The sequence below is a fragment of the Brienomyrus brachyistius genome, chromosome 12 (assembly GCF_023856365.1).
Source record: "Brienomyrus brachyistius isolate T26 chromosome 12, BBRACH_0.4, whole genome shotgun sequence".
Lineage (NCBI taxonomy): Eukaryota > Metazoa > Chordata > Actinopteri > Osteoglossiformes > Mormyridae > Brienomyrus > Brienomyrus brachyistius.
In genome coordinates, this window is record NC_064544.1 from 8143462 (window position 1) to 8287640 (window position 144179).

General features: G+C 45.1%; 1 protein-coding gene and 1 long non-coding RNA gene across 2 annotated transcripts in view; one reads left to right on the plus strand and one right to left on the minus strand.

Annotated features, from left to right (window-relative positions):
- Nucleotides 1–6458, minus strand: part of LOC125704945 (uncharacterized) — a 16311-nt gene extending 9853 nt beyond the window's left edge. The window contains exons 1-2 of the long non-coding RNA XR_007381296.1: nt 6338–6458; nt 3792–3846 (exon numbers count right to left, since the gene is read on the minus strand). This is a non-coding gene — a long non-coding RNA (uncharacterized LOC125704945). The remainder of the gene's footprint in view (nt 1–3791; nt 3847–6337) is intronic.
- Nucleotides 6459–24755: 18297 nt separating this feature from the next.
- LOC125704757 (protocadherin Fat 4) lies at nt 24756–104762 on the plus strand. Its single transcript, XM_048970763.1, has 17 exons — nt 24756–30426; nt 68135–68266; nt 71788–72049; nt 72399–72749; nt 74359–75281; nt 76081–76255; nt 88200–88380; nt 89302–89552; nt 89912–94261; nt 95497–95601; nt 96125–96432; nt 98835–98920; nt 99156–99335; nt 99571–99695; nt 100095–100312; nt 101130–101391; nt 101814–104762. Exons 1-17 carry the CDS (start codon nt 25321–25323, stop codon nt 103679–103681), a joined length of 14883 nt encoding a protein of 4960 aa, XP_048826720.1. The 5' UTR covers nt 24756–25320; the 3' UTR covers nt 103682–104762.
- The last annotated feature ends 39417 nt before the right edge of the window (nt 104763–144179 follow it).

A 144179-nucleotide genomic window follows, 5' to 3' on the forward strand; every position in this document is an offset into this window, starting at 1 on the left:
TTGCGAATGTTCAGTCGCAATGCAAATTATTATACGAGATGACTCTCGGTATTCACATTTGAGCAACAAGAACCAATAAATAATACAGAGCAGAGCACGTTCATCTTATGCAGATACGCTCGTGCTGGGAGGGAGACAGAGTAGTCATTCACAGAAAGGCGTACAGTTGCATCACGAGCCCAACCAAAGCAGGCAAGGGGAGAAAGAATATAAGTTTTAAAAAAATTTCAATACATTTCTGTGGCCATTCTCCTGACTCAGGCTAAAATGATGCTGTAGGTGTTTATGAAAATAAAGTCCAGGTACAAAGGGTCTCCATAAATGTCACTGCTTTGGGTAGAGTAGAGAGACCCCCACCCAGCTACCCATTAAGTCCTGGTTCTGGGTCTTTCCATTGTCTATTCACATGCTGGAGGATTAGGACAATTTTAAGGGCCCCTGAGTGACAGGGGTTGGGGGCCAAATGCTTTTATGGGGCCCCAAATCTCTAGCAGTGACCAGCTAAATAATTCTAAAAAAATTATTTGTATATATATTTAGCAATACATATTCACGTGCATTTTTTATAATATATTAAGAATTAATATTCAGTTAGTAAATGAGTTAATTATTAATTAAGGTTAAATTGGTAAGACGCTATTTACATTTGTTCCATTACACACATCCCCGGTCATGCAGAGAGTAATGACGCAAGTATAGGACAAGGATTAATTATTTACTGTTAATTCCATTGCAGTAATTGGAATCTCATTGAGATTGAAGAAGAAGTAAGATTAGTAAGCAGACTACAGCACGGCAAGCTGGGAGACACGTGGATTTTCGAGGTGTAAGCCAGCGTTTCCCAAACCGGTTCGCAGGGACCCACAGTCAGTCCGTGTTTTTGCTCCCACTGAGCTCCATGCCAGACGGTCCCAAAAACACGTACTGTCTGTGGATCCCCGAGGACCGGACTGGGAAACAGTCATATAAGCAGGTACATGCAAAAAGGTTGCATAAACCCCTCCCCCACCAAAGAGGGTCCCGTCCCTCCTTCTCCGTCAGGTTAGCAGATGTCCAGGAGCACCAGCAGTCTGTCAGGGCTCAGACGAGCACTAGTGTGTCATTTCAGAGCAACAATCCTCGCTGCAAGCTGATCCTTCAGCAACGGAGCCGGACGGAAAATTGTGGAAATTGAGCTTTATGCGGAAAAGCCCGTCTCCCTAAGTGAGGTGGCTTGGCCGGTTGCCAGTGGTTACAATCGGGGGTGGGCGTCGCTGTCCCACACAGAAACGACTCTCACTGCCCACAGCCTTTCGGCTCCACTTCAGTGTCTGCTGCACTGGAATCTCCACATGGACCAGCCCTGCCTCGGATGATGATGCCGCCGGCTCTGGGAGAGGTCGTCATATTAGACATCACGTGCAAATGCCGGTGTGTGTGCGTGTTGGGTGGGGAGGGGGTGTCCCAATTGAAGGCTCCTTATTCATATGTTAAATCTATATTCCCTTCCATAATTAAGCAGCAGATGGTGTATGTACTGAGGATGGTATATTTAGGTACTCGGTTGTGCCTCATTATTCCTACTTACATTATCATATTTTCATCATTCCAGATGATACACATTAATACTACTTCAGGTGTCAGGAGATTTAAGTGAAAGACGTCATTCTACCTTCTTGAACCCTAGCTTGCCTGCTGCCAAAAGGTAAAAGCTGTCAGCTGAATTAAAATGTTTGGGCTTAGATTTATTTACAGTCCAGCTGAGGATGCAGTGGGTAGTTCAGGCCACAGACCATCATTAGGTGGATGTTTCTGACACCAAGCTGGACACCAGGCTGTTCTGACATCTCATCAGACCCGGCCCATAGCACGGGTGTGTAGCACAAAAGGATTTTTTTATTTGACACGGCCTGAAATACTGCTCTTCTCTCTCGCCGCCACAGCAGGAACGGAAATGTCTTCGGGAGAATAGCACAGATTTGCAGGGTCTTGGCTGGATCACGTGGACTGGTTCGGCTTGGGTCCCCATTTTCAGAAATAACTCCATTTTGAATTTTACAGTGCACAATTCCAGCAACATAAAATCGACTCGTATATGAAATTAAAGGATGCTTTATGTGCTGTTGGCACAAGTACATTGCATTCTTCAGTTTTCACCAATGCCATCTTGCTCTCCTTTGAGATACACACACACACACTTACAAAGAGGACACATAGAGACAGTAGTGTGTCTAAGTCTGGGGTAGGCCAAGCCTGATGCTAGAGTGCTGATATCCAGCAGGTTTTCCCATGAAAATGAGTTACTATCTGCATGCGATCAGGAGTGGTTCATCAGAAACCAGGTAGGATTGAAAACCTGGAGACCGGCCCTCCAGGATCAGGATTCTCTACCCCTGGTCTAGGGTCTCTTGCCTTCTCTAGAATGGCCAGGCAGCATGCTGTTATACCTGCCCCCATCCCCTGCATGTGAAAGCAAGTAGGCGTGTCTGTCCTGCAACCATGAAGTTGGCTGCTTGATTGACTGCACACCCCTGTGAATGAATAATCCTTATATGCCTTGAGAGATTAAATCATCTGTTGCTCGATAAGGTGTGGAACATTACTACATTAGCCTATGTTATGAGATTATGATATTAAGTCAGGATTACCGTCAGATTAATTCTAAGCTATTCAACTAAGTAACTGTAGAATTAAAATGCCCATTGAGAGGTTTTTGTCTTTGCCTTCCTGTGGGAAGTTGTACATAGAAAATTGCCAGAGTATTAACACAGACATGTGCTTATCTGGCCGGCATTCAGTTATTAATTAAGAAAACAGAGTCAAATCAAACATTTTAACCCTTTCAGTGACACCAGGTCAGAAGCTGTTCCTCATGACTGTAGGGATCTTTGTCAATGCATCCATGTGCAAGTACACAGTGCAGTGAAACTCAGTTTCCCTTGGCCCCCCTATTATGTTGTACATAAATACAAACACAATAAATAAACATCAGCGATACAGTAAATACAATACAAAAATAAACAGTGTATTCAGTGCAGTGCAAATGTGCAGTGTGGTGGAAAAAAGAATGTGTAATTATAGTAGAAAAGGCAAACAGACGACAAATGGCTAGCTAAAAAAATAAAACCGCTGCATTTGTCCTACTGAGATATCTACTTAGATATCTCTTTTGTGTTTTCCTAGCCTTCCACAGGAAACAAAGATGGCTGCATGATTATCAAACAGAAACTGCATTTTATAATATGTTGGTTTAGTGCAATGACAAGTGCTTATTTTCATGTATTACTTCTGGAGTATGTTGAAGGATGGTGCTCATTTCACATAGTAGGACCTACTGAAATTTCAATGAATAGATCATCGGTTCAAGGTTAGAAAAGGACTTAAAACACTGTGCTTTCCCTTCTCAGATGGTTGCTGCCACCGTTTCTTGGACAATGCAAAACAACCAAAACAATGAATACCGGGCGGGGTGACACTGATGATGCTTATAGCAGGGCTCTTTATTAAAGAATGTAAGCCATAAGAATTCAGATCTTCATTATTTCAAATGTTAAAGCATCATTAATCTTTGATGTTAAAGAGGATCCGTCTTTGTAGTGCGCTGATGCATGTTTGCAGATATCAGTACTAAAATTCTGCCATGCTAAAGATCATGGGAGATTCTGTAAGCCACATTCTGCGTGCAAAAGTTGACAGTGAAGCAGATAAGAGTAGTAGTGAAGGGGACAGGGTGATATCAGCTCATATCAGCTCTTCCTACCAAGGAGCAACAAAGAATACTACTCACAGAAGGGGTCTTTTTGTTAACCCACCTGGATAGCATCTCCTGCGATCTGATGAACTGCTGATGTTCAAAAGGAAACGTATCTGAGAAAGACACACATGATGCATAAAACCCATTACCATGTGGGAAAAATCGGCCCGTACGTGTGATCATAACAGATTTTGTCTCCAGACTGAAGCCGGAAAACTCACAATGCGCCTGGCATCAAAAAATTTGACCCCGAGAACGATAAGTGCATGGCAGGGAACTTGTTTTGACAAAGGAAATGCTGGAATATCCCAAGCCAGACAGCTAAAACCACAAGTGTGCCAGTCCCTTATCTTTTTTTTCTATCATGATTACTTATGTTTCTAACCTTTCTTCTTACCATGAATATGAAAAGTTTATATTAAATGGCAGAAATTACATTTTCTGTTGTGCTTGAGGCCACGTCACAAAAAGAGTATTTTCGAAGAATCTCCTTTGTTTAGAGTAAACAAAATTTGAAGAATGACTCATTCTGCTGCTAATACGCACATAGGGGCATTATGTGTGCTGCAGCGAACAACTGCAACACCTATCAATATGATAATGGCTCATATTATTCGTAAAATAAAGACATCATTGATGTTTTTGCTTTAATCAGCTCTATGCCACTCAACTTTAATTCAGTCACTTTGATGTGAAAGAAGACTGATCCACTCATAAATGATGGAAATAATGAGGGAAAATGGAAAACTTACTGGAATTTCTTCATGTAAATGGAAGTACTTTCAACATCAGAACTGGCTATTTGGTCAATAACTGCTGGCAGCAGTGAATAGAAAAAAAAAGATTTTTGGAAAACTAGATGTTCTGAAACTTTTTTTCCAAGTAAATATCCGTCCATCTATCTTCCGACCGCTCGCGGGGTAGAGTAAATGTGCTCTTAGGGAAAGAAATATAAAATCTAAGGGTCACTGCGATTTAATACCACAGTGGTGATCATTAATTTTGTCTAAGTAGAGGGACTGAATATTTCAAATGATTCCAACCCTTAACCAAATAGAGACACCACGTACCAAACTACAGAACATCAGTTTATTATGTAGGATTTTCATAATTTATGTACATTTATAGAAACACTCTACACTTATATAAACTCTGGAGGAAAACGGATAGCAATGTTAACTTTATATCAATCGAGCTGTGTAATCAACTGGAATCATTTTATCGCATATTATATGCATACATACTCACGGACATCAAAGCTCATTTCCCCAAGCCGTGCTACAAAACCCATGCGTACGGTGCACACCCTGCACTTACTTACACACGTGACCGTTCGTGATTTCTTTTATAGCATTTAGTCGCAGTGCGGCGGGATTCAGAGAGTTGAAGGCCCGGCTACCCAATCCCGGTAGAGTTTGCGGAGCCTATATCACATGTCGCGACGGCCCTGAACATCGCAAGGCCAGGGAGACGCCCACAGCGGCTGTGCCTGTCAGAACCGGAACGCTGGAGGAATCTCAACGGCCGTAAATAGCTCTGCGTAAAACCTCCGGCAGTTAACACCGTTTTAGAGTTTCCGGTCAGCCATAAAACATCTAGATGACCTGTTACTATAACCCTATTTTCTGTTGCCTCTCTGCTGCGATTGTCTTCTAAATTCTCCAGAGGGCCTTAGCTTGGTAGTAACACAGATTGCCTAATGAAAATACATTTTAATACAATTAAGGTTAATTATACTAAACTTGATGTTCATGGAATCAGTCTTCTGTTCTATGCCTGGTATTATAATGTATAAGTAATAAATGAGTCCCAGAGCTTAGAATCCTCTTATAATAGCCTTGCAATGTAAAAGCATTAGCCTTCTGGGAGCTGTTATTTCTTACTTTGGTGCTACATGAAAATCATAAATATGTTCCATTTTATGCATTGTAATTGTATCTATATACATTATATATATTTTCAGATTGACACCATGGTACATCACAAGCTCTTACTGTGTATCCTTGGCGACCTTCATAACAGAAACCTACAGAGAGCAGTGAAAATGTAAATAAAGCATTCAGCTAACCGCATATAAAATATGAAACAGCTCTTTGCATAATGTCGAGTTATAGATAAGTTATAGATGTGTAGAGCTCTACGTATTTATATAGGTAGCCCATAACGGTTATCCAAGGATAATCTGCCAGTGTGCCTGGAAACCCAGGTCCCATATATTTCTATAGTGAAGGAGTTTTTAGCAGAGCACTAATTTTGAAGCCCGGAAGGGAAATCTGTTTCTATGCCTTACAAATGTACACATTACAGACGTTAACTTATCTTTAGAGACAGATACATCAGCGGTATTCTAAGTCTTCCTGCTGATTAGTAGAAGAAAATGACAAATCTTGAAAGCAATCCTATGTTTCTAACCGTGCTTTTTACGAAAGGCTACACTCATCACCGGCTCATTACTTCATCCGCACGATATGCAGGCTGAACCGCAAACCCTCGAGAGAGAGAGAGAGAGAGAGAGAGAGAGAGAGAGAGAGAGAGAGAGAGAGAGAGAGGGAGAGAGAGAGAGAGAGAGAGAGAGAAGGCGGCGTCCCTTTGACTTAAACCCACCGGTTCGCTGCTGCTCCCTGTGGTCGTGCGGACGGCCGCGCGGCATCCTGCGGAAAGCACGCGCGCAGGCCACATCAGGGGCACCCATAATCGCAGCCACGTTCTGTTAACATGGCCACCCCCTCGTGGAGGCGCGCAGAGCCGCGCAGCTCCGATATCCTGCCACGGATCGCGCAGGAACACTTTGCCGATGACGTCCGGAAGATGTGATACCTGCAGCAAAAAAAAACCCCAAAAAACTGGATTCTGCCCAGGTCAGGACTGACGAGTCATTAAAGCGCAGCGCACCCCCCCCGCTCCTTGTAGATGATGTCATTTTTTGTCACTTAATATATTGCTTATGAATTTCAACACGTCTTCATAACAGCTCATAAAAGCAAAGAATGCGGGGGGGGGGGGGGGGGGGGGGGGGGGCACGTAGATTTGTTTACAGTTTATAAAGAAAGTTCAGCTTTGCTCTGATTCACAGACACGTCATTCAGTCTCAAGACTTCTGAGGCTGATTGCTCACTGCCTCTCCCGCGAAGTGCTGCTTCTGTGCTCTGAGCAGTCTGCTTTCATTAGGACACGGAGACAGTGACGGCTACAGTAGGTCTCACAGCCAAGAAATACCATTTCTTTATTACTAGTCATATGGCTGCTGATAGCAGTGACAGGACAACTACCAATCAGAAAACCGAATCAGACTGATTGGAATTGAAAAAAAGCCGTGATCACCTCAAGCCGGCAACCACAATTACCGTATTGACTGACAGGCAATTATTTAAAAGAAAAAAACATATTTAACAGCTCGGGGGGGCAAGAAAACTCTATAGTCAGTTCTTTTACACTTTGAGAAGGTACTTGTTTTGTTCCCATAGTGACCAAATGGTCAAATTACTATAAGCTTTAAACATCGATGGCTGGACTAACATAAAAAGACACCTGTCAACAGCGGCTAAGAGCCTTACAAAATAATGGCAGTAATCACACGGCAAACAGGGAGAGAACATGGGACCAGTAACAAAGACAGAATGCTGTAGTTCTACAGGAGACATCAAAGGTTTTTTTTTTTTTTTTTACATCTAAGCAAATCAGACACTCTAAGAGATTAACTTGTCAGAAGAGACACTTAATGCCCAGAGAGTTGCTCTTCCATGGACATACACTGTATTGATTCCTTACAAGAACTCTGGACGCCGCATGTTTGATTTCTTGGGATGCATCCTAACACTCTACAGCAGGGGTGATTCTAGGTTTAATTACGGTGAGGGGAGCATAAGAGGGGTCAACCATATCATAGGCCAATGACACACTATATGGGCAAGAGTGTTGGGACACACCTCTCAGTCATTGACTTCAAGTGTTTGATTCAGACCCTTCGCCACAGGTGTATGAAATGAAGCATCTCGCCATGCATTCAGGTTTACAATATTTGTGAAAGGATGGGTCATTCTGAAGAGCTCAGTGAATTCAGGCGTGATACTGTCATAGGATGCCACCTCTCCAATAAGTCAGTTCATGAAATTTCCTTCCTGCTAGATATTCCACAGTAAATTGTTAGTGGTATTATGACAAAGTGGAAGCATTTCGGAACAACAGAAACTCAGCCACGAAAGTGCAGACCACATAAAGTAACAGAGCAGGGTCGCTGAGTGTTCAGGCGCATAGTGTGTAAAACTCACCAAGGCTCTATTACAAGCTTCCTCTGACATTAACCCCAGCACAACTATGTGCTGGGTGCTTCATGGAATGGGCTTCCATGGCCGAACAGCTGCATGTAAGCCTCATATCACCAAGCGCAATGCCAAGCGTCAGGTAGAGTGGAGTAAAGCACACTGCCACTGGACTCTGGAACAGTGGAAACCTGCTCTGTGGAGTGACGAATCACGCTTCTCTGTCTTGCAGTCTGAAGGACAAGTCTGGATGCCAGGAGGACGTTACCTGCCACACTGCATTGTGCCAACTGTAAAGTTTGACGGAGGAGGGATAACGGTATGGGGCTGTTTTTCAGGGGTTGAGCTTGATCTCTTAGTTCCAGTGAAAGCAACTCTTAAGGCTTCAGCCAACACATTTTGCACAATTCTATGCTTCCAACTTTGGGAAACAGTTTGGGGATTGAAGGCCCTTTTCTCTTCCAGCATGACTGTGCCCCAGTGCACAAAGCAAGGTCCAAAAAACATGGTTGAGTGAGTTTGGAGTGGAAGAACTTGACCGGCCCATACAGAGCCCTGACCTCCATCAGCCACCTTTGCGATGAACTGGAACGGAGATGGTGATCCAGATCCTTCATGTCCACCATCAGTGCCTGACCACACAAATACTCTTCTGGACGGGCAAAAATTCCCACAGACACGCTCCATAAACTTGTCGAAGGCCTTCCCAGAAGAGTGGCAGCTGATATATCTGTGAAAGGGAGACCAACTCCATATTGATGCCTATGGATTTAGAATGGGATGTCATGAAAATTCCTGTAGATGTAATGGCCAAGAATTTTGTCCATATAGTGTATGTTTTTAATTGGTTAGTGAAAGGGGTGGGGTTAATTCAGGGGCCAATCATTTTTCAGCTGGAGATACTTGCTCTGTGGTCCCTATATACACCCCTGTGTTATACTGTGAGGCCAGGAAAGGAAAAACCTCACATGTGAGTCAGAAATAACAAAGTGGCCTGCGGGAACCCGGGCTGTTAGTAAGATCTTTCTTTTTAAAAATTTCTTCGCACATGAGCCATGGGATGGAGAGTCATACCCTGTGTGCCAATGGAGGAGGTGCGTCAGCACTGGCGTCAGAGATGGCATCAGCCACTTTGCCAGCGTCGCCTGCTTTTCGTGTCAATTGGTATCTGTCTAACCAGAGGACAGCACAGTAAAGTTATTAAGTGCATGGCATAAGATTCTCAAACGAAGCCTGGAAAACAGAGAGCGATCCTGCCACTCTCCCACAGACCCCTTGCGTAATGACGGATGCCCATCGTGGGAAATATTAGCTCGGAAATGCTTCAGCGAGAAACACAAACTCGCCCGGATTATGATCTCCCAGCTGTTCCTTCGTCTAGACGGGCAGGTGCACGAAATCAATCTCTGTCACATAAAGTTGAAAAAATATATAGAAAGATTTTTTTTTAACTAGTCCACGTGCCATGGATGTCTTTTGGGTGGGTGCTCGTGTCCCCCAGCTGTAAAGTTTGACCTGAAGATGGCAGACGAGGAATTCTGGTGATGGGGCACCAGAGGACCTTGTGTCTGGGGTATGGGGCTCTGGCTCCAGTTCTCATGCTTTTGATTTCTGTCTGGTCAATTTCAGAACTCATGCGTATAACCTCCATCTGGAAGATGGGGGCAGATGCTATTTACAGCCTAATAGGTTGCTTCACAGTTGCTCTGTCCAGTTATTCTGTATTTTGGAGATGTTTGTCTGTTGGTTTGCTTGTTGCCCGTGTATCTATAAGGGGTTTGAATCCCACACCCTTCTGTGTGCATGTGGAATTTGCTTGTTCTGAAAAATCCCACTGAAAGCTCCCTCGCAAAAAACAAAGTTACCATTATCAATGCTCACACACTCATGGGTGCCCTCTCTCCCCCCTTATGGGCAGCTCTATGTGCTGTTCCCGGTCATGGACTGGCATCCCATCCAGGGTGTTCTTCTGCCCTGAGCCCGGTCATGGACTGGCATCCCTTCCAAGGTGTCTCTCTGTCTTGTGCTCTGTAATAGACTGGAATCCAGTCCAGGTTGTCTCCTTCTGCCTTGTCCCCATAATGGACTGGAATTCCATCCAGGGTCTCCCCCTGTCTTGTCCCCTGTGATGGACTGGAATCCCATCCATGGTCTCCCCTGCTTTGTACCCTCTGCTGCCTGGCATTGGCTTCAGGTCTCCATGCATCCCAAGTCTGTATAAGCGGTTGGGAGATAGATGTATCTTTTTAAAATAAGACACAAACACTACAGATTAGTAAATAAATTCACCTTGTCTGCTATCTCTCTGCTTCCTGCCGAGGGAAATCGTTTTGCCTTTGTGCATGGGCAAACTTGATTGATTAAAATCATAATTTAAAATGGCTGACCATCAGTGGAAATATCACAGTTCACAGATTTAGTAATATATTTAGGCACCCAAGTGCAATTTCTCTCATGTCTTTGGTGGTGTGTAGCACAGCGGGAGTGATCTGCGCCTTTGTCTGAAAGGTCAATACTGTGGTCGGCAGATTAATCATATCACCATCGGGACCTTGAGATAGGTCCTTAATTCCGCCCTGAAGATGCTGGATAACCCGGGTCTCTGATTCCAAAATTTCCTCACTTGTTCGTTACTTTGGTCGAAAGCATCTGCCAAAAAAAATGTATATATCCACTCTTACTCTTCATGGATAACGGTAGAAATAAAACCCAATCCTCTAGTGATTATGGACCATTAAATAAAAGATACTTCACAATCTTCAGGCTATGACACGCTAAGCCTTGACCTGACAGTTTTGCTAACGCGCCGACGATTTAATGTTCATCACTTTTATGTTCTCCTTCATTAAAATAAAAACCCCGCGTTTCAAGGTTTTCGTTCCGACTGCTTTAGTCTGTCTCCGTTTTCACAACTGTGGCTTTGATTAAGCCTGGTAGACGATCTTGCTATAGCTGAGCTTGAGTAATTACCTTCACAGAACAGCAAATTGCTTTTATGCAAATATAAACAGCTTTGATGCCGAATACCTCAACTTGAAAGTAATGATCAATTTGTGTGGAGTTGCAAGGCATTTAATAGACTGAGGTTTGGTTGAGCTCATCTGACAGCGATATTACTTATTACTGATCTGTGGTATGAATCATCTCTCACTTAAAGTGCAAAATAGAAACTTGTTTTTATTAATTAATTTGTTTTCGTAAAAAGTCCGACACATTCTGTCCACCAAGCGATGGCGATGCAGAAGTTGGTAACACTGTTCTCACAGGAGCTAATATGTCTTTCTAAAGCAAATCTGTGCTTTCTCTAAAGCAAAAGTGAACAGCTATAAAATGCATATACATTAAATTATACTGTTATTTAAACTGCATCCTAGCATCCTGCTTCTGAGGACAAGAAAAGTGAGTAGGTTTAACTATTGTTCTATTGAAAGATGAAAGAATGAAGAATTAGCAGGAAATATCTGATTCATCATGATATGCATAAAGAAGAACACATCCTCATTCACCGGGTTAGCAGATGAAGAAGGCATATGCTAAAATAAGAATACCATTGTGAAAAACAATCAGAAAACAGTTACACTGAAATAATAATTCTATAACTCTAAAACAAAAGAAACAGCCTTGCAGGGTGAAAATTTTCAGTTTCAGCACATCGCTGCACCGGTTGCAAGAACTCTTTTGACTCTGGGGTAATAGTGACATTGGTACCTTGTTTACCACATTCCAGTTTCTACATTGGGGTTTTCTCCGACACCTGTAGCTGGTGAGTCATGGGTACAGCAGTACAGTAAGTGGAACAGGGTGGTGATTCAACAAGATCGAACCCCTAAGAGCTCGTGGTTCACCTGGACTGTCAGTTGACCCCCCGGGGCAAACTCAGTCAGGAGAGAATAAGATAACAAGCTCGCCGCCAAATGGCGGAGTCAGCAGAGTTCAGAAAGTTCTGGAACACCCGTGGCGAGGCCTGCGTCCGTTCTTGTTCTGGGGGTTCTAATGGAAGGCCGTATTATTTTCCAGTGACTCCTGGTCAAAGCCCCGTCACTCCCCCCCCTGCTGGACCCCTCCCTTTGAAGCCATTCATTCACAGTTTTGGAGCCTGTTTGTTTAAATTCCCTCATACCGTTGTATGTGCAGTATTGGCTACACTACTGTGTGCTTTACACAATCACAAAATAAAAATGTGTCTGTCTACAAATCCTTTCCAAATCCTGACTCACAGTTCACCCACATTTTGGTAGAGTTACAGAGAGGTCCTGAAGATATTCCCTACACCAGGATCATGACCAGCTGTGAGCCAGATCCGCTGTGCACCTGTACATGAATGATTTACTGATAGAAGTCAACAAGTTTACAATGGGGGGAAAGAAAGGTTGTTTTGATCCTAAGCTGCAGATGTCATCAGAATTGCACCCCTACCCAAAGAAAGGCCCTTTCAAAACCAAGGTAAAAAGCAATTAATCACCAGCCTTCACCTTTGCCTCCACTGTGTGTTTGGCAACCCGTACCTCAACAGAAGAACTATTAACTGCTATTATGATATCAGTGAGGGGAGGAAGCGGCAGAGCATAGCAGCTGAGGACTTGGCGCATTCCGCTCCGTTTCCTGACACAGACGCAAACTCTGGCCACGTGCCATTTGATCTGCTGACATTACAAACGGAGGTACACTGGAAAGTAAAAGACAGTGAGTCAGCTGCTTTTCCTGCCAACAAGGCAGTGCATCAGAGGCCACTGGTGTGCAAGACCTAGAGGTTTATCTCTTACCAATATTTACATTTTATTTATGTAGCAGATGCCTTTATCTTAAGTGATGTACATTTGATAAGGCATGGCCAACCAGTCCTAGGAGCAATTTTGTGGTTAAGGGCCTTGCTCAAGGGCCCAGTGGTGACATCATTCTGTCAAACTTAGGATTTGAACCAGCAATCTTCCCAACAGAGGCACAGCATCCTAGTCCACTGTGCCACACACTGCCACCTTTTGGAGAAATCAATTACTGCTAGCATAGGAAACTGAAATACCATATTAGGGCTGCTTTTTTTTTAAACAATAAAGAGTGAAAAAATAAACCTTTTCCAAACAGGACAGGCTGTGCAACAGAGCCGCATTTACTAAGCAGCAGTCAATATGTCTCCCTTTTTAGGGCCCCCTTAATTGGTAATTGAAAGACCACATCAGAGAATTACTGCTTAGAAGGTTAAACCACACAAGCATTATGGGTTTCCAAAGCTTGTTTTACCCGTCACTAGTTACTGGGAGCAATGACAGGACATTCATGGATGCAGTGGGTAGGGAGACAGGCATGACCAAAGAGCTGATGCATTGTGGGAAGGTAGAAACGTGCTCTTAGTGGCAAAGAGAAATGGACGCGTTCCAGGACATGAGTGATATCAAAGACCGGGCAGAGACTCAAACAGTTCAAACGCATCAAGTTTTTGTCAAATGTGATACAATACTGTTGCAAGAGGAGAGATGCTCAAACAAGTCTTTTTGGTCTTAGGTCACTTGCATGCTGAGTGGTTTTAGAGTCTATCACAGTATAGCTGTTGCATGAGTATTTCCACATCCAGAGATTAGAGACGCATCGAATCACGAAGCCTGGGCCAAGAGAATTTACCCGTCAAACATGAATCCTTAAGGATATATCATGATGAAATGGTGAGTAGTATCATTTGAGATGTTTGATCTGATAAGTGAACCGTTCATTCATCTGCATCAGTGCTAAGTGCTGTAGCCTTCTTAGGATTTTTGATATGGTCAAAAAAGTATTTGGAATGTAATGTGACAGGGCTGGATGTCAGAGTCTGTATCTAACAGCACATGCTGCCGTATTTAATGGTCGCAATGATAAAAAAAACCGGGGAAGAGCCAGATAAAGTCAAAGCAGCCATTGTAGGTCTTTCTGTACAGAGACTCTCCTGCAAAATGTGTGTTTAATTACAGACAGAATGAGCCTGGACACTGTGTCCCCTTTGACACAGTGACCCCTCCCCTCCCCCACTCTCCCCACCCTGCTGGTTACTCCACCCAGTCTGCTTTTTGGGCTTAGCGGAGCAATCAGCTGCCAGAAGTCCAATCCCACTGCTCTCTCATTTTCCATCTGTCATGGCAGGAAGGGATGTTTTTTTTTTCCTTTTTGGAAAGTTAGACATTTATTTTATTCCAAACAAGTGTGTAGGCGATGCATGCCAAACTCTGTTTATATAATATAAACGGACCTGATTAAAATCCATCAAATTGACACTTTGATAAATTTGCTTCAATGAGCTAATCCTTGTCTGGAGAAAAGAAGGGCCTTTTTTTTCCCTGTGTGTAACAATAGCATAGCTCCAGCAGACCCTGTGTGTTCGACACCTGAGAGCACGCTGTATAATGTGGTGAAGGCGTGTTGGATGGTGTGCCCCAGGGCTCCGTTCCGGGTTCTTTGCTTTCCGACGGTACTCTCAGCGGGGACATTCGTCAGGGGTTCCTGTCACTTTGTGTCCCTGCAGACCAACAGGATGGCTTACATGCAGCACATACAAGCAGATCCTCACGAACAGCCTTATTAGTTTTATTAGATATCAGCGATATCATGTTCTTTCTTAACAAAGGAGCTGCACACATCTGAAGAGAGGTTCAAGTGTGAAATGTCACTTGCAGGGCTTTGTGGAGAAAATGAAACCATTGCTGTGTCACGGGGTAATTATTGTATGGAGTCCCCCCCCCCCCAACATAAACCTCCCCCCCATCCCGACCTCCAAGTAATTATCTTCTGGGATCATGGTGACTGGGAGGACTGACTTCCTATTGGACAAGCGGCATCTCGCTACATATTCACTGTGCGCCTGTCGTTTGCAGGTTACAATGCTACAGAAATGCAGCGTGTGAATCTCCAGTCTATACCGTCTTAAGCTGAGATGGATCAGGAAGTCAACATATGCAGCAACAATATGAATTATTTGCCCGGGCACTGAGAGAAACTAACCCGATTCAGTTCCTTTGGCCGAATCTCTGTGTCCCTTTGCCTGGGCAGCCTGCAATGCCTGACCAAAGTAATAACTGGTCCCAGAGCATAGATTAGGAGTGTGGACTGGCAGCAAATTAACTTGGCTTGCGGGCGAAGGGCCCGTGAGCTGGAGCTTGGGGGTGCAGAGCAGACAGCATTTTAATGACACATGGCTACTGAAAGTTTCGAGAAGTCAGACAAAGGTCAGACAACACATGGGATGCGAGCCAAACAATTCATACAGCAAGTACAAAAGTTAATGAAAAAGGTTCAGTCCTGAATTTGACATGTTGTAGGCAGATCATTGATTGATAACTAATTTCAGTCATCGCAGAAGGAGAATGAGGACAGGAATATTTGCTATTTGCAATGTAGTGAAGAGATCATTGGCAAGCTTTCAGCAGGACGGAAATCCTCATCTCCTCAGTGAGCCAAAATGTGTGACTGTCTTAACGTGAGGGCACTTCAAAGGATGAGCAGCCTAGAGATAACAGAACGTGAACCTGCTGGTCACTGATTCGGACGCGATCCTCTTGTTACTTTGAGGTGTCCTTCAGGCCACGGAGTTTCTTTTCATCACTTCACTGATGCTGGGCACCAGTTTAGACAATTTCTCCTTCACGGCGTGGTTTTTAACGCATGTATGTAATGAATTCTATCATTTATAGCTCACGAGGACCTTTTGGACCAGACTCATTAAAAGCATGGGGCGATAAAATGTCCAACAGTCAGCAAACTAAAAATAAAGGATGGGGAACGTTACATGCATTTCGCTCAGACTTTTTTTGTCCATTGCACGGCCCGTCGAGGCTGATTGTCAAATATTGTTGCTGTCTGATGAAAAACACGCATCTCCCAAAAATCCATTATTTAAGGAGCATTTAAAAAAACTACATTTTTTTTCAGAAACTGCATTACAAAATAAGCTCAAAACAATGTAATGAGACACCCTCAGCATCACACATGGAAACTAATCTTTACACAGCCATCAGCGAACAACTTAATATTGTAAATGGACTTGGACATATGGATTGTTGTTATCTGAGGCAAATACGTAAGTGTCAACAAACGTATCTCACTTTATATTCACAATTATTGCTGTGAATTAGCTAGCTATCAATGTTAAGTTGTTCAAATTAACGATATAGTGTAATCCATGGGAAAGACCATCATGAATATAAATGCTACTTAGTACAAACACAAATACTAGGTAAATAGATGACTTTATAAAAGTCATTGATTACATCAAACGCTATCAGTATCTATAGCGGAATGTATGTATTCCATCTATAGTACAAAGTCTAGTATGAAAGTGTACATATGTAGTTTTCATTGGAAAGTGACAATATGCTAAAAGCCCAATCGGATTGTGTGGCTTCCTGCTTATAGCGACTGACGATTGGTGAATACACTGTGCCGTTTCTGAGGGCTAAGACCCGGAGCTGCCTGTAAAGTTGCCTGTTGGTTTTCTGGGCATGACAATGACATCGCACACGCCGGTACTGCCATGTAGCCGTGGGCCTTCCTCTCTCTCTAAAGATTCAACTCTTCCGTCCTTTGTGTCCATGTCAAATTTCCTCAACTTCTCTGGTTTCCAGTTAGCAGCCGTGACAAATAGGCTTGTCTGCCTTGTCTCTAATTCATCATTTTCTTGCCACAATGACATTAATCTCTCCCATTAAATATTTTCCTTATTATGTTCCTACGTACCTATTTTATGAACATCTGCCCGCATTGTAAATATGATTGGAATTAAATGTAAAACATGGAAAACACTGACTTAACCTGACATATTGGTGAAAAACAATAAATGCTCAAATAGTATAATTTGAAAAATTGTAACTTGTAGTGCTTAATTTTTCATAGATTATATGTCGGCGCAAGAAAATACATCTACAATGTCCTTATTAATCTTTAAACTATAAAATGATTACACAATGTTATCAAGACTACACTGCATAAATTCTACAGTTACAAGTGCCATGGGTAGACTAATGAAAATAATATTTAATATTTAACACGTAATACATTAAACATCATGCTTGGAAAACGAATTACCTGGTATCCAACAATTGCATTTGGATAATAATTTGTGGTGCCTGTCATTAGTTTACTGCTGTGATTTAGCTGCTGAGAAAACAGCTTTGGTCAATATTGGAGCTCTTGCGGATCCCACTGATAAGACGGCACACCATGCTCGTGGAATGACCAGATCTGGGGTTGGATGATACCATATATCTGGGGAGTAGCGCTAATATATAGCAGGCTGTGACTGAGAAAGCAGGCGATTCATCATTTTCATTGGGACACTCCAAGTTGGCGCAGAAACAAGCACAATACAGATTTCATATGACGTGGGCAAGGACAACCTAGGCTTCTGTTAACAATAATCTCTGTGATTTGCTTAAAAAACGTTCTTAAAGCGCCGATATAGTTTAGTGCCTGAGGATATTTTAACCTGAATGTCGTCTATCCTTGCTTCCAAATAATATCCATCTGTATAAGAAAACTGCACCTTTATAACTTGATGCAAATAAAAACATACTTAATGAAATCTTAAATGCAGCTGCTCACCCAATGATTATATACCTGTGGTGTAAAGAGGTCCTGATAGTCTTCGCTTGGTGGGAATATTTCACTTCGGAGTAGTTAAGCTTTATGACACTGAACACTTTGGATTTGCCTGAAGGTTAGCAGAGCGCCAGCTAACATGAGGGCCACTAAGCTGTCCCCAACGTCTCACTCCCTTCCCGGATACAGCCTTTAAGAAACACATCAGCTTAATGAATATCTTGCTTTCTAAATAGATTTTTTTTTTTGTAACCGTGTGGTTTAGTAAAACCCATTTTGAAAATTTGGTTAAACACACACACAGACACACACGCAGGTTTGTAAATATATCTTTGTGGGGACTCTCCATTCATTTCTATGGAGAAAACTCCATAGAACATGACGACCGTAACCCCTACCCAGCCCTGACCTTAACCATAAGTAACCAAACAAAATGTAAGACTTTTGGAATTTTAAATTTTTTTACTGCATCCTCAGATCTTTGTGGGGACCTGAAAAACATCAAAATAACAGGTTTTTATTACATTGTAGGGGCCATTTGATCTTCACAATGTAATATTAACATCATCCACACACACACACACACACGTTGTAGGTCCTTCGTGGCTACATCTGACCAGCCTATATTTGGGGCTTTTTGGCCATGGCGGGTGAACGGACTATGCTGCAGGATATCTAACACTGTCCCAGTCCCCTGTCTGAAGCTCCAGGAGATACTGAGACCTTCACTGGTGATGATCCCAGTCCATGGTCTCAGCGTGTGTGCAGCATGGCCGTGTAGCGTCAAGTCCATAGCTCTACTGACTGTGTGTTTGCAGGATTCCTAAGGGTCATGTGACACCCACCGAAAATGCACTACATCCTTCCCAAACCAGCACCCCCCCCCATCCCATTGGGGAACCACAGGACCCGTGCTATTATTTCACGGCGTGGTGTTCCTCCGTGCGCTGCGGTGTGCAGAGTTAAATTACTTTCAAGGGGAATGAAGGCCCCAGCCAAAAGTATTAATGTCCATCCCACCGGACGGGAGCACAAAAGCAGCAGCTCGATTTCGGGCTGAATCTGCAGCTGCTGTCAGGAGACAGAATGTGTCATGTTCCAGAACCTGCAGTATGACATCTCCATAGTGCGATGGCGCTCCGCCCTTTATCACCGCAAGTTTAACGTTGCTTTGTTTCCCAGAGGTCCTGATACATGCAGCTCGTAACTGATTTATTCATAGAAGATTGCAATATTTAATGCGCAGTAATGAGAATGATGTCATCGGAGGCACTGCGTTGAGATCGACACCCTGTTAGAATTCCTCTGTGGTCAGCGACCTGCTCGCTGTATGGGTAGAAACCAAGCAAGACATAAGCATTCAGCATTAATCTATCATATTTAACACTGATTTCCTGCACAGATTATTAAACATAATATAATGAACAGGAACAGGAAATTTCCGTCTGCAATTACTTTAATGCATTATGTTAAGATTAAGAGAAATTAATTTCTGGAGATTTTTGACATAAATGGTAGCAAACATAGTTTGTGTTAAGTGAAGCATAGCACCTAGATGGAAGGTTTCTATGGAAGTTATTCCTGCATCAAGATATAATGCAAGATATCTTTAGACATGTATGTTGATTTTTTTGCGCAATGCTCTACACTGACCATTGTATTGTAACGATAAGACTATCATTTATCAAACTGCAATAAGGGCAGCCCCACGACCTTTGGTAGCTTTTTTGTGTACTGAGGTCCATACCGACTTGAACAGATGACATTTGCCCAGAAAAGGTCATTAATTTATCAGAAAAGCAGAATATATTAATGTGTCAATCACTAATTGCAAGTAACGCGACAATGATGCCTGGGTCATGTAGCTACAGACAAGGTCCAAGATCGAGACATAAAATATTTTCTTTAGGACGCCTAATGCCCAGATTCCTGGCTGTTCTTAACCGCCACCGCCGACTCAAGTATGGATGCATTGTTTCAGCAAGCTATTTACATTTTAAATATCCAACACAAACAGCCTGAGCGAAATTTATTTGGGGAAAAAAAAAAAGAATTTTATTTTTATGTAAACCCGTTAAACTCGGTTCGAAGGAATAGCGAACTATTTAAGTGCACTTGAAGAGGGGGTTTTGGGAAATGTGTTTCCTTTCGATAAGAGGGCAATAATCTGTCAGTGGCATTTTTTTAAAGAAGGGAACGGAGGGCCAAATGCTTGCTTGCTGGATAAACATGGTATTACAATGGGGACACCTACTGGTTACAGCTACGCATTGCAGGATGCTGGTCGTTGGTTGGCAGAATGAAGGAATTTAGAAAGAACCATTCCCCCCCCCCCCCCCCCCCCCCCCCCCTTAACATTTTTGTATGTCCAAATAGATCCACAATTTCAGCATTATTCTAACAATGTGAAGGTTGCGGGTTCGATTAGCAGAGACGCCCCTCCCCAATTAAACAAACAATGCAACCCATCCCTCTACTTTAAGCTGCTTTGGATAAAAGCATCAGATAAATGTATAATTGGGGGGTTTCTTTAAATGCATCCATTTCCCGATGACAGAGTATATTTTAACACCATCGGGAGCATTGTCATCATGCTGCAGTACATCCAGTAGCACATTCAACCAATGAGTTAAACATCAATCTTTGAGGAATATATGCTCAAATGGACTGACCACAGAATCAAACATATGGAAAGTTTTTTTTCTTCCACAGTCAGTCTCCTGCCACATTCTGTTCCACAGGGGTTTTCCTTTTAAGTGTCCTTTGTGAGCTCAGCTCACAGTTGAGTCTGTCCAAGTACCACAGGGTTTGTTCAAAGAGACAGTGGGCTGCGTGATACAGGGGGGCCTTTGCTTCTGCCGATGAAAACGATGTGCTGGAGGAAAACCCCTGTGAAAATTAGAAGGACGGATTGAACCCGAAAGGCATATTAAACAAATAAAGCTGTGCAACAGACCACGCTCAGCGTCGGAATTCAGCCAGCCTCGCGGCCGTTCCCTGAAAAAGACTCGGTGTTAATTCAATGCCCTTGTCTCTGCCAACAATAAAGGTTTTGTGGTATATTCAAAAGGCCAATTAACAGGATGGGCCCTGGGTGAACTCATTTCGATCTGGTTATTCTGGTCTGCAATACCTGGCATCGGCCAGAGGTGTGGCGACAGGACAGGCAAGGCAGACAGTTGCCTGGGGCCCCTGAGTTGGAAGGGGGCCCCAGAGGGCGGCTGATTACATAGCACGTCGCAACGACAAAATCTGTGACATTTGTGTATTCTATTTTTCACAAAAGTGAAAATATACCACTCGTTCTTTTTGTTGAGAGGCTGTTGCTAATTTAGCTTTCATGCTAGAATAATTGCGATACCGGGGGAGGGTCAGTTGGAGAGGCTAATGGAGTATTTTGCCCCCAGGGGCCGCCAGAGTCCCTAGAATCACCTCTGGCATTAGCACACAGGAAGTGACTCTTTGAGGTCATTTTTGGATTACAGAACCATTTGTATTTGTAATACAATGCGTCTTTATCTTTTTAAAAAGAAAAATCTAGCATTATTCAAGTTTAATTTAGTGTGCATTTACCATATAAATGTCCACACTGTTCTTCCACCATCACAGTGGAAAACTCATTTTTTTTATGGGGTGGGAGGCCTCCTAAACTAGATGACTGATGACAGCAAGTGTGTTGAAAATGATAGGTTCTTCTGGTTCACATTAGCGTATTAATGCACTCTCGCAATTCCTGGTTGATAGACATGTTTTGATCTTTGGATTTTTATTACTCGACCGTGTTTTACAGTAGGTTCACAGCTTTTATGGGAACGTACTACGTGCTTTTGTGAACATAACTTCTTCAAAGAACATATTATAAGCCAGCGGTGGGCAATTTCAGAGCTTGGCGGTTTTGTTCAATATTCTGTTGCCTCTGACCTGGTGTGATGTTCATGATTCATTCATGGTTTTCATTATTTTGAAATTAATGAAAAAAAGTGAAATCTGTCAAAAGGACTTAATAGAGTACTAGAAATAAATGGGTAGCTGGACGTTGTTATCCGGATTCATATTTCTGTGAAAGAAAATGTAACTGAAATACTTTGCCAATGATTGGTAGAGTCTGGAACAGACAGCGAGGATTTAGTAATGACATTAATGGGTCTGGAGGGATGTGCTCAGAACCCACCTTGCTTACTCTAGCAGCAGCAGTGAGCAGAATGTTCTCTCTGTGTTCAGTATCTGACTTGCACATTGATGCCTATAGTGCCACAGACTGGGGCTGCATCTCGTATATCCTGTCTTGGGATGGCATCGGATCACAAAAACTTTGCAGGCTCTCGCATTACACTCTGTAATACTCTGGGGCTTGAGTCCCCCAGATAACACTGGGTTTGGGTCCCAGTGTGACAGGGGTTCATGCCCCCTTGCATGAGGTCCAGAGAGGGAGGTCCCCTACACAGACCAAAGAGGGCGGTCTAAAGTTGGAGGTCTATTGAGAACGATGGCGGTTGAAGTCCCGTGTTCTGGTGCCATTTCATTATCGTCCTTATTTATTTTTTAAAACGGCTTCTATTTTTATTTTTTCTGTGCTTATTGTTATGCTTATTTTAATTCCTCTCTTTTAGATGCCTGTAAAGCACTTTGTAAACACTGTGGTTAAAATAGTGCTATTTAAAGATTCATTGTTATGTTTTTATGTTCTTATTGATTAATTGATTCTCAGGCCACTGAAATACAAATTAGTTACAATAAGCTATATGCCATGTCACCCATATCACTGGTAAATAAGGATTTTATAGCAATTAATAATACTGCCAGTGGATGTCAAAACAACTGTATTGTATACATTTTTTTTACATCAGCTGTGCTACATATTAACACATATGGGTCTAACAGTTGCGTAACGTAGCATTTGTATTATCTAATGCCATTTACACTTTTTTGACCTGACACACCTTGACTTGGATTTACTGAGCTTGAGGTGCCTCAGCACACGTAATATAAATGTGTAATTTACAAATGTCATTTCTGCAACATTCTCTTTGTTAATGGCAACTGAATCTAACATTTAAAACTTAAACTTCACATTTGCGAGCGCATAGTGAAGCACAATATCATTCCCATTCAAATGTGAGTTTTTTAAAGGAATATGCATCCATTCAGCCATCCATACCTGCTCCAACTGCTTATCCTGGGAAGCAGCACCTGAGTGTGGAAGCGATCGCAGGAAGCACAGGACAGGGGAGCGCAGCCATTACCGGACATCCACGCGCTCATACTATGGGCGATTTAGAGATGCCAGGTGTCAATCATTAAAAATTAATCATACCAGGAGACAGCCATGCTTTTTAATACTCATGTCATTTTATATTAAACACTGTTTCGAAAATCCCCGAAATCTGCTATTTGTATGACACTTCCAACGATCAGTGTGATAATGTTTATGAGGAAGGAAACAAATATAGAGACAAAGATTTTTCTTAAATAGCAATGTGATACTGAATTAGATACTTCAGACATGTATATATTTATAACAGATCATTTACAATATAATGACTGACTGACTGACTCAATGAATGAATAAATGAACCTTTAAGCTGAATAAAATCTGCTTTTAATGTCAGCCCTGCGAATAATTGTTCTAACTATATGTTAGCACTGGGGAATGTCTTGAGGCGGTTGATACAAGAAAATTGAAGTACTGCCCACGTCCGTTTAATCTGCTTTCCGCTACCGTACGCCTGCATTCAAAGCCCAACAAAAAGACATTTTGTTCCTAAAAAAAGAATTATTTTGAACCTGGTCGGCCGATGGGAATTAAATATTCGTTGAATTAAATATTTTTATTCGATGTGTATAGTATCACGGATTACTGTCGCATCATATAACCATTTTGGACCATTTTTTATATTAAAATGTGGTTTTATTTAACAGTTTACATGCCATGGGCGGCAGGACACGGAGGCGAGGTCGGACAGTAATCTGCTTTGATAATGTCCACAGTGTGTGACCACTTTTTAGGCCAGTATTCCTGCTGTATAATTGAATTACTCAAGTCTAGTCATATCCGTGTTGACCTCGATTGCCGCTGAACTGCTGTTGCTTTTAAGGGCTTCTAAATCCTATTATCGACAACAGCTCATTACAAAGGACGTTGCATTTATTTGAGCAACGTACAATCTCACTGATAAGCACGTAATTCTTAAACAAGAATGAGATTATATATTTGCAGTTTTAAACCAATAAACGCTGTACATTTTATATCATTACAGCATAACTGCGATTGTATGTGGCTGTAATAGAGAATGTTTAAATCGGGCAATGAAATTTAAGGACACTAGATGGCAACACTTGACCATCAGAAAATGAAAAACGTCGAATACAAACAATATACAGTCCTAGTAGTAGCTTCACTCTCTTTGCAAATAATAATTCAAAATAACATATATATATATATATATATATATATATATATATATATATATATATATATATATATATATATATATATATACTCATAGTCTTAGTACCCGTGTCCATTAATTGTTAAATCACTATTTTAATTATTATTGTTTTGCATTTAGTTGAATGTAATATGAATTAGGAAAAGAATTAACGATGTTCATTTTCTGTCATAAAATCTAGCTATACTGTATATTGCCCATTTTAATAAATTCTAATCTTCTGATTTTGGTATATTTCTTTATTAAAATCATTTATTTAATGATGTGCATAAATTTGTTCATTGGGGGTTCGGAATCACAGTTACCTTTAAGTTTAAAGAACTGTAATTCAGTCCTTTCGTTTAGCAATTTTGCAATTTTACAAAATTGTTTTTTTAAGTAGTGCATTTATTTAAAACACTTGCATTACTTCATAAGTCAGAAACTGTTTAGAATCAAGCGGGAGTACTCCAGGCGCACGGTGGAAAGTACATTATTAAGTAAGACCTACTTTCCGCTTCTGAGAATAAGGGTTAACGGTCCCGTACTTAAGACATCTACCTGCTACCCACTTACCTTCTTATTAGTCGCATATTAGTTTGATTGACATTGTTATCAACAACAGCCGAACAGAGTTCGGGTTTACGGCGCAATAGAAATTCAGCAGGAGGCGGAACTTTGCCCTGATAGCCAATAGCGTACGAGATGGGCGGGAGTTGAGCAGGCTGGGGCTTTGTTGTAAGTTACAGTCTTAATGACTGAAGTTTCTTCAGCGTTATACTGCTAGAGGCTGCGTGGATGCACGATTGGCGCTAATAACCCGAAACCTCGCTTCGCCTGTACCTCTTCATTTTGTCTGCAATTTATTTTAGAGTTTCAACTAAACTTCGCGAAATATTAGTCCATCCAGAAATTAAGGTCTTCATTTATTTATCTAAACAACATTATTTTGTATTTGCATTTTTGTTTGGGATGGCAGTTTTGTTATAACAAGAAAGTTTCACGCAGAGATGCATTCTGCTGCTCCGGGAAAGTTTGAAGAATCACTTTGACAATCAGGGGGACTCTATTGCAGCGCTCGCAACTTGATGATGCACGGAATTATTCCTTTGCTGATTTTTGCAGCGTGAACAATTTAAATCAAGAAGAAGAAAGAAAATAGAAGAAATAATTTCACCTAAACTAAAAAGGATTACTTCTTTTAACCATCAGAATTATGTCGGGATTCATACTTAAAGTCGCGGGATCATGAATATTGCTGCAAACGTTTGTTAAAGGAATCAAAGTTTAATGCATAAGAGACAAGAAGATTGTCATAGAAAGCTGGACTGGGATTTTGACCATGGCGCTTTCAGGTAGGGCTTTGGATCGATTTTATTTAATTCTGCTGATGCTGTGGACTTTATGGGAGCGCTCTTCAACCAGCCAAGTTCGTCAGGAGTTTCAGGTGCTGGAGGAGCAACCCGTGGGCACCTACGTGGGCACGATTGAAACAAAGCCGAGCTTCACCTACCGATTCAGCGAAAATCACAAACTTTTTGCGATCAACGGCACTACTGGCATCATTTATACAACGTCAGTGATTGACAGAGAAGTTTTGCAGAGTAATATAATTAATGTTGTGGTGCTCTCCAGTCAACCGACATATCCAACAGAAGTCAGGATTGTAGTTATGGATATAAATGACAACTTGCCCGTCTTTCCAGACGCATCTATAGTGGTGTCATTTAAGGAGGATGCTAGCAGCGGCAGACAAGTGATTTTAGATACAGCAACCGATTCCGACATTGGGAGTAACGGAGTTGATCATACTACCTACAAAATTGTGAATGGTAATGATCAGGGGAAGTTTCGTTTGGATATTACAGTCAATCCGAGCGGAGAGGGAGCCTTCCTGCACTTGGTTTCAACGGGCGGTTTAGACAGGGAGCTGACTCCTTTTTATCAGCTCCTAATTGAGGTGGAAGACAAAGGGGACCCCAAAAGGTTTGGCTACCTTCAAGTAAATGTGACAATTCAAGATATAAATGACAACCCACCTATGTTTGAGGAGGACCACTACCAAGCCACTGTTTTTGAAGATGCAGAAGTTGGTTCTAGTGTATTACAAATAACAGCGAAAGACCAGGATGAGGGAACCAATGCGGATATCAGGTACTTTTTAGATGAGGGAACCCCTTTCCAAATTGACCCTGAAGCAGGTACAATTATTATCAAAGAAACTTTAGATTTTGAGACCAAGAAGGAGTATTCATTAACTATTCATGCTGTGGATGGTGGGGTTCCTTCTCTCTCTGGTAGGTCAGAGGCAACCATAAAGCTTCTGGATGTTAATGACAATGACCCTGTGGTGAAGTTCAGATATTTTCCAACCAGCTCCAAATTTGCCTCTGTTGATGAAAATGCTCCAATTGGGACAGTCGTAGCTTTATTGACAGTCTCAGATTCCGATTCCCCGTTAGCTAATGGCAACATATCTGTCTCAATTTTAGGGGGGAATGAGCAAAGACATTTTGAAGTTCATACGTCTCCAGTCCCAAATCTTAGCTTGATTAAAGTGGCCAGTGTTTTAGACAGGGAACGAATTTCTTCCTATAACCTGACTGTTTCTGTGTCTGACAATGGAAAGCCTATGGCAAGGTCTTCTTTTGCTAGTTTGGTCATTTTTGTGAATGATATCAATGACCACCCGCCCATATTCCAGGAGGCTCTGTACAGGGTTGACATCAGTGAGGACGTTCCAAAAGGCAGCTACATTAAAGGGGTTTCAGCAACAGATGGTGACTCTGGGCAGAATGCCAACCTGCGCTACTCTCTAGTGTCTGGAAACAGTCTGGGCTGGTTTGCCATCAGTGAGAACAGCGGTCTGGTCACTAGCGCCGCTCTGCTGGACAGGGAGGTTGCGTCAGAGATTGTGCTGAATATCAGTGCCAAAGACCAAGGAGTACAGCCCAGAATCTCCTACACAACCTTGATCGTGAACATAACGGATGTCAATGATCAAGTCCCCACATTCGCTCAGATCACCTATCACGTTTCTGTGGTGGAGCACTGCTCAGCTGGCACCGACCTCGTGGTACTGTCAGCTACCGACAACGACCTGGGAGCCAATGGGACTGTGAGGTTCTCCCTTGACCCTGAGACCCCGCCCAGTGTGCTGGATTTGTTCCGCCTTGATACCGTTTCTGGCAGGCTGAGTGCTGCCGCTGAACTGGACAGAGAAGTACAAGAAACGTATCTGCTCCACATCCACGCAACGGATTCTGGCTCGCCGCCACTTCATTCTGTCGGCAAGGTGAACATAACGCTGAAAGATATTAACGACAACCGGCCTGTTTTCTACCCCCTGCAGTACTTTGCCAACATTAAGGAAAACGAACCTCCTGGCTCTTATGTCACTACTGTGTCAGCCACGGATCCCGATTTGGGTAGGAATGGCACCGTAAAATACATGATCACAGCCGGGGACAATTTTAGGTTCCACGTTAGCAGTAGCACAGGTAAGATCACAACGCTGGTTTCTCTAGACAGGGAGGAGAGGACAGCTTACCAGTTGCAGGTGACTGCAGCTGACGGCGGCAACCTTCGCTCTCACACCCCTGCCATTGTCACCATAACAGTGATCGACATCCAGGACAACCCCCCATCCTTTAGCCAGAGTGTCTACAGTTTTGTGATATTCGAAAATGTAGCTGTGGACACCGTAATCGGCACCGTGTCTGCATCCACAGTTGATCTGAACACCAATATCACCTACTTAATTTCCTCTGGGGACCAGCGTGGCCTGTTTAGCATCAATAGTGTTACTGGTCAGATCACCGCCTCCAGTCTGATAGACAGGGAGGAGCAATCGTTTTACCAACTTAAAGTTATAGCGAAAGGGGGGGAGGTAACAGGCCAGGCTCTTGTTAACATAACTGTTAAGGATTTAAATGACAACGCCCCTCATTTTCCCCACGTTGTTGAACATGTCAGCACTGTGGAAAATTGGGGCACTGGGCATCACATATTCCAGGCGAAGGCTGTGGACTCTGATGAGGGCTCCAATGGTATGGTGACGTATAGCCTCAGGCAGAACCCCAAAGGCCTTTTCCACATACACGAGAAGCGTGGTCTCATCACCCTAACGGGGCCTTTGGAAGTATCCACAAGTTCATATCAGGTGGAGGTGCTGGCATCTGACATGGGGGTTCCTCAGCGTACCTCGACCCTGATTGTGACGGTCAGTGTGTACGACGTCAATGACAATGCCCCAGTGTTCGATCAGCTCTCCTATGAGGTCACTATTCTTGAATCAGAACCTGTGAATAGTAGATTCTTTAAAGTGGAAGCCATTGACAAAGACTCTGGTCTGAATGGGGAGATCATGTACGACATAATTGGTGGAAACAATGGGGATGTTTTCGGAATTTTTCCCGATGGGCAGTTGTATATCAAGGATAAGTTAGACAGAGAGGTACAAGACAGGTATGACCTGCTGGTCGTGGCCGCAGACAGGGCAGTGGAGCCTCTTAGTAACACTGTCAATGTCACGGTCATCTTGGATGATGTGAATGATAACCGGCCACTGTTTAACAGTACAAATTACGTGTTCTATTTTGAAGAGGAGCAGAAAAGGGGGTCCTTAGTGGGGCGGGTCTTTGCAGAGGACAAAGATTATGGGCCAAACAGTGAGGTCAGATATACCTTTGAGACACCGCAGCCAAACTTCGAACTGAACGCCATTACCGGGGAGCTGACCAGCACGCTGCAGCTGGACCGAGAATTGCTGATGAGGCGAAGAGGAGCTGCTGTGTTCAGTTTCACTGTCGTTTCCTCAGACCAAGGATTGCCCAAGGCATTGAAAGACCAGGCCAAAGTACAAGTTTATGTCGGAGACATCAATGACAACCCACCCAGATTCACTAAAGACATTTACCTTGCTTCTATCTCTGAGTCTGCCCAGAACATGACACAGCTTCTGAGGGTGTCTGCCTCAGATGTTGATGAGAATGACAATGGACTAGTCCGCTACTATATTAAGGAAGGGAATGAGGAGAAACAGTTCATGATCGACGGCAACAATGGCCAGATCACTCTAGTGGGAAAACTTGACTATGAAGCTACGTCATCCTATTCCCTCAAAATCATAGCAGTTGATTCGGGACTTGTGCCACTTTCCTCCTCATGCATGTTAAGTATCAGCATTTTGGATGAGAATGACAACTCCCCTTCTTTCCCTAAAGCTGCTCTGAGTGTCGATGTTTTGGAGAATATGAGGGTTGGGGAGCTGGTGGTATCTGTGAGTGCCACCGACTCGGATGCAGGGGACAATGCTGAGGTGACTTACAGCATCGCCGCAACAAACAACCACGGCACCTTCAGCATCAGCCCGTTCACTGGGAGTATCTTTCTTGTGAAGAAGCTGGATTTTGAAACTCAGTCCCTATATAAATTAAACGTTACTGCAAAGGACAATGGGAGACCCCCAAGGTTCTCATCAATTCCAGTGACTATTCATGTCAGAGACTTTAATGATAATCCTCCAAGTTTTGCCCCTGGAGATATTTTTAAGTCTATTTCTGAGAACCTTCCGGTCCCTACCTCGATAATGACCATAATTGCTCATGACACAGATGCAGACATCAATGGGCAACTGGAGTATTCTATCATTAAGCAGACACCTAGAGGAAACCACTTCATCATTGATTCTGTCACAGGGGTGATATACACAAATAAGGAGATTGATAGGGAATTCTCCAATCTCTTTGAACTTACAGTGAAAGCAACAGACCAGGCAGTTCCAGTGGAATTCAGGCGCTTTGCCCTAAAAAACGTTACAGTTTGGGTAACTGATCAAAATGACAATGTCCCAATTTTTATCTCCCAGAATGCACTGGTGGCCGAGTCCACAATTGTGATTGGCTCGATCCTTACCACTGTGGTGGCCTTTGACCCAGATGAAGGGCCAAATGGAGAGGTTGAGTATGAGTTGGTGACAGGGGACTCAGACACCTTCATAATGGACCGGTACAGCGGGGACATCCGGGTCGCCTCGCCTTTGGTACCATCGAGGCTTGTCTACAGCTTAACCGTGTCAGCTACAGACCTCGGGACAGAAAGGAAGTCTTCCAGGTCCGAGCTGACCATCATTCTGCAGGGCGCAGATGGCCCTGTCTTCTCGCAGCCCAAGTACATCACCATCCTGAAGGAGGGTCAGCCGCCCGGCACCAATGTCATCTCCCTCGACGCCTCCAGTCCCCGAGGCTCCAGCAGCAAGGTGGAATTTTACATTGTGTCCGTGCGCTGCGATGGTAGATCCGTGGGTCGTCTCTTCACCATCGGACGGCACACAGGAGTCATCCAGACTGCTGCTGAGCTGGACCGGGAGCAGGGCTCGGACCTCTACCTGGTGGATGTTTATGCCATTGAGGCCGATTCCAGTCTCCCCAGAACACAGAGAGCTGAGGTGAGCGATGCCTGTTTTTATTTACTGTGCTGCTTCGCTGTGCTTTGCTGGCTGGAGAGAGATTCTGTTTTCCAGGTCATTTTTTTCCCCTTTAACCGTTTCCTTTGCCTAAAAGTAATTAAGTAAAGGCAATGTAAAGCAAAGCTTTGTTTCAAAGTCCAAATAAGCAATGCATAGAAGGTTTCACCTAAAGCATACATATTCACATTAATTGAATTCCCTGTATGTTTTTATTGTGCTTATAGCTCATATCGTGGGTTTTATTAAATATAGATGACTTCTCATGTATGAGGCGGGATTTCGGCAGCGCAAGTTTATCGTTCCAGTTCCCAGAAACAAAAAAAGAGGAAATGGTGTAACATTATCTTAGGTACCAGTCTTAAACTGGGAAGGAGATGCAAGTGAAGTGAATCCTGGGATTAAGTGTGGTCCTGCTGTCGCTGGGGTAAAGAAAACCAGAAAGACTGACAAATAAGGAAAAGGACTTTATGTCCAGGATTTAACCAGGTATGAGCTTGTTTTGGGAGAGTGAAAGGACAAAAACATATTACATGGGATTTGAGTGAGAAACGGTGCTGAGACGAGGTGGGAGGGGGGGGGGGGGGGGGGCTCAGCCTCTGCAGGGAATAAATGACCATAAAATTGGGTGACTTCTTAAGACTTGCTGAATGGAGTTTTTTTTTTCTTTACCTTTGGTACTGAAACTTAAGCTACCCTTTGAGAAGGCATCATGTGAAGCGTCTCTTCTGATTCCTTTAAAATGTTCCCTGTGGGATGGAATAAATTCCTGGGAGTCGAAGACTGAAATCCTAAACCCAGATTTGGTGGCTAAGCGCTGGACACTCCTTAAATAAAAAACAAATGTGAGAGTATGTTAGTGTTTCGGAAATTTCAGTTGGAACCTAAAATTTAACCTCATTATTGGCCTGTTGGTATGCATTCATTTTTCTTCTTTTTCTGAATGTAAATTAATTCCTCCTTTTTGTTTTTCTTTTGTTATTGTTTTTGCTATTCACAGAGGTGGTGTTTTTCAGGCCTGTGAAAGCATAGCTTCCATCACATGCATTTACAGCCCCAGCTGACAAAATATAGCTGAAATCCAACTATAAAATCAAACACACGCACAAGTCCTAAATCATTCGGAATCCATGTTCTCCGTTTTACTTCCAGAGGAAATTTTAATCTGCTTAGCACTTAACGACAGTGCGTGACTTGTAATGGAAAAAATAATAGTTTGATATTATTTGATTACATACCACATTTTACGGGCTTGCAGCCCTGTGCAGTTTTAAAGTTGGACTTTCAGACTTCTGAGAGGTGACTTACCAGTAGACCTATTGCCAGTAGACCATAAGTCATTTTCTTTATAGTTCATCAAATATAACTGCTTGGAAGTTTCAAGATTGTACCGGACTCCATCTCATCCAGTTAGTACTCTCAATGGACTGTGTAGCAGTTTACTAACCAAGCAGGTAACCACCTGTAGTCAGGGTAAACACAGACTTTCTGGTTCAGACAAAGTACCCTTTTCTCTTTGCCTGCTATGGTCTTAAAGGTGGATAAGGGAGAGTTTGCAAATCATCTTTTACTTTTGAATAACTCTCCTGGGACTGGTCGATGGAAAAGTCCTGAAAATGAAACTGGCTTGTCCTTTGAAGGAATGCCTTTTTCCCCTCTCTGTTGGGGTGGGGGGAGGATGAAAAATGTAACTGCTTGCATTACGTCCAGATTTTTCTGGGTTTAAATGTTTTTGCTTTAGGTGGGTGTCTGTTTATGAGCTGGGAAGGGAGAAGCCTTTTTAAAAAAGGCGAGGGGCATTTGTCAAATTATAGTTTGATGGGGTAAAACTATACACTTACATGCCTTTGCTCCGACAGAGGGGTTAATCATCATGGGGGCCAGCTGCCCGCTGAAATCCTTTTGTTTTAAAAATCCTGCCTACTGTTCGATTTGATTCTTGGAACTACCACTTAGATAGAGCTGTTTTACCTTTTCTGGCTTTGTCCAGTGACAGATTTAAGACATTCCGAAATGGACTCCATTTATGACAGAGGCCAGAGGAAGCGGGAGCGAGGTTGTTTTTCGTGGGTCTGGATCTTGGATTCGGCCGAGGGGAGCTTCCACGCTCCTGCCAGTGGTCTTGGACGTTACAAAATGGAGTGCAGATGGTCGAGGGAGATAGAGGTATCCTATTATTGTTTGCTTTGCTCCGTGCTCTCTCCCTCTCCCGTGCTGGAGCGTGGATGCGGCCTGGCAGAGGCCTCGAGGAAAGCAGGCCATGCTAAGGCCTAATGATCGGGGGTTCGTAGGTACAGCCAACTATCCATCTTCATCGGGGGAGAGGCGGATGTTTGCCAGAAACCCTGCGAGTTAAAGAGGCAAAATGGAATGAGCAACATTGTTCTTGAACTCTCCTCTGGCTTAAGAAGAAGTGAAGGAAGGGAAAGAAAGGAGCCGGGCTCGCGTATTGTGTTATAAAAAACGTGATATGCCTGTTTGAGGAGGCTCGCTTAATGGAGGGGATGGAAGGGCAGCTGTTTCTCAGCCTCGCTCTTTTGAAATTCACACTGAACCGTTTCCCGCGATCCTGTGCGTGAGAGTCACTGTAACGAGGCGCATTAGCTGCGTAACTTAGCCTGAAGGGAAACACGAAGGAGCTAAAAGCAAAGCGAAAGGATAGCAGCGTGTGCCGTGGAAAGGCGGCGAAACAGGAAACCGTGGTAGGCAGAGAGAGTCGGCGGAGGGTAGAGGGACAAGCCGCGTACTGCGAGATGTAAGGCCAGGCCGAGGACCCCTCAGACAGTAAATCCAGCCAGTAATGTGGCAGGAACGGCCATGCTTATTTGAGGGGTCAGTCTAAAGGTGCAGGGTTTAGGTCAGGGGGCTGGAACATCTGTTTACCTCCGAAGTAGGTGGTCTCCCAGAGCAGCCGAAGTATTAACAGGGCACAGGGGTGTGCTCATAACAACCTCAGGGGGATTCCGATCTGTGCCTGGTTGAGGGCAACAAGACGGGAGGATAAACTATCACTGGTGGCCCCATTCCCGCTTCAACAAAGGTCACCATAAGGAGACCTTGTATTCTTGTACCTGCAGTGCTTAGCAGGGGGTTTCCCAGAAGCCTCGGTGCATGCGTCTCTACAATCGTCCTTCAGCACGCTCAGGCAGGCAGACGTCAAGCGGGTGGATTCCGGGGACTCTCTCAGGAAGCGTTTTCGGCGGAGATCTGAGCGCAGGGGAATTTGATGGACCCAAGAACGCAACAGCTGCCCGGGTCACACTGGCGTTTGTCCGTCTTAGAGTGACGTGTGGCGTGATGGTTGCCCAGTAATGCCGATACCCTCGGATGGCAGACTGAAACTGAACACTCCTCATTACCCGGGGACACGTGTCGCGAGACACCCTCTGGGGTCATGGTGTCGCGTTCTGCGGACAGGACGTCTACCCCGCCCTTATCCCTCCAGCCTACTGTGGCTGTGCGTTACCCAAGAGAACTTCTAATGAACCTTATCATTATATAACCATTTAGAATTTAAACAGGAAAACAACTGGAGAATCGCGTAGTATTTTAGGCATTTTACTGCCTTTAATGGAATAAATCCAAGCATCTTTCTTGATAGTTTAACCTGCAAGATCAGTTCATTATTAAATCCTTCAAGGATGCCAGAGATGCAGCAATCAAAGTACTTAATAGAAGGTAATAAAAATGAACAAAAGTCTTTGTTTATTTTTTTCTTTGGAGAGTGGATGTTTCCGCAACAAATATTATCTTCACAACTCATCTGCAGGGTGTTTTGAGTCGACAAAGCACTTTGCTAGAACGTGCAGTCACAGTTTGTTTGCTCTGAGCTCGTCTCCGGTCAGAACATCACCCTCCCCGGTTGTTTCCTCTTTCCACTTCTGCACTTCGGAAGCAATAAATGACCAAGAGTCGGACATCTTTTCAGGAAGACATGCGATTTAGCAGAGGGACTTGTAGAAGGAAAAATTCATCAGTGAAAGATGAGCTTTTGCTAAAACAGGAAGAAGGTATTTAGGAGCAGATTAAAAATGAAATGCAGCTAAATACCATTTCTTTAGTATAACTTCCCTGCAGTTCCATATCCATCTAAATTTCTTTGTAACATTCAGGGCATGGCCAAGCAGCAGATATGGGAAATGGGGATAGATTGATTTGTTCAATGTAACTTTTTGTAATGAACAATAACCAGATTAAAGTTTGTCTTTGTAAGTTCAGTAAGTATAGTTTGAGAAATGAGGCTTTTCGCACCTGTTCCTGCTTCGAGGGCTGAATGTGCATACACAATGACGGTATTGTCTCATGCAAAACCAAGATGTTACTTCATTAAACTAGTGCTCTTTGCGACCCACACTTTAATGAATATTCAGTCTTGAAATTTGGGCGTTCCTGAGGTTTTATCCATGGCTGTTCTGAATTTCTCTCAAAATGAGTCAAAAACCCTCAGCTGCTTTTGCGAGCTAATTTTTGATACAGATTCTACCCATGGATAAATTTGCCAGTGTGATCCTGTCGGTTGCAGTGTTTAATCGGCCACTGCCAGTGCTGGGAAGCAGATGCCTTTAAGCCAGTGGTGTTTGTGGCCCAAGCGACTCACAGACACGTAGATGCATTAAGGTGAGGTCCGGGTGTAATAATCTGCAGCTCTGTGACCTACATAAGGCTGGCAAGCTGGTTCTTTGCTTCTGCATTTTTATATCTAGTGTTTTTTGATCGCATTCCACCTGGCCGAGGACAGTGCTGTAAAACGTGGAACAGAACAATAAAATCCTGTCCAAGTCTATACAGATTTTTCCTCTTGATATTTCACATCTTTAGGTGTTTCTAGGATATCACCAACCCCCAGCATTCCCCTGACTTAGTTAGCAGCTGTGAGGCTCCCCCAGCATCCCCCTGACTTAGTTAGCAGCTATGAGGCTCCCCTACCATCCCCCTGACTTAGTTAGCAGCTATGAGGCTCCCCCAGCATCCCCCTGACTTAGTTAGCAGCTATGAGGCTCCCCCAGCATCCCCCTGACTTAGTTAGCAGCTATGAGGCTCCCCCACCATCCCCCTGACTTAGTTAGCAGCTATGAGGCTCCCCCAGCATCCCTCTGACTTAGTTAGCAGCTATGAGGCTCCCCCAGCATCCCCCTGACTTAGTTAGCAGCTATGAGGCTCCCCCAGCATCCCCCTGACTTAGTTAGCAGCTATCAGGCTCCCCCAGCATCCCCCTGACTTAGTTAGCAGCTATCAGGCTCCCCCAGCATCCCTCTGACTTAGTTAGCAGCTATCAGGCTCCCCCAGCATCCCCCTGACTTAGTTAGCAGCTATGAGGCTCCCCCAGCATCCCCCTGACTTAGTTAGCAGCTATGAGGCTCCCCTACCATCCCCCTGACTTAGTTAGCAGCTACGAGGCTCCCCCAGCATCCCTCTGACTTAGTTAGCAGCTATGAGGCTCCCCCACCATCCCTCTGACTTAGTTAGCAGCTACGAGGCTCCCCCAGCATCCCCCTGACTTAGTTAGCAGCTACGAGGCTCCCCCAGCATCCCTCTGACTTAGTTAGCAGCTACGAGGCTCCCCCAGCATCCCTCTGACTTAGTTAGCAGCTATGAGGCTCCCCCAGCATCCCTCTGACTTAGTTAGCAGCTATGAGGCTCCCCCAGCATCCCCCTGACTTAGTTAGCAGCTACGAGGCTCCCCCAGCATCCCTCTGACTTAGTTAGCAGCTACGAGGCTCCCCCAGCATCCCTCTGACTTAGTTAGCAGCTACGAGGCTCCCCCAGCATCCCCCTGACTTAGTTAGCAGCTAAGCCACTTCCGTCGGCGGCCCTGTGACTTATTTAGCTCTGTGACTCCCTCTTATTCAAGCATCTATTTCAAGCCCAGTGAACCTTCCTCAGCAGCTTGGAAGAAAAGCATAAGGAGCTCCTGTTTCTTTTTTTTTTTTGAGTGGGGGGGTGGGGGGTAGTGGAGGTTTTGAAGGGTGTGCTCCACTGGGTCAAGCCGGCTGTGCTCACACGTGCTAGGAAGCCCCATCCTGGAGAGCGAGTCACCCCCTCCTTTCCCCCTCCACCCTAGCAGACGGATAATTTAGGAGCAGTGGGAGAAGGGGGATTGGAGCAGGGCCAGGGGGGAGTGCAGGAGCGAACTTTACCGTCGGTTCTGCAGACGGGGAGAGATAGACTGGCACCAGTCGAAAAGTTCATGTTATTGTTATCTTCCTGTATTTTATGACTTTTCCATTAGGGGAGCAATGGAGCGCGAGCACAGACACCTCTTAGGTGGCTGCGTTCCCTCGAATGCTGCTGCCCCCTTTAGGCGGGGATCTGTAATCGCTCAGTGTACTTGGCCAGCATTCAGTTTGGAGGGGGCACGAGAGGGCCCTGAATAAGCTGGCATCGCGTGGTATGCTTTGAAGTAAACAACAAGTGTAGTAAAAATCGTTTCCTTCATGTCTAGCGCCAATTAAAGTTGCGGAGATAGCCAAACAGGTGGCGCAGAGACTGGGAGGACCCAAAGGCTCGGAACCGGAGCGGGGGAGCATGGCCCATGCGCCGTATGATTCTGTTGCCGTGGCGCTGCAGTGACCCTCGTGACCGAGCATATGACAGTTTGAAGGATGCTCTGCCACTGCAATAGCCGCAAAGGGAAAACTTGACCGGGGCGACCAGACTTTAGCAGTTCAGCAGCGGAATGGAGTCGAAAGAAGGTCTGAACCAAATGTCCGTGTGCAAAAGTTTTACCTTTAAGATCCTCATTTAATCCAATCAAATGTAAGTGAAATAACATGATTCCTGAGAAATGCACAAAATAAACTGACGGATGCACAAGTCTGGTACTGTGCACGAGATTGTACAGAAAGACCACACAAGTTTCAGAGTTACATTAATCTTCATTAGACTGATACAGAGGACAAAGAAACCAGAATGTGTGGCGGTTTTGGTGCTAAATGATTAAATGTCAAAGCTATAGTGACTCAGTTTATAAAAGAATGTATCAGTTTGCACATCGAATCATGTTGCTTTGATGAAACTGTTAAAGCTGAAACACTCTGTTTTATCACCTTTTGTAAAGAACGTGATTTCTTTTTTACTAAAGGAAAAAGGAGTTTGCTTTCAAGCAAGCGGCCATTTTGGTGAGCATAGCATGTTCCCCCCTCCGTTTTACTGTCTAATTGAGAACATCTGGAGTGCAGATTATGTGGCGATGTGCACCCCAACGTGACTGCAGCCCTGCCTTCTGATTGGGTTACCTGAGGCCTTCGCCTGGCCTTTGTTGTCAGGGCAAAGTTGTGTTTTATTGAAGAGGACCGTGCCATATCTCACTTACAGACTTCTACCGTTCTGTTAATAATGGCACAGTGAAATGACGCAGCCCTGGCTTTGATTATCTGCGTGAATGTGGCCCGTTACAAAAAATAAAAAACTCCTAAGCAAATTGGCCTGGTTTGCTAATTTAATCAGTCGTGCAGTTAAAATAAGACTTCTTTCTTTAGTTAACAGTCATGCTTTCGAGCGAGCATTTTCTTTTCTCTCCTTTAAAAAAACGATCCAGACCTCAAAAGTTTAAATAAAAGGATAATGAATGAATTGCACAGAGAATTCAGCTGGTGTTACGGTGACTTGTGACATTGATTAATTAGGACTTAAAGAATGTCTTTTTTTCTGTATTATGACCTATATAACTGATTTCTCTCTGCATGTGAATAGGCTGGGAACTAAACCAGTATGCCGTACGGCTGGTTACACAGTTTAAACGGCTACTTTGGAGAAAAAACAAACACACGACCAAAATTGCTACTACAGCAAATCGTTATATGAAAATATATTAGATTTCAAGTGTGATAACCCTTGCCTTCCTTCTTTCATGCCCAAAGATATTAAATTAAAACAACTTCCTGTTTGACAGGCTGTTTCAAGAATGACCCCTGGGGTTAAATCGCTAATTTGAAGTCTTGTTTAGATTTCGAACTTGTTTTAGGTCATCCAAAAGCCTGTTCGCTTTTCCCTGAAATTGAATCTTTTCTCCTTCCTTTCTTTCTAACTCACTCGCACACATTTGAGTTGAGCGTCTCGGACGAATCGGCCGGCAGCCCGCTCTGCTGAGAGAGAACAGATGACAATGGGGTTTTCGCTCTGCTATGCGAGCTGAATCCAGAAGGGCCTCCCGTATGAATTAAGTTAAGCCCGGGATGGTGTCCACTGCAAGTCTGCCGTCTGAGCGGGCTCCGGTTTCCGTCTCGGTTAACGTACTACTGCTAATGAAGCTCGGGGCTTCTTGAGAGCTGTTACCATGGCCAATATGTCATAACATGGCCGCTTCCTTCTGAAACAGAGCCGGGATCCACCTTCCTCTTCGAGATTACGCTTTGACAGCAATGAGGTGGATGAACTATTCGAGTGAGACTTCAAGGAGGAATTCTGTCATCCGGAGCCAAGCTCATGCCATGATTATAGTGCACTTTTCCCTTTTTTTGTATTTGGCTCTTCGGTATTCTTAAGGTGAGGCCATAAAATTGACAGATATGTTATTGATAAACGGAGGGAGTAAAAATGAATGGGTGCAGGGAGAGACATAGAGGAGTGCTGTGAGGAGCGAGGCCCGGGGTGCCTCGTTATTTGTCCGATCCCATATGTGAGCCCTGTTTTTCGTGACTGCTGGCTGGCCCCGTCAGGGCGAACAAGGCGCACGGCTTTGGCGCCGAGGAGCCCCACGGCATGGCCTGAATACCGCACCAGCAGCGACCCGCAGCACCAGCTCAATGGCAGCCAAGCCACCAGGCCAGCTGTGTGTGCGTGTGTGTGTGCGCGCGCGCGTGTGTGTGTGTGTGTGTGAGGCTGGCTCCGGCAGTGTGTGGAAGCAGCCAAGCGTGATCTCCGCATGCCTCCTTTGTGGGTCTGACGTCCAACAACTGTGACAGTAATCTGGGTAGTACATCCCCCTGGTGCCCCTGCTGCAGGCCTGGGACGTGGCGCAGCAGTTCACCCCTCCATTCCTGGGGGGGGGGGGGGGGGCTGGCCCTGTCCGCATGGCGCATCTCTTCACCCCTCCTGACTTCGACCTCTGTTGCCTCCTACTGGCTGGAGGCCGGCGTTCCCTATCATTCAGATGAGGTCATATAAAAATGCCTTCCCCTTTGTTAAATCACTTTTCCATTTTCCATTAAGGCTGTTGGATGGGAGGTGACAGTATTTCCATTTGTTTTATATTTTTTGTTGCAGACCAGTTGCATGAAGGCAAGGGAATTACAGAGAGTTTGATATATATGACAGGACTTAATAATCGAAATGCAGAGGTCTATGTTTTTGGGATGGATGAAGGCAAATGAAATATTGGGGGATACAGGCCCCCCTGGCTCTTATAACCATGCTTGTGGGTACACCACCGTCTGCCAGTCAAACCCCCCCCCCCTGGATTGATCCCGGGTCCGTACGCCCCCATGCCGCCGCCACGTTCCCCCCTGCCGCTTGTATGGACTCAATCACGCAGCTGCAGTTTGATCTCTCCGCCTGACGAGTGACCCAGCCGACCTCAGCGTTACATTTCAGTGCGGTATGGGAGGAAGCCTGCTGTTTATACTTAGGCGTGTTGTAACTCACAGCTGCCCCGAATCCCCACGCATAGAGATATACTCACGAAAAAATTGTCAGACCTAATTAAGGCTAATGACTGAAAGTAGCCGAAACAGGGGTTAGAGCCTAGGTATTTCATAAATATTAATGACTCTGTGTTAAAATTTGCAATAAATTTGCCATATATAATTAAGTAAGGTCATGTTTTTGGGGCTAAAATGAAGATAGCATCTTTATGCGCATTCAAACCCCACCCCCCCTATCCCATCCCAAGCATGAGGTTCCCATGTGGAACCGGGGGCCTTAGCACCAGGCCTCTCCCAGCTCTGAAGCACCAACTCACTCGTGGGGTCGCAGCTCTCTGGGCTTGGCTGCAAGGCCTCCTCAGAGTAGGACTTATCTGGGCCAATTATGTCCTGACTCCATCTTTAATCAGCTGATGTCTGCCAGACCTTGGCTCGCTGACCTCGCCAAAATGTCCACAATCCATACTTTACGATCTGAAGCGGGAAACGCTACATGCAAACACAATTAGGCCGCAGCACAAATGCCGCTCGAACAAAAACAAACCTTTGCGAACATCTGTGTTCTATGACGGCCCAAAAAGCTGGAAATCAAGTGCTGGCGTGGGGCCTGCTTGATTTCAAAACTCTTCGTTTTCAAACAGAATTCGCTTCCTTCATTAGATGTGTTAATGATTGCAGGGGCCGCTGCTCATATCATTACGACTCTCGCTCGCACAAATGCCACATCTCAGATCATTATCTGTTGCTGTTTGTGTTGTTGTTTTGCCAAGCCACATATATTAACTCCTTCCCAATTAATGTTAATCAGATCAGTGAGAAATCCCAGGACAACGTAGTAAGCTTACGATAGGGACATGTTCCTAGATCGGCGTGTTTTTAATTCTCGGTCATGGCATAAACTCCTTTCCTCACACAGAAATGTACACACGCACATACACTGCAGGATAATGTCACTCTATTCTAAATCATGGTTGTGGTTACCTGGGAAATGACCTGTTGGTTGCTATCGTGTTAAACATCATCACTGTGGTCACTTTCAGGCTTTAGTAGAGGACTTTAAGACCGTAATACATTCTTCCCTCCACGATAACGATTTTTCTCATGACGGAATTATTGGCGTGTGATCTTCATGCAGTTCGTTTGATCTGCTTCCCCTGCTCAAGGTAAACGCAATCAAGGATCCAGGAAGTACATTTTACATAAGAAAAAAAAAAAAAACAACGTTATATGGAAAAAGTTGCACTATATGTAGTTCCACTCTTGCCAGTAGAAGACGTCATATTTGTTTGGCTGTGGCCTACATCTGAGGTCACCACATTAAGAATGGCAAAATCGCTGTCGCTGATGATGGCGAAGTCCTGGATGTTAACAGGGATGTGTAAAACTCCAGCGAATTCCCTTCCCATACCACAGCGTTGGCTCTCAGTCAAATTCTTGCAATTTTCAGGGTATTAATCTTTTTGAGGTGTGCAAGGAAGTTTTTTCCTTTTTCTTTAACTTGCCATCAACAAGGCTTTTCAAAGTAATGCTCTTAGCCGGTCATTAAGCTTTCGGAGAGTTTTTCAGCAAGTTAGCCCAAACACTAAGACCTTGTGTCTTTCGCTTCTGATTAGTGACACTTTAATAAAGTCATTTGAAGTTCAGTGGACTGAATTTTCCACCTTTTCTAATGTTTCTATGGTCACAGGGAAACGACCTGTATTCAAGCCTGTATACAATCTTTTAAATGCAAATCCTTTAAAAGTAACTGTGTAATTCTGTGTCTCGCTCTCTCAAGCTGGCCGGGGAAAAGATCTCCTTATATACATCTACAGCAGTGTTTTTCTTTCTGCCGTCTTGATCTGACAGCAATTGACTAAACCGACCCTTAAAGCATGACAAAAGGTTGGCAAAATCTTAACGCTTTTTTTTTTTTCGCTGCCGAGACACATTTTGATGGGCCAAGGCAGACAAAGGCCGCGTCGCTTCCACTTGATTGGGCCGCAAGGCGAGAGTAAACGTTCGATTGAAAAATTTCTCAACATTCCCTGCATTTTTTTCCCCCCGTCAACCTCTCCTGGGCCGGCCAGAAATACTATGTCGAATTGGCCACAATCGAATCGCTCACGGCGGGCTCCCACGGAAGGAATTAATGCATTTTGTATTGGCCGCCGGAGGGGAAAGGGGACCGCCTCCCCCTCCCTCGCAGAAACACGTGAGAAACCCCTGTCGAAAATTACGGCTGTCACCCACTTCACAGGGGAGCCGGGAAGAGGCTCATTGACTTGATTTTCATGGGAAGGCCGCTTCCCGATGAGGTCGCCTTTCAGCGCCTGATAGGTCGGGTATTGACAGCGCCGGGAAGGGGAGGGCAGTGTGCAGAACCTTTGTACCACGGTTTGTTGGGGAAAAACAAGAGAAGCAGGAGACAAAGCCTTGAATGGGAACAGTAGCCCCTGTGTCCCGCTTCTGACTGCCCCCCGGTCCTTGTGGCTCTGTTTGGTGAAGTGCTCCCCCCCACCCACCCCCTGAATCCCGAACCATTGCCACCCCGAGTCGAGTCGCCGTTAAGTGGATGAACTGTAGCCCGTTCTCCTAACGAAGTGTGTGTCTCATCGCTTGCTGTTTTACGTAGGGGCTGTCGATGCTAACTGCATGACCTCAGATTGCGCAGGAGAACCGGCCCAGCTGATGTCCAGGCTGGCCCTTATCTATGGTCAGGTGAGCAGTCGGGTCAGATGTGCATCCCACTGGGGCAGCCAGGATGCTAGTTTACCGGACCATCCCCTCGAACTGTGCTCTGGCCCTGTCCTGTCAGATAACTGGGCTGTGCTCTCTAACTGTCTGCTAATTCTTACTTGGCTCCACCAAGTAAGTCCTGGTTGGCGTCATCTGCCTCTTGAGAAGCCCGGTGCCGCCTCTTGACCCGACATTTGACCACTTTGTCCTCCGTCGGGGGTCACGGAGGTGGAGTCACGCCCCCCCACGCCCACCACGCTGCAAACCTGCCTGTCACATCTATAGGCCATCTAAGGTCAACTTAAAGCATAAATAGTCATTTTACAAGATCGCACAGACAGAATTTCTCTGGTCTTCTCCACTGAACGTTTAACCTCTTTACATTCCATGAGTTATTTTGTTGGGGGGGGGGGGGGGGGGGCTTTTATCCTCCTTTCCTTCTCTTTGAGCCCTTTGAAGTGTTCTCTTCCCAGAGTATTTTCCCTCCCTTACCTTCCATCATCGTCTGGGGACTTTGTTCTGAGTTATACCCAGAACTGCGAGGTCTTTATCGTCACAGGCGGTGCTGGGAACCGTTTCCCCCAGTGATGTCAGGACTCAGAAGAACGGTCATGTGCACGACTGATTTAGGTGCTCATGTTAACCAAGGGTTAAATCCCTGGGTGTTTTTTTTTTTTTTTTTTTTTTTTGAGGGATAAAAAAATACAGAGAGTGAACCCGAGATCAGCGTAAGAGATAAACAGTGTTGAGGAATGTGCAATGAAGTCATTAAACCCCACAGTATGGGTATGTCACAGAACAAAAATGAAAACAGAAGTGAGGATGTGCCCCGCAGATTAAAGGTTAGGGTTAGGATTAGGTTTAGGCTTAGGCTAACTTGGTTGAGAATGTTTTGTTGATGAGCCGATGCATGCAAATTAAGTGGACTCTATGATGACTTGTACTCCAAGAATGAAGTGTTCATGTATGATTCATAGCTATGCGTGTTTTTCGACCTGGCAACCCTCTCGGCAACTTTTCACATCACCTTCACGTTCTTGTATGTCAAATAGAGTCAGGTCAGATCAAGTTGGGCTTTACTCTCACACCATTCATATGCAGTAACCAGGGCTGTACTGACCATCTGGCATACCAGATACATTCCCAGTTAGCCAATGGATATGTTGGCTTGCATTATGAAAACCCCAGTTATCATGGGGAACCCCAAAGCCAATTGCCAATTTTTAATTCCAGTCTAGCCCTGATAGTAACATAGCATACAGTGGCTCATAATAATGTTCCCCTGGACCACAGTGCAATATACGTACATAAAGTGCAGAGATGGACCAGACAAGTGCAAAAACAAAAAAACAAATCACATAACAGCATGGAGACAAAATGTAAAAATATAAATAATGTTTAGAATTTAGCAGGAAAGTACCAATCAAAAACACACACACACATACATACACACATTTCTCAGGCAGATCCTCCAGCTATCGAGCTCCGCGTTTATCCTTTGATCGGCGTTGGAGTGGCTGGGCAGCCTTGAAACAGCCCCAAGATTGAGGCCGGGGTCCTCAGTGGCCTCGGGTAGCGGCACAGATTGGGACGGGGGAGATTATGTATTTCCAGCCCGAGATAGAGCACACGGTGGTCTTTGTCGGCATCAAAAGGGTCTTACCATTCTTTTCCACCAGTCATTATCTTGTTCTGGCCAGAAGCAGGGATAAGGAAAACAAAGACATATCGCCATGCGTGAAGGACTCCCGTTTATTTTCACAGATTAAATTGGATTCTTCACTCTTTTGTGGCTCTCTCCCACCCTGCCCCGCCCCATTGACAAAGGTTTTTTGAATCTTCTAGCTCCTTATTTCAGTGGTTCTGGTGAATTTTGATGCGGCTTGATGAGGCTTTGGCAGTTCTGGCAAAGCAGCGACATTAAACAGTGCCGACCCCATTAAGCTAAGCCCAAGACTGCGTTAGGCGGCGTCTGATGGCGCGAGCCATTCAATATGGAAACATCATTGAGTCGTCCGTGCATTAAAAATTATATTTTTTTTACAATTGCTCATTTCACCATTGAGTAAACAAGGTTGGTCTGTGAGCCTTGAGAAATGAGAAGAGCTCATTGGTTATACTCATTGATCCCTTGATGCTCCATGGTACCATCCCATCATTCAGTACGATCCAGGACTTAGACACTCAATCTCGGAGCACAGGTAGTGGTGTCGTCCTCTTGGTATCACAGCACGGGTGAGGTCAGGTGACCGGCGGGGCTGTTAGCTGTGGTTTCCCATTGGCTTGACAGGTAACTTGGCGGCGGTCCCCCTTGTTTGGCTCGGCGACAGTCCTGGCGCGGCCGGCTCACCGCATGTTTTACCCATCAGCGGCCCCCGCGGTCACCGCCCGACAGCCCAGGCCAAATTGTCATTACTTCATTCAGAAAGGATGTTTCCATTCTGGGAAATGTTTAAAACAAAGTACAAACTGATGTTTCAACTTTTACTCACACCGCCGGAGACGCAAGGTGAAGAGCGATCGCTAAATTTTAAAAAATCACGTAGGCGGCAGCAAAATATTATATGTTGATGACCAACATTTTGGCTGTGTACGTGAAAAGTTTACTCCTTAAATAAAGTTTATTTTCCGCCCTTGAGAGAGCAGTGAAGTGCATTAGCTTGATAAAAAAAAAAAAGCATTGCTTTTATGTGAGCGGACTTGACATCCTCGTTTAAGTGGACTTTGACTGAAATTATCAGTGCTGGCCTTTTAAAAGCGCTCTGGTTTATTTTTACCCATCAGCAGTTGGGGCTTTTAGGGAAAGCGTCGGGACGGCTAACACCCCATGTCAGCGTCATGGAAAACCGATTGCCCGTGGTCCACGGCGCTCTCCCTCCCTGTCTCCTGGCGCCGTCTGCGAATTGGCCCTTTGGACGGGCAGAGCATGAGGCCCCACCGTGGGTCTGGTGGGTGTCCCATGGGACGATAAAGGGGCCAATGACATGGGGTGGGGGGGGGGAAGCGGAGGGGGCCTGACAGAGAGGATTTCCAAGGCCTGAAAGGCAGCCGTGATAATGCAGACCCCCCAGGCTTGTCATGGTGGTCATGCACATTTAACACACCTTAATAAGCATGTTATTAAGTGATTAAAGATGGGGGATGCAGGACCCCCTCCCCCCCAAGGCAGGACTGGTTAATGCATAAGGAGTGACATAACAAGTATTTTCCATCTGTTTGAAATCTGTCATTTTTTCTAGGAAATATATTTTACCCTTCTCTCTGCATTTACAGTATCTTCATGCAGTCTATACTCTATTACAAGTAGTCAGTAGCCACGGTGAAAGTGCTGTCATGCTAAGTTGAATACTTTATTCAAAGATAAGGACACTGCTCTGGATGGTGTACATGATGGCGTAGTCTGGGTCTAGTTAAGTTTGCATTCATAGAATATTAGTGGAATGTGTGGGGGGATGTTCTGTTAAACAGAACATCTTCTGTTCATGCTAGTTATTGAACACTGTTTTAAAGAACTAATATAAGACTTTTCTGGACAAATATAGCACTTTCCTGAACTAGTATGAATGTTTTTATGAATAATTAGGAACTAGTATAAACGCTTTTCTGGACAAGTATAGGATATTATGCTTTTATGAACGAGCGTAAAAACTTTTCTGCTTTTGACAAAATTGTCTTCAGAGTCAAAATAATTTGGTGGCTGTATTTCCGAGTTACTCTCCTGTGAAGTTGCTGCATGTCCAGGTCACGCTCCTGTGAGGTTGCTGCATGTCCAGGTCACGCTCTTGTGAGGTTGCTGCATGTCCAGGTCACACTCCTGTGACGTTGCTGCATGTCAAAGTTACGCTCCTGTGAGGTTGCTGCATGTCCAGGTCACGCTCCTGTGAGGTTGCTGCATGTCAAAGTTACGCTCCTGTGAGGTTGCTGCATGTCCAGGTCACGCTCATGTGAAGTTGCTGCATGTCAAAATTACGCTCCTGTGAGGTTGCTGCATGTCCAGGTCACGCTCCTGTGAGGTTGCTGCATGTCAAAGTTACGCTCCTGTGAGGTTGCTGCATGTCCAGGTCACGCTCCTGTGAGGTTGCTGCATGTACAGGTCACGCTCCTGTGAAGTTGCTGCATGTCAAAATTACGCTCCTGTGAGGTTGCTGCATGTCCAGGTCACGCTCCTGTGAGGTTGCTGCATGTCCAGGTCACGCTCCTGTGAGGTTGCTGCATGTCAAAGTTACGCTTCTGTGAAGTTGCTGCATGTCCAGGTTACGCTCCTGTGAAGTTGCTGCATGTCCAGGTCATGCTCCTGTGAGGTTGCTGCATGTCCTGGTCACGCTCCTGTGAGGTTGCTACATGCCCAAGTTACTCTCCTGTGAAGTTGCTGCATGTCCAGGTTACGCTCCTGTGAAGTTGCTGCATGTCCAGGTCATGCTCCTGTGAGGTTGCTGCATGTCCAGGTCACGCTCCTGTGAGGTTGCTGCATGTCCAAGTTACGCTCCTGTGAAGTTGCTGCATGTCCAGGTTACGCTTCTGTTACGTTTCTGCATGTCCAGGTTATGCTCCTGTGAGGGTACTGCATGTCCAGGTTATGCTCCTGTGAGGTTACTGCATGTCCAGGTTGCACTCCTGTGAGGTTTCTGTGTGAAGGTGTGGGACACTCTTTCCATCTTTCCGGGATGGTGGAGCACAGGCACAGCTGGCCAACTGAGCCATCCGCTCGCATGCTGGGGGGTCACTTTGGGTGAATTCATGAAAGAGGCTCGACGGATTCACCATCAGCCCACTGTTATTCCCTGTCCTTCTCCGTCGCCCCCGGTGGTCGACCCGAGGCCTCACACAGACTCTTCACTAGACCCTCATGTTAAAAGTTATGGATGAACATTCTGATCATCCTGACACAGCCCATAAGGGAAAAAGAGGCCATCCTGCGACAGGCTGAGCAGCGATGGTGAATAAAGGATGGACCCGTGAATGCCGGGGTTCTGTGCTCGCAGCCTGCAGCCTGGAGGGCATTGGTCCACGGCCCGGGGGGTTGTCAGTTACTGATGGCGCTGTTGTTCCATCGGTGTGATGGGGGTCGAGGAAGCCCCAGAGCTCTGTTAGTTAAAACACATGAATTAATGAAGTGGCAGAGCTGGGAACTTCCTCCCCCTAACCCCCCCCCCCCCCAAAAGCAACAAAAAAGGCCACTTCCCTAGCATTTCTATGGGTCCCTCTTCTTTTCATCCTGTCGGCATTTTCAAACTTATTCTCCCGCAGTGGTTTAATCCCCGGGATTTTTTTCTGGGTGGAGAGCAGCGGTCAGTAAACAGTTTTAATAAGTGAAAATAAATTGCGGTTTGTGGGGGGACAGGGAGGGTTGGGGTCAGTGCAGATGGGAACAGCTCGGGATAGGAAGCCGAAAGATAGCCCATGAGGTGATGATGGTTTTCAGAAGGAATCCAGTACTCAGAACTCATGTTTTCATAAGTTTTCATAACTTTAAAGGTTCAAGGATTTTATTTGTCACATGCAAGGTAAACAGCAGGGAAAAAAGAGCAGGGATGTGCAACAAAGTTCAAACAAAGTGCACAGTGCAGGAGTAAGGAGCAAGTGTTAGATTATTCCTGTCGATTAAGTGTCAAGTATTCTGATGGCTTGAGGGAAGATGCTTTAAAATCTCACATTAATGAAATCTTAGGTGGCTCGGTTATCAACCTTACAGAAACTGAGCTGACGTTTTTAGAGCAGAGATATTCCTCTAAAATGTGCACAGTGCATATTCCATTTCAGTCACTCCCACACACACGCACGTTTAAACCTTAAACCTTAAAGGGTTTGGGTCACTTCTGTAGTCACACCTTCGGTTTTAGCATCGCTCCTCTTATCGATGGGATCCTGCCCGCTTCTTATTTGTGACTTTTTTTTCCTGGCCTCGACTCGGCCGACTCGCAGTGGCATCATGTCTCGACAACCTGCAACCTGGAGGTGTGGAAGAAGGACACCTCCGTTTCGGTCCGACATACCTGATTGCGGGGATGTCTGTGAATTTTGTGAGTGCGAATTGCCATTATTGATGGGGTAAAACACAAAAACACAGGGTCTCTTATTTCAAAAAGAGATCATAGAATAAATGGACGAACAGCCGTAATAAAGGCTGGCACACCTTCCTAAGTAGTAGCAGCCGCTGATGTAGACAGATCACAGAGGTTTGCTGATAATAAGTAATCGTTTTGGGGAAAGGCTGGTCTGGAGCCACCTTTTAATGTGAAAGCTGTTGATCTGTCGGGATTATCAGCAGTTTTACATGAGTGCCTGTAGGGGGCGGCGGGGGGCGGGGGGAGCAGAGGAATAAAAAAAAAAACAGAAACGTCAGCACTGCATAACAAGAAAGCAAATTGCCATGTTAACGCTACAATGCATGGATGGCGTCTGATCTGGCGGCAGGCGAGCTCCACGGCAGTGTCACGCTGGTCTCCAGACCCGGGCCCGCTCGCACACGAGGGGCCTCGGCAGGGGAAGCCTGCGTGTGCCCCCCTCTGACAGGAGAGCGCAGCGTCTCAGACGCCGATGTGGCTGTGTGATACGGAGGCGACGCCGTCAGCCCCCCCAAGCATGCGCTTCACGGTGCCGCCTCGCGTCTGCATGACCGCGTAACTGATGCAGACACATGCCGGTCTGGCTGCACCGATTTTTATGGCATGCGCTTAAGTGCGACCATTAAGCAATTATTTTACAATGGAGAAAGACTTAGAGCTTGCACTGCATGCCCTCTATAACTCCTGTTTTTGCACAATAAAACATTTGTTTGTCGAAATTATATATCTGTACTCTCATGCTTAAGTAGCCTGAGGTGCCATTAATCCGTACATTTTCTGCTTATCCAGAACACGGTTGAGGTGAGCTTCAAGTTTTTCACAGGGGGGCCTTAGGGTACAAGGTTCACCTAAACCGCAAACCACTGCTGGAGTGGACTGATCTGGACGTATGCAGGAGTGGACCTTCGCAGACACAGGTGAAGAAATGCTTCAATTTTGATGCAAGTTTCAGACAGATGTCCACTGGGCTCTTGAGCAAGACCCTTAACCCCCCTTGATATTCTCCAGGGGTGTCTGGTAAATGTCTGACCCTGTGCACAGACCCCCAGCTCCACCCCCCACCTGTATATGCTGCATGTGTGTGTGTCTCAAAGCAGAGCATGATGGGATATGCGTAAAGAAGCAATCCAAGGTACCTGTACTCCTATTTGTGCAAATATCAAGTAAAACATCATTTTAATTCATTTTTTAAATTAATACAAGTATTCAGTAGACAGTGTTTCCCCTTGGTTTACAGCATTGGGGGGGGGGGGGGCAAACAGACACTGACAGGATTCATGGTGTTTATGTGTTTCTTTTAATGACAGCAGACAACATAACAACTATAATATAATAACTATCCACAAAGTGTGCAGCTTTTGTCATTGCAGTGTATCTTTCTGGAAGAACATTCCTAGAGCCTCTTGATATGGGAAGTCAGAGACGTCTGGTCCATTTATTGAGATCCACATGCAGGCTGCAAGATGGTCTCCTTGCAGCTTATTGTGCATGTTTGTCTTGACCTGCAAATACATGAACTGTTAGGCTTTAAAAGTGATAGCTGATAGCTTAAAATAGTGAAAGTTTAAAGCAGAAAATCCCATTGTTTAACATTATTTAACAATATTTATCACCCTGGGAGCGTTTAAAAAACGTTAATATTCTTTTGTCTGCTTTTCACGTGGTCGACACGACACATTTTCCGACGCGCGCTCTCTGTCCGCTGGTGTGAGTGTGCTCACCTGTGTGTGCGCGCAGGTGTCTGTGAACGGGCATCGGAATGCGTGATACGGAGAGCAGAGGAGAATTGTAAATGCGCGACCGTGTAGAGACAAAAATGACAAGCTGTAGTGTAAATAAAATAAATAACAGAAGGCTGTTTAGTTTGTTTAATAAAAGGACAATGTATAGAGTTGTTCTATAGGATAGGTAACCTTAAATGACTTCTGTTGTGATCTGGCGCTATATAGAAAATAAAATGAAATAAAATTAACTTGATCTTCAAGGGGGGGCGGGAGGTCCCGTAGGGGGGGAGAGGCACCCCCTAATATATTGGTAGGGGAAACACTGAGTAGTACATTTACTCCTGTGTCTCATGCGATTATGAACAGACAGAGGAACGGCGGTCTTGTTTCTCGGCCTTCGTAAGCAGTCTGTCAATGAGGCTCTCTCTGAGCGAGCATTGTGAGGGGAAAATGGAGGGGGGGGGTCTCCTGTGCTGCTTGGCAGATGTTTTCTATCTGACCCCCCCCCCCCCTCGAATCTAACCCGCTAACACTTTACCAGTGAGTACAACCGTTCATTGTTCCTGGCCAGCTTAAGGTTAAGCTCCTTTTCCCTGTGAGTATACCGGCAAGAACTCTGCTGGGACTGGAACCAGCAACCAACCGGAGAGGAAATCAGGTCTTTAACCGCAAAGCCGACCCCCCAGTGCGGGGAGTATGTGACCACTCCTGTATCACGCAGCATGTGGGGAGGGCCATTACACCACCGGTAGCAGAAACCTACCCCTCCAGAGTGCCCCAGTCATAAGCCGCATAAAGAGTTTCATTAAGCACTCTTAAGAGGTTATAAAATTAGCCAATTAAAAGCAAAGGGAGAAAGTGAGAGAACGGGTGCTTGTGTGTGTGTGTGTGTGTGTGTGTGTGAGAGAGAGAGGGAGAGGGGGAGAGCCACACTCAAAAAGCCCAATGACAATTAATCATTCTGTCCAGAAAACGAATGGTGCATTCTCAGGGTTGTAATTTACAATGAAGCAGTTAAACAATAAAACTCACATCGGTGAGTCAGCTGAAGTCCTGCCTGTTTTGTTTGGCTTTTAAATTTTTTTTTCTCGTGTGTTTGTGAGCTTTTCCTCTCCCTCCACACCCCTACTGTTGAGACGTAACAGAACTGTGGAACCAGATAATGGCGAGGAATGCGGCGGCAGCCCGTTAAGGTTTAATGAAGTGGGTCAGACATGTATACCTGCTACGTGTTACCTTCACCCGCGGCCCTCAGTGATAGCGTCGCGGTCCTGTGTCACATGACCGCAGCCTTGACCTCAGAGCGAAACAGGAAGGTATTTGGTCATGGCTGGAGAAGGCTTCACCAGAAGGGCGTTGTGTTTGCCGCAAAACAAACAACAGGAAAACTAGACGGGTTAACCGATTATCTCAGCTGTTCCAATATTTTCTTTGTCCAAGTGTGAAATTTTTCAGTATTAGTAATGGCAAAGAAGCACAAGCCAGGAACACATAAAAACTTCCCAAGCAATGACCTTCCTGTGCGTTGAATACTCTCTCAAGAGTCTGATTCGCTTCATTCTGTGGATGCTACTATTGACTAGCGAGAGCACAGAAGGGCTACTTATTTGCAGACCTTGGACACTTACGAAGCTTTAATTAGCAACAATAGCTGTTTAATGATCTCATTTGTTTTAATGGCAGAGGCTGTGTTTGGAATACCGTGTCACATAAACAGGAATCCCAGCTGAATGTGCAGAAATGCATATGAGCCTTGAGTCTTTTGCACGGCCCATTGGGTAGCCCTGGTGAGTAACCCTGGTGGGTAGCCCTGGTGGGTTGCCCTGGTGGTTAGCCCTGGTGAGTAACCCTGGTAGGTTGCCCTGGTGGATAGCACTGGTGGATATCCCGGGTGGGTATCCCTGGTGGATAGCACGGGTGGGTTGCCCTGGTGGGTTGCCCTGGTGGGTTGCCCTGGTGGTTAGCCCTGGTGGTTAGCCCTGGTGAGTAACCCTGGTAGGTTGCCCTGGTGGATAGCACTGGTGGATATCACTGGTGGATAGCACGGGTGGGTTGCCCTGGTGGGTTGCCCTGGTGGTTAGCCCTGGTGGATAGCCCTGGTGAGTAACCCTGGTAGGTTGCCCTGGTGGATAGCACTGGTGGATATCCCGGGTGGGTATCCCTGGTGGATAGCACGGGTGGGTTGCCCTGGTGGGTTGCCCTGGTGGTTAGCCCTGGTGAGTAACCCTGGTAGGTTGCCCTGGTGGATAGCCCTGGTGGATATCCCGGGTGGGTAGCCCTGGTGGATAGCGGCCGCCATTTCATATTCATGCGCTCGTCTGGGTACACTGGCAGAACCCGGCCAGTTTAAAGAGTCCTACGTTCCATTGGAAAATGTCTGTTGGCTTTGAATAAACATTTCAAAATTTGGGTGAGTGTGTGTGTGTGGGGGGGGGGGGGGGCGTCTGGCAATTTGATTATATGACCCAAAATTAAGCTTGAAGCACATATGACCAGGGAGTCAACATATAACATTTTAAGGGAAAAAAATACCAAGAACAAAAATCATCCAACAGAAAACAGCATAATATTTTTTCATTGCCAGTCCAAATGTTTGGCCAACAATAACAACCAGAGGAGTCTGTAGTTAAAGAAAGTTTACTCCGTTTTGGAACCGAAATGTTATGGCCTTTGTTGAACTCGGACGAAAAATTACTGTTGTCACGCTCAGAAATGCTCCACTGTGCAAATGTTCACGGGATACTTTGCCGTATCTTATCCCTTGAAGTACGCCTGGCTGCCTATGCACTCACCCACTGAAAGATTTAGAGTAAACTATCAAATTTTTGTATACACCAACCCCTTAAGTTTGCCTTCCAAGAGATGAATAACTTTTGCATTCAATGGAAGGAGATTTGCATCAAAAAGAGGCCCCTCCTTTAAGGTCGAACGTGTCTTCGAGCAGGGGGACACTTTCTCTTTCCAGGATGCTATTTTAGTGCACATTAATTATGAAATGGGCGGCGATGAGATGCTTAGATGCTGCACCTTCTTACACCCAGGTGGTCTTCAGTAACGCGTGAAAACATGAAGCTGGAAAGGTAATGCATGCACAAGATAAGGAGGACTGTGAATTGTGATTCTGAGATGCCGAGATCTGACATAAGCAGCCCCCAACGATCATAAAACGAGAGCGAAAGCATAGTAAGAGACTTAATTTATGCCCGATTTGAGTGTTTTTTTTTTCCAGCCCTAAACTGCAGATTTCCCTGGCTGTTATTACATTATGGACATTTTTCTCTGAAGTGACTCACAGGTCAGCGGAGAGAGTACGAGCATTAAGCTGCAGACAAAGAGCGATGATGCAAACGCTGTAATCCGTAAGAGAAAAAGGCACTGTGCACGGTCACTGTCTGTGTGAGATTACACCTTATGAAGCACTGGAGCAACACTGCGCCAATTGACAAACAAGTTTCCAAAGCTCACTCAGTCCGTTGGAAACATTTGAGGACATTTCAGTGGAATCTTAACTAAAGATCTTCACTGGATAATATGAGTACTGAGTGAGCTTTGGTTCCCAGTCCTCTAACATATGACGAGGAAGCCTAACCTTAGTTCATTGGCAGTCTCATCTCAACAACAAAAATGGACTGAGTTGTGGAAATTTGCTCTTCAATTTGGGTGTAACTCAATATCTGCCAAACTGGCCTCAGCTCATATTTCACACCTGTTTGTACAATTAATAAAATAAGTCGGCAACAGACGGTAGTTTACAGCACAGATAGAAGTGTTGTTGCGTCAGGGTGATGAAATCGAGTGGTTTAAAGTGGAGTAGCGCTGAACTTGGTCTTCAGCGAGACACTGGAGTGACTAAATCGGACCCAATGGCTTGCTAGAGGGAGCCCCACGAAAGCTCTTAGCTAAGTCTCAGCAGGCGTGTGAGTGACATACAGAGCACGTGGCGAGGAAGGGCCCGGGGACCTGGACTCGCTGTCAGCACGCACCAGCTGCACCAAGCCCCAGGCGCGGACCTGCGTGGGCCGAACGCAAGCCCACATTCTGCGGGCCGGGGCAGGCGAGACGTCTGGATGCCAGAGTGGCGTATGCCGCGTCAGAAGAAATCGAGTCATGACGATCACAAAGACTGCTACTATAAATCAACACTAAGGCACGCACACACGCCCTACACACTCGCCCGCGCACTTCTGTCCGTACGGTTAGGAATACTAGTGCATTGCGCCCCCCTCCAGAAGATGAACCTCTGCAAGCAAAAATTGCTGAGGGATAAGATAATCTGCCCTAATTGTGCAGAAATCCGTGAAGCCAACAAAGTACGTTGACATGGTTAGTCCACGTAAGAGTGGAATTAGATAAGGGTGGTTCTGAAGACTGATGTGATGCAGGGGGCCTCAGTGGGATATTTATGTCCGTGTTATTGTAACACTCCGCTTAGAGGGCTGTGTCTGTCCTCCTGGCCCCGCGGTTAACAACACGAGCCCTTAAGCGAGGCAGCTTGCACTGATTAAAATCAACGACTCTTCTCGCTTGCGCGGAAAAAAAAATCTTTTTCTGGCAGGGGTTGTGCTCTCAATCATATTGCATCACCTAATCTGGTGTCTCACCACCTGGGGCTTATTTGGGAGCCGCACGGTTCCACACCAGAGTGTCCGTCGCTGCTGAGATGGTACGGCCCGCGTCGACGGGCAACAGTGTTTGACAAATCAACATCGAAAAGTCCTACATGTCAGCGGACGCCACATAAATAACAGCAAGATGACAGACTATTGTTTGCTCATCCAGAGCAGAGTATGTCAAATATCTATGTCTGTTATTTTTGCTGTCATAAAAGTCAGTGACACTCATGGCCCGAAGTCCTATTTTAAAAAGCTTTCAATGGTTGGTCTGCGAATGGTCTGCATCGTTCTGGAGGGAAATGTCCTGCACTTTTGGTTTGCTGACTTCTTATTGCTAAGGACTATCTGGGAAACTCCTCATGTGACACATAGCAGGCCATTCGTCAGGACAGAACAAGTATTATTTTATGGTGATGGTGTATATTAATGTCCCGGCAGCTAATAATAAACGATAACCCAGACGTTTGAGTTTCAACACAGCGTAGTCATTATTAACGGTGAGAAAAGGAATGAATCCAGGCTGGGGCTTTATGAGATTAGCAGCCGCTAACACATTAATTGCTGGAACCACTGTGCTCACTATTTTCCATGGCCAGGGCAGTCAATGCTGCCTCTGAGCGCTGATGAAACTCTCCTCTCTAGACGCGATGTATGGGAGAGAATCATATGTTACTCTGTGTTAAAAAAAAAAAACATCCTTCTCCAAACACACCTGTCTCGCCAAATTCAGACTCGTCATTCGAAACTCTCACCTAAAATTGTGCATCGGAGCTGAAACACGCGGGAAGGAAATGGGAGAAACATTCCTGCCCTTCACCTGCACTGCTCGGCATGACCCTCTTAATCGGAATTACAGAGCGCTAGTTTACTGCCAGACGCGAAGGGCTCTGATTTAACCTGTCGGCTGGGCGAGACATCCGCCTGACGCGCTTCACGCCGCTTGGTTACGAGTGTATTTCTGTCCCGCATTTTAATCCCTCGGCCCTCGTGAGTGAGACGCTCTGAAACACCGCTTTCCGTGACACGTGGGGTGGAAAGGCCAGTGACAGAAGCCTCTGGTTGGATTTGAGACGTCAGCCAGGGCCGGGAACTCCGTCAGCAGGGGGCACCGGGGCAGACAGATGGGCCTACTCTCCCAGCTGGGAGGGGTCAGGGTGGGGCGGGGGGGGGGGGGGGGCTGTCGTCTGCTCGCCAGCCGTGTCCCTTCCGCTCCCCACCCCCACCCCCGCTCGCGCTCGCTCAGCGGGGGGGAACGTGCCAATTCAACCATCAAGTCCGATATTTCCATCCCAGGGCCGGTTTTATGGCCCCAAACGATATGCAAATTCCTGCTGAATCAGATTCACTGTTAGGGATCCGGGCAGATTTGCTGCGAGTGCGAGGCGTGATGCAGGCAGTTAGGAAGGCGAACGACCCACAGGCGGCTTCACGGGACAACAGGGGTTTATTTAACAGAACTGAATGCAGAGAAACACTAAGAAACAAAATGAGACCACGAGGGGGTCGAAACCAAAACGGATAAAGAAAACTGAATGTTCTACAAAGGGAAACTAAGTACAAGGGGAAACAGGCAGGGAATCAAAAATTGCAGCCATGACCATGAGCAACAACATCAACAATCACAAGACACAGGAACTAGAAAACTCATACAAATGAAACAAAACGCAAGAAAGGAGGAGGTGGGATTCACACACATGACAGAGGGGATAACAGGTAGCCGCATGCTCAGCTCATTGAGCCATGCGACCAACGGGGTGGAGGGGAAACACTATAGACTATAGACACGGACTGGAACAACAGGAGGTGACCCTGACATTCACTTGCTTATGGGGTGTATTAAATGTACCCAGAGAATCAGCCCCTAATATAGGTTTAGGAGCAGGTCTGCTACTTAACAGCATAAAATTAAATTTAACACCTTTCTTTATCTATCAGCATCAGGTCATAGACAGTAGGAATAAAGATTGGCATTGTCAAATTGTCCTACTCTGTTGTGAGTGATATGTATAAATGTAATGCACTTGTGTATGTTAATATATTATTTCCCTCATTATTTATAACTTTATTCTGAACGGTTAGTGGGTAATTTCTGTTATGATGTATCTACTTTTGTCTATAAAGTCTGCCTGTCTGGTTGGGCAGCCAGTTGGTCTCGCACCCGTAAGGTTTTTATTTCCTATAACTACTGTAGGATCTTATGTTTCCTCTGACTTCACCGTCTTCTGGCTTCTATCTGATTTTCGGCGTTCAGTACGTGACATCAGCTGCTCCTATGTGTACCTATTACAGGGGTCTTGTTTTTGTGTCTCTGGTCAGTCAGGCGGGGTAGGGGCTCACGGTAAAAATAAAGCAAACCCTGGAGAAAGGAAAATGAGAAGAAGCGCCGGTGATATTTTCAGAGGCTGCTTTTCCACCTGAACTGCAGCCAGCAGAGTTCGACGCGGCTGTTTCTCTGGTCGGCGCTGAAGAATTTCCTCCGTGAAGACTGAGTCTGGTGCAGCAGGCTGGCCCGCGCGTGTTTCCTGTGGAGAGGCGTGGCTTGGGCGCTCCCCGTGCCAACTGTGAGCTTCAGCTGCGCGGCCCGGCGTGCGGGGCGGGAGGTGCTGACTGCCGCTGTCACCGAGAGATCGTATGTGACACTCGGAAGCCCTTCACCCTGTCTGTGGCCTCTTCTGAAATCCTTCCCCGTCCGCTGACTGACAGCGGCCATACTTTGCATTACCCCTGCGCCCAGTCCCACCTGATGGTGGTATGTTATCATCTCCGTGTGGTGTCCGCAAACAAGCCTTTGAATTGTTACCTCAATGCGACTGTCAGTTGCAATATCCGGCAACAGACCATGCCACAAATTAAACAATATTTCCTGTTTACTCCTCACATTTTGCTCTTTGTCTGTTAAGTTTAATTTTCTCCTCAGACTAAACAAATTTGGTTTTATAATAAGTCTGTGTAAACAGCAACTGACAATTTCATGTCTGTTGTCCATTTATTGCTATCTATGAAAATATTCAATTGACGAATGATTATTTTTTTTAATTAAATGCCAAACTGCTCTGATTGTGTTTATATTTTGGGATCTAGCAGATTGTGAGTCAGCCTGGATATTACAAACCAGAATTTTTTTCTTAAGCACACATTGACTTGTTTACAGTGATTGCGTTTGGACTGGGAAATCAAGCTCCGATTCTTTCATCTACAGAATTTGTTTTCGTCGCGCTCACTAAGCCGTGTGTACGGCTGGGTCGAAGGGCAGGCTGCCACACAAACATAATCGTGACCCTGGGACGGATCTCAGAATTCACAGAGGCTACGCGGCTTCGCTTTTCCCTAGTGCCTGAGGGATCTTGCGCGATCCAGCAGTATGTGTCATTTTTGACCCTCACTGACGAGACTTGGGAGAAGAAGTGGTTTCAAAGGAAATTGCCAACAGCAAGACGGCCAGTGTCTCAAACACGCCCCCCAGTGAGCTTGAGCACGGCCCCCCACCCCCCCACGGCCTCTCAGCACTGACAGAAAGGGGAGGAGCAGTGGCTTCAGGGAGACACAAAGTCGACATCGGGACCAAATAAGAGGAAGATAACAAATGACGTGGCTCGGCCAGATAAGGGGTCTGACCCAGAAGCAGCCGGCTAGCTGACGTCGGGCAGCGGGATTAGCGATGACCTACTAGTCCATTAGCCTGCAGACCGACTATCTGCTTCAGTTCGCTAAAAATTTCATTAGAGCTGCTGTTTTTGTCACTTTGGCCTTATTAATGGGTTTATGAGCGGGGAAAAGAATCGGTTCCTGCGTGAGAATTGAGATGGATTGTGTTATAAACTATTCAGTTGCACTCAAGCGTGCCCCGAACAAAACACATTAGCCGTGAAATGGAATTACCATAAGGCTTTCTAAATGTTTCTTTTTGTTCTACTGAAAGGCCCGTAGAAAATGAAAAAAGTCCTGCAGCTGTAGTTACCGGTTAATGCCAAGGATGTGCAAGACTCATTTAGCTAGTTGCTGAAAAAAAAAGAAAGAAATCCTGATTGCTTTCAACGCGTCTTTCTATTAATGATCTGTGTGAAACTGTCGGCCACGATTCGCAGCGACATCCATCAAGATGATGCTTCTGAATAGCAGGACTGCCGAAGTATCACATCGCCCCCAAGTTCTGGATGCATGCGGGTCCTAATAAGATAAGACAGAGAAGTAATTGCAGCTATTTTTCTTATGCGACCACTAGAAGGCAGGGATCTCTGTCGAGCTTCGCGTGCAGTAAATCACGTAGGGGGGGGTGCCTAAAACCGGCGGGGATGGCGCGGCTGGAGCGAATCGCGCCGCGATCCACCGACTGCGTGCGTCAATATCTGCAACACGACCACAGAACGGTAAATCCCTCTAATCTTAGTTCAGATGCAGGCAATAAATTATGCCACCTAAGCTTTATAGACCATCTGATTCTACTGGGCACGTGGTTTTCGGTATTTTTCATCTGTTCCTACGTTATTTCTATGACATGATGCATCGTTCCATTCAGAGGGTTGCTTATAAATGGGCGTTAATTAAGATGGACAGCCTTACGAAGGGGTTTATCCCTGTACTAAATAGCAAGAATAAATGTGTGACCCCCCTCCCTCTTGTGAGCCTTTCCTTTAGAGGCCCTGTCTGCCCGGAGAGACCCCGGGCCTGAGCTCTGTTTCCGTGAATGGTTCGGCCCCGGGGCCGCTGAGAACGGACGCTTTTCCGTTGACTCCTTTGGCAGGAGTCTCACAGGCCCGCTGCATGCTAAATGCATCAGCGTTTCCCTCTCTCTCTCTCTAACTCCCCCCCCCCCCCCCCCCCCCCCGCATCCTCTCCCCCCAAAACCCTCAAAATGTCTTCGAATCAAATTGCCTTGCCAAACGTTTCCTGTCAGGTCCTAAATGAATGACACAGGCATATGGTACGTGAAATGAGTAACAGCAAAAGCTGCTTTTGAAAGAAGAGAGAGAGAGAGAGAGAGAGAGGGACAGAGAGAGAGAGAGAGAGAGAGGGACAGAGAGAGAGAGAGAGAGAGAGAGGGACAGAGAGAGAGAGAGCCTTTTTTTAATATTAAGCGACTGGAATTTTATGATTGAAGTTTCACTTGCGCCAGACGAAATCGGTTCCATCCCCTCCTCGCTCCATCCCAGACTTCCAAACGACTATGTTTTGCTCCCCATCCCCCCTCCCTCCATTTTTCACTGCCCGCCTGCGCGATCCCAGAATCATAAAACCTTTCACGTTTCAATATTCTGCAATTATCCCAAATTCTCACAGCTCGGCTTATCCCGCGCTTTCATCTTCCGCCCAGCGCGCCCCCCCCGGTCTCCCGAGGACCCATCACGGGGCTCGATGGGGGCGTCACGTCGGAGCGGAGGACATTCATGTCGTTCAGTCTACCGTGTGATGTTATCTTAATGTCGGGGGGGTAGGGTGCGCAAACATTGCATTACTGCGTGATACGAGGACACCGGACATGACTCCGGGGGGGGGTAGGTAGAGGACGTCGTACGACTGTATGAGCGTGATCTCGGGCCCGGCCCTGGGGGCCAGGCCACAAAAGGTGCGATTGTGGCCCGGCATCAGCCTGCCTGCCCAGTGGAACCAGCACGGGAAGGCGCTCTGGGCCCTGCCTGGCCGGACCTCCCTCCCGGGCTGTTAAACACGGCGCCCCGTGCCTGTCCTGCTGATTGGTGGCCTGCTGCTGCGATTCCGTTCCACCCATTGTTACTGTTTGCTGCAGTTTCACATAAACAGAATCAGCGGGGAGCCCTGTGCTCACAGAGACGCTCCTATTAAAAGTTTTAATCGTATTCCGCCCCACCCCCCCCCATCACCCCCTACCCTGAAATCTCTCACCCACAAACCCCCCCCCAACCCACACCCTCTGAATAATCCGCCAACCATTCAGGTCTCGCCTTTTCCTAGGGAACGGCGAGAGAGGGAGGTAGGAGCCTGGGGGATGAGATGCTGGTTCGCATCACCCTCCTGTGCCCCCCCCCCCCCCCCCCCGCAGATGAAGGGGCCGCACACGGGGAGACGCTGCGCGGCGTACATCTGATCAGGGGATCAGACCCAAAAAGCCTCAGACAATGGAAGGGATTAGGAAGTGGAGTTGGGAGAGGGTGCAGGGGGGGGTCCTTTTCTTACCTTCGCAGCTATGGTGATCTAACCCATTGCCATGGCGACTGCGGGTCCCATCGTCTCATGTTGCGTGCGCACGGTGCGTGCTCAGCGTCTGAAAAGCGGTCCTCTCTAGAAGTTATGGTGTACTGTAACAGCGATTCGTCGACGGCCCCAAGGGATGCTGGGTATTCTGTGCGACACGGGGCTCTCTCTGCTGCACAGCTGCTCATTTCCTCCCAGTCCTTGCACTACAGAGTTTTGATACTTCACCATTTACTTGACTAAAAATTCCTTCAGGACGGAAGCCTGCCCTAATGACTAAGGTGACTCGAAAATATGTTTATGTGGTCAGTGAAATTTTTACAGGATTATAATGTCCTGAGAGACTATAACTGAATACGAGCACATGACTGAGCTTATAACCTGGTATATACAGTACAGTTGAATATTTCAGGCATTATGCCAGCATTTTAGCCTATGTCAGGTACAATTCCGTGTTAACCAATCAAAACCGAGTTGCAAACGTGGTTTTCCAGTGTCGTCCAATCAAACCTCTAGACAAACCTCAAACCTCAGACACTCAAAGAAATACCTGGCTTGTAATGTCACACTTTGAAAAAAAATGCAATTTCCCAAAGCTGTCCTTATAGTCTACATAATACACAGCTTTAATTTTAAAAAGCCTGAATTGGAAATATCTCAGTATATATCCCGAGAGAGCTTTTTTTTTTTTTTTTGTGTCAAGGAATCCGTCGTTGCAGTATGCTGAGAGTATTTGAGTTTCCACCACTCAAGTCAGCATTTCCTTCCTTTTTTTTTTACTTTCGAACTTTAATCTACTTATAGAGAGCAATTAGAATTCCTGCACCGTGCTGTGGAGCACTGCGCCGTTTGACCCAAGTCAGAGGATCTCTGTGTGAGAATCCAGGCAATCTCCTGGCCAGACCATCACTGGCCAGACCCATTTTTTTCACTCCCTGAATCTTGCCCATCAATCACAGGTTGACAGCGGCCGTTAAACAGATGTCGAAATGCTCTTTAAAGCCAGTGCTTTCTCTCTTTGGGTCTTGGACGCCGGCAAGCTTGGCCTCGTATCGCTGTGATTTACAAGTTTTTCTGCTTAATTTTCCAAGCGCAGAGGCATACTGTAGTATCCTCCACTGTTAAAAGTTTGTTATTAAATATAGACTCACCCCTCCTTATGAATGTTGGCTGTAAAACACAGAACCACGAGGTTAATAAAACACCACTGTGATCCTAAGTATTATCATTATTGCTATTCAGTACCAGAAGCTGTGCGGGACATTATATCATTTTCTTTTGCATGCTTCGCGCCCCTTAAAAGCACTAATCATTGGTAATGGTGGATGAAAGGGGGGGGGGGGGGGGGCAGGGAATGGGGGCCGATAAGAAGGTGCAGCTCACGCAAACGTCCCGACTGCGTGGCGCAGACTGACTGCTGTCTCGCTCCGTTTGCATATCAACGCGAGCATTTTTAGAATCGGTAACTGTGCGCTCTCTCTCTCTCTCTCTCTTTTCTGCATTCTTCTGGTTATCTTCAAAGCTCTGTTTTAATGTTATCTTCCTCATCTCAGGGGAGAAAGAGGTGAGTTTTGTTTGATCCGCGTGTGTTTTCGGGCCCCTCGTTCCCAACGCCTCGTTTATATGCATTTAAATAAAATAGGTAACGTGAAACAGTAAACCTCCAGTTAACCGCCACAGCATTGCGTCCTAAGGCACGCTTTAAAGAAGAAATCGCTTTCGCTTCGGGGGTAAAAACTCGCCAAGTGGAAAAAGACGGTAATAACGACAATGATAATAAAAGCAATAATGGCAGTAATAACGACAATGACTCCTGCGGTTTTTGCGCACGGTTGAGAAACTGAAAGCACCTATTTGTGAATCGTCGAGAGGAAACGCCACAGGAAGGTCACTTAGAAAACATCGCTGCCATCTGAACAGACTGCTTGTCGCTAGTCGTCCCAGATTTTATGTTCCCCCCCCGAACATGTTGAGAAAGCAGGGGCTTGGCAGGGACGCACAGCGGCAGCACGGGGCAAGCTGTCTCTAAACAGCAGTGGAGTGTTCCTTTGAGAGGATGGCGATCCCTTTTATTAAACCCACTTGTCCAGTGTTGACTCCTTTCTGCCTTGTTGGTTACATAAGAAGAGGTGCTTTGTGATCGTCTACAGGCTCTTAGAGAAAGTTTGTGTTTTTTTTTTTCTGGAGAAGATTCTGGGCCCACGATTGGAGACTTATCCCCTGGCTTCCCAGTGCCAGGCTCTGTGGTTGGCTCTCTTCCAGCTGTATCTGTCTCGGGAAGGCAGCCCTCTCATCCACTTTTCACGGGCTGCCGTCTCAGAAGGATACGGAGCCCAGCACCCGGAGGCGACCTGTCGGCTGGGGAGATAAGCTCTCACTGCGCCCTTTGTTTGACAAGTCAGGCCGGTGGCAACAGGGCAGGAGCTAAAGTGCTCCGAGAGGGTCGCGTTCAGTTAAGGCATTGTTCGCTTGTCTACGAAAAAAAGCAAAAAAAAATGTACTCAGAATTGTAGGTCCTAACCTGCTAAATCTCAAGGAGGTCAAACGTCGCCGTGAATCTTTTGACCAAACGTCCAAACATTTGAATGAGGCAGGCGGCAGGAGATAGAGAAGGTACCACATAAAGAAGGCCTTTATGTCTGGCTCGGGAAATGAGCGATGTCACAGTCGCACTTCTGCCATTGCATGCATCCCCAGGGGTGCTGCTTTTACTCTGCCCGGGATGTTTCAAGACGTTCGTCAAGCACGCCATGCCCAGTGAATCATCGAGTGCTTCTGAATAATGCAGACAGCAGGAGACGGTTGTATGGCTGTTATTTTCGGGTAAAAAGTCTCCCATTCATTGGAAGAGGAGAACTTCTTTTAGACGACACAGTGATGTCAAAAGCAAACCTTTTCAGTATTATATTGTCACAAGTACTGTGTGATTTTGCATTCAGGTTCTGTCAACTTAGGTAGGTTCAATCTATTAAGCAACAGAAATGCTGAGGCAAACGAGTTTAGATTAATTAAAAAACAAGGAATGTTAGCCTTTATGAGCTAATCCAGCTCTGTCTGCTGCTTTTGGAAGGTACACAGTTCACAGTAACACAGTAACTTAGCAGTGGCCTGAATACCAAAATCACACCGAGCTTGTTGGAGGCCATACTCACAGACACCCTAAGCCTGAACTAGAACATCAGCTCCTGGGTCATCGGGTTTGGTTTCGTAGCGATTTTCAATTTATGCAACCATGAACCAAAAATCCTCACCATAGCCCATCGCATCGATAGCCCGATGTGGCCCCTTATATCGATGGGCTACCTTTTTTGCATACGGACCAACACTCTGAGCAAACTTTGGCTACAGATGCCTATTTATAGTAGATTATAACATTGTAACAGCTACTTTCTGCTCAGTCGTTTTTAAACAAAACGTTAACTCTTGTTGACATTGTTCTTTGGCAAATTTCTTTTGCTAGATGCTCATCCAATGTCTGACTCATTCTCCAGCATTAAGAGACGCTGGCTTTGTTTTAGAAGTTTGCTTCTATGTGTCAAATTAGCAGCACAGTCCAAGTGCTTGTGCAACTCAAAATCAACACGGAAACTTTTCCTGTACAACTGCAGAAAATCTATCCTACGAATCCCTTGCCATAACCAAGTTGCCATAACCAACAGGCCAGATCAATGAGATCGTAGATATTTATTCTCTCTTGTAGGAGGATCAGTCCAGTAATTGATAAATGCTTTTATACCTAAAAACAACCACAATTCTGATTTTAGATGGTGAATGATCATGAATCAAATACGCATTTCTGTCTCCCTGGATTTACTTGAGCTGCGAAGACAGACCTCTCTTTGGACAAAGGAAAGACTGACTGTCAGATACTGTTTGGAAGTTCAGAGGTTTTCTATAGTTCATCCACTACTCTGTCCTCCTTTATATTTTTCTTAAAGAATCCTCTGAATAAATGCTACCTCGATTTTACATTTTCTCAGTTGGCTATACAGAGGACAAGATATTCGATCCTTCGTAAGGCCCTGTGCTGCATTTTTCTGCCATTAAAATGGTTTCTATTTACAATATCCTTCCTTTCACATTCGTTTTAAAAATAAAATCTGCACCCGCTGTATGTGTAGCCTACAACAGGACGGAAATGCTCAGAAACGCCGGGTTTGTAGCACTCGCCGTCCCTTTATGGACGTAATGAAAAAAGACGCTTCCGTGACAGTGGGGCTAATGACAGAACCTCACATCCTCTTATATTAACTAGCTGTATATTACAGCCACCTCTGGGCCTCTGGCTCCTCCCCCGAGGTCCTTTTATTTCCTTGCCTTCATTTTTATCCAGATTTTTCACGTGTGCGTGAAACTAGCCCGCCATGCCGACACGATCGGACGGTGAATGCCGCAACGTCCTCGTTGGCTGGTAAAACTGTCGGTAAGTTGACGTTGATCAGTTTCGGGCAGCCATGTTGAGCGCGGTCGTCCTCACACAGTCACAGTGCGAGCTGCATCGGACTTAATGCACTTCACTCGCTGGTATTAAAAGGAAATCGCGTCATTTGGGCTTTGTAGCTACCCGGAGTGTCAGAAGCACTGATCGTCAACATCTGAGTTTTAACTCATGAGCTTGGGAATCTGAGCACTAAAGCACACCATCACACCTTGTACTCAAGCAGGTGACACAGATCCCACATGGTCTGGGGACTTGAATAGCCTGCACAGTGCAGACCACGGCTTCGAGAGAATGCTAAAAATAAGTAATAGTAGGGTTTCTGATTACAGCATCAAAAGTAACTGCATAAATAGGCTCCGCCCCCCACATACACGCAGAAAACACGTTATTCAAGCATCGGTAACTCCAAATGAAATATACAGGTAGAGTCGAAGGTCAAAGGCATGTTGCATTAGCAGAACAACTAACGGGCAGCGGAAGACGAGTGCTGGCAGAATTCCGCTTCTGATGGAAACGAAACCAGCTGCGATTCTCCTACATGAGTGTCATTCACCTTAGTTTGGTTGACAAAAATAAAGTCGCACCTCTAAATAAAGAAACGTCTTGCACAGACCTGCTCTCCTTATTTAGCTACCATAAAAGAGGCAGCATTTGAGAGTGGGTAGCTTGTTAATCATTCATACGGTGTATCAATAATGGAGTCAGGTAGCCAGTAAACAGCTGTGGGCTGAAACCTAAGCTGCTAAAAGGGAATCTTTCCCATGTAAACCAAGGTGTTTCACCTGTGCCAAGCCCTTCATCACCAGGTGACAGGGACAGTGCAGAACGAGCCTCATTCATCTCCCCTAACTCCCTACCTCTTCTCATGATGAATTTTTCACCAAGCACTCTAAAGTTAACCTCACACTGGCAGATGACTTTCGCCAAAACACGGGGGGGGGGATACTTGCTCCTTATAACCGTCTTAGTTCCGGGCTGGTTTTCGCACCTCATTTACATATCAATAGGATGCAAATGTTGAATAAATATTCACTGTTTGTGGACGGTACTGTTCCCAGTGCACTTTGCGACCCCGCCATCTCAGCTTCTTAGATCATACACGGGCTGCAAGGAGCGGCCAGTGCAAAGCCGATCCACTGTCAGGTGCAGTTCTGCGCGCAAGAGATCGCGCAGTTTTTCCAGTTAGACTCTTTGAATTAGATTCATTTGTAGGCATATGGAAACACTTCTGATTGCCTTTTATATTTTTATACTTCACGTTTGAGAATGCACAATGGTTATTCATCAAGGAAAACGGGCAGTTTTTTTTTTCAACGTGCATAAAGGAAATCGTTTAAATATGCATCAGCGCTTGCTTCATTTATGTTGGACTGTCTGAGAAATCCATTAAGCAAGCCTCGTGTTTGAGTTGTATTTAGAAACTTTATCATCTACAGAGAGGGCCAATGCCTCTATTAGAGCCTTGCTGAGAAGACTCACAGAATATCTGAAGTCCGATTCTTTTTTGTCACTAGTAAAATAAATACCTCTCCTTTCTCTGTCTCCTTCTCTTTCCCTGGTGGTTTTGTGGTCTTGGATCCTGTCGACAATGCTGTATGAACTCGGCAGGAAAACTCGATTTGAACAATGTCTTTGTGGACAACTTACACTTTATTGTGAGAAAGAGTAGACATTCAGTCCCAGCCTTCGCAGGGCAGGACTGCCTGTAATAGTGTCAACATTAATAGGCATTGTTGTCCCGCAACAAACATTACGATTTCATATTTATAGGATCCCCAAACAACGAGTGCCAAACGAATGTTTGTTTATGATTCAAGCGCAGTGTTGTTTACTAGCCTCCAAGTCCATATTTACATCAGCAGTCGTTACGGGACTGAATTTGAATCACAGGATTAAATTGCAAATATTGCGATCCGGGGGCCGGTCACAGACATGTAAACACACGACAAACACGTTTTGCACCATCTCATATTTCTGCCCGACACTGTTTATGGTGAGAGCGGGTCTTTGGGAAACTTTGGCGGCCTTCAGAGAAGCGGGAAGCTATACTCTGAGAAATGGGAGATCTCCTAGGATCCTTTAACATCCACCACCTGCTTCTGCAATGAAATATAGTTTATATCCTGGCGTCTCGTTACAAATGTGGGTGAATAATTGAAGTTTTCATTTAAAAAACAGATCTAATATAAAATATATTTCCTGCTGTCAGATCGCCTGTCACCTATTTAACATTAACCGAAATGTGTGAAATTTTATACCAGTTTATTGTGTTTTTTTTTCTATATAGCCTGAAATCTGCGGAGTGCATTGTGGTATCCTCCGGGGCTGCAGTGGACTTGATTGATAACGCCTTCAAAGCTCATCTTGCTTTGCCCACCAGGTGGAGGTAACGCTGCAGGACATCAACGACAACCCGCCGGTTTTCCCCAGCGACATGCTCGACGTGACCATCGAGGAGAACATCGACGACGGGTCCAAGATAGTGCAGCTAACTGCCACGGATGCTGATGAGGTAAATCTCCCCCGCTTTGACAAAAGATGGTGCGATGTCCTATGGTTGAGTGCTGCAAGCTGTTTACTCGGGCAATTCTAAGATAAACCAAACGGAAACATGACCGATTCATGTATCAGATGGGGTGAATGCTGGAACTATCAAGTCAAGAGAAGTCAACAGGCCTTCATTGTCATGTCATCCATATTGGTATACAGCGGCACAAAACAACATCCCCCAGTACCAGGGCGTGACACCCAACCAGCAAGTGACAATCATACAAGATTAAGTTGGTGCTGACTAATGAAAACGTGTTACCAAAATATTGAGTTCTACTCAGGGAAACCCTCTTGATGGCATGAAGTACAATAACGGGTCTTCCAGCATACAGTAAGAAGGACACTGATAGAGTCTTGAATAACTCCTTAGTGTGACGGGATTGGACATCTCAGAGTCTGGTATAATGTGATGGGAAAATAGACAAAATGTGAAATGAAGTATGGAAGTTGGTTTCCGTTACCCTTCTGAGAGTTTTTTTTTTTTTTTTCCTGTCCAAGTCAGGCAGTTCTAAATTCACCCACAAATTACCCAGCCGCAAATATGAATGTTCTTGGCCCAAAAGGCAGAGTTTCCGTTTCAGGCACAGAATGTCCCCCAGACATCACACACGGTTGTTACCTGAGAAGGCCTGAGAGCGTAGCTTGGAGGAATCTCAGAGTAACGTGCAACGATTGATTCTTCACGTTTTGCAGATAGTCCCTGTACGGCTTCTGTAGTTCACATTACATCATTGACTTCACTCTTGATTATGGAAGGACTTCATCTTCCACGCCTCAAATAGGATGTGGACTTGAAACCCACCACTGACTGCAATCTGCTGGTGCCGAGCATCTCTGAGGACCACAGCTCTGAGCGCGGCCAATGAAATTCTAAAGCTTTCAGCAGAGGTGAAGTGTTAAGGCCGTCGTAGAAAGGGCTTTTTGAAGGACTTGTGAGAACGTGGAAATTAATACTTTACAGCCCTTACAAAGCAGACAGATTTGTTAACCGGGCCGTAACCTCACCACTGTGTGACACTAACATCTGAGAAATTCACAACTTAAAATTGAGGCCTGGAGCTCATGTTAACAGAATGTCTCTTTTCCTCAGACTGGAGACTGACACGTGTTGTACCTCTCAATATTTGACCAAAACGGCGCTTAAGTAGGTGAAATCAAACATTTATTTGAGAATATACATAGTGAGGTTCCTACTCTATGCAGTGGTTAGCACTGTTGCTTCACACCTCTGGGACCCAGGTTCGAGTCTCCGCCTGGGTCACATGTGTGTGGAGTTTGCATGTTCTCCCCATGTCGTCGTGGGGTTTCCTCCAGGTACTCCGGTTTCCCTCCACAGTCCAAAAACATGCTGAGGCTAATTGGAGTTGCTGAATTGCCCGTAGGAATGCATGTGTGAGTGAATGGTGTGTGAGTGTGCCCTGCGATGGGTTGGCCCCCCATCCTGGGTTGTTCCCTGCCTCGTGCCCATTGCTTCCGGGATAGGCTCCGGACCCCCCGCGACCCAGTAGGATAAGCGGTTTGGAAAATGGATGGATGGATGGGTCCCTACTCCATAGCTAAGGGGGATCAATCATCAGATGCCTTAGTCCCTTGTTGCAGATGGTTTTCAAGTGGTAAAAAGCCCCTGATTTGCCACAATAAATAGATTAGAGAGTGCTAAATGAATTTCACTAGTGCTTTTCCATCCCTTTTAATAAAGGGAAAGACATATGGCCATAGCATGCAGGCTAATTTGGGAAGGCATGCTGTAAAATCCTTATTTTATACAAGAGTGTCAGTAGGAAGATTCAAACGTTGCCCACAGCCCAATAAAGGAATCCCACAGTCTGCGGATGTGGAGTGCCCTATATGTTCGAGCACGTCCGGACGGCCACACACGACACGACCACACGTGACGAAAGCTGACGAGCGGCAGGCGAAACCCATCCGAGCAAACGAAAACGTGGAGGAGCTCTCAAGATTTATTAGCTGTAGTAATCCTGAATGAATAACTCACATCGGGCTAAAATCTGATGATTTAAGGTGCCGTGAAGCGTGGTATGTCAGTACAGTGGACGATAAGCGCTATGCAGCCTGGGAGATCGCCACGCCAAAGCGTTTTGCTTTTCGGGAAAACTTCGGGATGTGACTTCCTCAGGAGGGAGCGTGTGCTTTGGCCTGGTGTCTGTTGTGTTAATATTTCGTTACATGCACATGGAATAACGGCCTGAGGAAATGACGGCCGAGTACCTGCAGATCAAAAGGTCCTTTGTAGCCCTAACCTCGCCTCACCAGATTTGCAGATCGTTTTAGGTCAGAGTTCAACTGGGGGGAAATAAAGAAAACAAAAAACAAAAGCGAGGATCTGGCAGCGGCCGAGGTCGTGACAGCTCGCAGTCATTTAGCTGATGTAGCATCCCCGCGCTGGTGTAGCAACTGCTAATGTCCCAGCCGGGATGGATCTCTCCACCTCTGGGAATAAGGCCCTTCAGAAGCAGACGTGTTCAAATTGGCCCCAGATCTGCTGGATGACTTTTGTGTGAGCGTGTTTTTTTGGGTCCCGGTTGCTATATTTCTATCTTTAAATCTGATTCCGCCTCTTCTACCGGGCCAGAGGAGGGTCATAAAAAAGCACAAGGTCTAAGCGAAGGTCAGGGATTGTGTCCCAGGACTGAAGCTCCACTTCCTCTTCCTCCTGCCGAGCCCCACCAAATAATTCACTGGCTGGCCGAGGGTGTCGGGGATCCGGAGCCAGAGGCCGCGGTGGTGGCAGGCCAGGTGGCTGATGGATTTCCCAGAGCCTGGCCCTGATTGATGACAGTCCGGCCGGCCCAGCGAAAACGCCTCGCTTTTCCAGCAAAGACAAACACCAGCCTGAGTTTCTTTCGCTTTGGGGGGGAAAACAGAACTCAGGCCAAGAAATTACGAACAGACAGTGGGATTTAACTGCTTATGGCTTAATACCATAGCAAGAGACCATCTGAGTCTCCCAACTCACACGTTCCGAATAGTTTGTGTTGATTTCACCTGGTTGCTGGATTATAGCATTAGACATGTGGGAATACACTAATCATTTTACTCACTTATGTAATTCTACTCCAATACGAAATCTGCATCTTTATATTTTTTTACCATTAAAAATATGTACAAAGAGTACCATAAAAATCATTGTTTTGTACTTAAAGCAATTAGCTTATTATAAATACCAGTGTTATTTTCTACCATTACTTCTATTATTATTATTATTATTATTATTATTATTTTTGTTTGTTTGTTTGTTCGTTTGTTATATCCAGAGGTATAGCTAGAAATTCTGGGCCCCCTGACAAAATGTCAACTTGCCCCCCCCCCACCCATTTTTATGGATAATTTTATGTATTCAAGCCGCCCCCTGAATCTGCTAGGGTATCCATGCTCCTCTGAAAAATCCTGCATTGTGGCTTCAATACTGTGTTACAGCTGTCATGTAAAGACATAAAGGCTTTGCTTGTATTTTCCTCCTAGGGACCAAACGCTTTGGTCACATACACGATAATCAGCGGCGCCGACGACAGTTTTCGCATCGACCCCGAGTCCGGGGACCTGATCGCCACCAAGAGGCTGGACCGGGAGCGGCGGTCGAAGTACTCGCTGCTGGTGCGGGCGGACGACGGCAAGCAGTCGTCGGACATGCGAGTCAACATCACCGTCAGCGACATCAATGACCACACACCCAAATTCTCGCGAGCCGTGTACTCGTTCGACCTCCCGGAAGACATGGCACCAGGTAGGCCGTTGACAGGCCCGGAGAGAGTCCTCCTCCACTTTCTGTTTCATTTTCCCCAAGCGTTTGTGGCCTTTTCTGACCAGCGCGTTTGCCACTGATGGTTGCCAGACCTTCGAAGCCAACGCATATTACTTCTTGCTTGTTAGTGCTTAGCCTGTGTCTAGGCCAGAACCCACAAGAACACCATAATAACTGCTGTTGTTTTTAACATTTGAAACTGTGCTTTAAGCAGTTTTAGAAAGAAGAAAACACTTGGTATCAATGTGTTTGGCTAGCGGGCTTTACTACGCGCACTGGAAAAAGATATGTAGCTCGACGCTCATTAACGGTCCACTCCCATACATTGCAGGCTCTATTGTGGCTGCCATCTTAGCCAGTGACGCAGATTCGGGGACCAACGGAGAGATCACGTACTCCCTGGAGGAGGAGGATGAGGACAGGGTGTTCCTCCTGAACCCGGTGACGGGCGTCTTCAACGTGACTCAGCAGCTGGACCACGAAGCCGAGCAGTACTACATCCTCACAGTGCGTGCGGAAGACGGCGGCGGCCAAGCCAGCTCCGTCCGGGTCTACTTCAACATCCTGGACATCAACGACAACGCGCCAACCTTCAACAGCAGCACCTTCGGCGCCTCAGTCATGGAAAACATCTCTCCAGGCTCTAGCATCCTCACAGTGAGAGCCAGCGACGCGGATGACGGTAGGCCTCGATAGCTAGCATGGCTACGTTGCTTCGCGCTTCTGAAAGCCGAACGAATTATGCTTCCGACAGGGTGTACGAATAACTCCAGTGAAGGAGAAGAACATAATAGGATAATGCTCTCATTGAGCTGTTTTTTAATGTTATATTTACTCATGAGAATGTGATGGATGACTCTTTAAGCGGTGCATGCTAACCGTTAGCCAAAAGCTATTTGTCTGGTTTTATGTCTACCTTTTCAGCTCACGGGGAAATTGCTCTCTAAGCTGCACTGCAACTATCAACTAAAGGCTTCAGTATGTGTAATTTACACACTTAGATTTCAGGGACAGGTGCGGGTACTTAAGGAAGCATGCAAAGTCGAACACGGGATGAAGCATAGTTGGGACAACTGCATTGCCTCCGTTACACAATCCAGATGATTGAGCATCATTAACACGTTTGACTCATGAGAATTAGATAATACCGCATGCATAATTATGGCAAGGAATTCACATTATATGTAATTCAACATGTGTGTAGCGTATAAATGAATGTACTTTCCCACAGATGTTTGCACGACGTTTAATAAAAACGCAAACGTGAAAGATGAGATGGTAAATATCTGGCTCAAATGTTCTGAGCCTAACAGTGTGTTTCCTTCAAGCCGACCAACTCATAGTGAACATTTTAACAGCATAAAGACTTGCTCAGTAAGGGAAGCTCGCTAGCTAGCCCTTGTTCCAGAGTTCCATATCCTGCTTGCTCATACACCCCCCCGCGACCCTATTCACTGCCTCTAAGTGGCTCTTCACTGGGAAAACGTTGTTTTTCTTTTCCGGAGTTTGCATCACCCTGACCTTTGACAGACAGGCCGGCAGTTGTTGCCCTAGACGAAGAGGAGGGACAAATGTGCATGTCCTTTGATGGGGTGACATATGTGCACAGGATATTAAGCAGCATAAGGAAAGGAGGTGTTCATTCCCATTGAGCGCCCCGCGACTGGAACCAAGCCCTCACCCCCTCCGGTACCCCCCCTCCCCCCCCCCCCCCTCCATTGGAGCGTCAAGGATCCAGCAACATTCAAAAACAGGCCTTCTTGCTCTAAGGGGGACACAAATCGACTTTCTCTCTGGGGTTTTGCTCTGTGTGACTGATGCTAGACGTGTGGGACAAACAGACGTGAAAGTCACTCTCTTTTCCTGAGTCTTTTTTTTTGTATTTTATAATAAAATTTATGTTTAAATTAAGAAATATTCAGCAATAGATAAATCTTTTCAGCAATATAAATCTATTTATAGGCTAGATGCCTTGGCAGCTAAGTGGGTAAACCTGGCATTGCATACAAGCCCCTTGCCTCGTACCCTCTGATTTTGTGTCGCACCCAGTAGTGGGCAAAAGGGTTTGCAAAATGGAAGCATAGATATTGATAGTCTAATTTTGGGGTCACCCTGTACTAGATAAGCAGTTTGGAAAATGGAAACATAGATATTGTACAGACTCTAACATCTTTAAGAATTTTTACAGTAGCTGTCAGGGAAGGAGTGTTTTAAATCCAGGGGAAGCACCTACTGTAGTCGATTAAATAGGAGATCTGATATGTGTGTCATTCCTGCTGTTTCCCTATTAGGCCCCAACGCTGAGATGACCTACAGCATTGAATCTGGAGACTCCCTGGGCCAGTTCATGATCAGCAGTGACGGAGTTCTGAAGACTAAGCAGGTCTTGGACAGGGAAATTCAGTCCTTCTACAACCTGGTGGTCAAAGTGCACGACCTGGCAGCCCCCCCTGCGACGCGGTTCACCAGCACGGCCCAAGTGTCCATCATTCTGCTGGATGTTAATGACTGCCCACCCACCTTCGTCTCGCAGAAGATGACCTACATCCAGGAGAACACTCCCGTGGACACGGTCGTCTTCACAGCCCAAGCCACCGACTCGGACAGTGGGCCCAACAGCTACGTGGAATATTCGCTGCTTAGCCCCTTTGGGAACAAGTTCGGCATTGGGACAGTGGACGGGAATGTTCGACTTGTCGGGGAGCTTGACAGGGAGGAGCTGTCGAACTACACGCTGACCATTGTGGGGACAGACAAAGGGGAACCTCCTCTGTCGGCCATGATGGACGTCACTGTCATCGTCCTGGACGTTAACGATAACACCCCAAGCTTCTCCCAGAACATCTATGACATTGAGATCGAGGAGAACACCCTGACTGGCACTGACGTGCTCCAGGTGTCCGCCGCAGATGCGGACGAGGGCACGAACGGTCAGATCCGCTTCTCCATCAGCGGCGGGAACGCGAACGGCGACTTCCGCGTCGACTCGGTCACGGGGATGATCTCGGTGGTCAAACAGCTGGACCGGGAGAAGAAGGCCTCCTATTCACTGGTGGTGCAGGCATCTGACCGGGGCAGCAGCCAGCGGACGGACCGTGCCATGGTCAACATCATGCTCTTGGACGTCAACGACTGCACTCCCGTCTTCGAGCTCTCGCCCTACGCTGTGACGGTGAAGGAGAACCTCCGCAGACTCCCCGACACTGTGCTGCAGGTCAGTACATCTTGCTTTCAAAAAAAAAAAGCAGACATGACAAGAAAAGTCACTCTCTTCCATAGAAAAGCTCTGAATTAAACCAGCAGTATGTCTGGAACAGAATCCATACAGACCATAAGAAAAATGAGATAATAGAGAATCGCAAGCCTTAAAAAAAACAAATGTAATAAGAATATATATTCATCTAAATCTAGATGCATTATTCTACTATAAATCTTAAGAGACCTTATTATGTTTCATCTTATGGGACGTTAAACATTAGATGTTAATGCTTCATCCTTTATTAATGTATGAAAAGGCAGGTGGTCATAAGAACACATTTTGTCTCAGTCCCACACACTCCATTTATAAAGAAAATAGCTAAATTAATATTGTCACAATTTTTCGGACCACGTACACGCGACAGATGGATACCAGCTGTCAGGGGCGACAGCCCGTCACCGGAAACGGAGAATCCGGACTTGCAAAACCGTCTTAATAAGCTATTAAAGCACCGGTCTCCTGTGACAAAAGGTAAAATGAGTGTACTTCCTGTACCCATATGTGGAGAGAACAAGCCCCAGCTGTCGATCTGGGAAGCAGGCCAGCTGTCATCCGTGCGCCACTAGAGATCACGTCCACGTGCCAGAGCGATGGACGGGCCGTGGGGGCCCGGGGGTCCGGAAAGGCCGGGCCCGCGGCACACGGAGGATCTTTAAAGAGCTCAGCGTTGCCGTTTATGTCCCGAAGTGCCGCGGAAAAAGAGGACCGGCCGTGCATTTTAGTCTTCTTTGACGAGGAAGCCTTTCTGCCGCAGGTGATCGCGCGAGACGACGACCACGGCGCCAACGGGCAGCTGAGCTACGCTTTGAGCAGCGGCAGCGAGGACGGGGCCTTCGTTCTGTCCGCCGGCGGGCAGCTCAGTGTCGTCAAGAGTCTGGACCGCGAGGCCCAGGAGAAATACGCCCTGATCATCACAGCCACCGATTCAGGTAGAACCAGAGACACACGGTCACGCCGTCCTGAACCACAACGTAATATAAACGAAACCATGACATATGAGCATGCATATGCGGTACGATTACAAAAGTACTACACTGTAATACTATATTTAGTTGCATATTATGTTTGACTTATGTCTGTCATTTCCCTTAATTATTTAAAACATCTTGAAATCATTACAGCCAGCAAATGAACTCCATTACTTATAGGATGTGTCTGGAGTATGTCAGAATCACAGTCGACCTTAAGTATCTACAGGGACGAGTCATGTCTATAAAATTGAATTATATCGCTGGAACAGAGACCGAACAAGAGTGGTGCCAAATGAGTCCTGCCCGTTTGCGCCTTTTGGCAACCCCCCCTAAAACAGTGCGTCGATCCCACTGCCAGCGGTTCCAAGTTCACTATGTCAAACCGGCTTCTGCCAATCAAGGCGAAGGTCAGGTGATGTGAGAAATATACTGTCAGTGATTGGCTGCCGCGGGACAAACAAGGCAGTGCTCCAGCGTAGCAGTGCAGAGTGCTTTCACATTTCTCACCGTGAAGTCACCACGGTATTTTTCTTTTTTGGGAAACAGTAAAGGGGTGATTTATGAATAGTGTACCGCCTTTAATGTCTAACTTAATTCTGAGCTACTAACGTGTTAGCACTACACTTCATTTTCACGACCATCAAGAGCCCTTAATGTGCATCTCAGAACACAAACGAAAGAGACTCCTCCGTAAATTTATGAAGGAAAGTCATTTTGCTCTTTAGGAAGCACACAGAGTTCAGTTCTTCCTGACCAGCAGACTTAGGATCCCTTAACAAACCTTCATGCAGACAGAGGTTACAGATGCCTGATACTAACCTGGACCTCAGTATGACTCTGCTGGACTTACCGATAAAATTGTTGAATATAAACGCAAGTCCATAGTCAAGACGAATAACACTCCCTTCAATTTAAAAAGAAGTTCTCTCTTGGCAAGTCTGACTAAGGCTGACCCGACAAAAGCCAGTCATCTGTTTGGGCCAAACAGATGCTTCACTAATGCCAGTTTACTTCCAAAGGAAATGAAATTAAATGTGTATCACGGTGTACTCTTTGCACGGCATCCTTTGATTAAAAACCAAACGAAATAAGGAAGTGCTGGTGAAATAATTTCCAATTTTTTTCTGGTGAGAACGGTATGGAAGAAGTACACCGCTTGTCACAAAACCTTAGTTTTGGAGAACGGATCTGAATATTGTGATACGTTCCAAATATGCGAGATCATCCATAATAGCACAGTACAGACTGTCTTCTAATACTCTGCTGGCAGTTTTAAAGACACAGACTGGAGGTAAATTAAGCGATATCTGCGAAAACATCTACTAGGTGGACAGTAGAATTTGGTGTTTGGTTTACTTTATTTACAAAATCATGGAAATTTGATACTGATCTACTCCCAGACCAGAAGAAAGCAAGTAAAACAGATTGGTGTAGGATTTGTTTCACACTGAACAAGCCCAGTTAAGTTTGACCTTCGATAAATAGCAGCCAAAACAGACCTTCCTGTTGACAGAATAACATCTTCCATTTAAAAATGAAGAACAAAATGTAGGGGCGGCATGGAGGTGCAGTGGTTAGCACTGTTGCCTTACACCTCTGGGACCCGGGTTCGAGTCTCCGCCTGGGTCACATGTGTGTGGAGTTTGCATGTTCTCCCCATATTGTCGTGGGGTTTCCTCCGGGTACTCCGGTTTCCCCCCACAGTCCAAAAACATGCTGAGACTAATTGGACTTGCTAAATTGCCCGTAGGTGTACATGTGTGAGTGAACGGTGTGTGAGTGTGCCCTGCGATGGGCTCGCCCCCCATCCTGGGTTGTTCCCTGCCTCATGCCCATTGCTTCCGGGATAGGCTCCGGACCCCGCGCGACCCAGTAGGATAAGCGGTTTGGAAAATGGATGGATGGAACAAAATGGATGTCTTTAATGCAAATAGTTGGATACGGAGCAGGATAATAACTCAGGCAGAGTAAACAAATATTTATAATTTTTTTCCGGCTGGATTGTGCTGTAGATTCCTCTGGGCTTAACGAGGCTCTGAGCAGGACAGTTTCTTTGCAGTGTTTTACTGGTCCGGTAACGCAAGTCTCATTTCTTCTGCCGTTAGCAGGATTTCAAGTGCAGACCACTGAGTGAAATCTCCTGAAACGGATAGAAACAAAAGAGTTCTCCGGAGCTGGTTCTCATAACGGTTTCTGGCCGGAGACGAGGAATTTGGCAAGCCTCTGCTGTTATTTAGAAATCTGCGCTCTGGACTGAACATGGGCACAAACACAGCAGACGCAAAGGTGTTGTTCAGGCAGCCGTTTTGTTTGGGGGGGAGGGAGATGGACTCTTGCTGTGGAAAGTTGCTGGAAGCCTTTGGAAGCGAAAAAACAAGGGAGATAACAGCAACACGGATCTCGGCCGTAACCCATAACATCTAGATCCAGCTGTAGACAAATGAGCTTTTTAATCACAGCTCACGATCATTTAGAGTAGGCTTTCCTGCAATGCTAGCATAAAGAAGAGGAGGGATCATCAGTTCATGCATCGCATTATCCGTTGGCAAGATCTTCATGCACAATGGAGAGCCTGTTTAGTTGTTTAATGAGACGGGTGGTTTCTAGCAGTTACCTCCATTCTGGTAAATGTTTATGTACTAATATTTACTAACATTTCCCCGCAAGAGAGATTCCATGTCTACTTGTATGTCCGTACACGTGATTTGGCGAGCAGTAAGTACAATAAGTAGCTTAAAGTGATTAAGGATGTGAGGCTGTAACCAGAAAGTTAACCGTTTCCAAGTCGCAGGAAGGGGGGGGGGGGGGGCGCATGTAGTTCTGCTCTTAAGGCATGCATGTAGCCCGAGTAGCCGCAGTAAATGCCCAGCTGAATAAATGCGCCGCAAATGAAACTGATAGCGAATATACTTTCGATCATTTTAACTGTTAAGAAAGGTTCTTCTGGTACTAACTTTTCCCTACGTCGCGCACTTATGCATCTCAGTTTTGGGTTTCGGATGGTTCCGGTCACGACGTTTTGTCTCCTCCACAGTGTTGTTTGCATGCCAGATCTTCCCATAGGATTGCATGCTTCCACTAAAGTGCTCATTAGTCTTTTCAAACTCTTTTTCACATCACCTGACAAGGGAGACCTTAAAGGCTATAATGTCCTGTCTGCTAGAGCCAGCACGGTTTGTTTCAATCGGATTTGATCTTTTTTCTTGGATAACATTCCTCCTTTTTCCCATAAACCATTGTGCGTCTCTTGACATCGTTAAAGTAAGGGCCATCCCAAAATTTTATTTTTATTTTTGGGCAGCGTGTTTGGGAAACTTGGCCATCTGGAATACTATGTCACTGGGGGTATTGAGTCCAAGAAGCCAGTCAAAAGCTGTATATTTTATTAAAAACGTCTCCCTTACAGCTTCTGGAGAAACTATTGGGGTCCCCACCGTCATCATTGCTGGTGTTTTATTTATTGGTTGCATGGACACACAGCTGTGCCTCGTGTGCACCGACGATGCCGGCGTCGCAGAATGGAAGTCATCTGTGCTGGCCGTGTAACGAGATGACAGGATGTGTTTGAAATACGTGAGGCAGGACCCCGTCTCCTTAACGCGCTCCGTCGTAGCCGGCCGGCCCCCTTTCGAAAGAGGAGCCTAGACATGTTTGCAATTTACGTGATGCGTGTTTGGTGGATCCACTCCCTTATTTAAAACAGTTGTTTTGAGCTGATTTTTTGGAAAAAGGTGGGGAAGTGTTTTGGACTGTCTGTCTGCCAGCACCGCGTAAATCAGCGGCCGTCGACCTGGCTCGCCATCGAGCAGCTGCGTGAAAAACTGCTTTGTTTACGCCGTTCGGTAAATTTCCTACCAGGCTGAGCTGTGATGCGAGAGCGATTAAAAATGTGGCTGCGATGACTAACACACCTTCGAAATGTTGAAGCGATTAGCTAATTGCTCTTGTGGCCATGTAGCGGACCTCCGATACTGGATGTTTTCCCTCGCTGCTGATGTCACAGCCTTTGTCGATCTCGGCCAGATTGTTTCTGCATACTCTGCGTATTCCCGTTACTTTAGCTAGCTTTCAGTTGCGCCCTGTCAGCATATAAGGAGAATTAATGATATTGATGAGCATCTTGATGATAGTGATTCTTGATTGACATGGCAACCCTTTGCATTGCCTTTTTTGCTGTGGATAAACGACAGTAGAAGAGGACTTTCCCTAAATTTGTGAGGTCCAACTGGTCATCGTGTTTAATTGCAGGTGCAAAAGATCTAGATTGTTGAGCAATTGTGATTTACGTTAGTCTGGTTTAGTCAGCTCTGTTAATGCACATAGTCACCACACTGTACATGTCACCTTGGTTTTATTGTAAAAAACTTTGATGATGATGATAGCAATAATAGTACTTATTATAATAATAGCCTGTCTTGCGAGCTGTGCCTCCTGGGATAGGCTCCAGGCCTGCCGTGACCCTCTACTGGATAAGCAGTTGGAAGGTGCATGGGTGAACGGTTAATAATAACCTCAACAGGAATAGCTGTTAAAGTAATGAGTCGACTTTGATGTATATGCCAGGAATTCACAGCATACTTTACTGATCTATTGCTAAGGAGTCGGGGGGGGGGGGGGGGGGATCCTGCTACTGACCATGGAGAAGAACACCCCTTTCAAGTTCCTGCTTTAGCCACAGTATCTGCACTTCTACTCAACGGCAGCTTAGCCCACAGAGAACTTAGGTGGCTTTAAATGTGAAGTGGATCTTCAAAGTGATGCAGTGAGGCTTGTAGAGATGCTCCATAACACTTACCTCTGACTTCCAGACTTTCAGCTTTGACTCAGTGACACTTAGCTCTGACTCCTTGACTCTCACCTCTGACTCAGTGACACTTAGTTCTGACTCCTTGACTCTCAGCTCTGATTCAGTGACACTTAGCTGACTCCATGACCCTTATCTCTCACTCGTTCACTCTCACCTCTGACTCCTTGACCATTAGCTCTGACTCCCTGGCTCACAGCTGTAGCCAGTGCTGTTTATTAATAAAGCATCTCGCAGAGGTTTTTTCCACCGTTTTTAACCTCCCGCCCCCTCCCGCATGAAATGCATTCAAATTAATGCCAAACCGATGAAATTTTGATAAAGTTTTAAAAATAAATAAATAAATAACAGGGAAAAATGCAATAAACACAGGCAGGTATTGCCAAATTACTGCTCAAATTTGCCACGATAAACTTTTAATAGATTCAGTTTCTGAAACTTCCAGCCAGCGTGTCTAACAACAAGGGTCTGGCCAAACAAAATATCACGTTCCTCAAATGAACTTTTACAGACCTGTAGCATTTTGCATTGACTTACAAGGAGCACAGCAGAGATGTGGTTTTTTTCGGCCTTTCTCCTATGCCTTTTTCTTTTTGGAAAGCTTAACAATCACTGGAACACTGAAGTGTAAATAGTTTTAAAGTGTCTAATAAGAGTTTTAAGAGGGAATGTGGCTCTGGGTCTTGTGTTGTCTTCGATCCAGAATAAGTGTTTTAAATCCTGACATGCTCACTCGCTTACTGTGTGACCCCTGAGAAGTTCAGAACACTACATCACCTGGAAATGCCTTTGTGGATTCTGGTACCGAAAGACTTGTCTTAGTTGTCCCTTGTTATTAAGGTCAGATTTTGTGATTCCCGTACAGAGATTTTATTTTATGCTTTTTGGAGAAAAGTTGTGGGTTCTACTTTAAGTATAGAAACTGTTGTTTTGTTTTTTTTTTTTACAAATGCCTGTTCAGTTTTAGTGAATGATCTCACGGAAAACGTGCCATTTAACGCCTGACGTTTTGGAAGTCAGATATCACTAGAAGGTGGATCGCTTAGGTAAAATGCTGTGAAATGTTCTTGCATGGGTCCAACGAGTGCAGATGCACCAAGTTCACTTTCAGTGAAAGGGATTTTCCATCCGGTTTAAAAAAAAAAAAAAGGGAAAAAAAGAATGAACATCAAGAATGACCCTTGATATATGAGCTGGACATGCAGAAACATTTAAGCTCGGTTGTCCGCGAAGAGGAGAAAGGCGTTTTACGCATACGGACCTCCGAGGGCCACCGTTTTTGGTTGGAATCGAGTTGAGTCTGCATTTCTCAGGGAAGGTCGCTAGGAATTTAATTGCGAGTCGGCGTGTTCCTCCATGTTCTGCACCGGCTCATTTTCTCTGAGAAAATCTTTGTTTGTTTCATTAGGTTTGGCAAGCCGAGGTGGCCCCGGGCCTTTCCTCGCCGGCCATTCAGCCGTGTTTGACGGGGACTTTAAAAGGGGCTTTGTCGCAAAGCAACGGCCAACGTGTGGAGGAAAAATGTCCATTTCCGCCCGATCCCGCCTTGTTTTCCCGCGAGTAATGATGTGCGTAATTGGCAGCGCCCTCAAGCAGTGGTGTGTACCGAGAGTTCATAAACCGCTATTAAGGGTCCGGTCTTAAGCTGTGGGTACAGATGGTGGTCCTGAGTACATCTGTCTCGGTAAGACGACCTGTTAAAGTTCTAATGAAGTCCTAGAGTTCTAATGAACCTCACACGGTTCCTTAGGGACAAGGGCGCAAAGAGTTGGACTTTAAAGGCGGGGCGGGGGTGAGGTAATATTGAGATGTTACTTGATAAATATAAAGTAGATGTTACTTTTATATATAAAAAGATATTGTGATCAGTGGCAAAAAACTCACACTGTTATATAAAGTTGCTTCATTATTTGGGTGGTATGCTTTGCAGCTAACATGGCCTGCAATTTGGTTATTTTTGATTAGTATAATTTAAAAATGCCGGTGCAGTAATTACAAGTGTAATTGCATATCTTTACCCTTCCACCTCTCACAGGCAGGCACTCAGAATATTGGGGATGCTCAGATGTGATGTGATTTTCTCTTCAGCGATGTGCAGTAATTAGGCACTTAGACATCGCCATATGTTTATGCTTTGCAGTGTGGGCTTCGGTCCGGCTTAGAAACAATGGTCTGTGTGTGTTTCAGGTGATGCTGGGAATCACGTAAGGGGGTGGGCGGGCGGGGGTAGGCACAAGCTTCTAATTTTAATAGCTTCCACTGTTTGGTGCTCGCTTGCTGCACACGGTGGAATTGCTGATAGACACGTTAGCTAAGAATGCTAATGCAGGCGGATTGGATCTAAACGACTGCTGGTACGCGGAGGCGAATTACGAAAGGGCAGAATTAGCGTTTGGGGTCCGTCACCTCAGAGGAGAACGTTTTTTTTTTGTTCGCTTTTAGGCCGAGGTGGCTGCCCTGGGTATTTCTACTGTTATCTAAATAACATCAGTCTGTGGTTCTGCTTTGGAGAGGAAGGTAACAAGGGAGGTGCAGGGTTCTCAGGGGGGTGGGCCTTTGGCCCGGAGTGTATCGACACGAGTTTGGGCCGGCTGGTTCTAGCGTGGGCCTCTTGGGTAATCCCAGCCTTAGGAGTAGGAATGCCGCATCATAAAATGCTCTCTATGTTGAATGGAAGCGCACATTTCCTGGCCTGAAATTCATTTCCCTGCTCCTGGCAGAGAAATTGTTGTGTACATGTCTGCTATTATGGCTGATGTGTGCTGGCAAAACAGTGCATAATCAAAACAAAACCTCTGTTGTAACATATACAGTTTATCTGGAAAGGGATGAGTAACTGCACTGATGTATGTGCCTTTGAAGTAAATGAAAGCAAACTGGAATATCAGCAGAAGGAGCTCAGGCCCGCTGACCCCTGAAGTACCTTTATCTGACCTTTGGCTGGATTATGTAAATGCGAGCGTGCCTGAGTGTGCACGTGTGTGTTTTTGTTTGCTGTTGCTGTTTGTTTGCCGATTGTTCGTTTGCCGCTTTGGCGATCGTCACGATTGGCAAGAGTCAATGGGGTTAATTCCAGCAAAGGCAGAAATGCAAACGTGTGTTTGTGTGTAAGCAGTTTTCTGCCTGCACACATTTTAAAGGGGTTCTGAATGGAAAGGGGGGGGGGGGGTTGAATGCAGCTTAGGCACTTAAGAGAGCTATTTCCTTTTGGCAAAAACTGGAAAAGAAAACAAAAGGAGAATCAAAACATTTGACCACTCGCTGGTTGTGTGAGTCTATGAGACTGATCAGTTCATTGTAGTTTACCAGGCAGACAAACGGTTTGTTTACCATCCTTATGCAGGCTGAGGGTCTTGCCCCGGGGTATCGCTCACACATACATGCACACACACACACACACACACACACACGCTGTGAAAACTGCTGCGCTCCCCAGTTCCAGATGTGCTCGCTGTAACTGGGCCTCGTCATACCCCATGGAATTCAGAGCAGAGCCGCACAGCGCTGGGGCTACGATGAAATGTCACTACAGATCGCGGATTTTTTATTTTTTGGGGGGGGGGGGGGCTAGTGAACAAGGGAGAGACTCAGAAGAAAAGCCCCCTTGGTTTACTTCTCACTGATACGCGGATGTGCTGGGGCAGTAGGAGCATGGCATTCTGGGAGTGCGGCCTACCTATGGAGACAGCATTTCCACCGCAGCAGCGCATGGCGGCAGCCAGGACAAGCTGTACAGATTCGCACCCGCGGTCTTTCCATAGCAAAAGCAACGTTGTCTTCGTTTTGTCTGAATATTCTGCTAAGGTAATTCATTTTAATAGTGGGGGTTTCAGAAGCATCAGACGCAGCATCCGGTTTCACTGTTCATTTGCTCAGATCGGGACCGATGTCTTGAATGTCTCATATATCACTGTTGCATAGAGTGTTGTGTAAACTTATAAAGAACAAATTTCAGAAACTTGCTCTGTCCATGGGATTATGTTTTAAAGAAATATTCCGGAGTTCTGGAAATTCAGTGAAGGTTCTGCGTTGGATTGTGTGAGGAGTGAATGAGTTTTGGGTCCTAGTCCTTTAACACGATGAAGAAGCCTGACGTTACGTCATTGGGGATCCATCCATCCATCCATCCATTTTCCAAACCGCTTATCCTACTGGGTCGTGGGGGGGTCCGGAGCCTATCCCGGAAGCAACGGGCACGAGGCAGGGAAGAACCCAGGATGGGGGGCCAGCCCATCGCAGGGCACATTCACACACCATTCACTCACACATGCACACCTACGGGCAATTTAGCAAGTCCAATTAGCCTCAGCATGTTTTTGGACTGTGGGGGGAAACCGGAGTACCTGGAGGAAACCCCACGACGACATGGGGAGAACATGCAAACTCCACACACATGTGACCCAGGTGGAGACTCGAACCCGGGTGTCATTGGGGATCTCATCTCAAAAACAGCAAAAAAAAAATTGGACTGATTGAGCTTTGGAAATTTGTTCTCCAAATGACTGCCTTATCATGATGGAGGGTATGGCAAGATTTTGAAGCACTTGTATAAGCAGGACTGGGACAGGAGAGAGGGGAGAGAATTCCTACAAACCCGAGGTCACAGCACTGGGCTGGAAAGTCGGTGAGGAAAAGCAGGTGGACAGAGCTGGGGGCGGGGTCACCTGGGAGCTCTCGATTTCATTGGCTGGAGCTGCCATGGCGTACCCATCACCTGTTCTGTGTTAGTAAACAGGCCATGACATCACAGCCATCTGAAATGTATTGCCTGGATATTGAGGCCAGAAATTTCTGTGCATTACTTTGCTTACATACTACGGGATGTTTCTCTGAAAGAGGACAAATATCCAACAATCTGATAACAGGAATGGACGTAATTGAAAAAGTTGAAAAAGCCGTGATGTTATAAGCTGTGAACTAAATATACACGCTGGCCTCTTCTACATGCTCAGAGCATTTACTGTAACTGCATCAGATATGAGGACCTGAAGGAGACCAATTTGAAGTTAAGAGGATTGCCGGTCCTTCTGCAGTCTGTGGACTGCCGAACCGTGGCAACTCCTCGCACGAAACATGACCGCACGCGTTTACACTGTCGAATTCTACCGGCTTGCAATGCATCTCTTTTCTATCTTTTCTGGGGATATGGATATTAAGAGTGGTCACATGACTAAGTGGTCTCCATGTGCTTTCCACACAGACGTTAGCCCCAGTCTTCCACAGTCCATTTTGCTCATATTACTTTCATGCATTTTTTTCTGTCTGGAAATGAGAAAATCTTGAATGAAAAGCAGTGAAAGGGCATTGCTGTCAGGGAGCGGCCCTTTTCAATTCTGTCAGTAGGACCAAATATTTGCCTAATTACTTTGCCAGCTATCAGGGTAAGTCAGCTGACTGTCTTTGAACCATAATCACCTCAACGCGCCCCCACCCCCCCAGTTTTGTCATAAGAGCAGAGCATCACAGAAAACGACGAGCCTTGCAAGGAATATGACTGTGAGGGCAGATCGTGATTCATCCCGACTCCGCAAAAGGGAATTCTGAGGCCGCGGTTTTAGGGATCGGTATTTTTGGACGCGACTTGGATCTTTCTTTTTTCTTTTTTTTAAATGTTTGTGTGTTTCAGTGTTTATATTCTGTTGTGCAGGAATGCATTTCGGAAGATTCGTTTATGCACTTAGAATGAATTTCATTAACTTTACATGCTTTCAATCCAGCCTTGGACGTATGTGTAAATGTAGTTTCCGTACCCCCCCTCCCCCCCCCCCGACCAGGGAAGTTGAGCTTGGGGTTGTATCTAATTCCCCTTATCGTACTGCCTAAACAGGGAAGATCACAAAAGCGAGGTGGGTAGCCCCATCGCTAATGATTTTTCAATCGATATTAATAAATTAACGCCGCAAAGGTGAGTGTGGCACAGGAAAGCCCACGTTGTGGAACTGCTCAGAAATTTTCCTTGGTCCGGACCTGAAACAGAAACGTTCCCTTTGGAATCTCTTTTTTCCTTACGGATCTTGCAGGGCTGAAGTCCGGGGGGGGCAGGGAATCGACCAGCCAACTTTTAGTCGTTATTCTTTTCTCGTGTTATGTTAACGCTCCACCGTTTGCGGGCCGAAGCGTTTGATGCTATCGCCATGCGACAACATGAAGTGCAAATGAATTTTAACCATGTTCTGAAGTAACACACGCAGCAGATGTTTAGGTTTTTTTGTTATTATGCTAAGCTGTTATTTCTCATCTGCTCCTGATTTAAAACCAGCCCCACTGAGCGTGTGAGAGTTTTCTTTCGTTCTTTCTCCCTTTTTTCCGTGTCACATAGTGTGGAGGAACAGTTTGATTTTTACTCAAAATGGCTCTCTCTACACACTCAAATCGCAGCGTGTAACTCAAACAGCGCCACTCTCCTTCCCTGCTCCGCGGGTAGATATCCACAAAACACTGAATAAAGAACATCAGAACTTATTTAAAGGGAGCAAACAGCTTAGATGTGCCAAGGCAATATATGCTAATACGTGATAATGGATGATTTCGATGAACAACCCAGAATGAGGTGCCAACCCATTGAATGGCACACTCACACACCATTCACTCACACACCATTCACTCACACGTACAGGCAATTTGGCAACTCCGGTTCACCTCAGCATGTCTTAAGACTACAGGCGGAAGCCAAAGTACCTATAGGAAACCCCAAGGTAACACGGGGAGGGCATGTCAACTCCACCCATCTAGCCATTCATTTTCTGTAACCGATTATCCTGTTCAGGGTCTCGGGGAGTCCGGAACCTATCCCGGAGGCTACGGGCGCAAGGCAGGGAACAACCCAGGATGGGGCGCCAACCTATGGCAAGGCGCACACACACACACACACACACACACACACCTCAGCCTATGTTAAGACTACAGCTGGAAACCAAAGTACCTAGAGGAACCCCCAAGACAACACGGGGAGGACATGCGCAAACAGGAAACCCTAACAGAGATTTGAACCCAGGTCCCGGAGGTGTGAAGCAACAATGCTAACCACGGAACAGTAATTGTAATCGAGGTAAACAATAGTTCATTGTTTCTCATTTCCTTCACCTTTGAAATCCACAGGTTCTCCGGCGCTAAGCGGCACCGGCACGGTCATCGTCCAGGTGGATGACGATAACGACAATATGCCCCTGTTCGCGGCCACCTCCTTCCACACCTCAGTGCCCGAGGACGCGCCCACTGGCACTGACGTCCTGCTGGTCAACGGCTCCGATGCAGATTCCGGCCTCAATGGCGTGATCAGGTTAGTGTGCACCATGCACACAAGGTGGGGGTCCCTGGTCAGAAATGGCTCACCCCCCCCCCCAACCACACCAAGCCACAGCAAACAAAGTAGCAGCACGGTAACTGTAGTAATGAGGATGCTAATCAGTAGTGACAGAATTAGACATGGGCTGACTAGGCCTTGAACAAGTAAAAGGGATATCAGTTAAGTACTAATGTCAGTGGGTTTAAAAAAATGCTTTTTTGAGTGATTTAGTAGTAAAACCTGCTTGTATGTAGGGTCTTTTTGCATTTAATTTAATACCTATAATTACTGATGCAGTGTGGGGGAAATACCTTTGTGAAAAGGGCGTGCGCACTATTAGTAGACGGACCCTTGTCAGTCAGAAGAAGTTTACTTCTGCGTTTTGGTAGAAAATTCTGCAAAAACAGCTTGAAACCTGATACTCTTTTGTAACCCGAAAGTATGACTTTTCGGTCACAAAGAATTCTGGGATTTGTCCAGCACTTAACTGCAGTAGAGGAACATTCGTGTTTAAATGCCTCTGTGCGCTGGAATAAAAACAAACCGCTGAGATGCAAACTCAGTGATACGCTAAAATAAACTTTAAAGACTTTTTTTTATGGATTGCTTAAAAAAGCTAAATCTATGTAAAGATGCAATAAGAGCAACGTGTCTTGTTTTGCTGCACATAAGCCTCCAAACTAATGGCTTCCAACAGTGCCCTCCGCAGGATGCAATTGGCATTACTGGGTGATCAAAAGCCTAAATCTTCATCTTTCCAGCTTTCAACCTTTTTTCCTGCTCAGGGTCATGGAGAGAAGCCTAAATGTATTTCTAATCGAACGCTTTAAAGAAACTTTTAAAATAAGCATTAATTTGTTTACAAAATACAATTCAGTAAATTAACTAATGGGTACGATTTTGTGTGTCCATTAGTTACAGTCTCACAGGTGGAGATGGGCAGTTTTCCATCAATCCCGCTACAGGGCAGATTATCACCAGCTCTCTCCTGGACCGGGAGACCAGGTCTAGCTACGAGCTGCTGGTGGTGGCGTGTGACGGGGGGCAGCCACTGGGCTTGTCCAGCTCGGCTACGGTGTCGGTGCTGGTGCTGGACGTCAATGACAACCCTCCCCGCTTCCACCACCATCCCTATGTTACCCACGTCTCAACCTCCATCTCAGCAGGTAGCCTTTTACTCTGGTGTCTTTCTACTGATGGTCATGAGGGCACCGAGGTCACTCTTGGCTGATATCCTGCGTTCCGAAAGTTATCCTGAATGTTGAATTGCATCTGGACATTGTGCAGTCCAATTCCGATAAAATGGAAATGACCGAAAAGGATCACAGTCAACATTATATATGCCTAGACATTTGTCTATAGGTGTACTTAGATATGTATGCATTGGCAGACAGAATGAGTTACTTTAAAGAAGAATTCTGTGCATGCTACGTTTCATTCTGTTAATCTGAAGATGGCTCAGATGCAAGGAGAAGTTAGGTGCTCCATACTGATAATCCACCATGTTTTTTTTTATCATGCACAGGATCCCTGGTCTTTGCAGTGACGGTGACGGATGAGGATGCCGGACACAACGCTCAGCTTCACTACTCTTTAACGGGCAGGAATTCAGAAAAGTTCAAGATCGACCCCGTGAGGGGGGCCATCACAGCCAACGAGAAGCTAACAGGCAGCTCAGAAGTGACCCTCACCGTCCGAGTGAAGGACGGCGGTGCCACCCCCAAGGTCGACACCACGACAGTGACCGTCAGATTTGTGACAGGGGTGGACTTCCCCATCATCATGATGGAGCAGACTAGCTTCACCTTCCCTGAAAGTCAAGCAACGGACACTCTGGTTACCACTGTTTCCGGCTCCTCTCCCAGAGGGGGAGCGTTATCGTTCTACATCGCCAGTGGAAATCTAGATGGCGCATTTCACATGGACCAGCAAACAGGAGAGCTTTCCATCAGGAAGGGTCTCGATTATGAAAATATACAGAAGTATGTGCTTTGGATCGAAGCCAGAGACCAAGGCTTTCCTCCCTATTCGTCCTACAAAAATGTGGAAATAAATGTACTAGATGTCAACGACAACCATCCTGCTTTCGGACGGGAACCATTCCAGGCCGAGATCTTAGAAAACCTCTCCCCGCAGAGGGTGCTCATGGTGTCGGCCATCGATCGGGACAGTGGTCCCAATGGACAGCTCGAGTACACCATCGTCGATGGGAACAAGGACAATAGCTTCAGCATTAACCGGGCAACCGGTGAGATTCGAACCACGAGGCCCCTTGACAGAGAGAAAGTCGCACAGTATGAACTTAGAATCAAAGCGACAGACCGCGGCATTCCACCAAAAAGCACGTCTGTGAGAGTTCAGATTGGTGTCCTGGATGTGAATGACAATGCCCCCAGGTTCTCCCAGATCTTCAGCACGATGGTCTCTGAGAATGCCCCCATTGGCTTTACCGTGACCCGGGTCACGACTTCTGATGAGGATGCTGGCGTTAATGCCATAAGTCACTATTCCATCACAGACACAAGTCTTCCCTTCGTAATAAATCCCGACATGGGTGATATAACGATCAGTAGACCCCTGAACAGAGAAGACACAGACCGCTACATTGTCAGGGTCTCTGCCCATGATTCAGGCTGGACTGTTAGCACAGACGTGACGATATTTGTAACAGACGTTAATGACAATGCTCCCCGTTTCAGTCGCCCATCTTACTATCTTGACTACCCTGAGCTCACTGAAGTCGGGTCTGTTGTCACTCGTGTCTCAGCGACAGACCCAGATGAGGGCTACAACGGCCAGATATTTTACTTCATTAGGTCACAGTCAGAATTCTTCCGAATCAACTCTACCTCAGGTGAGATCTTTATCAAGCAGCAGTTAAGGTATCAGAACTCCAGTGGACACAGTAATGTCAACATCAACCGGCACAGTTTCATCGTCACTGCATCAGACAGAGGGACTAAACCCCTCATGAGCGAAACCACCGTCATCGTAAACGTAGTGGACAGCAACGATAATCCACCACAATTCGAATCGTCGAGCTACTTCACCCCTGTCACAAAAAGTGTCAAAGTGGGCACAAAGCTTATTAGGCTTGTGGCTGTCGACAAGAAAGATTTTGGTCTAAACTCCGAAGTTGAGTATTTAATATCGGGCGGGAACAGCTCAAGTAGGTTTCGTCTGGATAAACATACAGGCTGGTTGACTGTGGCCACCTCACTCACCCTGGAAACGAATAAAGTTTTCCTCATTGAAGTTACGGCTAAAGACAAAGGGAATCCTCCGCTGTCGTCAAAAACCACATTGCGGGTTGCGGTGACAGAGGAGAACCACCACACACCGGAATTCTCGCAGAACCACATCACTGCCACGGTACCAGAGAGCCTAAGTATAGGCACAGCCATTAGAACGCTTTCAGCAAGGGATAAGGACAGGGAGATGAATGGGTTCATTACCTATAACATTACCTCAGGCAATGAGGCAGGCCTCTTTGCTCTCAACAGTAAGACAGGCGCCTTGACCCTGGCACAGTCATTAGACTACGAAGAAAAACAAACTCATGAACTCAGAGTAACAGGCACGGATGGAGGCTGGATTGCCAAGACCGGTTACATCACCGTCACAATCCACGTAACCGACATAAATGATAACCCTCCCATTTTCAAGCCGGATGAGTACTTTCCAACTGTACAGGAGAACGTCCCCAGTGGCACCGTTGTGGTGCGAATGAATGCAACAGACAGAGACTCAGGGCCAAATGCCGTCATAGCGTACGTGATCCAGTCCTCGGACAGTGACCTATTTGGCATCAACCCCAACACGGGCATCATCACCACACAGGGCTTTCTGGATTATGAGGCCAAGCAGACTTACCACCTAACAGTCAAGGCCTTTAATGTCCCAGATGAGGATCGCTGCAGTTTTGCCAATGTCAACATTCAGCTGGTCGGGGCCAACGAATACGTGCCTCGGTTTGTCTCCAAGCAATACTACTTTGAGGTCTCTGAGGCTGCCCCCAAGGGCACAGTTGTGGGTGAGGTATTTGCAAGTGACCGTGACCTTGGAGTGGATGGGGAGGTCCACTATCTCATTTTTGGGAGAAGCAGAAGAAAGGGCTTTGGCATTAATAAGAAGACAGGACAGGTATACGTCACTGGCCCACTGGACCGTGAGAAAGAGGAGAAGATCTCCCTAAGGGTTTTAGCAAAGAACGCTGGGAGCATCAGAGGGGCAGATATTGATGAGGTCTTTGTGAACATTACTATTCTGGATGCCAACGACCCTCCTGTCTTTTCATTGGAACTGTATGACGTTCAGGTGAGCGAGGGCCTTTCGCCTGGAAGCCTGGTTACTTTCGTCAGTGCCGAAGATTCGGACTCGGTCCCCAGCTGGAGCAGGTTTTCTTACTCCATAGCCACCGATAATGAAAACAATGCCTTTACAATTAATCCTCAGACGGGTGAAGTTTCAGTGGCTGCTGAGCTAGACAGGGAGTCCACACCTGTTTACAATCTGACCCTGCTGGCAACTGATACGGGGTCACCACCTGCCACTGGAAGTGCCACCCTGATCGTGACCTTAGAAGACATCAATGACAACGGTCCCACCTTGGTGACAACCAGGGGGCAGGTGATGGAAAACCAGCGTGCAGGAACACCCATCATGACCTTGAGCTCCATTGACCCTGATCTGCCCCCTAACCAGGGCCCCTTCACATACAGCTTGCTCAGCAGCAGCTCAGCCACCAGCTACTTTAGTCTCAGTTCTTCTGGAGTTCTGACAACCAGTAGGGAAATCGACAGGGAGCAGATTAGTGACTTCTACCTTAATGTGGTAATACGAGACTCGGGTGTTCCCCAGATGTCCTCAATAGGAACAGTCCACATTCAGATCAACGACCAAAATGATAATCCCTCTGAGCCCCGAATGGTGGAGATCTACATCCATTACTTTGGTAACCTGTTCCCTGGTGGGCCCCTAGGTAGCGTGAGACCCCAGGACCCAGATGTACAGGACACATTCCGCTGTTCCCTCACCTCCACCGTGCCGAGCCTCTTCAGCATCACTCCAGGAACCTGTGATCTCAACTCCCATGCCCGTTCCACCGACGGTACGTTCGACTTTTCTGTGCGCAGCAATGATGGGGTCCACGGTGCTGTTGACAGCAAAATCCGAGTTTCCTTCATGGGCTTCACCAATGCCACAATCGACAACAGCATCCTGATCCGCCTCCACGTCCAGGGAGTGAGGGACTTCCTAACCAATCACTACCTGAGCTTCCTTCGAATCGCTAACTCACAGCTGGCTGGGCTTGGCACCGGCGTTCAGCTCTATGGGGCCTTTGAGCTGAACAACCAAACCTTTCTAATGGCTGCCGTGAGACGGGGCTACGGGCAGTACGTGAATCCCAGTGGGGTCGCCACTTTCTTTGAGAGCATCAAGGACATTCTCCAACGGCAAAGCGGTGCCCAGATTGACGTAGTGGACCACGAACCCTGTACCCAGAATCCTTGCCAGAACGGAGGCAACTGCCGAAGACGTCTCGGCGTGGGACCTGAGGTGAAGACCGAGGAAAGCATGCCTGTCATCCTGGTGTCAAACCGGCCTCTGCAGCCGTATGCCTGTAGTTGCATGCCGGGTTACACGGGAGCTCTGTGTGAAGCAGACATCGATGAGTGTCTCCCAGCTCCCTGCCACAACGGCGGCACCTGCCACAACCTGGTGGGCGGCTTCTCCTGCACCTGTCCAGAAGGCTTCACCGGGATGGCCTGCGAACGGGATGTCAACGAGTGCCTGTCCAACCCCTGCAGGAATGGGGCGCTCTGCCAGAACTTCCCCGGGGGCTTTAACTGTCTCTGCAAGTCTGGATTCACAGGTATGGCTCCCCAGCGTGGAGCTACAATGGGCTTTGCCAGAAATACAGGCACAGCTGTTAGGAACCCCAGTATTTCGCACACGACTCCTGCTTTAGTCCAACGAAAATATTTGCTTCCAGATGATTACAGTCTCAACCACAGAAAACCAGTTAGAATGCCAGAAAAGGGTTTATGCTCAGGTTGACGCATTGGGAGGTATCAGCTTGTCGTATTTCTTTTAATTTATTGTAGAGTATGCAAATAAACATCCCAAATAAGGGCTTATTAAAATTTCAGCAGTCTCGTATTTCATAAATGAAATACTCCCTCCCATGTCCTAACTTGGTGTAATACATTCTTGTTTATTAAACAAAGTTATTAATTCACAAAGAGTTCATAAGTATAGAAATAGTTCACTAATTCATCCTGTATTCATTTTTGAATTGCGTATGTTTATATATTGTGCCGAGTTGATTAACGCCAATGTTATTTTATAGTGAGATGGTAAAGATGGATTTGAAATAATTATTATATTTGAGTAATCCGCTGGTTGTATTTTATTGAGATTCACCCCCTGCACATATTGAGACATCACCCCCTAACTCCAGCGTGAGACCTGCCTAGAGACCTGAGAGAGGTTATTATAGCCCTTCAGTATCACGAGCATTATAGATGACCACAAGACATTGCTCTCTCCTTAAAGACGAATGGCCCTGCTTTCAAAATATACCGTTTCACTTACGGTAGTCCGTGCACTTTTTTACTGAAGCCCTCATTTCCCATTTTGCCAATCTGCCTCCAAGAGGAATGTCCCGCCATTAGGTTATTTGTTTTATGCGGCAAAAATTCAGAGCCTAAACGCTGTTCAAATAAACCACCGAGTGTGTTGATCTCACAATCCCATCTGGACATGCCATGCATCACCTTTCCCATATATTATCAAAGGGAGCTGTCTGTTATTCTTTGAAACCCGCTTGTGTTTTCATTATGTAGGTTGGCTTTGTGGGTCTCCTAGATCCCGTCAAAGACATCATTTATCCGATCTGCACTCATGTGTTTAATGCTTATGTGTGTGTTAGGTTAGCTATGAATCTGCTCCATTTCACAAGGTGAAAGATTTAGAATCCTCTGACTTTAAAACTGTGCGAGACCCATGAATGGCGGCAGGAACGAATGTCCTCATGAATTTTGGATGCCTACCGTTGTGCTGCATGGTTATTCATCCATCTTTGCATGTGTCGTCTTGTGAACCCAGGGAAAACGTGTGAGTCTGCCATCAATTACTGTGAGTGTAACCCTTGTTTTAACGGTGGCTCCTGTCAGAACGGCCTCGATGGATATTACTGTCACTGCCCGTTTGGTAAGTGAATACTCAGCTGACATGCCAGTGCTGGCCTTTCCGGAAGGCCCCTCTTGTCTCAATAGTGTCAACAGCGATCTCTCCTAGCAACCCTGGAGTATATCGCCATGTACCTTCATGTACTAAAGGAATAGATTCAGTTACTGACCCAAAACGTATGTCAAAAGCAGCCGGATGCTGTTGGACTGGTTCTTGTACTATAGCCCAATAGGGGGTTTGGGAAGGAGATATGGATTCTAGGTACGTGTCCACCACTTATGTGAGGTCATATCATATTCAGATTCTGTCATTACCTGTGCCCATATTTTATTTATTCCCATTTAATGTAAATCATGATGTATGATAATCAAATCATAATAATGGAAATGCCTTCCAGTATATGCCAAGGTCAATACATCATGAAATCATGTAGTACACTGGTGTGATGCAAAAGCTCTTCTCACGTTTTTCTAAATAAATCTCCAGTTAAATTTATATTGTTATATAAATGCTTTGTATAAAAGAGTATATACTTTTTTTCTAGGTGTCTTCGGAAAACACTGTGAACTGAACAGCTATGGATTTGAGGAGATGTCGTACATGGAGTTTCCCAGTCTGGATCCCAATAATAACTACATCTACATCAAGTTTGCCACCATAAAGAGCAATGCCCTCCTGCTTTACAACCATGACAACCAGACTGGAGAAAAAGCAGAGTTTCTGGCTCTTGAAATTCTTGAAGGACAGATGCAGTTCTCCTTTAACTTGGGAAGTGGGACCTATAAACTAAGGACCACAAAAAGTGTTTCAGATGGACAGTTCCATACGGTCATCGCAAGAAGAGCTGGAATGGTGAGCGATGTCTCTCTTTCTCTGCTGTTTTAACATTCAAGACGACGCCGTGAGAGACAAGCTTATTAAATGGTAGACTAGTAACATTTGTCATATTCCTCTACAAGTGTCAAAAGCTTTGAGATGTTAAGTGGGATAGTTCATGCAGTAATGGGATTTCAAGTTGCGCATACCTACATGCACAGAATGTCCCTTTAGATTTCAGTTCGCAGTAGGAATCCCACTGGCTTCTTTGAAATGCTTAGGATTTTTTGGTTTTCTGTAAGCAGTGTGCAGAATCAGATGCACTACTTCATTTTAAAAGGAGCTTGAAGCCCAGAACTTGTAATTAAACTGCCCACACTGGTAGTTTTGTTTGTGGCTTTCATACTTTATAATTACGTCTGAAAACTCGGGCTGTTTGGATTTGCATTAGAGGCTCGAAATGCTCCTGATTCTTCCTTCGGCCAGATTCCTCGCTCTTTGCTCAGACTTTGTTCTTCCCTTCCGTCGTTTTCTGAACCGGAATTTTTTATTTTTTTTTAAAGGGTTTTATAGTGCAAGTCCCCAGTATGACTCCAAATCTGTCATTCCTTACAGTGCAAGGGGATTTGGTAGGAAACTGGTAAAATCGTTAAAATTGTCAGGGTGCAGAACCTCTCTGCAGGTTCTGCAGGGATTGTGCCCCCCACCACACCACAGCCAACTCAATGAAATTACCCCCCCAAAGCTGGAAAGGTGAAATGAAAAGATAATAAGCACGTGGCACCTTTCTGTACTGTCTACCCACTCCCCCCTCCACCGACTCTTGAAAGGCAGCCCAGTGACCATGTTTGTCCCAGAAGGTCTCGTGGTGCATATGGCAAATGTCGAATCTGTTGGTTCTGTGTTTTCATTTGGCCAAGCATGAAAACAATGTAAGCCACAGGGAGGTTTATTTGCAAAAAAATCCCCCCCCAGCCACCCCCTATTTTTTAGTACAGACCCTCAGCATCATTTTAGCTACTGGAGTCAGATCGTACCACTTGTGGGGGGGGGGGCACATTTCATAGCAAAAAACTGTCCTGATATTATTATCGGTGTCAGTGTTTATATTGCTGCCTGGCTGGAGGCCAAACAAAGACACCCTTCCCCTGTTCGATGGATGTAAAGACCATTTTCAGCAAAAAACGGGAAGTGTAACACCGGCAGCTCCCTTAAACTCCTTCGTCAAACCGTTGGTCCGGAGACACTGGGATTGCTCGTCAGCCTTGGCCCCTTCCGTGGTTTGTCACTAAGTTCTCAACGTTGCTTTGTCTCCCCATTGCATTCTTTATTTCTGAGCAAAACTTGTGTGCTTTGATGTTGCTCAGTTTTCATGATGTCCCACAACGAAAGAGGAGTCAGCATTTTCCCCGCGTCCTTGGCCTGAGTTCACAGCATACTTGATGGTGATGCCACGTTTAGTGCTCTGTTTTTGCCGTGAATCTGCACGCTTGGCTCGGATTTGGGATCTCCGTAGCTGAACACGTGTGGACTTGGCACTATGTACTGGGGCTGAATCACATGCGCTTGTGCGTTTATCAGTTTTTTGCTGCTTGGGATTGTACAGGAGCAAGAGGTGGTGAACTCCTACAGATGCTAAGGATGGAGGCGTGTTTTGACATTTTGAACACATTTCTATGTACTGTCGACTGCCTCTTATAGCCCCTGGAGAATAACAGTACGGTAAAACGGTCATTAACGTACTGCTGACTGCAAATTTAATCACAGTCTTTAGTTACTATTGGATTACTAAACACTTAAATGTATGACAAATATATAGATGTTTGATGCAGCTGAAAATACTTCCTTAGTTCCGTCTTTTTTCGTGATATTTTGTACATTTTTAGAATTTGAGGTGGGACAGTTTTATTTTTGTCACAGCGACGCACATTTTTTCCCCAAAATCAGTCATTGATAATGATACAAAAGAAAAAAGATTTCCTCAGTGCAGTTGCCTTTTTACCGATATTCCGGATATTTCTGGTCATCGCATCATGCCTGTTTTCGCTCCAGGGTTTCACTTGAAAATGATCCATTATGTGTCAAGTAAATCCTAGAAACAAGTTTCGCGCAAAGCTTTCAAGGAGCAGCTTGAGTTTGCATCTGAAATATGGTGATTGAGCAGGTGTGGCCTTGGAAATAGGAGAGCTTTGGTATACGCTATCGTTTTTACTGGGAAATTACTTACAGCTGCTTTTTGAAACATTTTCGTGGACTCTGAACTCAAACTCACCCCTGCTCGCAGTCTTTGTTAATCTAAGTCCCTCCATTTCCGACAATGATTACATAATAGCAGTGTGCTTAATTTAAATGAACTTCATTGACTCCTGGCTCTGATGTCAGAGTACTATAGGCGTTCATTGTCTCACTGTGCCTGTGATGTCATCTATGCCATTCAGGCAGCGTCCCTGACTGTGGACCTCTGTGGTGAGAACCAGGAGCCCAGCTACTGCGCCGTCAGCAACGTTGCCGTCCACACTGACTGGTGAGTGAGAGGAGCACCAGGAGAGACCGCGATCCATCTCGCACGGGTCTGTGAAATCATCACATTGTAAGAGGCGGCCGTGCCAGGCTAGGAGCGTGAAGGTTGGATCGGGGTCCCGGAGCAATGTAGCAGAAGAAGCAGGCCCGCCGGAGTTTATTTGCGGAGGGTTGGCGATCAGTGGGCCATGTTGTTATAAGAGGCATTGACCCCCGGCGACCCTCCCGTGCCTTGGCAGGATCTTGGACGTGCAGCCGAATCGCCTCTCAGTGGGCGGAGTCCGGTCGATCGAGCCCATCCTTCAGCGCCCGGGTCAAGTTGCCACCCACGACTTTGTTGGCTGCATCATGGAGTTCGCCGTCAACGGGCGGCCCCTGGAACCCAGCCAGGCCCTGGTGTCTCATGGGATCCTGGACAGGTCTGGGGCCCACTAGTGCATTGGGATGGTCATTTCTCTCTGTATTTCACTTAAGACCTAGAATGTCCATGGCTTCCTCCTTTAAATTCCAGCAAATCATCATAGTAGTCAAAGAAAGACTTATGCAATGTACATTTATAGTCAACGTCAATATATTTCCGTCCATCCATATCTAAATGTAGGCAGCTCTCATTCGTGGGAATAGTCTAAACTGGTGTGGTCTGTATCCCTGTAGATGTCCCAGGCTGGAAGGGGCCTGCACTGCCAGTCCCTGCCGACACGGAGGCACTTGCGTGGACCACTGGTCCTGGCAGCAGTGCCGTTGCACAGAGGGATTCGGCGGGAAACTCTGTGAGAAATGTAAGCCCCGGCCTTCCAATTATCTACCAAGCTTCTGACAGCATGGGTCACCATATTTTGGATTTTCAAAAAGAGGACATTAGGGGCAAGAGAGATGTGTCAACGCAATGCAAATATGTGCATAGGAAATATTATGACTGTACAGATTAAATGTCAGCATGAAACAAAGTCCAGGACAGTTCAGGCAATTTTCAGTTCCCAAAAAAAGAGGACTTAGTGACAAACCACTGAAGAGGCCAAGGCTAAGAAGCAAACGTATGGAAGAAAAGGACATATAGTAACTGTAGGTTAATCAGAGTAAGCACAGCTGTAGTGTGAAACCAGACACCGTGATAAAATCGCCATCTCAGGCCGTGTGAGAACCTGCCTTCACTGATCCCCCTGCTTCTTCCACACCAGACATGACGGCGGACACAGCGCTGTCTCTGGACGGGAGCGGCCGTCTGGACTACACCATGAGCCAGAGCCACAAACGTGACCTGCTGCTGGGCCGCCGGCCCCAGGGACCGGCGCGCGACCCCGGCGCCCCGAGCAGCCTGGAAGTCCGCTTCCGTACCCGCAGCAGGAGCGGCACGCTGTTCCACGTCCAGGAGAGCAGCAACTACACCACAGTGAAGGTAAAGCCCGGAGGCAGTGGGCTATTCGTGACTGGCCGCCGCCTCGACCCGGTCTGCCGCTCCATCACCCTCCCTCAGCACTCTCGTTTCGCAGCACCCAGGGCCCTGACAGATCCTGGGCCTCCATCCAGGGCCTGAAAACTCATTCATCTCCTTAACCGTTCCCCCGGTCACTTTCCCTGGGACACAAAGGCCCTCTCCGGTTTTGTTTTCCGGATTTGACCCTTCTCCAGAAACACCACTACTGTTCCGACGTGACGAGCCATATCCGATGTCTTACTTAATAAGCATCACAACAAGATGCTGATCAGGAATTTGTTTTCCAGATTCCCTTCCAAACTTTGGGTTAGGCTTTTTCCATTGCCAGGTTTTCTGGAATGGTTTAAGAAACATCTCACTCCAGCTGTTCCTACAATTATTTCGTTGTACTTTTGTGCTTATATTTATTTCAGTATCCATTTGGGGTAAACTTCACACATCACAATGGTTACATGCTGAGGATGCCTATAATCTGTTTGTTAGATTTTTTTTTTACCTGGAACAATTAATATAAGCATTACAGGAAGCTTCTAGGTGACCAGATTCATGAAAACATATGTGGATTGGAATAAAAATTAAATACTTTGCACTCTATGAATAAAAATGATACCCTTCTTATAAGAAGCTCATGAAATATATGCTTTTAAAAAAAAAACACTATTTGACACTCTCGGCATATGACATAACAAGTAAATTAAGTTGTACAAAGTACCTCTGTGAATGTGAGGAGCAGCAGGGATCACAGAGTGACACACTGAACTCTCCGTCTCCCTCCCAGCTGAAGAACGGAAATCTGCACTACATCTCTGATGCTGGCGTGGGGGGGAAAGTGGAGAGGACCCTGGGGGATACGTCGGTCGCCGACGGCCAGTGGCACACGTTCCTTCTCCAGAAGAATGGGACGGCCACCTACCTGCGGGCCGATGACTCACAGCCGAAGGAGATCCTCCATCACACGCAGGATTTTGGGGGCATGGACGTCCTCACGCTATCACTGGGAGGGGTACCTCCTGGGCACACCCATCAGAAGTCGACTACTGGTAAGTGGACTCTTTCCAGTTAATGACATCATACAAGTTTATTAAAAGTGGTTTAGAGATTTTCTCCTATAGAAACAAAGGCATAACCCACTAGTGATAATCAATTGAATTACAGCTTACCTAATACATATTAGTTACCAGTTACCCTTTAGTTACTAGTTGACAGTTGCATAAACTAAGAAATTCAACATCTGACCACAGACAATTCATCCCTCTATCCTTAATTGTTTATCTTTATTATCCCTCTATATTCATCATCCCTTTGTATTCATCAACCACTTTGGGTGGGGGAGGGGAGGGGGGGGCTTGGAGTTTGCCCCAGGCAGCATAAAGTGGGTGTACACTGGCAGGTCAGGTAATTGCTAATTTTCCTTTGGCATGTAATTGAGTCAGCCAATGTTTGGATCTTGACTCCTTTTCAGGTTTTGATGGTTGCTTGGCCTACGTCAAATACAACGGGGAGTACCTGCCCTTCAGCGGCGAGCACCACGCCGTCACCATCTCCAAGAGCCACCCAATGGTCAAGATCGGGTGCAGGGGGCCCAACGTGTGCGCCAGCAACCCCTGCTGGGAAGGTCTGCTGTGCGTCAACCAGTGGTATGACTACCAGTGCATGCCCCCAGGCGACTGCTCCTCAAGCCCATGCCAGAACGGGGGCAGCTGCGAGCCGGGCCCCCGCTCCGGATTCACCTGCACCTGCACCGAGCCCTATACCGGCAAAACTTGCGAAACCCTGGTGGCCTGCCTAGAGGTACACTGTCCCCAGGGATCCACCTGCAGAATGACCAGCAATGGGGGCTCTGTGTGCAGCCCTGTACCCGCAGAGGGCCTCACCTTGCCCATTTGGGCCGTCCCAGCCATTGTGGGCAGCTGCGCCACGGCACTGGCTCTGGTGGTGCTCAGCCTCATCCTCTGCAACCACTGCAAGGGTCGCAAGACGAAAGTGCCGAAGGAGGAGAAGAAGCCCAAGGAGAAGAAAAAGAAGGGCAGTGAGAACGTGGCCTTCGACGACCCCGACAACATCCCACCGTACGGGGACGACATGGCAGTTCGCAAGCAGCCGGAGGGGAACCCCAAGCCCGACATCATCGAGAGGGAGAACCCATACCTGATCTATGATGAGACAGACCTCCCACACAGCAGCGAGACAGTGCCCAGCGCCCCCTGTGCCCCCTGCATCGGCCCCGAGGCAGATATCGAGCACTATGATATCGATAACGCCAGCAGTATTGCACCATCCGACGCAGACATCATCCAGCACTACAAGCAATTCCGAAGCCACACGCCCAAGTTCTCCATCCAGCGGCACAGCCCACTCGGGTTTGCCAGGCAGTCTCCTCTGCCCTTGGGGGCCAGCAGCTACACCTATCAATCCGGCTACGCCCAGGCACTGCGCTCTACCCCTCTGAGCCACTCCACTTGCCCCACACCCAACCCACTCTCCCGCCATAGTCCGGCACCCTTCACCAAGCCATCGTCCTTCTATCGCAACAGCCCCGCCCGGGAGTTGAGCCTCGCCCGTAGGGAAGGCAGCCCCCTGGATCTGCACACCGAGGCATGCCAACCCGGCATGTTCAACTATGCCACTCGCTTGGGCCGTAGGAGCAAAAGTCCCCAGACAATGGCAGGTCACGGCTCCCGGCCAGGTAGCCGCCTCAAGCAGCCCATCGAGCAGATCCCCCTGGAGACGGGACCTCCGGTCGGGCTCTCCATCGAGGAGGTTGAGCGGCTCAACACTCCCCGGCCTCGCAACCCAAGCATCTGCAGCGCCGATCATGGTCGTTCCTCATCCGAGGAAGACTGCCGGAGACCCCTTTCACGGGTGCGGAACCCTGCCGACGGCATCCCCGCCCCGGAATCGTCCTCTGAGAGTGACTCGCACGACTCCTTTACCTGCTCCGAGATGGAGTACGACCGGGAGAAGCCGGTGGCCTATGGCTCCCGCATGCCCAAGCTCTCGCAGGTCAATGAGTCGGACGCAGATGACGAGGAATATGGTGGCCGGCTCAAGCATCGGCGGTACTCCAGCCGCCGTGCCGAGGGGGGGCCCAGCAGCCCTCAGATGCCCCTGACTGACCATTACACCTTGCCACATAAACTGGGCCAATCGACCGGAGCCTTCAACTGGGACAATCTGTTGAACTGGGGTCCCGGTTTCGGTCACTATGTCGACGTTTTCAAGGATCTGGCGTCGCTTCCGGAAAATGGCGCCGAGAAAGACATTGAAATGAACAGTGGCGACGGATCGGTGACCATTCTGAACGAAGGAGAGGCCGAGCAGTACGTCTGAGACTGTATTTATATTAACTGACCGTTTTGTACTGTTTTATTAAAACAAGATATAAATAATGAGCAAGGGACTTTGGATATGCAGTACATGTTCCCCATTCCTCTCGGGTCTGACGATCTTAAATGCAGTAAGGCAGAGGTTAAATCTGAACTTGCCAGGTGCTTGGGTGTTGGAAACACTCAACTTGACGCACAATGAACGCAGCACACATAAAACCGTTAGCAAAAAACAAAAGGGACATGGCGTCTTGGCTTGGGAGCTGAATTAATGAGTCCATCTGAGTCTATCAAATTCCACTCTTTAACCGTAACAATCGCATTTTTAAGTTTAGCCAAGATTCTTGACATATTTCTGCTCACGTCGATGCTGCATTTTCAAGAGGAGGGCGGGAATTTCGGCCACACCTAAAAACGTGGCATCCAGGTGATGCCATGAAAGCAATCACTCCTATTGGCCGGCACTGTGACCCAGTCCCTCCCAAAGCCGTGCAGCGTGTTTCCACTCAGAGGGCCAGCCAAGAGGTCAGATTAACTAACCGCTGCCTTACGGACATTTGAGTATTTGCTTGAAAGTGAGAAACCGCTTGACTTTTTCCCACCCTCTCCTTTCTCCCCCACCCTCGTCACTGACTTTGAGTAGAGCACTTGGCACTCATTTTCGCCACTGTCAGGCGGTTGGCGTTTCTTGTCGACCAGCTAAAAAGGGAAGCCAGAGGCTCGCTCGTCAAGTACCCCGACACGCTGTCCAACTCCTCAGAGACTATGAACTCATGTACAGTTCCACTTAAGTGAACGTCTTGAATGAACGTGTTTTCTGTGTTTTTGCTTTTGAGATTTCGGAAAGTGTACGGTTTATACATTTGTACTGTTGAATAACTTAAAACGACTTAAGCTGTGTTTTTATGGATATTTTCATATGCTGAAAATAATGTTCTTACTTTCAGGGAAAGTAAGATGAATTACTTATTTTTACATTTGTTACTTATGTAACGCCAGTATTTTCCACTTTTGATAACTGTAACATACTGTATGCTTTATACATGTAAAAGCCAATAACAGAATAAAAAAATATTTATTTTAAATATGTAGTTTTCAATATATGTACACTTATGCAGTGTAGGTATGTCATTACATGTTGTTTGGCCTTTGTGGGATTCCATAACAAGCCTTCTGAAACGTTCCTTTACTTGGCTGTAATTGTTTTCTCTATAATGTGGGTGGTATGGCATCGAGTACCCAGAGGGTCCTACTTGTTTCAGATTGGAGATTAAGTAGAATTCATGCTGAGGTGAAAAAAGCCATTTTAAACAGTAAATGAAACTGAGCTACTCTAAACATGGCCAAGCACAACATAGGCAATACCACCCGATCATGCTGGGTCTGTATTGCTTTAAGGGATCGTTTGCATCTGGCTTATTGAGCAAGACGCTCACCGTGGGGCCCCGAAGATCAGGGGCCCGACCCGTTTATCTTCTCCCTCATGGAGAGGCAGGGCTCAGACAAGTGGGGGCGCTTCATCCGGACGACTGGGCCGTGACAGAACCCAGGCGGAGATGGGAGCCATATCACAGGCCGGGCAGAATGTCCTATCCTCCCGGAGTTAAAATAATAGGCAAGTTTGGAAAGAAGTGAACTCTGCACAAATTCCAACCCAGCGCCTATGACTGACAGGCTGAAACACAATGGAGAGGCAATCAGAATGTAGACTTTAAAAACCAGTAATACCCTGGATAGGAAACACTGCAATCCAGTGTCTGCAGGAAAAAGCCATGCGTTACAGAAAACTATATAAAAAAGAAACACTACATATATCAAAATTACACTTTTTATGTGGTGGTTATAATGTCAAGATATATATATAAATTTAAAAGATATCTATGTGTGTGTGTGTGTATATAAGCATATATATATAAGCTATAGATGAATATTCTTTGAATATATATATATATAAAGCTACAGATGTCTGTCTTTTTAAGAAGATCGGTGACGGCATTGATGTAATTAAAGCCACTCTCTCAGACTTTCCTACTTTTTTCAGATGCCGAACATATTTTAAAGCATTTCCCATTTTATGGGACTCTTTATGATGAGTCATGTACTTTCAAATTACAGACAATATGACGTGACTCGCCCCCTAGAATAGGTTTTGTGTCTCCTACTGCTTAGTAAGCTGGATGCATGTCTGTGTGGCGATCCTCATGGTGTTGAATTCTGCTGACCTTTCCAATGTCAAGACAATCCCTGTTTACTTTAAAAAATTCTTAACTGTGCATGTAAGCAGTGGGATGAGGAAACATGTTTATTGAAACTGGCTTCTAATTAACAAAGTTCTGTTTTATAACTGGCAACCCCAATGGGGTTTATCCATTTAAATCTGCTTCGAAGTGGTTTCTTTCAAGACACCAAGACAAGAGTCTTTGGACTCGTTTCAAAACATTTTATCTTTCTCCAACTCTGCTGAGGACCATTGTTGGTATTCTAAATATTAGAATACAGTGTTTTACCCCAAGCAATGAACACGTATGTGTAGTATTATGGGCAATATTGTTATTGAAGAGATGTATATGAATAACATAGGTTACTGGAGATGTTAGCTTATTTAAACAAGGACTGCATGTTGGATTGGAAATCGTGTAAGCATGAAGTTTGCATTTGCTCCTTGTGGTCATGACGACTTTTGCGAGAGATCACGCATCGCACACGACTCGAGCAAATCCTTAAGAGGTCGATCGGAAAAACGGACTTTGTATATTTCAAAGGGAGCTGCTACTGGGAATGATGTGGTTGGAATTCCTACCCCCTCTAATGGGAGACAAATGTCGAAGAGGGACATCGTGCGTCTGTTAAGCACTTACATCTGAAACAACTGCAGATCTACAAATTATCACCCGATCTTAAGGGGCCTTTATGCTCACATCTGTATAGAAGCTGTGTGCTCGGTTCCGATAGCTTTGCTTAATATTGACTGTACTCAGCCAAGTGATGCTTTTCATGGACACATGAAAGCGTCAGGGGAATTTACCGTGGGAAATTAAAAACAAACATGCTCCCGCACGGACCGCTACCAGCTGGTCTCCGTTGTTTCTTCTCCAAACAGTGTCGCGAGGCACCCGTCTCCCGGACGGCGTTCAGGCGTTTCTGCACAGTAACGCTCGGACTCGGAGGGATTAAATGTCACTCAGGTGATGCGCCACCACAGCGCTACACGCGAAGCCTGCCGTCACTGCCATGCCACAACTGGAGCCAAGGTCATACATCATCTCCGGTTTGGCCACGTAGGATGTTGTGTCAGAGGGGATAGGAGTTACTATAGTTACCGTACCATCTGCGTTATCTATGACGCTACTTTCAGGTCAAAACTTCATTCCCTCTGTGCTTGTTTGATCAGTCACGGAACCACACTTGGAGGTTACAAGTAGACCTCATGTTTCCTATTAAAACCCCATACACAGATTTAATGGGCTACTTATTGCAAGATGATTCAAACAGAAAATATCAATGCCCTACAGTGTTTTTGTTTGCTTGCAAAAAATCGTTTAAATTGTTTTAATTGACAATTATATTGTTAAGTTCAGCAAAACAGTATCATTTTTGGTCTGCGTGGCAAACTGTGTTATGAACACTGTACGAGAATCTTTACGAAATATAAAATCTGGATGGCTTGTTAATCCATGGTTCACTAAAAGTCTCTTGAATGCAGTTTGATTGTAACTTCATCATCTTCCGGCCCACGTTTTCACAAAGGAAACTGAAAGGCAAAAAGAACACAAATAAACTAAAGAGTCAGTTTATACCTAATAAACCCTCTTGAAGTGTACAAGGTACCCACCCACCAATCTAACCCTACTGCCTTCCAACCAAAAACCCAATGAAAAATACTGGTTAATGAGAGGAATGTGGAGATGCTGAGACCACCCTGGAGATACCATCAGCAAGAGCTGACCAAGCTTAAACTGCCACTGGTCAGATCTCTTTGGGGGTGGGGGGGCCACTACATACACCTCCATCTGGTCTTAGCGGGAATGTGGAGTCAATCCCCAAACAATCACCCCCCCCCCAGTCCGCCATGCGTGACGCCCACTGGCAAGGCACAACTGCAACATCTTTCAAAGATGCCCATGGTACCTGGATATTCCCAGAGCAGAAGGTGCCGAGAGCAGATACAGTCAGCCGAACTCGAGGGCCAGACAAAAAAATAAATAAATAAAAATCGCCAACCACATCAGGCCAAAAAAACTAACTGGATAAGCTACTGAAGATGAAGCATGAATAAATGCAGCAGCTTGGTTTGGCCCAGTCACGTGCAAGACCATCACGTCTCACCATTTGACCCCCCAACTAAAAATCACTGGCATGAGAACAGGATGTGGGACACAATCCCGGCACCCCCCACAGCGCAACGCATGTTTTCCATCTTGCACAGACCATGGCAATTCTGCTTAAACTCACTCATCAGTTTTACCCATTCACTATAAAGTACAGTGAGGGTTACAGATGCGAAATAGTTACCGTGTGTCGCTGGAGGAGGAGCCTCACAAGACTAGGTGCCCTCAAAAAAAAAACCCCAGCAAGAACGTTTCTCCATACATGCCTCTGTGAAAGTAGAACCATTAATCTCCACAGGGGAGCATATGGCTGGCATGATGTATAATCACTAAGTACAAAAGTTCTTTCAGAACCTACAGACTCAGATTTGAGCATACATTTTCTAACCAGTCGTCCTGGTCGGGTTCACTGAGGGGCCTCGGATCACGGGGCACAAGGCTGGGATGCCACCCTGGATGGGATGCTAGTCTATTGCAAGGGACATACATACATGCAAACATAACACAGTACCAAAAATTTTAGACATTCCTATTAGCCCAACTGCATGCTTCTGAACTACAAGAGGAAATTGAGGTTGCACATGGAGAACATGCAAGCTCCACAACCAAGGTTTTGGTAGGATTCCAACCCCTATCCCTGGTAGTGTGAGGTCACCACGCCACCCTCAGCTTGGAGCAGCAAATAGATCCGTATTGAGCTGCAAATGGTCAGTCCAACAACTTTAAAATTTTTAAAGGATATATTTAATATTTTCATTTGCATTGCTTTGGCTTATCGTGACCGTGATCACGACAAGCAGTTAAAAGATGGATGTAAGAATCTTTCGCTGGATTCCTAGCTGTGACCGTTTCCAGTGCGTAATTGGATTTTAACGGACTTACAGTATTTATAAATAAATGATTCTCCAATTGTTACTCCGCGAGTATATTATGAAACTTTACAAAAACTTTGTAAAATTATGAAGCAATCATCATATAAAAGCCTAATGCAAATATTTATTAGAGTACTATTACACTGATGCACAGTTTATGGCAAATGAGGGAGTTAAAGAGGCAAACCGCTTAAAATGAAAATTACTACGTGAGAAAAAAGAAGTTACAGCTCTTGTAAGACATTAGTTCAATGCACATAGAGTGTCCTAAAGCTGTTGCTTTAGTTGAGGGCTGGAGTGGGATCCCACAAGACTGAAACGTCCACTATATGTTTATTTATTTATTTTCAGTCTGTGAATAGAGTTTTTTTTCCCTTGCCACTTTAAAAGGTGATTCCCCAGGCTAGCTTTAATTAGCATACGTGTATGGCTATTTAGAAGCGGATAAATCACATACAAATAAATGCCTTTTCGTTCGGCTGGAGGAATTCGCGGCAGTTTGGCAGCTGTTTAAAGCAAATTAATTTCACAATAACGTTCATTGACTAATCGTCCTCCTACTCGCTGGGTGCTTCAATCAGTCGTGTAATTCCCCTGTTGGGCTTTCCCATGCCCCGCTATGTTTTCTGCAGTGGCGCTCCTTTCATTCGCTCAGACTGCTTCTCCTGCAGCCTCAATGCAATTTCCAAGGTCTGGTCTTCATGCTAATTGTTTCTCAATGCTGCCGTTTCCTCCCACCTACACAATGCACCTCGTTTCCTCAGCTCAATCACGGCCAGCTCATTCAAGCCCGTTTAACGTGCAGCGAAACAAAACGCAAAGCTCCCGTCTTGGTGAAATCAAAGGGTCCCGATGATCGCTTTTCAAAATGTCCAGGTTTTCCGCGGGAATTTAATGCCCCAGGACCGACTGCTGCAGACCTTATTCGTTTTTTCTTTCTTTATACAGAGCTGCAATTCAAACGTTAGTGATTTCAGCGAAGGTCAGATATAAATAACTCATGTTACTGAATATAACTATAGGTTCAATTTCCTCAAGTCTAATTGCTTAAATTGTCTATAACGTTTCATTAATGGATATGCTTGCAATATTGAAGTGGAGATCTGGATCTGATTTGGATGTAATTCCAAAATAATACGCATAGGTTATAAGTAGTAACTATATAATATTACTTTTCATTGCATCAATTAAATATTTAATTTTAAAAATGTATGTTGCTTTTCCACATTGTTAAAATGACTTAAACAACGAAAGAAAGGTTAGTGACTTCTAACAGCAATTCCGTAAAAATTAAAAAGCTAAGTGCACTAAAGTCTTTATGTGTCATCCTTGTCATTTTCACGGAGCCGTAAAACTAACATTTATATTGCATTAACATATATCCCTTTTAAATTTGGAGTTAATAAACTGTTCATATTCTGATTAACTAAAATGTTCGTTTTGCACTTGCATCGAATGTAATGGACACTAAAAGTTGGGTTTTACAACATACTGAATATATACTGTTTCTGTCAACTGTATTTTATTTTAAGTACGCTATAGCACACATTTGTTTTAAAATCTATGTTAGTAATAATCACATTGGTAAACACGGTTCATGCACCCCATACACACAGCGAATATAAACACTTTAAATGCAAAACAACTATGTCACTGTATTCTGCATAAATAACATAGTATGAATTAATGTGTAACTGGAGCAGGTCTGGGATATGACTACGTGCTGTACCCCCCTTAAGCGTGTCTTCCTCATTTAAAATCTGTGACCGTAACTGAAACTCAGAACCGACTGGTTTTTCTCCCAGTTTGGGACGGTTCGGTCTCAGGCCAAACCCATGCACCATTAACATTTAACTACAGACTCTTTGATGTTCTCGGGGAATTGGAGCAACACATATGAAAGAAATATCTGAAAAACATCATCAACAATTCAAATGCGTCCAATTATTAGACCATAAATAAAAGTCTAATTAACATAAATTGCTTCCATATATTCTCTATTTTTAAGACGCGTTATTTTTGTACGTACGCTTTAAAGAATTCAGTCCAGTCCGTGTTTGTTCAAGTTATGATGTAAATGCTTAACTTCAGACCAGAATTTTGGCAATAATTAGATGTAAAGGTAAATATTTAGTTTCTGCTGAAATGGTAACATCTGTTTTTGTTTATGAGGAATGTACAGTAAGATACAGTCTTAATTATGAAGTCCATATGAATTTTAAGATACTGATCAATCATCCGTCCCGTTGTAAATATTGACTTGTCCATCTTCCAACTGTGTAAAAAAGATTCACTGCACAATGACCATGATATATTTGCTGTGCTATTGATTTTTGCTTACAAATTAAAATCCACCCATCCATTTCCATTACCCACTTATCCTATTCTGGGTTGCGGGAGTTGGGGGGGTGGGGGTGGGAATGGGGGGTCTATTGGCACAAAGCAAGGAACCACCCATTTCAGGACACGCACAGTCACTCCGACGGACAATTTGTTAACTCCAATAAATCTCAGCATGTTTTTGGAACATGGGGGTCGCACCAAAATGACACAGGGAACAAGCAAATTCCACATGGCAGAGACTCGAACTGGGTCCCAGAGGTGTGAGGCAACAGTGCTCACCAGTACAACTGACATACATTAAAATACATGCCGAAAATGTATTTTAATACAAAGGGATATTCTTCTTGAAATGTTTATGAATCATGTTAATGATAGTAATATTCTCTAGAAAACTATGTAGCGGCTCATAGCTGGTGGCTATGAGGCCGACAAGCATTTGAATATCGGAACATGTTACACCAAGGTATGTGCATATAAAGATATTAATTTTGGCATTGAATTTGATCACGTCTTGTTTTCAACAGAAAGCTGCAAGCATGGTCACACGTGTGTGTGTGTGTGTGTGTGTGTGTGTGTGAACCTCAGGCCATGGTTCACCACACTTGCCAGAGTGTTACGCTCGCATCCCATGCTTTCAAGATCTGCTTCTTGACAATGGATGAATATGCACAGGCTGCAGGTTTCATTGTCTTATGCCATGTTTGTACATCTGTGTAAGATTAAGGAAACTAATTCCATTTATCACAAACTGCAGGTCTTTCCCGAGGTCTTTCTTGCATTAACAGAGAAACGCGCATCTACTGTATGGTAACCGCCTTCACGAAAATCAGATTCTGAAAATCTGTAAAGATTCCGTGGTAAGTATAGAATCTTACTTTTAGGACGCCTAGTCTAAATAATTAGCGGTTTTCTTGGAAAAAGAAAAAATATATATATATACACAATTATGTTATGAATAAACAGTAGGGTCTTTTATCTAGAGCCATCTGGTTGAAAAATTACATTTAAAACACACATCCTTGACAAACTCTAGTCACTGATGTATTGCAAAACAGCCACACTGCATCATAGGGACAGTTAGCCATGTTTAAACCAGTTCCCTTTGTCTTACAGTAATGCGCTTGCATTACTCACGGAGAGTTTATGCAGGCCAGTGTCGATCCCTTTATGTGACCCTTATGGAGATTACAAATGATGAAGCTTTTTGAACCTGCTCCTCACACTGCTGGCAACACTCAGCATCTGCAGCTCTGTGATTCCACACAGTAACAAAAAAAAAAACACAATCCTTCATTGTAGGCTCCTGCGACACATAAGAATGACCTCAAGCCTTCTTTTACCTTCCTCAAGGCACAGGTCTTTGAACGTCTTTGCACTTTGATTATTGTTCGCTGAAACTCTTACTCAAGGTGGTCTTAATAATCCTGATACTATAGTGTGGATTGCATTTAAAGACTCGCCGCATGCAACGGGAGCCATTGCCGCGTCGCTCGTTTTCTGCCGCATTCTGTACTTCCAGTCCTCAGTTCTTCTTCGTGCCCGATTTCACCCCGTGTGAGAGCTGCCGTGCTTTTGTTTGCATAATGGAAAAATAAACCTATAAGAGACAGATGCTGAATTTTTAAATAGCTAATTCATTTCAAAGAAGGACCTAGCAAACCCCGGCGCTTCTGTGACCCAATGCCACGACTCGAACCCGGATTCAGGCCTCCAGGATTGAAAAAACAAAATAAATCTGTTTCATAAGGTGTCAGAAACATAAAGCAGCATCCGATTGCATTTCGAGGAAATATGAAAGGGCTGAAAACGGACGTTTAAACAAAGGAGGATGTGATCTCCTCTAACAGTATTGCTGATGACAAGCGCAGTTTTGCTGTATTTGGGAGGCACCCAGATGAGATGTTTTTAATATTGTTACAGAGAAACCTTCAGAAGGTTGACTCACATTGCAAGTCATTGTCAAAAAACAGGTCTCACAGCTGTGGTTGTGACAGGCTGGCCTGTGTGTGTACAGAGAGCTTCATGGTCTGAGGAGCTTCACAATGATCATGATCATCTGTACCTTTTCATCAGTTACTAATGAGAAAGATACATTAAGTAATTAATAACTTGAAAATAAATAATGGCTCATCGCAGTGGCTTGTGTATTCCTGCCAAAGGGAATGCTATAAAAATCAGCTATTCACTTTCTTTCCATTACATCATTTAATAAAATTATAAGGAAAAGTAAAAACAAGTATTATTGCTTTATTTCTGAAAAATAAAAACCAAGTAGTAAATACGGGAGGACAGCACATACTTTGGTGTTTGGATAAAACATTATACGTAAATGTATATTATTTCAAAGTCCCAAGCATGTTAACTGCATGGATTTAATTCAGCATTGGATACTTGTTCTTGGCAGTTAAACCAATGCCCTTCAGGTTACAGGGCTATGTCCTTAACTATAACTGTACCTGCTTCTCTAAAACCCAGAGTTCACTTACAGGGCGTTTTTTCTGGAATTTGTCATCATCTTGATTTTGTAAAATTTCCATAAATGTCATGTGCATATGGTTGGGTGCCATTTATCAGTAAAAATCAATGCAAGTTTAAAAATGGACATAGATGAACAGTTGGACAGTTTTAGCTTTTTAATTGTAGCAAATTAAACAGTTGTAATAGAGTATATTGCAAATAAATGACATGTGGTTTTGCCTTCACATTCATACAAAACAGTTTGAATTTACATCATACTTAAATTTAGATTCTTCGTCCAATTTGTAATAATGTTTATACTAGTTCTTGTCCTAGAATAACGATAGGAGAAATCTGTGAAGAATTTATTACAATGCAACGTTTCGGATGGGGCAAAGGTTCAGACTAAAATATGGTCTTTGTTCTGTTTTGTTGGGTTTAGTTTTTAGTGCATATTCATATAGCTCATAAGATTCCAATATATAATCACCTATTTTAGCATGAAGGTTACAATAATACACTTTGATACTTTTTGTAACATTGTAATGTTTCCCTTGGTCACCATTGATGTCATTATGCTATCAGAATGCCAAAAATGACTCAGTTGCAATTTCCATCGAGGGGAAAACCTTCTTGGGGTGACCAAGCATGCTCTTCTCTGATGATATTTCAGATGGTTTGTGCGGTGTAGGTTGTCCTGGGTCAAAATGGTGATATGCCATGGGTACAACTTTTAAGCGAAATTTTGTCTTCCATGAAATACGGAACTAAGGTAACAAAACTTAAGAATAAATGTCATCTGAAAAGAACTCATCCAGATGAAACATGTATAACATGAAGCATGTATATATCGTCACACTTCTCCTCAGAACTTAGTCCACAGTTTGAGAAAGAGGAACATTCAACGGATAGTAGATCACTAAGCGACCCCCAGACCGAGTGTCAGTTAGGGCGACGAAAAGATTAGCAGAATTTTCCCTCCTTTACTGTGTGGTTTCATACTTTCAAAAGCATTTTTTCCCCCAACCCATGAAGTGCATTTGGATCAAAGTATTCATTGCTGTGTCCGCTGAAAGCTGAACTGCAGCTGAACTTTCCACTCCACTGCGATTGAAGCCTTTCAGGCCTTCGAAAGGCATTTAACCGTCCACTATAATCTTATAAGTTGTCATGATTTGTGTGAAAGGAGAAGCAACCCAACTTCTTACGGATACGTAAAATTATGCATGGAGGCAGAGTGCATCCTAGGCTCTCTCAAGAGCATGCTAACCATTTTCATCGTCTGGAGAGGAAGACTGGGTAATACGCCCTGTCATAAACACATCAATCTGCATGCATTCCAGAGCTGGAAGGAGTCGGGCAGGTTGGCCACTGAGGGACCTTCACAGCCATCCATAAAAAAACCTCCAAAATACATGCTAAAGTAAAACGATGTGTACAGTAAGGAATCTGCATCTGTGGTGATCATGGTGAAAATACTGGTAATGATCACTTCACATAATGTATTAACTGTTTATAAACCAACCGGAAGGGCTGTCATGAAGACGGTTTTCTAAAGACGACTGAAAAGTACCACGGGAGTGGATCTGTGGTCATCCAAGGCTGGAAAATAGGAGGGAATCTGGGATACAAGAAAGTGATTATAAGAATCTTAGATAAAGAATCTTTATTGTCATTGTCACTTGAACAACAAAAATTGAAAATGCAAAAATTGACTCAGAGGCATGAATAATAAAAAAAATTAAATATATACAAATTGCACTGATGACATATAAAAATTAAGTTTCTATTGTGAATGTAAAACCATGACTGCTTTGGGATAATGTTTTTAGGCAATTTGTCCTGGTTTTCATTGCTCTGTATATCTTGCCTGATGGCATAAGCTGAAAGAGACAGTGACAGGGATGTGATGAATCATGTAAAGTGTCCATAGCCTTTTTCCGGCACTGGGAGGTGTAGATTTGTTCCAGGGTGGGGAGAGGGCAGCCAATTGTTTTTTCTGCTGCCCTGACGAGCCTGTGGAGAGCTTTCACATGTAAGGAAGTGCAGCTGCAGAACCACACGCAGAGCCCGTAAGCAAGTACGCTATCGATGGATCAGTGGTGAAAGGCAAGGAGCACATTTTTGGGGAGATGGTTCCTTCTGAGGATTCTCAGAAAGTGCAGTATCTGCTGCGGCTTCTTCCAATTCAATACCCAGGAACCTGAACACCGGGACTCCCTCCACAAAAGCCCAGGCGATGGTGGGCGGCTGAATGTCAGTTTTATTTTTTCCTGAAATCAGTATCCAGCCCCTTTGTTTTCGTGGTGTTGAGGAGCAGGTTGTTGACTCTGCACCACTCTAACAGTCGCTCCGCCTCGTCCCTGAATGCCAGCTCACTCTCCATGCCCGTGATGAGTCCGATCACCGTCATATCATCTGCAAACTTAATGATTGTTGTTCAGGTGTGTGGAGACACAGTCATGTGTGTAGAGGGTATAGAGGAGCGGGCTGAGCACACAGCCCTGCAGCGACCCGGTGTTGAGGTGTTGGAACCCAGTTTGACCCTCTGGGAGCGACCTGACAGAAAGTCCAGTATCCAACTGCAGGAGAGTGATGGAAGTCCCAAGTCTGCCAGTTTGGACACCAGTCATTGTGGGAGGATGGTGTTAAACGCCGAACTGAAATCCACAAAAACCAGTTTGGCTCCCCTGCTGCCCCAGATGGGTCCGGGCAGCATGAAGGGCTGTGTCCACAACATCCTCTGTGGATCTCTCTGCCTTGTAAGCAAATTGGAATGGATGCAAGTCTGCTGGCAGGCAGGCAATGATATGACTCCGCACCAGTTTCTCAAAGCACTTCATAATGACTGATGTAGAATAATGGCAGAAATCATTCAGACTGTTCGTGATGGATTTTTTTGGCAGCGGAACACTGATGGAAGACTTAAGTCAAGATGGGACAATAGCCTGGGACAGGGACTGATTGAAGATCCTAGTATGGACTCCAGCCAGTTGATACGCACAATCCTTCAGCACTGGTTCAGCCACACCATCAGGTCCTGCAACCTTCCTCGGATTCACCTTCCTCAACTCCCACTCTTCCGCCGTGAGTGTGTTGCTGTGGTAGCTAGGCGGCTGCAGTGGAACTGCCGTCGGTGTCACCTCAAAGCGGGCGAGGAAGATGTTCAGCTCCTCTGCCAGAGAAGCATCTCTCTGAGGCCGTGGAGTTACCACGCCACATATCTTGGCCCGAGGTGCAAAATAGTTCATCTTAAACTACACACTGCATCAAATAAAGGTTAAAATGTGCAAGCCTGAAATAGCTCCTTGGAGTGATCTATTGGCTGGTGGCACGGAGCTTCTTCTCTGCCGAGCGTCCATCCCAAACCGCTGCAGTCCTAAACTGGAAATATGGCAGCAGAAATAATTCAGGTTCCAGGAATCTGATCTGGGTCAGAGCTACGAGTCTCAAAGACAAGTGCAGTACAGTCATTTGGAATTCTGGACTTCTGTCAGGGGAATTTTCTCTTCACGGAGAAGGAAAAAGAACATTTTTGGCATACATATTGCCTTGTTTGCATAACCCTCATTCTGCATTTCCAGCTGCAAACATTCTGCGGCTAGAAATGACCCCTTATTTGCTACCGAAGGGAGAGTTTCTCCGGAACGAGTCGAGGGACCAACCTGTGTGGATTCCAAGGTATGTTTTAACTCTCCAACACATCGGTTGTCCTCTGACAGTGGGACCCTGGGGAATGATGGCTTCACCCAGTGAAACTACATGAATGACATGCAGATTCACACAAGTGCATTGTTGCCATGACACCTACCATAAGATTCAAATAATTTGGGTAATACATCCCATTAAGAGCACCTCATACTGAGGTTTTTTGCTCCATTACCGAGGTGGACAAAGCAATGGAAATACCTAAGAGTATTAGGAATCCAAAATTGGGATGTGCATAAATTGGCCTCCAGTTGCTTTGCCATAGCTCTCCAAAACATGCTCAATGGTGTTTCAGTCAGATAACCGGGGAGGATATGGAAGACTCTTGGCTTCATCTTGGAGATCATGCATCCGTCCTTCAAATTTGTTTAGCTGTGTGAATGAGGGAATTCTTAGAAATCACGAGGGGAGAGTTTTGCAGCCCTTGGGTCCATCTGGTCTGAGAATATCGGCCTGTCTCCTTCTCCATTGTAAGACCATGCAGACCGAACATCAGACCTAATGACTCCCATGAGATGGTTGTCCACACCAACAGAGATTGTAGACTGAAGCCATCCTATGGCTTTCTCCAAATTAAACCCATCTGGATGTCGGAATGAGGCTGAAAGATGACTCAGACGGTATTACTTTTCCCCATTGCTCAGGGGTCCAGGGTTTGTGTTCCTCACACAAGATTAGGCTTCTTTGCACATTGGTTTCGGATTCAACCGGTTCCCAAATGGCAACCCAGCTTTCTGAAGCACATGGCATACAGTTTATGAGTTACATTTTATTTTTATACAGCACCATTCACAACACAATCACCCGAGTCGCTTGACAAGTGTGTGTGGCAATCCATTGTTCTGTCATTTATACAAAATGGTAGCATGAAACAGGGAAAAGAGGAGAGGGGAAAAGAAAGAATGTCAGACGACAATGGAGGAGCAACCAAAAATCTCCAAGGTCAACTGGCTGCCTAACTGCCTGCCCACCCAATCAGATTATAGAGGAAATGGGTCCAAACAACTAGAGCAGGTGGGACCAACCCATCAGATCTCTTCTACAATTTGGTTTGTTTTCTCTCTGAGTCATTTTTAATTTCTACAATCTTCCACTGCTCCACCAGCACCCAACTCTGCAGAGGCTGCTACCGCTCCACTAGTGCCCGACCCGGATCAGCTCCCCACTGCTTTGGTAGCACCTGGCCATGACAAGGCTGCTTTGCCTGCTCCACCTGCGTCCAGCCCAAAATGGACCCGCTCCTGTTCTCCGTTGCCGGTGCAGGTGAGGTTCCCTGCCACTGCCACCGTGCCTCCAGAACTCTGCCCAAGGAAAGTTACTGTTGACCCCAGCTTGATGATCCTGACTTGGCATATCCGGCTTCCGGGTGTCCCTGCTGTGCCTTGCTCCCTGACCAAGGTCCTGCTGCGCTTGTCCCGCTGTCCGAGGTGCCCCAGCTGTGCCCTACCCGCACCAAGAGGACCCTGATGTGTGGTTCCTCCCCTGTGTGAGATGACAATTAAAATAGAATAGAACTTTTTAAAAGGATTATTCACAGTTTCAAAATTTCCCAGACTTCTAAAACTGAATTTGGAAAATAAACCATAATTTCAGGATCCTGGAAAAGAAAACCTGACAGATGTTGGAGGGAAACTAGAACTGTTTTACCAGACACTTCATTGTAAATGTTCACTGCCACGTACCACCAGCTGAAAACTTAATAAGAGCAGCAATGGATGGAGACCATTTTGTATTGACATCATGCATAATTCACTGCATCATGCATGCCACACAGTAACTGTTACATTGTAGCTGTATACATGCACGCCAGACACTGTAGCTATAAACACCATGCGTGCCACACAGTAACTGTGTTACATTGTAGCTGTAAACATGCACGCCAGACACTGTAGCTATAAACATCATGCGTGCCACACAGTAACTGTGTTACATTGTAGCTGTATACATGCACGCCAGACACTGTAGCTATAAACATCATGCGTGCCACACAGTAACTGTGTTACATTGTAGCTGTATACATGCACGCCAGACACTGTAGCTATAAACATCATGTGTGCCACACAGTAACTGTGTTACATTGTAGCTGTATACATGCACGCCAGACACTGTAGCTATAAGCATCATGCGTGCCACACAGTAACTGTGTTACATTGTAGCTGTATACACGCACGTCAGACACTGTAGCTATAAACATCATGCACACCTCACAGTAGTCGCAAATCTATGCACTGCCTAATCAGATTGTTTAAAGGAAGAGTGGAATTTGCATGGTGCTGATGGATATGCTGCAGAACCAACATGCAACCAGCTGCGAATTCACACTGGTCCACACTGCCTGTGTGCGTGGGAGGCTTAGGGCTGAAGCAGCTCAGGGATGAAACCAGCTCCCAGATCTCATAACATGGACCCTTTTCACTGGGAAAAGCATCAGCAAATTGTGTTCAGTACCAGCATATGAAAACTGAAGCTTCTGACACTAGCAATGGTTGCGTGACGCTAAACGTAACAGACCACTAACATATTAGGGTCTGTTTTTAAACTTTATGGAAAAAACATGCTCTCTGCAGCCATGTTAAACATTTGAAGATCATGTGATCACTTTTAATTGGGCCAAGTGGTAAGTCTGAATGTCCAATCGGAAGGAAAACTGTAAAATCTCTTCCGTTGCACTGCAACTGCTACTTGCATTACTGACAGTCATAACCACAGAGACATACTTTGAATGCAGCTTAGCAGGAAAATATCAACGTGTGCTTGACAGGTAAATGGGGTCAACGAACAGATACTGGGCGGTACGGAGATGAGCGGCAGGTCCATCATCTCCGTTTGCATGCATCTGTGGGCTGGGCTTCAACCCCTCATTCTGTCGGCAAAAAGAATAAGTTGTGCGTGTGTGTGTTTAACGGGGGAAAGGGCAGCTGTGGTTTCTACACCGTGGCTGATAAACAGATGCAGACGTTGCTCAGCTGAAAGCGAGTCTTAGGTAAGAATCATATTTGGCAAAAAGGCAGCTTTCTTGAATGATATATTATATGGCTGTGCATTTATGTTATATAGCTGTGCATTGATTTTGTTAAAGTACCATTTTAAACCAGCTCTAAACTGTGAGGTGATGTGATAATTACCTTTCAGCATTTTCCCGGAATGATCCTCGTCTACATGGTGAGTGTCAGCCGTCGGGGTTGGCTGTAAATATTCAGGCCCAGAGGTTAGTGCATCTCTCTTAGGGCTGTCAGATTACCTCCGATTTGCCTGTGAAGACCCTCCAACTCAGCACCTGCTTCGTATTTGACAGCTGCCTTCCCCTGACGCCCAGTTTCCCACATTCGATTCACGAAATGTATGAGAATTTTATTTAAGAGAATACATTCTTCAAGGAAGACATTTTGAATTGCAAAAAAAATAAAAAATGGCGCGAATCAACCAGAAAACTGGGGGCTATTTGTGGTTTGGGGTAGATATATCAGAGATACGCACTGTATGCCAAGTCCAGTTTAGTCTTAAGGGGAGTCATAGAAAATTCAACAACACCTGCTGACACACTCATACACGTCTCCTTTACCTGCTCTGAGCCACAAATCAAATGCACTGAAAAGCACTTCCTCACTATTCTCATATCCAGAGAAACCTCTGCATTATCAAACAGACTTCAGCATCCATCCATCCATCCCACCACCATATGTCTGGGTCCGAGTCACGGGGGTAGCAGTCTAAGCAGGGATGCCCACACCTCCCTCTCACCAGCCACTTCCACCAGGGGAATATCAAGACCTTTTCAGACCAAGGGAGAGATATAACCTTTCCAGATGGCTCTGGAGCAGACGCAGGGCATTCTCCCAGTTGGACATGCCCAGAGCATCTCTAATGGTGCTTTTCCACTGGCACACAGGTACCAAACTGTACCCAGCTCATACCCCTAAGAGAGACTAATTACAGTGCGGTTCCAGCTCGCCTCGGTTTTCCACTGCAGAAGGGTCCGCTTGGATAAGCATTGTTGGGTTCGGAGAGCGACAGTGATGTAAAACTTATTTACTGTTCACATGGTGTACAGCATGATTTACCATGTGCTAATTCCCGCTAGCAAGTCGGTGAGAAATTACGTCTTTGTTAGCGTCAGATGCTAACGGAATTATCATTCGTTTGCACGAGTTTGCATTATGAATGCATCCCGTTTAGCTGTTCTATGGTACTTTTTTTAAAACAGGGCACTGGAAATTCTGAGTTATCGGGAACACATCAATACATTGCAGCGTGTGATACTAATAAATATAAATAATATATAGAATGTACTTTCGTTTTCCATTCGGTTAATCTATGCGCAGATGGTGGTGATGCAACCAGCACGGTTTGGTCACACGTCCAGCCCTGCTAGTAAGTAGAGTTATGTCAGCGAGGTACGGCTTGGGTACGGCTCGGTTCTTGGTGGGAGTGGAAATGCGCCATAAGGCTGAGCCCAGACACCCTGTGAAGGAAGCTCATTTTAGCCACTTGGGTCTGCGATGACATCGCCAGGACGTGGAAGCGAAAAACAAAACTGCAGATGCTTCCAAGTGAAAGTGCTCCTCTGCCACGTTGGAAGGCAACAGCAACGATATGTGTGGCGCCAGAACTGGTCGGCAATGGAAGGCAGAAGTACCAGGAGGAGGCATGCGCTCGCAGTTATGGACTGCTGTGAATGAATCATATATATTTATCCATCCATCTTTATTTATCCAATTGCTTATCTAGTGGAAGTTTTCAGAGGGGCCTGGAACCTATCCCAGTGGCCTGGGGCAAACGCCAGGGGAACAAGGATGCCAGTCCATCACAGGGCAACCTCAGAGAGTATGTGCAACTGCGTGGGCGATATTAAAGGGAGAGCAGTGTGTAGCTTCCTAAAATGAAGTTCCCTTGGAGTTCTGACATCATTCCAAAGGCTCTTTGCACCTGCGGTGGTCCGAATGGCAGCAGCCCAAGGTCATACATCCTGATAACGCTCAGATTGTGCCGACAGCTGACAGGAAAGCCATTTCGCTCATCTCGGATTTACCGTCACAGCGGGTCTGGGGGAACTGAACGAACGTGACCACGGCCGAAAGAGAAAAATGTGAGAGAAGCACATGAGAACAGGCTTAAATAAGCATCGTATTCATAAATGTCAAAGGGGTGACTGTGTAGTTTCTCTCCTCTTGAGCGTGTGAAAGAACAGTCAGATTTGATCTCCCACTGCAGAAATTCATCTAGAAAGGTAAGTATTTAAAATCAGAGATGGGTCACTGAGGCAAATCACATTAAAACTGCAAAATTAAAGCAATCAGTACCTCAACCACTGAATGCAGTGTCATTACAGGCACTGGGTACATCACCTCAGTACTGGGGGGGGGGGTTTGGTGAGGGGGAGACACTGACTGATGACAGGTAAGTGACCATCATCAGGTAAGTGAACGTCATGGCCTGAAGTTTGAGAATCTTGTTCTGTACATCTAGACAGTAGTTTAACCTTTTTGACCAGGGCTGGCTCTACATTTTCAAGGGCCCTAGTCAAAGATTAACTTGGGGGGGGGGGGGGGGGGGGGCACTCAACCAAGAAAACTGACGATCATTTCACATTCGCTGCAAGGCAGGTAATTTGAGGGCCCTGGGCAACTATTCTACCAACAGGTAGAGCTGAAAATGCATTTCACCTTTACTGCAGAATCAGCAATTAGCCAAATGTTCCAGTTGTATACATCATAAACCCTGATACATTCATGTACAAAATTTAAATCCTGCGGCAAATACAGTACTTTCAAGCATAATCCTTTTTCGCCAATGTACGTGATTTAACTACGCTGTCCCTCAACATTTACATTGTTTTGCGATCTTGTTTATATTATGTGCATTTTAACAAACAGTTTAGTCTACAAAAGGTCAGCAGCAATTACACGGAAGCCATAAAACAGCGGATGTAGTGAAATGTGCCGTCAGCTGCGGGGGTGTAGAGCATTATATTGTGTTTTTAAAGCTGTTTTTCTGCTGATGACAAATATGGAAAGTGTCCAGGTGCTGCTTTCGGCTTACATCTGCAGAATTAGCGGGACATGCGAGCTGGAGAGGTAGGAACACATGTTCTGGCAATCAGAAGCTCACCTTTAATTACAAAAGCTGATTTCACTAGGAGACAAGCTGGTTACAATTCCTGCTCTGGGGGCGCAGTCAGAGCAACCCACCCCCCCCGAAAATTGGCAAGTTGCTTTTTTCTTGGTTGTCAGACACTGAATGTTAGTTGGAAATAGGTGTATGTATTTGTTTGTTTGTTTTGGGGAGGGGTGGAGCTGAGAAGAGGGAACAGCTTGGACTTTCAGGACATACAGTGACAGGAAATGGTTCAAATTCAAAAGGTTCATGAGACACCAATTCAACAATAAGTATTTAATCAACCCTGCATCAGACAAGCGGCTGTAGAAAATGGACAGAAGGATGGATGGATTTCCTTGCAGGATGATTTTGACTGTGCTTGGTGATATATAATTACACGAGATAGGAGAAGGCAGATTTGTTTTTGTTAAATCCTTATAGTTTAGTGTTTTTCAATAGAAGGCAATAGAGCTTACTGTCATGACTCATTTGACCACTTTATATGGCAATTTTTCCACCAAATACCGAAAATGATGTCAGTCACACACCCACTTCAGTGAGCGATTATCTGCTAGACATGTTGTTATTGGACACTAAACACAGACAGAGTGCTATATCTTCTGATTATAGCTTGGGTCCCTCCTTGCATTGAGGCAAGTGTATCTACACCTCCCAGAGTGGTCTGGTCTGCACAGCTGAGAGAGACTGTTTCTGTTTAGGCTCTGGGGTTTTTCCAGGTACCGTTGTCACACTGCTGCCACAGGATGTTGCATCTGTTTTACAGGTCAGAGCCTGAAACTTCTGCGGAACCCATCACGCAGATGGCAGTGGAAGCCATCCAAACTCGATACTCCCTTGACTCATTCCAGGGGTTTATGTTAAATGCCATTATCTTGTCAGATTTTAAGGACAGCCTGCGAATATAAAGCAGACCTGGCAGATGGGGAAAAATCCACCGTTACCTGATCTAACGTCACGACACTGAAAAAGACATTAGCTGCGGATCAATTAAGATCCATTCTTCGGACAAAATTAAATAAAGATTTGTTTGATCACCCGTAATGTAAATGTAGTAGTTTTGTGTTTCTGTGAGTGTCTGTTACATACTAGAGCATTTCAAGATGGTACCAGCAATTATAGCGCAAAAAAAGTCTTCCTGAATTAGCATCTAAATGGCTGTAATGCTTATTTTTACTTCCACCTTTGTGCCAATATAAGTGATCACATATCTGACAAACCATTTTATAAATCTTTCTGTGAATTACTTCCCTTTGCACACAAATAAAAGCTCAACATACTTGCCATGAACTTCCAGTTGTGCCCAAAATAATATAACAGTGATCTGCTGTTAATTTGGAAGCAAAGTTTTTAGCATTTCTATTCCACCAAAAAACCTTATGAAGCTGATAAACTTACTGGCCTCGTTCTAAATCAAGGTTAAAGTTGTTCCAAGGGTTTATTGTGTAAAAGTAAAAGAAAACCTAATCCAAGATATTTAAAACACAAGGACAGATAAATGCTTTTATCAGCAGGGATTCCTGCACTGTAACCAAATTGCCTTCTCTTGGCTGAGCCGTGCTCAAGGCTCAGCAACTTAGCAAGGAGACTTGGGACTTAAATAGACTAATTCCAGGTGGGGCTAATCATTGCTTAATTGATTGACGATGTCGCCTTCCCTGTTCCACAGTAGCAGGTCAGCAAATAATCACACTTCAAGGCTGTGACAAACTAGGGTCATTCTGAAAGCATAAATTAAACACAGTTCTTTTTAATGTCACACCGGCACTGAAAACGTTCCAATCACCCCCCCCCCCCCACCCTGCCTCATGTCCATATGAATCCACTCGCACAGCAATGACCTAAACTCAAAAACAGGGAACCTTTGAACTATGGGCAGTTCACTACTACTTACTTCTAATTTCATTTTCACCACAATACAGGCTTTGTTATGGGCCTACAGGTGTGCTGCATATACTTATTAAAACCCTATGAAGACACAAGTTCATTATCACTCACAGCAAAAAAACCAACACAGAAAACCTCAGCATGTTGGATGGTACATATTAGGGGTGGGGGGTACAGCTGAGGGCAGCAGGTTGCCGGTTCAAGCCTAGCTTTGGGTGTGCAGCTGAGAGCAGCAGGTTGCTGGTTCAAGCCTAGCCTTGGGTGCGTAGCTGAGAGCAGAAGGTTGCCGGTTCAAGTCTAGCCTTGGGCGCACAGCTGAGAGCAGCAGGTTCCCGGTTCAAGCCTAGCCTTGGGTGCGTAGCTGAGAGCAGAAGGTTGCCGGTTCAAGCCTAGCCTTGTGCGCGCAGCTGAGAGCAGCAGGTTGCCGGTTCAATCCTAGCTTTGGGCACACAGCTGTGAGCAGCAGGTTGCTGGTTCAAGGCTAGCCTTGGGTGCGCAGCTGAGAGCAGCAGGTTGCTGGTTCAAGGCTAGCCTTGTGTGCGCAGCTGAGAGAAGCAGGTTGCCGGTTCAAGGCTAGCCTTGGGAGCGCAGCCGAGAGCAGCAGGTTCCCGGTTCAAGCCTAGCCTATGAGCTCCCTATGTTTTGCAAGGTGGCTGATCATTCACTGTGACCACCAAGCTTGTTCTCAAGAAGAGGCAGTGAGAATTTTTCCACAGGGATTAACGAACTATCATCATCTGATTCTATATCCATGCTTAGTCAGCTGATCTAGCCAAGTTTCCTTTGGAACTTAAACAGTATTTCATTCATCATAATACTGATTAAATAGATCTTCCAGAAAGCTACAGTAAGCTGCACTAAAAGTACAAGGAACTGCATTCTGTAGCACAGAATACAACCGTGTCCTCGCTGACTTACAAAACAAACCTGTGAGTCTTTAATTCAAAGGTCTATCATTGCAGTTCATACAGCTGTGGGTTGTATGTTTATATTTCTATACAAATTCCTTTGGGGTAGTTGATCACAACCTCATTGGACCAATCTGGCTCAAGAGCAGAGCCTTCTTTTGTTCAGACTCAAAGCTAATCTAATTATATGTGTACTGCTGCTGACCTCGTGTCACATTTAAGGCATGTATTTTGTTCCCATTAAATACCCATATTCTGTTCTCCTTTCCTAATGGAAGGCCTTCAATAGCCATCTCATTAATTCTTCACCTTATTGAAAACAGTCAATCGGTGTGTCAGTCTCCGGTCCAAGCCTTTGACATAATTGCATCAACAGTTTTATAGGCCGTCGCATTTACTGCCAATTACCGATTTTCGCAAACCGATACTTCAAGGGCACCTGTCAGGGACGTCGGAGTAGATGGTGCTCTGGGATGCAGCACCTATAGCTTGCACCATGTGATGTCACCGCAGTTGACGGCTGGCAAATGGTTCTGGGGTAAGCCTCATCGCTGTCCGTAGCACATGTGGGAACTGTAGCCACCAATCCACAAAGCTACTGGCAACTGAGGAACCTGCACAGCAAGAAGGGAACAGATCGAATCCAGTAACCAACACCTCATTGTCGTCCAAGCAAAGCGAATAACAAAAGAGGAGCCAAAATAGAGTATCAAAATCAGATACTGCATAAAAGACATTCATTGCCACAGTTCATATAACTATACCCCCATGACAGTGTTGCCTGGCGTAACTTGATAAGCCCCCAACTCGGGAACAGCTGGAGACGATTGGATGGAGATGTCAGCAAGACTGATAAGGTGAAAAGCTAAACAAAGGCTAATGTGTCATTTATGTATTTACTATGACCTTCCAATGGTGGGGGCGACTTCTTTGTGAAGGCCTCTGATTGGGAGGCCTGCTTAACCCATGCTCCTATCTCCGGATGAGAGCTGAGTTCCGCCCCTTTGAAACAGAGAAGGACTTTCTAAACCTGATAGTGGCCCACGTAGTCATCAACTCCTAGTATGTGTGGGTTTTTTATTTGGTTAGTGACTCGTATTGCAAAGAAGGTTGTTGCTCTGTTCTGAGATGTCTAATGATACTGAAACCTCACCTAACATTTCCATGCCTGCATTCCCACTTCCTTCTCCCTCCTACTTATGCTGCTATAGCTTTATCTGCCGGAGCTTACATATTGCACTTACCTAACTGTTAGCACTGCCCTACTTTGGCTAATTGCACATTTTAATTCCCCTACTCATCCTGGGTTGTGCTGACTGGAAACCCCAAAATATTAAGATATCCTGCCTACCCTGCTGCCTGAGACGCCCCCACTACCTTTGGCATCTTTCCGGCCTGCCTGCCCTTCCGCTTGTGACGTCTCTCCTGCATGCCCTGCTGCTGTACCACTGTTCGTCCTACCCTCTGAAGCAGCACCAGCACCTGCCTGCCACCACTTGCTTGCCCCATCTTCGAGACTCAAATCTTAAAAATTGGGCACTGTGAATTGGGACTTTTCCATCTCGCCCATTTGACTTTCTCTTGTAGAATGAGCTTCCCCTTTCAGTTTGATTCCTCCCAAGGTTTCTTCCTTCTAGGGAGGATTTCACTGTCACTTTTAGCTTGCTCACTGGGGGCTTTGGGCAGGGAAAATGTAAAGCGCTGTGAGACAATGTAATGTTGTGAAAATGCGCTATATAAATAAAACTGAATTGAACCGAGTCGAATTCCCCACCATAAGATACATATTTTGTTTATGAACACCTAGTCTAAACAAGGTCCTCTTAACCTCGTAGTGAAAGTAAAAGGAGAAAAAAGTTTAGAAATTGAAGATGTCACAAACAAACAGCAGACACCTCTGGAGATCGACATTCCTTTACGTCGTCTGCTAAATGCATCTAACGCTTCCATTTTTAAACAACGCATATTGTGTTTCAGACACGCCAAGCAGAAATCTCTATCCTGATCAGCAATTTCCTTTTCACAGGCAGCCCTTGCTTAACGTCATCCCCATATTGGCAGGAACTGTAGCCGTAGTACTGGAGGGCGTTATAGTGCACGGCCGGGGTAAAGGAAAGTTTAAGGATCTGTCCCGTGTTTCCAGGGAAATCAATCAGCAGCCTGACAGTTCAGTAGCAGATTTATAATACGGAATTTAAATCGTGGGGCAGCATTGTTGCCTCATACCTCTAGGACCAGGGATTGAGTGTCCGCCCTTGTTCTGTGAGTGTGGAGTTTGCATGTTCTTACGGTGAGGAATGTTAGTTCAATTACATTTGATATCTCAAAGCAACAAAACAACGTTCTTAGCAGAATACAATTCACTCCCCGTGTTGTTGTGGGGTTTCCCAAAAAAATATGTGCACATGTGTTTGCCCTGTTATGGGTTGGTGTCCCAAGTTGGGTTATTCGGGATAAACTCCGAACCCCCACAACCCTACATAAAACAAATGGGAATAGAAAATGGATGTAAGGTAAAATGATAGAATTTATCATTAATTGTTCCAAAGACGTGTATCCTGCTTTATATGCTGTTTCCTTAGAACCAAGGTCACAGGGCACAAACGAAAAAATTATGTTTACATATTTTTTATGAATATGTAACAAATAAAAAAAAAGCCAAAATCCTGCTATTGGGTAATGATTACATTTTAGCAAAATGGTAACAAATGACAGTTTTAAGTTAAATATCCTTACCATTCAGACAAATGTCGACTCTGATCACAAGAAAATCTGTTCCCTTCTTCCTTTCATTTGTTACACCAATAATGTTTGACATAACTCAATAAAAGTTGTTTTGTTTTGAGAAGGGCCAATTAAGAAGTAGATTACAACGATGCATTGTTTCATATTAATTCTGTATTAAAAGCTCAGACTATTCCTGTTGATACCAAGGGAAATAAATAATTCATCAGATACAAGTCCAAGAGGAATGTAGTAAGTCTGAGAACAGTGCTTTGGGGTACACCTATCATTCATCCCTCAAATTTTCTATACCCGCTTGTCCTATATGGGGTCGTGGGGGTCTGGAGCCTGTCTATAATTCAAGAATTGTAGAGCAGAAAAGGGATGCCTTAGTCGATTTGGAGATATGTACTGTAGGCCATTGGCAGGGCGGTCTCTGACTCATGTCGGAATGATACCACAAAGAAGCATATTAGTATTCTGGCCACATTCTTTGGATCTTTCAATTCTGCATCTTCAACAAATAGCTAAAGGTGTATGTCAATGTGTGTGTGTGCACTCTTTTCAGTGCGCATTCATGCAAGGATAGCACAAAGTCTATGAACTCCCTATGTCTATGACAATGCAATTCAACGCATTTATGGAGCATTAGAGGAAAGAAAAGCTTTTGTATCTATTTTAATTTCTAATACAATTTGCAACATGGCTGTCAAATTCCAAGTGTGCAGACTCAAGTGTGTATTCTTGGTTGACATTTTGAGCTTGTCTGCAATTCATCTCACAGCAAAAGACATGGTTCACCTAATTGGTGCAAGGCTTTGTTGCTCAGTACGGATTACACATATATTGGCTATTCAACAAATGCAAATCCTTTCCATTTACTAAGAGACGAAAAATGAAAGGCATGAGCCCAGTAGGATACAAAGTTCTTCCCCAAAATCAGACTGTTGGATCAGCCACTTAAAAACGACACTGATCAGGGTGACTGACAAGACAACTGAATCCTGCAATTCAAGGCTGACCCTAAGAAAAGTGAAATCAAATTTTAAATTGTTTCGGACGTTTCTTTCTGTCTCGTAAACTGGACCACACAGGGTCTGGGTCATGGCAATGAAGCACCATTAGCTTTTCATGCACCACGTTTGGATTTAATTATCGGCTACAGAATGGGTGGTGTTATCTATTCACATTGCTGTGTTCGGTAGTTTTCATGTGTTAAGTAGGATACATGGCTTTCGATTTCCCATCATCCCTAGATTGCAAGTCACTGACAGCTGGCTTCCTCAAAGGTATTTACCAAAACCGAGGTCTTGGGTCCCTTTAACAAACTGGGAACTGTCAAATGAAATGGTGAATCCTTAAAAAAATAGATTTTTGGAATTTTATTCATGCAAAAACCTGCATGGTAATTATGCTAATTATGTTAATACAATCTCCAGTGTTGATAATGCACTATAGTTACTGTACCAAAGGCACTGCAGACTACAAAGTAGCACTTTAGGAAAGCCAAATTAACAACAGATGCCAGCTTGCTATAATTTTATAATCATATTTTATAAAACAGTGCTTTCAAAATCGTCCAAACAATAAGTTTAAAGAAACTTAAGAAATCTGGTCAATTTGTAATTCTTATTAGATTAATACACTTTCTTTTCTGATTCACACAACTAACTACATTGTATTTTAATGCCAAAGCAAGATATTAACATGAATGTGTAGCTGACTGTTGCTTTGCTCAAAGTACACAATGGTCTAGATAACAAGTTAGGGATTTTTTTTTTCTTTGGCAACGGAAAGCAATTTATTAACTGTCCTACCCATCTAGTCATAAATACTGCCATGAACTTTTTGCCTCCGAAAATTGTTATCCTCATCTTGATAATGATGTTGCTGATGTAAGTCTTTAGGTGTGATCTGAAGCTTCTTCTTGGCTCTGGTAAGTGGTGGACCAGCAGCTGTTGAGGCCTAAAGCTCTGCATTCAATGTTTCCATTAGAGTACATACGTTTGTATGTTTTTTTTATTTGCAGTATTGTATCAGTCGTGCTTACCTCACTAATGATCTAGCCCCACTTAGCAGTATGGAACTCCAGCTGCCTTGCCAGTTTCCAGATATTCCCTTGGACCCTAAGGCACACGGGAAATTGGCTCTTTTTTTTTTTTGTTCTGAGTGGGAAACATTCCACATGGCAGGGTTTTACTTCCCTAATAAATGACAAAAATGCATCTATTTTTATTAGATTGTAATGGTTTCAGTCATCCTAATGGCCTTCACCAGTATGTTGCTGCCTGTTGTACACTCGCATTTTTACTGGGGAATTTGGGGTTTGCCGTCCTTGCTAAAAGCTGTCATTGCGGGATTCATTCCAAGTATTCCAGTAGGGGGTCTAGTACTTCTCATTTGCAGCAGGTGCAGCATTTATTGTACTTCCTGCAAGGTAACAAAACTAGCATTGCAACACATAGCTTCTCACACAAATCTGCAACGTGCGGATCTGAAAGACAGAAGAAGGGGAAGCCGGGACTTGGATTTCTGGAGCGCAACATGAAAGGGAACCCGAACGGGAACATTAGATACTGCAATTGGCCGTTGGATTAGCTTGCTGCATCTCATGTCATCTTAATAAACCAGGATAACAATGACCTGATCTCCCAACCTGTCAGACCATGATACATCTTCCAGGTGCAGTGTCAGTCTATTTAATCTGCGTGGAGTTCTTTTATACCAATGACATCTGGGATTAAATATCTGATTTTCGGAATCACTCCCGATGTACCGAAGTAACACATTATTACTGTTAGTTTTAATACTTTAAATGAAACCTTTTGGATACAGCTTCTTGGAAAGGTTGGGGAATGATGATTAGCAGGCTTGAATACTTTCCTTGAATGTGTATAAACTTAAACGAGATGTTTAAAGCCGGCTGCACCTGCTTGCATGCCACAGACAAATTAATAACCCATTCATGCAATAAAAAGTTAGGTGAAAAAAAGATTTGATAAGTAAGCTGGACCAGATGGCTAAAAAGGCAAAGCATCTGTTAACTGAGGTCAAGTCTGCAAACGTTCACTCTCTGTTACGCTGGGCTAAGTGCATGTGAACTCAAGCATCTCTACCAACATTTGGCACCACTGAAAGTCTTCTTCAGCAACGGGTGTGAAAAACATGCCTCTTTATACTGCAACCCAGAACCGTTAGTCATAGTTTTAGAAGATGAGGAAGTGATCTAAAGCTCCTGTAAGAACTCAATATATTTCTTACCTGCAAAACTTACATTTTTCTTTTTTAAGAGCCTTGAATCTACAATAATGCTGTGAAAAACAGCTGTACATGCACCATTAATTAAATTCCATATAGCAGCGACCAGCATGCATGTGTCAGAGTAAAGATTAGTACAGTCATAGAACATTTTATTCACACATATTACATTGAAAGTGGTTATTTTCTAGGGTTCAAACACTCATGTTCAGTCCATCTGCCTTACCAGGCGGGGGTGGGTGTGGGGGTTTGAGAGAATGAGTCTTCCACAAAATGACTGTGTGAGATGAATTTGATGGAGCAGAGGACCGGGCAGGCGGCGGTGAGGTGGTGGGGCTGGCAGTAGCCCGGGCTCTGCATTTAGGCACTTTACACGAGTGCCAGTCGTGGGATTAGGCGCATTGTCGCACTAAAACAAACTCATTATTTCAATTTTCCATTGAGTCCCGTTTCCTCACAAAGACAGCCCAGTGGGACCCATTATTAGAATATGTCCTGCTTAATAACGGGTGGCTACGTGTTAATTACCGGGGGGGGGACAGTACACTGGCACTTATTTTCACACATGAGCGAGCACGTCATGGCGACGCTTTTCGGCCCATTCCGGCTGCGGAGTTTAATCAGACAGAATACAATAGTTGCCCCTTCTGCTATTGCTTTGAACTGCTTTCAGAAACAAGTCGGAGGCTCTGGTTCTCACATACACTCGCTCCAAGAGGTGAGATTTATGAATTGAAGCTCAACTCTAAAGTCCGTCTCAAAGGATTCTATCAGTTGACGTGACCCAAAAACAAGAATTTTCTGCTGAAAATGAGCGGCTGCTTTTTGTTTTGATATTTTTAAGACCAAACAGGTGGAAATCAGACATTTTTGATGCACCACTCATATTATATGAAACACTGGACGTCTATGGTGTATTTCCAACTATATACTATTATTCATAAAGCTGGATACGATATGGCTCTTAGGTAAGTTACTTTCCTCGTTAAGCAGCAAAAATAGCTACCTATGACAAGCTTGGTTTTCTAAAGCTTTTTTCTTAATGGTTACCATGGATGCAGATGTGAAACACCTCATCTTGACATTGACAGCATATGTTCTGCTTTTCGATTATTCTCAAACTTTGCATGCCAGCAGAAATAATAGTTCGTAAAAACATCCCACAGGCACGCAATACCTTCCGCTGCCAAGTGCGTACTAATGCGCAGAGGCAGATCTGGCAGCGTAAGAAGCCAGCGGCTCGCTGGTGCCCCCAAAGGGACAGCTGGACGCCATGAATGGGTCACCAGCATCTGAGCTCCAGAGCCTGATGTCAGAATCTGGCTTCAGTCGCCGCCAAACGTACAGCCCCTTTGAAAACGGTGGGGCCGGCGTGCGGGTCGAAGGTAGGGACCCTGCGTTCAAGACCAGCAGATTAAAAACGGTGGGCTGTAGCGCTACATCATACCCATGACGATGTTAATTTGTGTGGAGCGTAAAGGCCCGAGTCTGAGAAAGAGCCCCTTCCGATGTTGACGAGTTACCATCGCCGTGGGGATGAAAAGGTTTGATCGTTGAGTCCAGAGTGAAAGAAAAGGAAGTCGAGCCACAATGGGCTAACTGGGAAGGCGGTCGTGAGAAAGTACGGGGCGGCCAGGGGAACCACATGACGCGGGAATCAAGCAGTGAACAGCACGGAACCCGGAGCAATGTATGTAAAACATAAACATTTAAGGACGAGGACACTGGGTTCAATCCGGCAGAAGTGTGTGAGGCGGATTTCCCGAAGAAATCTCAGCGGGTTGTTTGCCGCTGTATTTTGCTACAAAGAAACCGACCAATTAAATGCCATGAAGGGTGTGATGAGCCGTCATTTCCCTCAGTGCCATCTGGCTAGCTGCCTTGGATAAGTGACGCCTTATGCATAAAAATATATGTGATGTCATGGTAGACAGCGCCTGTCCATCCGCTTGTGCACCTGCCGATCACATAAGTACCGTTTTCGTCAATGTCAAAGCGTTGCTGTAAAATCAGCTGTAAAGTTCAGCGCCTGTGAAGTTAAGGCCTACGAGGGAATCGCAGTGAATTCTTAAGGAAGTCTGTGCTGAAACAGATCTTTATACAAACTACTTGCACTATCAAAAGAAAGCAAAAATAACATCAAAGTGGATAGCATCAGTTTGAAACACTTCACACTAATGATTTTCTTATGTAGATTATCACCTTCAGTAATTAGCATTGTGTAAATATCTTGTAAAAAAATACATGCACATCAACATATGTATAATAATCACTGAGAAAAAAAAAAAGTATAAAGACCGTAAATTCTTTCCCGACTGCTAGCATCAAGAATGAACACCTTTTGCCAGTCTGCCCAGAAAAAGCAGTATGTGAAATGCCTAGGGATCAAATTCACTTGGTGTGTCTCTCTATCAGAACTAATCAATTCAATATTGCTGTATGTTTCACACAGTTGGTTATCCTTTAGGAACAAACTTAGCATTTCTGAATTAAACTAATACAATTATAGTCACCCCGAACCTAAACTTAATTATAGAGCACCTTTGAAGTTCAACATCAAAACTGAGGTGCCAATTAAAAGGCAAAACATGCCCTTTTCTTAATTTGCCCATTCCTTCGGATGATAAGTGATATACCGTTAATGTGTTAGACTGTTTTCGTGATTAATTATGTGGAAGACATGGGGATGGATTTTCCAAAGACTGCTTGCATTTTGGTGAACCTGCCAGGTCTGGTTAGCTTCTCCACCTGTTAATCTAATAAGAAAAACAGCCCCCTCCTTTCTTGAAGTCTTGTTTACATCCGCTTGCAGACTCGCTTTCAAGACTTATTTTTCTGGGATCCGCAGGGGATTTGAATGCATATGAAATGAGCACCCCAGCTTTTAACCACAATAACATATACAAATGAATGTCAGTTAGCAACCGACCTTGTTAGAAAACAGATTTCCTTCATGAAGAGAATGTTCAGCCTTTGGGTTCGTCTGGACTGTGGTAAGTTCCGGAATGGGTTAAACATTTCCAGCAGTACTGATTTTCTCAAAGTTGAGCTTAGAGACGATTTTATTTTGTATCCAGTCTGAAATACCACCCCCATCTTTATCACTTCTCAGAAATACAGTTTAACTAATGTGACTTTCATTACAAGTTACTTACGTACTTACGACAACATGCTCAGATTCCGCAGAATTTTTGTTGAGGTTTTAGCTTGATGGGAAAATATTGAAGAACTGAGTATCAGCAGAACATGGGGGGGGGGGGGGGGGGGATGGGTTGAGCCAGTAGTTGTCAATAGGTTTTGAACCTTACAAACTCTGAATTTATTTTAGGAACTTTGCAGATGCTATGAGAAAAAAATCAGTAAAACAGCTAGTTATATCATTGACATTTGCCTGAACGCTTAGGAAAGGAAAAGACTTCAGTAATAAATGTGCCCAGCGACGCGTCTGGCAACGGACGACGCGCGTGTTCTGTTTACTGCTCACAAGCGGTCACACTTTCACAGAACCAGGCGCTTGGCTGGCGTTCCCCGGTGCCAGAGCAGATGGGAAACGGGCTAGACCGCGGCACTTCAAACCCGGGCCGCGGCTGCCAGAGCGCAGTCTGTCGCGCGTAACCTCGGTGGAACGTCAGGTTTTAAAGCACCTCCTCGCCTCTGGAACAAATAATCCGCGGGGATCTGACCTGTAATTGCTCATGTGGCATACATGGGTTTGGCGGGCAGCTAGCATTTTCAGTGAGCCTCCCGTTTAAATAATAATGATGTAACCTTGATGAAAGGGCATCCATCTTTGAATGTGACAGAGGGATTAAACAAAAGAGCACTGCCAGTGTAACTCCACTTCCTTCCCCCATGCCATCTCGACCGTTTCAAATCCGTTCCAAGGCTCAGATCTGTTTTTTAGCTGGGGGGGGGGGGGGGGCGTCCAGCTGGGCGCGCTCTGAACTTCTCTCGGATGTTTAACCGAAGTCGACGCGTGCACTCGGGGAGAAGTAAAATTCACAAACACCAAGACCTTGATTTAATATATTTTTTTAGCTACCCCCTGGCATGGCACAGTTAGGGAGGCCAGCAGGGACGTGACGCTCGGTTTATCGTTTACGTAGAAGCACATTTCACTTGCACGTTCGCTCACCATGAATTGTAAATACACTAAATGTTTATAGCTTTTAGACTAATTCTGCGTAATCCCCATCCATGCTCTCCAGCTATCGAAACACCTCAGCCTTTTACACAAACCTCCTTATTTGTAAACAATGAATGAGTTTACATCTAGTCGGCTGCTAGTTAAAATGACCTCATAGTCTATATTAACTTGTAACTTAAGTAAAGCCTGACGGGTAGATGGTGCTAAATTGTAGATGAGTGAATTCCGAAGTACAAAGAGACACATATTTTTAAATATTTTTGTTATTAATAAATTGAATCATTTTATTTTGATACCTACAACTAACAGTTCCGCTGTAATTGTGAGTGTAGTTTGAAGGTCTCACTGGACGCTGGTAACACAGCAGTCTAAGAACTGCAAAGATCAGGAAGAACTAAGCAAACCTCCACAAGACTGAACATGCGATGCTCATCGATTTCATTTTCACGTTCTATATAAAATGCATATCTGGATGATTAAGCCACATCTCTATAAAACAATGTAATGGGAAAACATTAAAGATGCCCAATTCACTTTGCACCAGGTAAGTAAGACCTCTCAGGAGTATCTGTATATGAAAGTGGGGTTTCAGTGCAGATGAACCAAGGTGTTAAATATGAAAACTAGTCTGAAAAAAAGGACACAGTTTATTCGGCAGTATTTTCCTTCACTTTTGTGGAGTCTGGGAATACATTTGGAAGGCCATTCACTTGAGGAAACATTGTATGGATTAGTTCTAGGCATATTTATAACGGCATACACATTTAATCCATCTGATTATTTGCTATTTATTTTTCAGTACAATAATTTATTTGTTATGGCTCAAGTGTTATAAATTTATTGTTATGAACAAAGCTTGGCAGATACAACAATACTAAATGCTGAGTTCATCATTGGCAGAGTGTTGTATTATTGTTTAATGAATAGATTGTAAGTACACATCTGTTACATTACACAATAGCTATTTAGCATGCCTAAATGAAGACTGCTGGCACTCTCTATTGTGCCCGTTCAGAATGAAATAATATTTTAAAACCAGTTACTCAATTTTCTGGAAGTACTTATTTTGTATTCTAGCACAATTTACATAAGAGTAACTACTTAGACTTTCGAACTACTTCAACGTTGCAGTGTATTTATTTGACATCATAGCAGAGTTTCCCCAAAAAAATGTTGGATGATGAAAAAATTCCTCTGGTACTATAAAATGTAGACATCAATTTTTATATTTCACTCATAATTTAAAACCAAACAAATCTGATGCACATGTCAATAGGCACATAATAACATCTGTAAATCAAAGAACAAAATAGATATAAACAAAAAAATAAGACACTCCCTTTACCTGAGATAATATTACACATTTTGATCAAAAATTTTTTTAAACAAATGAGGATTTAAGTTGGGAGGCTTGGCAAGACTGATAAGGATGATGAATTTGGTTAGAATTCTTAAGTTATGTCAGTGCCCCCCTCCGTCCCAAAAAAAAGGCATTTAAAAATCTGATTTACAGCTGACTTTTACTTCACTTTGAAGAATTGTTTTACACTCCTTTTGTCCTTCCTATAATTTGTGGCCAATTTAGACTCAACATTTATTACAGAGAAAAGTCACGCACATGATTTGCATTACATATGCGTTCTGGGATTAACCGTTTTTCAGGATTAAATCGGCACGCCGATGTAATAATCACTACCATATTGTGGTGAAAAGTTTACTCGTGTGTCATATTTGAAACTGACGAACTTGTTGTGGGGGGGGAGGGGGTGGGATTTATTTCTCAGTCTAAATCAGGAAAGCCTGCAGATTCAGATCGCACTTACACTGGCATGGCTCTCAGGTTGTCTGGTACGGTATAAGGGTTAGGGGGAGTGAATAGTGATGTTACACATCCCAGTGCTTTGTCACTGCCCTCGTTCAAATATGCTGTAAACACCACCAGCGATACCTAGTGCCGGTTCACGTTTTTTCACCATCGCAGGGGGCATCATCTGTTCCACGTGCAGAGGCATGCTACGTGTTTGGGTCGGACCCGTTTGCCAAGCGCAATAAAATTACAAGCCGCCGCCGTCGCTGCGCGGCCAAAGCAGATGTGGACGCAACAGGGGCAGCCCAAAGGAGCGGCGTTACGTCTTCTTTCTCAGATTTTCCATGCGTATATTTTTTTTTCCGCAACGTGTGTATATGGACGTCTTGAATGCATTTAACAAAGGGTGCGAGTCGGCGATAACCTGAACGATGGGGCCCATATTTTATGGTGCTCGACTTTCCGTCCAGGATTTCATTCAGCAGTCGGGGTGACATCATAATCTTGATTTGCGGAGCATTTAAGGGTGCTGCTTGTAAGCGGCTACTGCCGCGAATCTGGGCAAAGGGTTGCACCGTATAAATTTTTACTGTCTTTGCTACGTAAGAAAAAATTAAGAATGAGCCTGATGTGCCGTCCGGCAAAGTGAGATCGCACACCAAATCACTAACGCGAGGAATCCGTTCTTCTCGCTGGATCTCCTCGTCCCATACAAATGGATCTTCAGCCCATGAGAGTTTTTACTCCTGATGAATTCGTTCATTGGGAAATTATATTAAGCCCCAGTGGCCGCCAAATGTCTTCTGCCTGCATTCATCTGTATTAGGTCAACTTGGAAAGCTTTGTGTGTCTGTACTGCTGCCCTATAATGTGCCTGAATGGATCTATGCTTCATTTACGCCCCCCTTTCCACCCCCCGAAGGTCTGAGCTTGCATCCATCTTGGCCTCTGGTTAACCATCTCATGAGAATTTTTTTTTGTTAATGGCAAGTCCTGTTTTCCAGCAGTTTTTTCTGGCGAACCATATTTAAGGCAATAATTAGGCGACTCATTTTCGGTTTTTTTCCAGTGTCCCACTGAGATGTGAGGCACATCTACACAAACTACAGTGCCAGAGGCCTGAATGGTGAAATTTCACTTTTCATACAGATTTTAACATTCAAATATCAAAATGCTCATATTTCATGCAATACTGTATGCTTGGGTAGTATGTATATAAAGTGATATGCATTTATTTTAAGGTATTTACAACTTTGTGGATTCCTAGAACTGCTGTAAGAGAAGGATATGTTATACCCATTTCACACATATTCCTCTGGAGATTATCCTTCTCATGGACTCCAAAGACCCCAAAGACAACAGTCAAGCTCAATACAGACACGGCCACACGACCATTAAAGCAACTCGACCTGCAAAAGTCTCGCCGTTAACCGTTAGCCTAGCATGAAGTGCTCAAGGGTCAGACAGGGTCAGGTAGCGTTGCTGCTCACCACATTACAGAAGTGGAAAAGTAAATACCTGCAAACCCGCAGAATGTGGGGAGGCCCTAGCAAACTCCACATACCAAGGAAAGATGGGATTCAAACACTGAGCCCTGGAGATGTGAGGTAGCGGCGCTGTCCACTGAGCCCCTGTGCTGTATTGTAATATCGATTGTATTTATTTACACATCCATTTATTGATTTCATTTATTTATATCAATTTTGTACTATAACTGTATAGACCCATGTGGCTTCTGTTGACATTGACCTACTGCTGCTCTTATTCTTCTGGCTCAGTGCTTTAGATCATCATGATAACATTTTCACTCAGAAACACATTTTTAAAGACAAAAAAAACTGTGCATGTATCCCCAGTGATTGTAAATGGGAGAAGTTTGAACTAGGGGACAACACCCAGAGAGTGTTAAAAGTACACTCCTTCAAGGTGTAAAATGTAAAATTAGTTTTAGTCGCATGTATGATGTATATCTTTCTCTTGGAGTGATTTTTCAGATCATTGCCCGATCCGTATTAGATTTTAGTGTCTTCAAAGTTCATTAATCTTATTACAATTTTCCACCTCTGAGCAGAAACGTGGCAGCAATGCAGGACACAGAGTCTAATGTGAAGACCCACAGATTCTAGGGTTCATGCCTCATTTAGAATGCAGAAGGAAACGTGAAGTCCTCCCCTATGAATCGGTGCCATGTCTTGGTGTGATGGAGCATGGCAGCCTACAGACTAAGTTAAGCTCAAATGAGAGACACCAAACATTAATATTTCAACTGGTTTCTTGTCAATTGCTCAACCAGGAGAGATGTTGAAAGTAAACTGATGTTTGAAGAACGAGGCATTAACATGGTACCATTTACACATATATCTGCCCGACATACACATGTTATGTCAAACCAATCTAATACGCAACTTGCTTGCTAATTTGCAAGACATCTGCATAAGAGCAGTGTTTGATCTGCAGCTGACCCTAATCTGAGATAATTATGACCTGTTTCTGATCTTCCCCCAGTGTATTTACACTGCCTGAGAAGTTACATGAACCTGTTTACATTGGGCAGGCGCTGGCCAGACGTATGTCTGCTAAGAAGGTACACGTCCTTTATGTCTAGAGTTTTGCATAGATAAACAGTTCTCTGATTTTCCATCAGGAAATCATATTCTTGCTCATGGGATTTTGACTTACCTGTACGGAAAATTGTTCTGAGGGCAGAATGAAAAATAATCGGTTCTGAGAGATAACCAATCAGATTCTATAGGAGTTGGGTCCGAGCAACTAGAGGAGGCAGGACAAACCAATCAGATGTCTTGGTCCTGCCTCCTCTGGTTGCTTGAGGCCAACTCCTCTACAGTCTGATTGGTTATCTCTCTGAACGAGTTGTTTTTTATTCTGCCCTCAGGACATTTTTATCTAAGTAAAACTCATATGAGCCATTCCTGGATTAATTCAGTTTCAGGCCCTTTACAAAATACTTCTTGTAGTAGTTACAATTGTCATATAACACAGGTCTCTGATACTACTGGACACTATAACCGAGAGCAGCTACAGGGCAACCTACAGCTACAGAACTCTATAAATAGTTAGCCGTTCTTAGATGTTGTCTTTTCCAGCAGGAACCTGTGGCACCACAAAAATCCGCAGTTAGTGCATGCAGGCATTCGGCAAACGGCAGGCGTTTCATTCAGAGATTGCTGCATGCTGGCACAGACTAATGGGAAGAGTTTGATCTTGGTTTGGTCTTAGACAGTCCACATATGAAGGCCATGGTACATTCTCCTGCTAATTTATCTGAGCCTCAAAGAGCAACTGAGAAAGTCTCGATTCAGAACCAAAGACCGAGATGCACGGTAATGGGTAGCATGTGCTTTAGTAGCAAAATGAGCCCCTATGGTTGAGGACTGGAAAGTTATGCCCACAGGACCTAGATTTCCTTTCACATAACAAGTCCGCGATAATCCAGAGCCGTGGCTTTAGGCTTTCCGACGCGGAGGCTGCCAGGGCGCCAGCTGTCTCCCATCATTTCAGAGTGGGCCGTTTGTTCCTTCCAGCACGTGTCATCGGCGGGCGAAAAGCGACAGCTCCACGCAGCCAGAGTGCCGTTCTCCAATTTAACTCTGCCCAGCCAGAAAATCCGATTGCGCAGGAAATGCATGGCAGCAGGAGGCTTTCTGAGTGACTGCAGGATGTGCGTGTAGAAGTATTCCATGCGGGCCCTGACCACTGGTGCAGACGTTACGACGATCCCTCATCAGCATCCAGCTTACTTTAATAAACAACAGGAAACGCCTAGAGATGTATGGAAGAAAGTATGGCGCGTGTTCCACATGGAGAAAAGCCAAGGATAGACAGGGAGGTAACTTCCCTTTGCCTTTTCTGACAGGGGACCAGTGAATTAGTATTAAACACAGAAGAAGTGACACAGCCATGCTTTAATCCTGACCGCATGGAATGATAAAATCCACTGCCAAAACACTTATATAACACGCAAATTCAAGGCTCAGGCTAGATATTAGCTGGCACCATGGAACAGTCTTCCAGATATTAGGATTGTTGTCATATCAAGGGTGGCCAATCTTACCCACAAAGGGTAAATGCGGGTTTTTGTGATAACCTTTAGGTCAGCTGTTCAAACCCAGGTGTGAGGACTCTTCAGCCAATCAGTCCTCTAATTTGCAATCTAATTAGGTAGTTGCACTGAAAACCCGAAAACCTTTCTGGATAAGATTGCCCACGTTCGTTTTAGGGGGACAAAATTTAACAGGTGAAAAAGGGTGGACATATTTTGTTTACTTAGCATGTTCAGCTAATGTTCTCGAAGACAATACTGCTCATCACTAATTCTGGTTTGTCCTCATCCATGCTTAAACCCTCCATGCAAGTGTGGTAAAAACGAAAAGGCATGTGCATTCCTAGGTGACACTAACTGACCAGGAACAGTAGGCGGCGATCATACGCCTCATTTTCAGGAATCTGCTGTTCATGCCTGCTTTGAGCTTCGAGTTTTAAAAGCTTCTGAAAATGGAGGAGGGGCTCTTTGCTATTCAGTTCTGTCATTAACAGTCCCCCCCCCTCCCCCGTTCAACCATTTCTACTATAGAAGACTCTGTTTTCTTTCCACTGCCTCACTTTGATAGCATGTGTTTTAGATTCTTTGTCCTTGTTTAGATTTTCTTCTAGCCTTGTTTCTTATGGAAAATGTCTTACTCCAACTTAAGTAAATGAGAAATGATAATTTCGTCAGGTTAGCGAGCATACTCACGAAGGCCTGTTCCTGCATGCTGACATAGCTGACAAAGAATCAAACAGACAGTTTTATATAAATTAGCTAAATTTATGTTGTCTCGAGTATCATGCCTGTTGCCAGAGTGCAATTTTGTAAGAACTGTAAACACAACCAGTAGGATACTGTTAATAGGAAAAATGTGCAATGGCTCCTTTTGCATAGAACTCAAGCATCTTCTTCTGGTAATAGACAGAAATGCTGAAAATAACCAGTGCCTTGCTTCTACAAGGGCGAAAGGTTAACGGTATTGAAAATGGCCCAAGGGATCAAGGTACGTGCAACATATACCATGACCTCTAGCGTGTTACTGTTTCTATACAACAGTCACTACATTTGATATTGATAAAAAGTGATGTTAAGGATAAAGCCAGCCATATTCCATAAGCATCTGTCCAATATAGAGCTGCAGTGAGCCAGGGGCTCACCCCTGGAAGCCCACCGCACTGTGCATGCATATACAACGTCGGCAGTTTAGAAACACCAGTTGACTTCCCACCAGAGGTCAAGATGAACATACTCCATACACACAGAACCAAGGACGAGATCTGAACCCCTGCACCGTCAATGGTGGGAGGCACTAAGCTGACCACTAAGCCACATGCCGTCGATTAAGGATGCACTGTAAATGAAACTTGAACACACAAAAATACGACCAAAGTCCTTGGGTAGCATAATTAAGAAACGATTTCTAGACAACAACAGATGAGCCAAAACCGGACTGCCTGTAGTTACGAACACTATAACCTGATTAGCGTGCTAACATGTGCGCCATTCTTCAGTGTCTTTTTGACTTTTTCCGGTATCCAGTTGCATTGGAAGCTCGTGGTGATGTCTGGACAATATTCTCGTTGTTAGTACGTCATCTCATTCAGGAGGTCCTCCATCTTGACAACAGTTTGATTTAAAGAGCCCAGTGTTGCCGGTTCACCTTAAATGCTACATTAGTTATGCTGTTTGAGGGCATTACAGTGCATGTGAAGTGCGAGATCTCCCTGGGCCAGGACACTGCGGTCAACGAAAACACAGTATCTGTTATCTTCAGGCCTGACGAGGCTTCTGGGAGACGCTGAGAACTTTGGATCCTCCTTTACAGCAAATCCGACCCAGAAGCGAGTCCTCCAGTCTGCCCTGACTCACTCACACCATGTCCCTTACAGATCGCACTCGCCGCC

What these genes read in the sequence shown, in the direction of transcription:
- LOC125704757 (XM_048970763.1), top strand. Translation starts at nt 25,321, where the DNA reads ATGGCGCTTTCAGGTAGGGCTTTGGATCGATTTTATTTAATTCTGCTG. An exon ending in CCCGGAAGACATGGCACCAG is followed by an intron (nt 72,050 to 72,398) that starts GTAGGCCGTTGA and finishes CATACATTGCAG; the next exon opens with GCTCTATTGTGGCTGCCATC. An exon ending in AGCCAGCGACGCGGATGACG is followed by an intron (nt 72,750 to 74,358) that starts GTAGGCCTCGAT and finishes TTTCCCTATTAG; the next exon opens with GCCCCAACGCTGAGATGACC.